The sequence below is a fragment of the Prinia subflava genome, chromosome Z (assembly GCF_021018805.1).
Source record: "Prinia subflava isolate CZ2003 ecotype Zambia chromosome Z, Cam_Psub_1.2, whole genome shotgun sequence".
Taxonomy (NCBI): Eukaryota; Metazoa; Chordata; class Aves; order Passeriformes; family Cisticolidae; genus Prinia; species Prinia subflava.
Window position 1 is genome coordinate 29461968 of NC_086283.1, and position 131487 is coordinate 29593454.

Genomic DNA, 131487 nt, shown 5'->3' on the forward strand with positions numbered 1-131487 from the left:
CCTCACTGCTGATCTTCCCTCTGCTGCCACCCTTCTCCTGGCTGCTGACCTTCTCCTTGCTATTGACATTCTCATAGCCAAACTTCTCCCTGCTCACCTTCTTGCTGGTGAACTTCTTGATCACGGCTTCCCTGCAGCTGGCAGAGCCATGCTTTCTTCTGCTGAGCAACCAGCAGCCCAGAACGAGAAGAACCAGAGCCAGGGCTGCTGCACTGACCCAAAGAACCCAGAGTCTCTTTGGGCACTTGACGCACTGAGAGCCTCAAGGCCCTCTTCCTTCGGCTCTGGACACAGTGCCGTGCCCTGAGGGTCCCAGCTCTCACTCTGGGTTTAAACCCCCAGGGCATCTTTCCCAGCTCCTATCCTGCCCAGCTTTCCCAAATCCCATTATCACCGTGCAGGCCTAGCCAGAAAACAGACTGGGGACACAGATCTGGGTGCAACAGAGCATGCAGGGCAGAAGCCTGCCCCTTAGTTTATTTTGCCGTTATATACCTGTGGCATGGTGACCATGGATTGGAGAAGGGTATCCCCACCTCTCCTACCACATTGGTCAATGAGGCTGTCATTCAACCTCCCCTTCTCTTGGAGAAGGAATTCATAACATTGCCAATATTTACAAAACATGGTCCTGTGTTTACAATTCACGAACGTGAGAAACTGCACATTTGTCCTTTAATATGAACGCTCAGCAAACCAGGAAAATTCATGGCAACACCCCATCCAGTCCAGCATTCCCCCTTGCTGTGTGCACTCACTGCTTGTCAGAATCCTACTATCCGCTGCTGCCCTGGACACAGGTGCCAGTGTGACCTGTCCTCTCTGATGTTACGGCCAGCAGAACTATATCACTCAGATGCCAAGCTGGCTGTGCCTCTGCTCAAAGCTCCCATTGTGACCCATGCGTGTCACAGCCCCTGAAGCGACACCTCACAGCACACAGGCCCCAGCCTTTGTCCCCACTGCCTAAGCAGCTCCTGGGCACCCTCACCCTGAGTGCAAACCCAGCCCCAGGAGCCCCCCAGGGCGGTCTGGATCCAGGCTGCAGACACCCTGAAGCCATCACTGAAAGAAACGTGGTGCAGCCCCAGAGAAAATCCCTAGCTAGCTCAAAGCCCTGGCTTACGCCACGAGCTTCCAGTCCCTAACTGTTAAAAACAGGGCAAGGAGACCTTCATCTCCTTTTAAAACACTTTTACTGAAGACAGCTTTGGGGTGGGGGCTCGAGAAGCTGCACACACCACTGCTGCTCCCATGGGGACACCGCAGAGGAGGAGGTGATGTCAGTCTTGCTGCTTACGCTGCAGAGTCGGGGATTCCTTCCTCACGGGAGTACCCAGGAATGCCTCCTTCTGGCTGGTGGAGTCCAGGGTTGTCGTTCGGTCTCAGTGCTTCTCAGATCGCAGTGAGGAAGCAGGAGACTCCAGCAGACAGCCTGACAGCTAGCCGACCCAGTGGTGTCCTCTGTGGGCTCAGATTTGGTGTTGGTTCATTGTTTTGAGGTGTTATTGGGCCCAATTGGACTTCTGGGAGAGCAGTACACCATGGGAGTTCCAAGGTCTTTGCATTGGGCTGGGTCAGCAGCTTGGTGGGCAGGCGGGGAGCAGCGGAGGTGGTACCCAGCAGGAGAGGAGGGGAACTAGGGATACAGGAAATTGGGGATTACAGAACCTGGAACTGGGAACACAACTCGGGGCAAAGGAAGTACAATGGACTGGGAAACCGAGAACTTGGAATACAGTCATAACCAGGTAAGCACAATCTCAGCACATTCAAACATGTTTTTGCAACATCCAACCTTGAATTTATTTATCTCAGTCCCTCCTCTATTTCTTTGATCAGGCTTTTTGCCCACATCAATTTGCTATTTCTGTCTCATGGGAATAAATTTTTCTCAGTTTCTGGTATTGGTTATATACTTTTTGGGCTGCACTCAACTCTTCTTTTTGGGTTTCTACTTTCATTATTCTAGCTTGTCTCTGGTCAGGTGATCCTGGGATTTGGAGGCTTGCTTGGACAGTGGAGGTTACAGTGCGAATTAGACATGGGACTAAGCAGGGGAGGAGTAAGAGCCTAGCTACTGCACATAGTACTATGAACCCTATTTTTTTCCACTATGCTCCTTTAAAAGACTAGAATTTATTTCACCAGCCTGTGTTAATTATGGGCTTCCATTCTTGGGTACTAACATAAGCAATTTTTCATATTTCTTTAGAAATATTTTTAATTACATCACTTTTGTCATCAGTTTCTAGACAGCACTCAGAAGAATTAAATTTTCTGCAAATTCCGCCTTCATCTGCTAATAAGTAGTCTACCGCTAGCTTGATTTGGTAGACTACCGCTCTTGTTTGTGTTAATTGGTTGCTTATATGGTCTAACACTAGAGCTGTTTTGTTTGATATTATTTCAAGTACTGCTTGTAGCCGAATTATTCTATTTAACGTATATATTGGTGTTCGGTACCCCTATGTCCTATCTTGTGCCCAGGTGGCACAAGTTTTTACGATTTCTTCTGGAGTCCAGATCTTTCCTTTCCATGTTTGGGTACTACCCATGTCTATTATAGTCCTTCTCTTTCTACTAACTCTTTTTAAATTATCATATAAAGGTACTCCTAAATGATTCTCAGATTCCCATGGGAGTAAAAAGAAAGCTGGCTTTATAGCTCTTATTGTATAACTACTTGTCCAGTCTCCTGGAAGGTAAGCGTAATCTTTTTCTCCACAAATCCAAAACAAATGCTCTGGTGCTTTCAAAAATGTGTTTTGGGTATCAAAGGGGTGTTCCCAGTATTTGGATATCTCTCTAATTCCCCAAAATGGGTTAATTCCATGATTGGCGCATTCGTGAAGGTTGTACCCTTCATTATAAATGCATCCAGGTTCTTTTTTCCCAATGGAATAATATTTTTTGGGTTCTCTGGGAATCCACTCTTGTTCTAAACTTTTTATTACTAAATACCTTTTGCAAGCCATTTTCCCCACAAGTGTTTTGTACCTCTCTCTTGTCCTTTTTATACACTCTTCTCCCAGTACCTTTGATTTCAAGTCCCATTGTTCTTTCCTCCTCTCTTTACCGCTTGGGGGGTTCTTGTTTCATTAACTTCTATCTTAGAATGTCAAGAGGGGCTAAGCTTGTATCTTCTTAGGGCCACACATCAGCCATTTGAGTGCTCCTACAAATCCAACAATTTGTTATGTTTACTTTATGACTTACCTTCTCAATTAAATCAATGAATAAGTTTTTACTGAGGGCCTCATCTATACCTTCTCTTTTTGCTACTAACAGTTTTTCTTTTATTAAGTCAGCAGCTCCTTTAGGATTGTCTAACGTCTCAAAACACAACTAATCTCTAATAGGACACTCCCCTAGTAAGCGCTGCCTATAATGAGCAGCATTTCTTGCAACCCAGTATTGTTTCCCATCTTCCTGACAGGTTATGTCAAAACAGGTGGGGTTTACATGTGTGTGAACCCTGATAAGTGACTGTAAGTTCTCTCTATCATAAATGGGTTGATAACACTGTGCAGGCTCTTTCTACCAGTCTGGTTGCTAGTAGGACTATCATCAGTATTCCCAAGAGTCCAGTGTGATCTACGCTTTTTCTAGGCGGCTTCATGGCCTCCTTCTTTTGCCTCACCTGGCCTTGCCTCTTGGGTCTAGCTGTTTTTTGTCAGGGTTCTGTTTTGGCTGATTTCCACTCTCTCTGTTAAACTTAGTTAGCTTCCTTGGGGTGTGTTCTATGAGAGATTAATCAACAAATATACTCAATTAGTTAATAAACATTCAACTGTCTTTACAGAAATTATTTAGTTAGCAGTTCAGTAGCATCTTTTACAAGCTTTATGCTGTCTTCAACTGGACTTTGGCTGCTTCTTAAGAGTTACTTTGAGTGGGTCAGAACCTCAGACAGCAAGCCATTTGGGAGATTCTTTTGGTGATGAGGTAGGAATCGACTGATCACTGGGAGGTAGTACTGGTCCTTTCACTCTGGTTATGTGCGTCCAGCCCTTTTTCTGTGTCCTGACTGCGGTGTGAGTAGTAAGTAATACTTGGAATGGACCTTCAAATTTTGGGGTTTAATGGTGTGTTATTCTAGGATTTAATCAGAACTCAGTCCCCGGGTTTTATCTGATGTATGTCTAAGGGAGAGGTTTGAGGAAGATACCCTTTCTTTCTTAAATCTGCCAATGTTTTTCTAATTGTCTCTATATACTTCTGAGTAGCTGCTTCCCCTTTGAGGTAATCTCCGGTACTCTAAGGGGTTAACAAGAAGGGGAGCCTGAACATCGTTTCATAAGGTGAAGCCTCTATGTTGGACAGAGGTTGGGTCCGAATTCACAGAAGGGCTAGGGGCAAGCATTTGAGCCAATTCATTCTTGTTTCTGCGATTAATTTAGTTAAAACATTTTTGAGGGTTTTATTCATCTTCTCAACTCTCTCAGAACTTTGGGGATGCCAAGGGGTATGTAAGCGCCACTTAATTCCTAAAGCCTTAATAACATCACGCAAAACTTGTGCTGTAAAGTGGGGGCCCCTATCTGAATCAATGTTGTTTACCAAGCCGTACTATGGAATGATGTGTTCTAGTAGTATTTTTATCACTACTTGTGCTGTCTCTCGGGTAGTAGGGAACGCTTCTACTCAATGTGTTAGATGATGTACTATTACGAATAAATGCCGATACCCTTGCACTGGGGGCATTTCAGTAAAATCAATTTGTATGTTTTGGAAGGGTGTCAATACTATCTCCCTTCCCCCAGGTATAGTTTTTCTCATCACTTTTTCATTCACTTTTTGGCATATCATGCACTCTTCTGTAACTGCTTTTGCCAGACCATATACTCCTGTGCACAGATATTCTTTTAGGAAGTGGTCACATAACCCTTGGGTGCCCCAGTGAGTAAGATCATGAATTTCTGCTAATACCTTCTGAGCCACAGCTTTATTTCAAAACTTTCCGCCATCGGGTGTTACCCATTCTCTATGTTTTCTTTGATGTAATTTCAATTTTTTAATCATTTTCTGTTCTGTCTCAGTATATATTGGCTTCCCTACTTCTTCATCTTGTGGGCTGTCTAATTTAAAAATTTTTTTTGGTTTTTCTGGCTTCAGGGCAACTGTTTTAGCAGCTTGATCAGCGACTTGGTTGCCTTTCCCTTCAAAGGTGTCTCCTTTTTGATGTCCCTTAACATGCACCACAGCTACTTCTTTTGGTTTCGTAAGTGACTCTAAGACAGATCTGATTAATTCTTTATGGGCCAGCTCCTTTCCTTTTGAATTTAGGTATCTTCTTTCTTCCCAGATTTTACCAAAAGTGTGTACAATTCCAAAGGCATACCGGGAGTCAGTGCAGATAGTTCCTTGGTCCTGTTCTAACAGGTCTAATCTCCTCTTGAGGGCACAGACTTCACAACACTGAGCAGACTAATTTGAAGGTAACTTCCCTTCTTCTACCACTTTAAAATTTTATTTTTCTGTGCCTTCGACTATAGCACACCCAGATGCCCTTTTTCCTTCTATCACTCTAGATGACTCATCTGTGAACAGGACTCTCCTGTATGGTAAGGGGATGTCTTCTAGATCTTTTCTCACCTTGGCCTGTAGGTCAATAGCTTCTAAACAGCTATGTTCTAACTCTGATACAGGCTCACCAGAAAGAAATTGGGCAGCGTTTAAACTCCTGGAAGTGGTCAATTCTAGGTCATTTGTGTTCATAAAAATGATCTCATATTTTAAGATCTGTGGGTCAGTTAGCCATTGCTGAGCTTTCTGGGACAGTATGGTTTTTAGGTCATGTGGGGTATGTGCAACAATCTTCCCTTGTAGTGTCAGCTTTTGTGCTTCTATAAGCACTGCTGTGGCTGCTATGGCTTGCAGGCAGGTTGGCCACCCTCTTGCAACAGGATCTAAGAATTTTGACAGGTAAGCAATAGGTTTTCTGTGGCCTCCCCATTCTTGAGTTAACACTCCTTAGGCAATTCCTCTTTCTGCATTCACAAATAAATCAAATTTCTTTTAGAGATCTGGTAAACTGAGTACTGGAGCAGAGGATAGTTTAATTTTTAGGTTTTCCAATTGGGTTTCATCTTCTACTGCCCATTCCCCAGGCTCTGGTTGGACTAACTTCTTATATAGGAATTTAACCACCTGGGAATATTGATCTATCCATAATTTATAGTATCCAAATAAGCCTAGTAATTTTCTTACATCTTGCTTGGTTTTGGGTGCCAGAATGGATACTATCCTTGAGATTCGCTCTGGACTTTTTGTATCCTTCTATAAGATGCCCGAGGTAGGTGACTTGTGACTCTACAAATAGCAGTTTAGTCTTAGATTTTTACAAGCCTTGTTTCCCCAAGAAATTCAAAAGCTCAATACTTGTCTTTCTTACACTTTCTTGTTCTCTTCTAGATACCAGGATATCATCTACGTACTGCAAAATTTGTACTCCAGCCTCAAGGACAAACTGTTTTAACAATTCTTCTAAAGCCTGCCCAAATATGTTGGGAGACTCTGTAAAGCCTTGGGGAAGGCGGGTGTACTTCAACTGCTACTTTCTTTTAGTCTCAGGACACTCCCATTCAAAAGCAAACCAACCACAGCTCTCTTCAGCAAGGGGACAAGCCCAAAAGGCATCTTTTAAATCAATGACTGTGAACCACGCATGCTCTCGGGGGATCTTACTCAGAAGGGTATATGGGTTTGACACTACTGGATGTCTAGTAATGGTTCTCTTATTCACTTCCCTTAAATCTTGCACTAATCTGAACTTTCCCTCAGCCTTTTTAACCGCCAGGATGGGAATGTTATGAGGGGACATACAAGGTTCTTGTTACAAATAGGGCCAGGAGACCTTCTGCTCGAATAGAACGCCTTTATTAGATCAGCTCTTTTAAGGGGGAGGCTCAAGGGGCTGCGCACACCGCCTCCACTCCCACGGAGACCCCACTGCAGAGGAGGAATCTTCGGTCCTGCCGCTGGTGCTGCAGAGCCGAGGCTTCTGTCCTCGCGAGACTGCGTAGAAAGCCTTCCTTTGGCTCATTCGGTCTAGGGGTGTCTTGGTCTTGAAGCTCTCTCGTGGTGAGGACGAGGAAGCAGGCAACTCTGGCTGGTGGCTGAGGGGTTGGCCGACCCAGTGGTGTTACTTGTGGGCTCCAGTCCGGTGCTGGTCAGTCGTTCTGGGGAGTTCTCCTCCCCAGCTGGACTTCCTGGTGGAGCAGTGCACCTTGGGAGCCTCTGTGTCTTTGCATTGTGGGCTGGGTCATAAACAGTTTGATGGGCAGCCAAGGAGCAGCAGGACTAAGGTAACAGTAGCCATGTTCTTAGGCGGAGCCAGCAACTGCTTTACAGGCTGAAGAGGCGGAGCAGCAGCAGCAAGGGTGGTGTCTCTGGTTCAATGGGCATGTGGGGAGCAGCGGAGGTGGCACACAACAGGTAAGGAACAACAGGGAAACAGGAACTGGGGATCACAGAACTCAGCTTAAAACAAACTAGTCACAAACAGGCAAGTCATAATTCTAACATCCTTAACTCTTTAACCATTACAACTTTTCATTTATGGGGGGTATTCACTTCAGTCCCTCCTCTTTCTTTTTGATCGAGCTTTTATGCTCGCATCAATCAACTATTATTCTTGAGAACAAGTCTCTTTTAGTCTTTGATACTGGTCAAAAATTTCTGTTGCTTCTTTTAGGCTTTCCTCTTTTATTTCTACTTTCATCAGCTTGGTTGTTTTTAGGTCAGACAGCTCTGGAATTTGAAAACTTGTTTTAAGGGTGGATGTTACTATTCGGACTAAAAGTGGAATCATACAAGGGAGGAATATGATACTCGTTACTGCACACAAAGCTATGAACCCTGCTCTTTTCCACCAACTTCCTTTTAAAGTCCAGAAGTTTTCCCACCAATCAGTATTTACCAGGGGTTGCCATTCTTGAGGACCGACATATGCTATCTTCCTCATCTCCCTTGAAATATTCCTGATGACATCACTCTTATCATCGATTTCTAAGCAGCATTCCGATGTATTAAATTTTCCGCATATCCCTCCTTCGTCCGCTAATAGATAATCAACTGCTAATCTGATTTGATAGACAGTCGACCTTGTCTGTGATAATTGGTAACTAATGTGGTCTAATGCCAATGCTGTTTTGTTGGAAATGACTTCTAGTACTGCTTGTAATCTAATTATCCTGTTTAACATGTATATGGACGTTCTATACCCCCATGACCCATCTTGCGCCCATGTAGCGGGTCCATATGTTTTTATTATTTCTTCGGGGGGGTCCAAATTTTACTTCCCCAAGTTTGGGAACTCCCCATGTCTATCACTGTTCTTCTCTTTCTACTAGCAGGTTTCAAGTTGTCATATAGAGGGACTCCAAGTTTATTTTCAAAATTTCACAGTAACAAAAAGAATGCTGGCTTGATTACCCCAATCATACAACTGCCAGTCCAATCCCCTGGTAGGTGGGTGTAGGCCTTATTTCCACAAATCCAAAACAAATATTCTGGAGCTTTCCAGAAGGAACCCTGGGTATCTAAGGGGTTTTCCCAATATCTAGAAATTTCGTTTCCTTCCCAAAAGGGATTTTCTCCCTTACTGACACATTGATAAAGATTATACCCTTTGTGGTATATGCACCCGTGTTCCTTTTTATTAATTACCCAGTAGGTGGATGGCTCACTAGGTATCCATTCTTGTTGTTGTTCTTTTACTATTAAATATCTCTTACAAACCATATTTCCAACAAACGTCTTGTATCTTTCACCAACTCTCTTTATACATTCTTCTCCCACAACTTTTGATTTTAAATCCCATATCTCGTTCTCCCGTTTATTTTCATTCAATGGCATTTGTCTGGTTTGTTTCCACCTTAGGATATCTATAGCGCTTAGACTGGTTCCTTCCCAAGGCCACACATCAGTCATTTGAGTACTCCCACAAATCCAGCAGTTGGTGATGTTTAATTCATGACTGATTCTTTCCATTAAATCAATAAATGAATTTTTACCATGAATTTCATCTTCTATTTCTCTTTTTAATCCTAATGGTTTTTCTTTTATCAAGTCTACTGCTCCTTCAGGACTCTCTAATGCCTCTAAACAAAGCCAGTCTTCCACTGGGCATTCTCCTACCATTCGTTGTCTATAATTTCCTGCATTTTTCACTACCCAATATTGTGTTTCCTCTTCTTGGCACCTAGTCAGATGTTAGTCAAAGTCAGGTTATGTCAAAGCATTTACGCTTTACATGTGTATGCACTCTCATAAGTGATTGTAGGCTTTCTCCATTATACACGGGCTGATAACATTTTGGGCATGCTCCATTTACTATTTCTATTGTTATCAGAGCTAAAACCCATTTTCCCACCCATTTCTCAGGGTGCCCTATGGTCTTTTTCTCTGTACTCAACATGTGGCTTCTTGGGTCCAGAGATGACGAGTTCGCTTGAGTCGATATCCTATAGGGGATTAATTTTTAAACGTATGATTCAGTTAGTTTGTTTCTGATCTAGGTTGCTTCTTAAGTGTTATTCTTAAGGGATCTGCATTAGGAATTACCGTCCAGTTAGGAGAACTTTCTGTAGTAGTGCTATTTGGGGGCGGAACAGGCCCTTTTATTCTTCATACATGTGTCCATCCTCTCTCTTCCGTACGCACTGCTGTATGAGTGGTCAGTAATACTTGAAATGGTCCTTCATATTTGGGTGTCAGTGGTGTACTATTCCAAGACTTTACTAGGACCCAATCTCCAGGTTGCACTCGGTGCGCATTCACATCTAGGGGAGAGGTTTGAGGGAGAAACCCTTTTTCCCTTAATTCTGCCAAGGTTTTGCTAATTGTTTCTAAATAGTTTTTCACATCTGCTTCCCCTTCAAAATAATCCCCGGAACTCCAGGGAGATATTAGGAAGGGTAGCCCAAATAACATTTTGTATGGTGATGCCCCTATATCTGACGGGGGTCTAGTTCTAATCCATAAGAGTGCTAGGGGCAAACATTTGAGCCAATTCATCCCAGTCGCTATGATTAATTTAGTAAGAATATTTTTCAAGGTTTTATTCGCCCCCTCAACTCTCCCCGAACTTTGGGGATGCCAGGGAGTGTGCTGTCTCCATTTTATACCTAGTGCCCTGACCACTTCTTGTAATATCTGTGAAGTGAAATGTGGCCCTCTGTCTGATCTATGTTACTCACTAATCCGTATTAAGGTATAATGTGTTCTAATAATATCTTCCCAAAGGTTTGAGCAGTTTCTTTCTTTGTTGGGAATGCTTAACCCAATGTGTGAGGTGATCAACAATTACTAGAATATGTTTATATCCTTGCACAGAAGGCTTTCAGTAAAGTCTATCTGAATATTCTGGAATGGTCTCAAAGCTAGTTCTCGACCTCCGTGTACATATTTCCTCATTACTTTTTGGTTTACTCTCTGACACAGTGCACACCCGTTTGTTACTGATTTTGCCACTCCATACACACCTATACACAAATACTCTCTTAAGAAATGGTCACAAAATCCCTGCATACCCCAATGCGTTAGATCATGCAACTCTGCTAACATTTTTCGGGCCATGGCTTTGTTTAAAAAATCCGGCCATCTGGCATTCGCCATTCCCCATGTTTTCCTTGTTTCAGCTGTAGTTCCTCAATAACTTTTGGTTCTTCTTTCGTGTATACTGGTTTTTTTGCTTCTTCAGGCAGACTTTCTATATTTAGAATTTTTATGGTCTCCTCTGAGTCAGTAGCAACTTCCTTTGCTATTTGGTCTGCCATCTGGTTTCCATTTATTTCCCAAGAATCTCCTTTTTGGTGTCCTTTTATGTGCACTACTGCAATCTCTTCTGGTTTCATTAGTGATTTCAAAACTGACTTAACTACTTCCAGATGAACCAAGTTCTTTCCCTTTGAGTTTATATACCCTCTCTCTTCCCAAATTTTCCCAAAGGTGTGTACGATTCCGAATGTGTAACGAGAGTCAGTGTATACTGTTCCCTTTTCTCGTTCTAATAAGTCTAACCCTCTTTTCAATGCTTGTACCTCACAACATTGTGCTGAGCAGTTCGTAGGCAGCTTCCCTTTTTCTATAACCTCATATTTGTCTTCTCCTAAATATTCTATCACTGAATAACCAGACGCTCTCTTTCCCCCTACTACCTTAGATGACCCATCTACAAACAACATGCTCCCGTAGGGAAGAGGGGTGTCTTCAAGGTCTTCTCGTATTTTTGTCTGCAGATTAATAACCTCTAGGCAGTTGTGCTCCAAGTCTGACACTGGCCCCCCAGAAAGGAATTGGGCAGGGTTCAAGGCCTTTGAGGTGACCAGTTCTAAGTCTTTATTCATAAATATGATTTTATATTTTAGAATTCTAGAATCCATTAACCACTGGGGGGCTCTGTGCGACAGTATTGCTTTTAAATCATGCAGGGTATGTACGATAATTTTCCCTTGTAATATTAGTTTTTGTGCTTCTTCTATTAGCGTGGCAGCTCCTGTGAGGATTTGTATACAGTTTGGCCATCCTTGAGCTACTGGGTCTAGGAATTTTGATAAGTAAGCTACAGGTTTTTTTCTTCCACTCCATGCTTGCGCTAATACCCCATAAGCAATCCCATTCTCCGTATTTACAAATAGATCAAATTCTTTTTGAAGGTCTGGTAAACTGAGTACTGGTGCACTCGACAGTTTTTTCTTTACGTTTTCTAGTTGAATCTCATCTTTCTCCGTCCATTCTATTGATTCTGCAGAGACTAATTTATCATGCAAAAATTTCTCTGACTGGGAATATTCTTCTAACCACATTTTACAATATCCTACCAATCCTAACAATCTCCGTATATCCCGCTTGGTTTTTGGAGCCTGGATGGACATAATCCCCACTATTCTTTCAGGACTCAACTTCTTGTAACCCTCCCCAATTAAATGTCCTGGGTACTTTACTTGTGTCTCAACGAACTGAACCTTTGATTCTGAGGCTTTTAAACCCTTCTCCCCCAAAAAGTTCAACAGGTCTATACTAGCTTTCCTTACACTTCCTTCTTCGTCTCCTGATAATAACAGATCATCCACATATTGCAGTACTTGCCCTCCCTCGTTACAATCGAACTGCTTCAATAATTCTTCTAAAGCTTGTCCAAACAAAGTCGGAGAGTGCATGAACCCCTGAGGAAGACGTGTCCACCTCAACTGCTGTTTTCTCTTAGTCCTTGGACATTCCCACTCAAATGCAAACCAGTCTCTGCTTTCTTCCGCTAATGGGCATGCCCAGAAGGCATCTTTCAAGTCTATCACTGTAAACCAAGCATGATTACGAGGGATTCTACTTAACAGTGTGTAAGGGTTGGTTACTACAGGGTATCGCGCTACTGTCCTCTTATTTACTTCTCTCAGATCTTGGACTAGCTGATATTTTTCTTCCACTTTTCGGACTGCCAAGATGGGTGTATTATGTGGCGACATACAGGGTTCTAAGATTTTTCCCGCTAAAAGTTGTTCTATTACTTTCGCTAGTCCCTCTCTGGCTTCGGTAGACAAGGGGTATTGCTTAATTTGAATAGGAGGAGTCACTGTTTGCATTTCAATTTTTATGGGTTCTATCTCCAGATATCCATAGCTCCCTTCTACTGCCCATACATTTGGGTTGATTTTCATTAAATCTCCCGCAGTCAATTTCATTAACCTTACTACCATTCTTCCATCCTCTGGTATAATTCCTATCTTTAACTTAACTTGTAAATCTCTTCCTAATAGGTTCCCATTTAATTTTGGTAGGTATACAAATTCATTCCGTATCTCTCTTGTATTTCCCCTTACTTCAATGTCTTTTAACACTCGGGCTAGGAATGGTTCTCCCTCAGCCCCTAAGACACTGCATAGCTCTCTCCCAACCTTTACCCCCTTTGGAAGCACACATAAACTAGACTTATTCGCCCCAGTATCTACTAAAAATTCTAACTCATCTCTGTAAGGACCCACTTCTAACTTTACAATGGGCTCTCTACGGTGGTCCTCGGGGTCCATTAACGGAAAGAGCCCATGACACCCCTAATCTCCACTGTCACCCTCTCCTTTTAGTATCTTTTCTAAGAGGTCTTGTTCCCTAGCTATCGCAGCATCAAACGATTCCTTCTGACAGTCCCTTTTTAAGTGTCCAACCTCCCCACAATAAAAACACCTCCTCCTCTCTCCAGGTTTTCGAGGAGTCTCCCATGGAGCTAAGTTTGTCTTTTTTCCTTTTCTCTGGAAATTCCCCTCACTCGGTTTCTTTGGCATTCCTTGATCTCCTTTAGTGCTTTCCCTAGCAACTGCTACCATAACCTTTGCTTTGCTCCTGGCTTTCTCTTCATCCCTTCTCAAATAGACTCGTAAAGCTTCCTTTAATAATTCGTTTATTTCCTTCTCCTGCCAGGCCTCCATCTTTTCTAACTTCCTTCTGATATCTGGCCAGGACTTCGTTACAAATTGTACCTTTAGCAATGCCTGCCCTTCCAAACTATCTGGATCCAAATTCGAGTATTGCTGAAAGTTCTGTCTCAACCTACTCAACCATGCTGAAGGTGTTTCCCCCTTTTCTTGTGCTCCATCAAAGGCTAACCTGGTGTTACTACTACGGGGTACCGCCTCTTTAATCCCTTTTATTATCAGGGCCCTATAATCATCCATATTCCTTCTATCTCTTTCTTGGTTAGGGTCCCATCCCGGATTGGTTAACGGTAATTTATGATCTCCTGGGGGACCTGTATGATTTTCTCTCTCCCAGGCCCTTATTCCAGCTGTTCTTATTAACCTTACTTCCTCTGGATTGAATAAAACTCCTAAAATTGAATTCATCTCTTCCCAAGTATATGTGTTTGGCCCTAGAAACTGGTCTACTTGTTTTGATACCTCTACAGGGTCTTCTATCAAATTCTTAAGTTCCTTCTTAAAACCTCTTACTTCAGACGCCATTAGAGGCGCATTCACAAACCCCACTCCCCCTATCATCCCTCCCATTGGGACTTCTCTCAAGGGGAAAAGTTTTACCTTCGAATGTGTATTCCCAGATGGTCCCTCTAACAAATTCCCTGCCTGTGGGGTGGGGGCCTGGGCCAAGCTCTGCTGGCTCTGCTGACTCTGGGAAGGAGTGTTTGTGTTATTCCTCAAATCTGCCTCCCAATGTAAGGGAGGTGTTGGTACTTCGGAAGGGACAGGAGTTCCCTGTGGCATCTGGTGTAGTGCCACAGGATAGAAGGGGTTAGTTATGGGGAGCGTAGGAGACAAGGGCAGAGGAAATGCAGGTGAGGCTGGGGACGATACAGATGGAGGGGACATAGGTTGTATCGCGGGAGGGGAAGATAGAGAAGACATAGGTTGGGTCAGAGTGGGTAAGGATGGAAGGGGCATGGGTTGAGTCGGGGGAGATAAAGACAGAGGGGACATGGGCTGCGTCGGGGGAGATAAGGATAAAGAAGCAGGTTGGGTTGAGGGTGACAAAGGTGTAAGAGACTCATGTGGGGTCTGGATGGGTAGGGATGGAGGAGACAAAGGTTGGATTGAAGAAGTAGGGGTTTGATGAATAATAGGATAGCTTGGGGGAGGTAAGTGATCAAGGGGATCCCACTTGGAAGCTTTTGATTTTTTCCTTTCTTTATCCTCCTCCTCTTCAAGCTTCTCTAACTTACAGATCTTAACTTCTTTTTCTCTTACTACTACTTTCTCCCAACACACAGCATACTGTAATTGTTCAGTATCCACATGCTTCTGCGACTTTAAGTATTGTCTTAACTGCATACACATCCATTTAGCTTTGGTGCCACACCATGGCCACCCTCCTACCAAGTCTAAAGTGGGCCACACCTCTATACAATAATTTACCATTTTTATCTTATCTAATCCCTTTGTTAGCCTCACAGTCCTCCCATTGGTCTAACAGCTGCCCTAATGGGCTTCCAGGTGGAATGCTCTTCAGTTCACGTTCTTGGTGCTTCTCCTGGTTCCTCTTTTTGCTCATGCACGCCCCCATTCTTTCACGAGTCTAAAATCAAGAAAAGGATAAGGTGCCCTTACTCGAACTAAACTTTTCAGGGCAACTTAAAAAAAAAACGCGACTCCTTTTCTTCAACTAAAACTTCTTAAGGTGCCTCTACCCAAAAGGAAAGTTAATGACAGGCAACTCAAATTTCCAAATCTCACTCTTTCTTTAGTACTAAAGGTAGACTGTCAGCATATGGTCTCACTATTTCTAATAAACTAGAAAATAGTCTGTTGACTTAGGCTTCACGTCCCTTAGTACCTACTCTCTTCCCTCAATGCTCCTGACAGCAAGACTCCCAGTCCTTACTTCAGCTAGCATTGATTAGCCACCTGACAAGAGTCTCTCATCCCTGGCGGGACTCACTTCTCGCAAGCGCTTTCTCTCCCTCTCTTATACTACAATCACCCTGTCCTCCAACGTCCGCGGCTTCCCCAGGCACTTGGGGCTAGCCTAGTTGTTCAGCAAGTGACTTGTAGTATAATGGGCAAAACACGCTCCAGAATCCTAACCCTAGGAACTACTTGCCCTTGAAGTCCCACCAATCACTCACACAACGACTAGGGGCCACCGGCCCTCGTGCAACCCCTAAATCAATGCCTCTCTCGCCCTGACACTCCGGGCTCTACCTCTTCTACTCCGTGGTTTCTCACAAACCGCCGACATCCACAAGGCACTCCATGCCCCTCAGAGTTACCTCTTGGTCGCTCCACTCACCCACAACCGTCTGGCTGCCAGTCCTTCCCCTTGAGGACTGCTCCCACTCGTACTACAGTGTACCACCCACTCACTCCACAGTTCCCGTTCAACCGTTGATCTTCCCGGCCGCCTGACTGCACTTGCTCAACCACCCTTCCATTCACAGCCAACCCACTTGCTTCGCGGTACACTGCCTCTTTCACTCTCGGTGGCCCTGGGAAAAATATTTATTGGTTCAGCCACCCTCTCTCACTCGTTCTCCCACTCACTGCACGCACACTGTAGACCCAGACTGGTGTCCTCTTTCACTCTCCGCCACTGCAGCAGTCCCTCCCCTAGGCGACCCCTCTGGCCCCTTAGAGTTCACTACCAGTGCGGTGCGCGCCTTACTCGACTCTTGGGTACCCCGCGCGCTTAGGGTAACCCAGGCGGCCTGGCCCTGACTGATATTACAATTGGGCAACTTACCCACATTCACTCCCTGACGTGTCACCCTCCCTTACTAATTCCTCCACATGTCTGGAGGGGGGAACCTACTATTCCCCTGGAGATGCCTCTTTCACCCAATCTGCTTTCGCTTCCCCACGGTCCCGGCTGGCCCACTCGCGTGAGTTCCGGAAACGCGCTACTGGTGGGCCCGCACTCGCTTGGGGAGTCCGGCTGCCGGCCCCCCTCTCACTCACTCACACACTCGCTCGCCTCCACTCCCACCACTGAGGGGTCTTACCCTTCCTTGGCACTGTGTCACGGTGTCTCCTTTCCCTCAATCTTCGGTGGGCTGATCTTCATTGCGCTGGTCTCCAGCGCTCTGGTCTCCGGCGCATTGGTCTTCGCCGCGCTGGTGTCTGGTGCGTTGGTCTCTGCCACGCTGGTCTCTGGCACCTTCCAGGTCACGCGTCACCCGCGTTGCCGAGCTGTCCCTCGAAGATCCGAGGCAGGCGGCCGTCCCTCCATCGGTCTTCCTCGTGGTATTACTCCTACACCCAGCTGAACTTGCAGATCCCTCCCTAGCAGGTTCCCATCTAACTTTGGTAAGTATTCAAAATCAGTGAATAATTCAAACTGCTTCGAATTTCCCCTGATCTCAATGTTCTCTGCAACAGAAGCCATAAAGGGTTCTCCTTCAGCTCCTAGAACATTACACATTGCCCTTCTGATCACAGTTCCTCTCGGGAGCTTGCTAATACTTGATTTATCTGTGCCTGTGTTTACTATAAATTCATACTGCTCATCATGGGGACCTACTTCAAATTTTACTATTGGCCTATCCTGATGTTCTATTGGGTCCCCTAAATGATAGAGTATCACTGGCTTCTCCTTCTGATTCCGGCTAGCTCCAGGGAGAAGGAGGGTAGTGATAAGGTCCTTAGGAACTCCAGGCAGTGACTGCACGGCTGAGGACTGATAAAGGATTGCGCAGGACCAATGTGCTGGCGATTCCAGACCAACTTTATTATCCAGAGGGAACCAGGCTACACAGGCAGGGGCAAAGGCTTGCACAGCCTTTTTTGAACAGGGGTGGTACAGACAAGTGGATACATTCTTGGGCCAATCACATAAGGGGAGGAGGAAGGGAATAACAGGCATAGGGATGGACTAATCAGGGCATTACAGGGGAGTGGCAATGACAAGCCAGCCTATGGAACATCAAACTGGGGAGAACATTCTAGAAAGCTGGGCTGGGTTCTGGGTGATGGACAAACAGTGGGAGTGGGGTAAAGTAACTTTTGAACTGATTGACATTGGGACAACACCATTAACAGGGAGGAGAGGGAGGAACCATTTCAATGGATTACTATAATAGAGCCCATGACACTCCTAGTCATCATGACCTTCTCCCCTCAGCAATTCTTTTAGGGCCTCCTGTTCCCTAGCAATTGCTTCATTGAAGGAGACTTTTTGACAATGCCGTTTCAGGTGACCTACCTCCCCGCAATAAAAACACCTCCTATTTTCTCCTGGCCTCTGGGGGGTACCCCAAGGCGGTAAATCTTTTTTCCTGTCTTTCCCAGAAGGGGCTCTAGGACCCTCTCTTCCTTGTGAATCTTGGCTTTTTTTCTCACTTTCCTTAGCCACTGCTACTATAATTCTTGCCTTAGTCTTGGCTTTTTTTTCTTCTCTCCTCATATCGACTTTGAGGGCTTCTCTTTGCAACTCATTTGTTCCTTTCTCTTGCTAATCTTCAATTTTTTTTATCTTCTTCCTTATATCTGGCCAGGATTTGGTTACAAACTGTATTTTTAAAAGAGCCTGGCCCTCGGGGCTATCTGGGTCTAAATTAGAATATTGTTGAAAGTTTTTCTTCAGTCTATTCAGCCAAGCGGCTGGAGTTTCATCTTTCTCTTGCACCCCGTCGAAGGCCAATTTTGTATTGTTACTTCGAGGGACTGCTTCTTTGATCCCTTTTATTATTAAACTTCTGTAATCCTCCATATTTCTCCTATCTTCCTCTCTATTCGGGTCCCAGCCCGGGTTGGTTACGGGCAGTTTATGGTCTCCTGGGGGACCGATTCAATTCTCCCTTTCCCAAATTCGTATTCCTGCAGTCCAAATCAGCTGGACCTCTTCAGGGTTAAACAGTATACCCAAGATAGAATTCAACTCCCCCCATGTATAAATATTTGGGCCTAAAAATTGATATATCTGATTAGCAACTCCCACAGGATTTTCTATCAAATTACTTAACTCTTTTTTGAACCCCCTAACCTCAGAGGCCGTGAGTGGTGCATTTACAAATTTTACACCTCCCATCACCCCACCCATGGGGACTTTCCTTAGGGGGAAATGTTTTGTTTTGGAATGGGTGTTGCAATAGGGTCCCTCTGGGGTTTCTACTGTCTGAGATGAGGGAGTTGATGCAGGAATTTGCTGATTCGGCAGAGACAAGCTTGTACTACTTGGTAAATGAAACTCCCAGTGTGGGAGGGGGGTGTAGGGACTGTGGATGGTGAAGGGGTTAGTTTGGGTTCCAGGGATACCGAGGGTGGAGCTGGTGAGGAGAAGGGATTGGTTTTTGATGATGCTGGGTGAGACGGAGGAGATAGGTGAGGTGCAGCTGTCGGGGAAATGACTGTTGGGGTACTAGCTAGGGAAGGGATGGGAGCTTCAATTTGCGGGATTCGAGTATGGTCTTCAGGTAGAGCTGGGAGATTAGAGGCTTGAGGAATATTAGGATAGATTGGGGGGTGTAGACAGTTAAGGGCATCCCACACAGAACTTTTTGGTTCCCTTTCCTCTTTTTCTTCCCCTTTCTCTGGTCTTTGCAACTTACAAATCTTTACAGTCTCTTTCTCTGTCATTACTTTTTGCCAACAGGCAGCATAAAGGATCTGCTCAGTATTTGTATCTCTTTGTGCTCTCAAATGCTGATTTAATTGTGAACACATTTAAGGATCTCTTGTTCCGCACCATGGCCACTCTCCTACTAAATTTAAAGTGGGCCATATTTCTATGCAGTAGTAAATCATTTTAACATTGTCCAGATCTTGAGTCGCCTCCTGAATATCCCACTGTTCTAACATTTGTCCTAAGGGACTGTCTGGTGGTATACTTCTCACTTCCTCTTCCTTTTTCTTCCCTTGTCTCCTCTGCTTGCTCACACATCCTTCCATTTTTCCTGGGTCTAAAATCAAAAACATGGCGCCCTTACTCGAACGAAAATTTTAAGCTAGGGCAACTTAATCTATAAACATGCAACTCTTTTTCTAAACTAAAACCTTTTTTAATGTGCCCCTACTCGAACAGAAAATTAAAGACAGGCAACTTATATCTTAGATTTCCAATCACACCTCAGTACCCCGAAAGCAGCCTGGTGACCCACCCCTAGGGTCTCGGTCACTGCTCCAGCCAGTGCTCTCTCTCTCTCCTCAACACCCTGAAGGCAGTTCAGCAACTCACCCTTAGGGTTCTGACCACTACCCTAGCCAGTGCTGATTCAGCACCCCGAAAGCAGCCCGGCGACCCGTCCTTAGGGTCTTGGCCACTGCTCCAGCCAGTGCTCTCTTTTGCCCCTATACCCTACCGGCACCTTGCACTCAGCCCAGCCAAACCCGCCCTTAGGGTTCCCGTCAACTGTGCAGCCAGTGCTCGGGGGTACAGTGTACAGCCTTCTGTCTCCTTTCCCTACTTTTGGGCCTCCTGCACTCTTAAGGTCCCCTAACCTTTCATGCACTGCACTCCAGTAACCACCAGGCCCCTGTGGCCACTGGAATTACAGCTCTGTTCACCCCAGTACCTCGCGAAGCTACCCGATTCACTCCGCAGTTCCCCGTTGAACTGCCGGCCCTTCTCCTGGGCCGCCCGACCCATCCACAGTCTTTTGACTGCTGGTCCCTCTTGGACCGTCCGACTCACTCCACAGTATGAAACTGCCAGTCCTTTTCTCTGGACTGCCCAACTCACTCTGCCCTGACTCACTCCACAGTATAAAACTGCCGGTCCCTTCCTGGACCGCCCAACGTACTCTGTAGCTCCGGCTAGTACCCTCTTTCACTCCTGTACCCCGACGGTTACCCCTAAGCAGCTCCTCTTGGGCCCCCAGACCTCAACTACGGCCGGTACAGTGCGTGCCTCATCTCACTCTTAGGCCCTCCGCAAGCTCAGAGTAGCTTAGGCAACTTAGCCCTTTCAGGCGTTATGGTTGGACCTATCTCTACATCCACAACCCGATGTGTCACTCACACAGTAAGCTTCCTTCCACACATCCGGAGGGGGGGTCTACTACACCCCTGGAAATGCCTCTTTCGCCCAATCACCTCTTGCTTCCTTCTGATCCCGGCCGGCCCCCTCACGGGAGTCCGGAACCACAGTACTGAGGAGCCCACACTCGCTTGGGGAGTCCAGCTGCTGGCTCCCCTCTCACTCACACCTCACTCGCTCGTCTCCCAACTCCCGCCAGCGGTCTCTCACCGATCTCGGCACTCCTCTACGCTGTCCATCTTACGCTGTCCTCTGGGGTCTGGTGTCACCAGCTGTCTCTCGGAGGCCCAAGGCAGGCGGCCATCCCATCTTCGGGTCGTTTTCTGGGCGTGGCTTGTCCCGGATGAGCTCCCAAGTTGTTAAAAACAGGGCAAGGAGACCTTCATCTCCTTTTAAAACACCTTTACTGAAGACAGCTTTGGGGTGGGGGCTCGAGAAGCTGCACACACCACTGCTGCTCCCGTGGGGACACCGCAGAGGAGGAGATGATGTCAATCTTGCTTACGCTGCAGAGTCGGGGATTCCTTCCTCACGGGAGTACCCAGGAATGCCTCCTTCTGGCTGGTGGAGTCCAGGGTTGTCGTTCGGTCTCAGTGCTTCTCAGATCGCAGTGAGGAAGCAGGAGACTCCAGCAGACAGCCTGACAGCTAGCCGACCCAGTGGTGTCCTCTGTGGGCTCAGATTTGGTGTTGGTTCATTGTTTTGAGGTGTTATTGGGCCCAATTGGACTTCTGGGAGAGCAGTACACCATGGGAGTTCCAAGGTCTTTGCATTGGGCTGGGTCAGCAGCTTGGTGGGCAGGCGGGGAGCAGCGGAGGTGGTACCCAGCAAGAGAGGAGGGGAACTAGGGATACAGGAAACTGGGGATTACAGAACCTGGAACTGGGAACACAACTCGGGGCAAAGGAAGTACAATGGACTGGGAAACCGAGAACTCGGAATACAGTCATAACCAGGTAAGCACAATCTCTACACATTCAAACATGTTTTTGCAACATCCAACCTTGAATTTATTTATCTCAGTGACCACTGAGGGACCCTGGAGGTGCATCAGAGAGGGCTGTGCCGGTTCCTCACAGTGTAGTTGTGTCAAGTGCCAAGGACCAGGGTAAAGAGGAAAGAAAATGTGTATCTCAAAAAAGGTTATTTCTCAAGGGAAACAGGGAGGGAAGACCAACCACAGTGCCTGTGCCCAGACTTTTAAACAAGCGTGGGACAAGGGGAGGGTAAAATACAGCAACCAATCAGGGATAAACCAAGGAGGAGCTTGAGGACGGGATTAAAAACTGGGACCAATGTGAGAATACAGGAGGAGGGTACAGTCTGCACAGACTAATGGGGCACCGAAAAATATGGGATTTGCTAGAACAGGGGGAAGGAGTAAGCGCTGACTGACAATCAGACAGGTGGGGTAACAAGTAAGGGGCTGGTTCAGGGCAAGACTGACATAGGATGTTTTGGAAAGAAGGGCAGGGTTAAGGGGGTGACTGACAACTGGGAAAGGCAGGTGACAACTCTGGGAGAAACCATTAAGGGGAAAATAGGAGCCAACCACTGAAGAAGACAATGAAAGCAGAAAATACACACCACCACAACCATGGGGAATGTAGCAGGATCTCCCAGACCACCCCTGTCTGCCCTCTAAGCCTCACCTGCTGCAACTTGAGCACATCTACTCTTCTTGCCCATCTGAGAACGTGGTGCTCCTACATTATACACAAGCCCTTTGCAGGGAGTGGCCAGCTCCCATCTGATCTGCTACCCTGGCCTTTCTTTCTGATTCCCAGGAATGAATGTAATGGATACACTCATGAGAATCCTGCCAGAACATTTGCTTCTCAAGAGCTCTTAGGCAAAGAAACTCCACCTATCACTGTTTTGTGCACATAGAAGGAGGTGCTGACAAACATAAGGCACAGTCAGAACACTCACCTGAGAGCTCCTGAGCCATAGGATTCCATGCATTGCTGTTCCCAGCTGCTTTGCTTCTATTTTATAACCAGTTCTGGACAGGGACTGCTGCTCACAGGGTAGGAAAACTTGAAGAAATAAACGTGTTGGAGACAAGGAACAGCAAGAGGGAAGACACTTAGGAATACAGAGCACAACAGAAGAGCTCTGAGATGGTTCAATAGGAAATACCACGAGCAGTGACCAGAGCCCAGAGCTGCTCTCTGCTACCACAGGGGCTCAGTCACCACCACAAGGCTGGTTTGTGTCTCATCCCTGCTGGGCCCCCTCTGCCCCTTCAGCCAACCCAGCCCTGGAAAGGGCTCCATGCTCTGGTGTTCCCAGCTTGCTGCAGGCTAAATTCTTAGCAGCACTGACAGAGCACATAATGCGGAGAGCCATTTTCTGTCCTGCCTGGAAACTCTTCTCCTTCAGTGCCACTGTCAACGATCATCCCTCTGTCAGCTTGGCACTGTGTCTGCTGCATCCTCATCCCTGTCCCTTCAATCAGCAGGAACTCCTGCACATCAGCACTGGTGACACCACAACCAGAGAGAGCTGTGTCAGAAGAGCAAAGATGGCATTTTGTTGGCATTCGTAACAGACACAAGGAACATGAGTTACAACATCTGCTTCTTGGACATGGTAGAAGATATTACATTCATGTGAAATTCAAGTGACAAGACGCTGCTGAGATCTAAACTTTTAATCAAATGCATTGACAAATACGAGTTTTAACTGGAGCTGAATTTGGGGTCCAGAAATGTCTTTAGTTTCAAATAAAGGAGAACAAGGAGGTTCACTGCTGTTGCCAAGTTATGTTTGCAATTAGCCTAATATTAGTTATTGAGATAATAGTAATTGCTAGTTCCAAATGTTGCGGGAATTGTTTCTGAGAGAGGCTAGAGAGTGGAAATTTCATTTCCAGAATGTGAGAAGGAATGTGTGCGTTGTAAAAACAATTGTAGCTCTGCACACATAACTTCTCAGTGAAGTTTTCCTAGCCAGCAGATGTGTCAGCAGTCCATGCAAGAGCTCTGCCCGGCAGCAGTCTGAAATACTGCACTGGACTGTTGGGCAGTGTTTGGCATTGGGCATCCCCTCATTAAGGGAAGTTTCTTGTAGAGCTATAAAGGCAACACAAGGGGATTGCAAAAGGTTGAGAGGGGGAAAGCAAGGTGGGAAAAAGACAAACCAAAAACCATCAGAACTTGCTACATTTATTAGTGTCTCGGTTTGAAAGACAGATGTCTGCTAGGGAGGCGGAAGTACTTCCCTTGGAATGGAGAATTCAAATCCCCTCCCTCCAAATTATTCTAATTTAGAAAATTAAAGGGGCTTTCAGGCAGAGGTGTGAGGATAGAAATAACAGTTCTTTACTGGTATGTATAACAAGGCAAGCAAACAGTAAGAACTACAGCACTAATAATAAACAGAACCAAGAACTTCGAGGGGCTTTGGTTTCACAAAGCCCGGGGCAGTCTGATCACTTGGGACTCTGAGAGCACCAAGCTGGAGCGGTAGAAAATCCTGGGCTGGTGGATGAGATGTATCAGAAGCTCTGTTGGTGGTAGCTGGAAGGACAGGGATGTCCTGGCAGGGCAGGGCAGTGCAGGGCCACGGAGTGGCAGAAAACCTCAAAGCAGTGCCGAAGAAGCCGCGACGGCCGGACAGGGCCGGCCCAGCAGGGCAGGAGGAGGCGAGCTCAGGGTTCTGAGGTATCTGACAGTAGTCGATTTTCCAAGACTGGACAGGGTGGTAACAGTGAACTCCTGCAGTGAGCAGCAGCCTGGCTGTTCTCTCTCCAATGCCCAGAGCAAGAGAGTGTAACCTCAGCTGCCCCCAGCCCTGTCCCTTACCTGTCCAAAACATCGCGTTATCTCCCTGCCCTCTCTCACCTAGAGAAACTCCCAAAGACCCAAAGAAGTGTAGCCAGGTACTGTAACTCCTCCCCTCCGGTTCCTTTGTTCTGCTTAATTATCTACAAGTACCCAGTAGTTAGTTTCCTAACAACTTATGGGAAAAATTCTGTAAGTAGGAAAGAAACAAATCTAAGCCCCAACAATTAGGTTGCTCTCAGCTGAAAAGAAAGAAATGTGGTAGAAGTCCATGACAATGATAATAGTAAAGGAAGTGTATAAACTATGCCTTACCTTGTCAACAAAAGCAAAGGAACAGCAAAATAGTAACAGGTCTCATGAAAAAAAAACCAAAAATCCAGTCCACACCGATGCAGGGTCATGCTGAGAAGCTGGCTGGATGGCAGAGTATTTAAATCACTGGTGCAAACACAGAAAAAAAACATTATCTGTGAGGCTGCTCAGGTGAATTCATTGCTCCAGGTGGAGAAGAAGAAGCCTCCTCAAAATCCTAAAAGAAACCCAACTCAAGTGGCTAAAGCCCTCCCTTATTCACAGGCTGCAGCACTTAGCCACAGTTTTACAAGCAGCTTCACTGCTTCTGCCCAAAATGAAATTAATTGGAGGAGACCCCCCTGAAAAGCTGGGGGAAGCAACAAGGGTAGTTCAGCATCTGGAAGGTTTTAATCTCCCCCTGCAATGCCAGGCTTTCTCTTTTGAAGTGTCCCACAGTGTTCCACAGCAGAAGCACTTGCTGGGACCTGTCTGCCAAGTGGTTGTTATAAACCTTCAGCCAATTCCAAATTAATCAATATTTTTATTAATTAAAGAAGGAACAAAACAAAATTTAGGACAAGCCAGCAATTGGAAGTTCAGTGTCGAGTCCCGGGATCGGCACTGGGTGAACCTCAGCTACAACCTCTAGCACACCGTAGCTCCCCCTGTTCACAAATTCAGTCATTCTAGGGGTCTCCTTCTATACAGTTTATTTAGCCAGGGACAGAGTATTTCTCCACAGTTCTTTGTCTTCTGTCTTTTTCTTCATATTCATTTGAGTCTCTTTTTGTCATCTGGTCTTGTTGAATGGTGCTTCCGAGGGGAAAATGAATAGTAATTCAGTTCTGGAAGCCTGAAAGGGGAGGTGGAATCGTGAATGGAGAGGCATTTTCCTGATACTGATGCGAGATCCCTATCTTTCTTGATAGCTGGGTCTTTCACAGTTCCATGCCCAAGAGGGCTGATCTGTCTCTCAACCCACCTTCTATTCTGTTGTTAATGTTGTATTTCCCTAGTTCCTGGCAGGGTATTGTTCGTCCTGGATTCCTGGCAGTGGCTGTTATTCATCCTAAAATTTTGTTTGTTTCAAGCCTGACCAGCCTTTTTCATTTTATTTTACAGAACATATCTTAAATCACATTTTGTATCTACAATAACACAAATTATTTCATGTCATTTATTACATGGTCATCTCTCATCCTTGTCCCTGGGATCTCCTAACATGAGGCTGTAGGCTTTTCTGTGCTATTCCTCTTCCTCTCCCAAGCCCGTTTCAAGGTTGCCGCTTTTTTACTTCGTCTACAGAGGCCACCACTAACTTAGTCTTACTCTTCCCTTTCTCATCGTGTCTCCTAACATAAACCTTCTGAGCTTCCCTCAGTGATTCACTGAATTCTTTACCATTCTAGTCTGCTGGAGTCCATGTTCCCATGGATCCTCCGCAGAGAATGAAAGGTGGAGGAATTGAATTAAAACCTTTGGAAAAATTAAAATATATAAAGCCACACACACATGAAGTAGAAATGTAAGCCTCAGTTTTAAGTTTTCTTAAGTGCCTAATTGTTAGTGTAGAGGTACAGAGCTTCAGGCCTAGTGATAGAGTCGACATAACAAAAATAGAGTGCTGCTTGTAATTTTGTATGAATTTTGCGTAAATAAGATAGAGTTTTTCACGTATGTTAAGATAGAACTTTTATGCTAGTAAGATAGAGTTTTTGCGCTAATAGGTATGCTATATGCGTAGATTTTTTGATACTGCTTTTTGTAGTTTTTCATAGTTTGACGAACTTTAAAATTGCACCTAGATTGACTAGTGTGTAGATAAAGATATGAATATGCATTTGTAATTTTTGGATAAAAAGCCTCTGGGTTGAAGGTGGAGGTATCGATTGATCAATTTGATCCATCAATCCAACCTCCGTCTTCTGCAACCTGAGGAACAATCCTTGCCGGGGAGCCAAAACAGGATTTTTAAGGTACTATCTGTTGCAGTCCTTGTTGCCTGGGATGTGGGCCCCAGCGTCCCCCCCTTCTCCCCCTTGCGGCGCTTGCCGCCGGAGCATTGGTCAGGACCGCTGGGGACTCTGTGTGGGGTGGGACCCCGGGACCCCCATTGCCATCATGACCCTGTGGCCGGGAACTCTGCCAAGTTTGGGACACCCCCACTGCCATCATGGTCCTGCGTCCAGGAACTGTCTCGTTTGGGATCCCTCACTGCCATGGCGACCCTGCGGCCGGGGACTCTGTGTGGGTACTGAATCTCGGGGCCTTTTCTGTCACTGTGATCCCCGCAATCGGGACCCCTGTCTGGGATTTGTGATTTTGTGATTGATCCCTTTTTGTTATTGTGACCCCACAGCTGTAATTGCTGCTTGGGGCCACGAGATTGGAGGTTGATTTACCCGGAGGCTGTTAAATTCTGATGTTAAATTCTATGCTTTGATTATTGTTTTACTGGAATTTTGTTTGCTAAGACTTCTATGCTTTGATTATTGCTTTACTGGAATTTTGCTTGCTAAGACTTATGTTTATAACCGATGGTTAGATTGTAAGACTGCTCGTTTAGAACTCTTGTACCTTCAGACTTATGCTTTCATATAATAAACAACTCTGTTTAGACTTTAAAATGTTCTTAGACGTTTAAGACCTTTAACCTGTAAAAACGGCCTCGATTATTTTCTAATTTCTTCTTGATGTCTGGCTCTGCTTTGGTGACAAAACTTACTTCTAACTGTTCTTGACCTGCATCACTTTCAAGAACTCAGGTTCCTGAGTACTGCTGCATATTCTTGCTGAGCCTCTGTAACCAGGCAGGGCACGGCTTATCCCCTTGCTGTTTATTCTCAAAGGCCTTTTCCAACTTCTGCCCCTGTGGTGCAGAATTTCCTTGATCATCAGCCTTCTAGAGTCTGACACGGTATTCCTCCCCTCAATTGTATTTGGATCCCAGGTAGGCCTCAGTATTGGGAATTCCTGTTTCCTGGGGGTATCCCACCTTGAACATTGGGTAGGTTTTCATGTTCCTAAATCAATATTCCTGCAGTTTGTATCATTTGTCTTTCCTCTGAACTAAATAAAGTTCCCCAGACAGATTGCATTTCTTCCCAAGTGTAGATATTTGGGCCTAAAAATGGATCCAATTGCTCTGCCAGCCCCTTGCAGTGCTCTAGTGTTACACTCATCTCCCTTTTAAATTCTCTTGTGTTATACATACATAGCCAAATAGAATATGAAAAAAGAATTTTATTAATAAGTTACAAAATAGAATTCAGAAACAGAATTTAGACAACGAAAAGCCACTAACAAAATCAGTGTCAAGCCCAGGATCGGCACTGGGTGAACCTAGCTTCGGCCTCTGTCACACCGAAGCTCCCTGTTCACAATTTCAGTCTCTGCAGGGTCAGTTTATATAAAGTTTTCTCTCTTCTCCTAGTCACTATCCTTTCTGTTGCAAATTGTGGTCCTTGCCTGAGTTTTGGGCATTTACAATTCCTGATCATTTTTCTGTAATTTCAAGCCTGAGTGACTGTTACCAGTTATTCCTTCTAAAACGCAACTGATTTTACACTATCAATCACAAACATTGCATTACATGAACATGAATGATTTCACATTTATATTGCATGAACACCAATTATCTTGCATTGTATATTACGTCTTTCTTCTGTACTAGTAAGAGGTACATTCCCAAAATCCAGTCCCCTTGGAGCTCCCTGCACAGGCACCTCTCGTAAGGGAAAAGTGGAACTATTTTCATTAACACTTGAGGTTAATGAAATTTTTGAAGGTGTTTTGGCATTATTACTTTGGTATTTGAAAGGCTAATAGGAAACGTTGAACATCGTTCTTTAACTGTGTTACGACTGTAATTCTCATTCTCTGTGACAGCTGGTTGGTCCTATTGTGAGATTTGTGAGATTTTCTACCTCTTTAAAACCAGCCCCACCACCAGAGCCTGCCACTTTGTGAAGACCAGCCCCATCATTACCATTCCTTTCCTGCTCAACTGCTGCTTCTACATTCAGACCATTTGCTCTCTTATCAGGCAATGAAAAGATTAAATAAAACACATCTAAAACATAGATAAAAACAAGTAGGAAACAGAATTAACAATTTTCCTCCTCTTACTCCAAAAGCTTTTTGGGCTGAAACAAAATGTTATTTCATCTCTCACAGGAACCTGCCTACAAATGAGATGGAGCTGTGGGAAAACTGGGGAAAGTTTTACTTGCCATCAAAATTTCTTGTATTGACAATTTGCTAAAGTTTGTGACTTCTTATACTAATGTTTATGTCTCCATTCTCATCACAAATTGCTTTGTGGGAGACTAAATATTAGTCAAAGAGTTGAAATTTATTTTTTTTAAAGAATAAATAACTGTTTATATAGTTAGCTCAGCCTTAGTCAGGGGCTGTGAGCAAGGGTGACTGCAACACTTTTCCCCAGAGTTCCCGAGTGTCCTTGGCATCCACCAGCTGATTAGGGTGCTCCTAGGCCAGCAAGGCCAGCTGCTGCCTACTCAAGGCTCAGGTAGGCACCTGAGCTGCCTTGCTGCACAGCCAAAACCATCTCAATGTGGCAGTGAAGGCCAGAGGAGCTGTGCAGCTGGAAGCAGCAGGAATTGTGGGAGGGCAGCGCCGTGAGCTGGCAGTGGCACGAGTGGGGCAGATGCAGCCAGGCCGATGCCACCAACATCTGGACCCAGCGGGTGACTTTCTCTGTGTCCAAGCACCAGCCTGTGCAGAGGGTGTCCAGCAGGTAAAAAACCTGATCTGTGGGCAGCTGGCCACCAGAGGCATGGAGGAAGCACGTCTGCCCTAGCACCTGCTCCCTGGAGCACAGGCACTCCAGCACCACACGGATGCGCCTGGCTGGTGGCTGCTCCGTGCTCTCCAGGCTGAAGGAGTGGCCAGGGGGTGGCTGCAGGATGACCAGCGGGCGGTAGGTGCTGCACTTCTCCTGGAGGCTGCAGGCTTCAGGGCTGCTGTCTGTCCCGGCGGCTAGGTACAACTCTGGCATGAAACTCCTCTGGGAGAGCACTCGGCAGACACCGAGGAGCTCGTCCACCAGCTCCTTCAGCACCTTCGTGCTGGGCAGGCCCTGTGGTAGAATCACAGAAACACAGAACAGCTGGGCTTGGGAGGGACCTTTAAAGGCTGTCTAGTCTGCCTCTGCAACAATGAGCAGGGACATTCTCAACTAGATCAGGTTGCTGACAGCCCACTCCAGCCTTATCCTGGATGTGCCCATTGGTGATGGGGCAGGCACTGCCGAAGTGCTGCCATCACTGTCTGCACCTTTGACCTTCTCCTTGAGCTCACTGACCTGCTCCTCACTGCTGCCCTTCCCCTCACTGCTGATCTTCCCTCTGCTGCCACCCTTCTCCTGGCTGCTGACCTTCTCCTTGCTATTGACATTCTCATAGCCAAACTTCTCCCTGCTCACCTTCTTGCTGGTGAACTTCTTGATCACGGCTTCCCTGCAGCTGGCAGAGCCATGCTTTCTTCTGCTGAGCAACCAGCAGCCCAGAACGAGAAGAACCAGAGCCAGGGCTGCTGCACTGACCCAAAGAACCCACTGCTGTTGCAGTGCAGAAGAGAGCATGCTTTCCATAATGCCACTGCTCCCCTCAATCTCCTGCAGGAGTCGAGCCATTTCCTGATGCAGATATTCTTCACGCTCCTGCATCTGCTGAATGTCATCTTTTTCGACTTGTAGATTTACTTTGAGGCCAGCATGGGTGGCTAACAGGGCCAGGATGAAAGCCAGTGTTGGAGACATGGCCTGCTGGGAGAGAGAAGGCTCAGCACATCTGGCTGGGAGAGAACAGGGGGCTGGGGGCACCTAGAATGTCCTGAGAGCCTTTCTGGGCATCTGCCACACTGAGAGGTGCAAGCCCTGGGGGACAGTGCCCTGTCCTTGGGGTCCCAGCTCTCATTCTGGGTTTAAACCTCCAGCACATCTTTCCCAGTCCCCATCCAGCCCAGTATTCCCTCTGCATGTGCACTCACTGGTTGTCAGAATCCTACTATCCGCTGCTGGCCCTGGACACAGGTGCCAGTGTGACCTGTCCTCTGTGATGTCACAGCCAGCAGAACCATGTCATTCAGCTGCCAAGCTGGCTGTGCCCCCTGTTGTCACATCTCCCACTGTGACCATGCCCTGGCATGTCACAGCCCCTGAAGCCACACCTCTCAGCCCACAGGTTAACTAGAGACCAGATTCCCGCGGTTCTCAAGCTGGTGCCTTCAGGCTACCTGACTCCCAGAGTGGTGTCCCTGGGAATCAGTGCTGGGCCCAGTCCTGTTTAGTATCTTTACTGATGATCTGGATGAGGAGATTGAGTTCTCCATGAGTAAATCTGCAGGTGGCACCAAGCTGGGGGTGAGTGTGCATCTCTTGGAGGGCAGGAGGGCTCTGCAGGGGGACCTGGATAGGCTGGATAGATGGGCCGAATCCAGTAAGATGTTTAAGAAGTCCAAGTGCCTGGTCCTGCACTTTGGCCACAACAACCCCTGAAGCGCTCCAGGCTGGGGACAGAGTGGCTGGACAGCAGCCAGGCAGAAAGAGACCTTGGGGTACTGATGAACAGCAGGCTGGACATGAGCTGGCCAAAAAGGCCAACAGCACTGGCCTGGATCAGGAATGGTGTGGCCAGCAGGAGCAGGGCCACTGGTGATGCCCCACCTTGAGTGCTGTGTCGAGGTCTGGGCCCCTCAATTTAGGATAAGGATAATTTAGTTGATAAAGTGGTATGAGGGCACTGCTTGGTCTTGATGATCTCCAAGTTCTCTCCCAACATGATTCATTCTGTGATTCTGTGAAATGTCCAAGCCCATTTTCTTAAGTGGAAACATGACTCTTTATGGAGAGTATTAATTTATAACCAATGATTATTTACCCTATGTAGTTAATCAGGATCACTCTTTGTTACTTTCTTAACAATAAGATGGCTGTATGAATGTAGGATAAGTGAATTATTTAGGACTAAACTCCCCATTTCAACAGCATAGAACGAATACTTAGTTTCTCAGATTTGCACAGAAAAGCTTGCAAAGAAGAATGATACCCCTACAATACTGGATTGTAGCTTTTTAAATCTGAAACATTAGAGCTCTATGATGGATTTTTCTATTTTAGAGTTACAATTAGTAGTAAGCAATATGTTTTATTTTCCTCCAGTTATTAAACTGTTCTTATTTCAACCTGATGCGTGCCTTGTCCACCGGTGCCCTGGTTAGCTTAACAGCACACCGCTGCTGCGCCAGAGCCAGGGGAACTGCCGTGGCATGGGGAATGCTGCAGGCAGAACCTCGGGCCACCAGCCCTAGGACACAGTGCCAGACGCTGTAAAGGATTAGACAAAGGAGGAAGAGGAGGCTCTTGGACTGAGGTTCCAACAAGGTTTATTTTTGAAGGGGTCAGGAGCCGAAAGATCCTCAAAGAGGAGTGCACTCGACTTTTGAACAGGGTAGAACAGTGGGTGCACACAGTAACTTGACCAGCCAAGGTTGTGTAGGGAGGGACTCACATCACTTTGTCCAATGGAGTTGTAGAGGGGGAGGATACAACTACAGGGTACCAAAGGCATCATGCAGCATAGAGGCTTCCAGAACTATGGGCAGGAACTAGGGCAGGTCTAGGGGAGATGGACAACAAGGGTAAAACCAATAGCAGTGGGGGGAGGAACAGTCCTTTAAGGACAAACAAGCACTGCAACACAACCCACGGAGTTTCCTTTTCTCCTCCCTGGAGGAATGAGTAACTACCTGCATGGTATTCAGTTGCTAGCTGGGATTAAACCATGAGAACAAAAATGACATTTCATACATTTCCTGTGCTATTTCAAGATCCCTCATAGGCAAAGGAAAAAAAAAAAAGAAAAAAAAAAAGAGAAAAAAAAAAAAAAAAGAAAAAAAAAAGAAAAAAAATCAAACCACTTCCCATCTTTCATTATTCATTAGAAACTTTTTTGTATTAACCTACAGGTATGTGAAGTGAAGTGAAATACATCATAGAGAGAGGAAGAATGATGAACATCAGTCATCTTTGGAACATATATGTATGTTTTCACAACAAAACACTTTTTTTGTTCCAAGTAAGAAAAAAAAAGCCAGGCATACTTGATAGGTTTTCTTTAAAAATATAACACAGTTCAGCCGTATCAAACTGAAGTCTAGTGGGCCAAAAAACTGGAAAGTTACGTTCAGTGCTCTAGCACTAGTATGAGTGTATCAAATGACAGTGTCTTCTCTACAGTAATTGATAAGCATACACTCATTTTTTTTCAGTAATTTCAGATACTGTATATACAACTTTTAATATAAAGCATTTTTTGTCAAAACTAGCTGTGTGTTCTTCAGTCTGGACTTTAGAGCTTCAGTTTAAGAATTACTATTTGGACACATACTGGATAAAAAAAATGTTAGTGTACTAGAAAATCCCATATATTTTGAGTAACATATTCCTTGCTTTTGATTTTATCCTAACTCCACTTCAATATGAACTTGCAGATTGTCTCAGCAGAAAGTGTAAGTACAATGAAATCTTCCTTCCCATCATCTGCATGTGCATCTCCAGTTAAAGTCAATGGAAGATCTCTGGGTAGATCAAGATAAGGACAGATTTTATGTGTTACAGTGTGTTGTGATTAAAATCTTGGATATAATAGAAAGCTGTGGGGTTCATTATGCTTCTAAGTGGTTGAAACTAATACGTATTTAAAGCCTGAAATTTATACTCACTACTTTAAAGTCAGCTATTAACTTGGTGCAGCCTTTTATTAAAATGGTGGCATGTTGCTAGGGGAGAGCTACCTCCATTTTCAATGCAATATTTTGTCACTCTTGTAATGTGACTATATAGAGGCAAAGCATCCTTTTACATTCCTTGTGGTGAAGCCAGTTCTCTGAGTGTTTGCCAAAATTACTCCATCAACTGAGCCATTCAGTCTCTTCCACCCTACAGAATGTATCTTCAGAAGTCTTTAAATTGTGTGAAGACCACAGTGGGATCTACCAAAAGAGCTGTCTGGCAGTCACAAAGATTGAGCTGGGGATCTCTAATGCTGAGAAGCAGAGTGCACTCCAGGAAATCAGTGTTTTGAGCACCAAGAATCATTCTCTGAAGTAAATTCACAAGCCATTTGCTTGCCCTGTATGTACTGCAGATCCAGCTCAGATTTATGCAGACATTGCTGCTGCTGACTACACAGCAAGAGTTTTACTCACATGCAGGAAGGCAGACCTCACGAATGTTTATCTTTAGAATACACACACTAGCAAAATGACAGTAAACTCATCTATTTTCATGATTATTTGACTGAATATATCACTTGAGGATATGTGACATACTGGAAATTTAAAAAACCTCCCAACATTTTTTCAGCTTTTCACTTTTCCATGTTAAAAGAATTTTTTAGCTGATGAAGATAATTTACCTAGTGGTCTTCAAAAAGAGCAAGAAGTTTTCGTGAGCACCCAATTGTAAAATGCAGCATTTTCTATTCATGGCTTTAGAGAAGAAAGGTTTTATTTCAAAGTCTGTTTCACACAATACAAAAAAGTATATATATCAGTAGCTCTACATTTTATCTATATGCATACAAACCAAATCAATACTTGATCTTAGACAGGGATTAAATGGCAACCAGTCTTAGAAATCTTCTAGCTAATACCTGTACTTTCCAAATTTAAAGAAAATGGAATTCCTTATTCCAGGTATGTAACAGAGATATCCAGGGAACTGCAAAACATACAGTGTCCTTTTTCCCTTCCATCAGCAACACACCAACCCTCAGGACAAGGTGCTACAGAGGCACTGCCAGGTCATCTTAAATGGTGATGCCTCACCCTTAGCTTCCTAAAAGTATCTTTCACTGAAAGAAGATGTCTAATCTGTAACAACAGTGTTATTTTTAGGTTGACATGTTTCAGGAAAATTCTGTCCAATGGATTCACCTTGGTGAATTTAATTTCCACCAAATTTTGCAATTCATAATAGGATTTTGGAAGAACTGAAAGCCTCTTTTGGGAAAAAGGAGACTGTTTTGGGAAGACAGTCTCCAATTACATGGTCAACAGAATAAGCTAAACTTTAAGGAGGAACTGGTTTTACTTTTCTTCTGTGTTCTTGTTGTCATCCTCAACAAACAACACCTTGATTTTCTTCACCTGAACTAATGAATTAATCGGAACTGTTACATATTTTTAATCACATCTGATAATTCATCACTGTGAATTTTTACTTTGATTCTCTTGCTCTGCCCAGAGGTCCCTTGAACCAAACAAAATAAAGGCCAGTTGGCAAAAATGCAAAAGAAATGGACACACACACTATAGTATTTTTCCAATTACAAGCTAGTTCACTAAAAACACAAATACACAGCGTAAAAATGGAGACAGAAGTTAATGAAGGTGGTGGGGGGGAGGGGATACATGTGTCACATTATTAGCAATGCAAAAGACCAGCTTAAGCATGTGTTTCCCTACGTCAACTATAAAAAAGAAAAGGTGCCTTTTTAGCAAATATGCACAGAGTTTGCTTAGTTACTTCGAAGAAAAAGAAGTCAGAAGACCTTACTATCTTTATCCTATATTACAGTCATTATTACTACAATTTTATAAAATGTAAACCCTTCCTTGCAGTTAAGATTTACAGAAGTCATCACCTTTGTCCACTCCTTACATAATCAGTCCATGGTGACAAAAATAAACTGATTCAATTTACATGTTTTTTGAAGTAATAACTGATATGTTGTGGATTATTAGTTTCTGTGTGGCAGAAATAGTGGTCAGAACCGCAACGTATGAAGCTGAACTGTAGCAAAATACTTGTTGAAGACTGGTGCTGGGTCTGCAGTACTAAGAGGTCTTGAAGCATCATGTAAATATTGATGTATGCAATTATTTTATCTCCAGAACCATTCAGGCCAAGTACATCCACCACCTGCAATGGACAGCAAAGCCTGATGATGGACTTCCCAAACAACTGCAACATTGTGCTTCCTTATCCCCATCAGATCATGTTTCTTGACTAATATGTCAAGTATGTCTTGACTAAAGATAAGAATGGAAGCTGAAATTTGGCCAAGGCAGTTTTCCTTCTACTAGTGAGTAACTGGTGAATCAGATCACCTGTACAAAGTGGTATTTGGTAAATTGCACTGTCCTGGGAGTATTACTGCTCTGGAACATGACAGACATGAAGCCTATATTTGAAGTTGCTAAGATGTGATGTTGTCAAGAATAATCTGCAAACTACTATTTTCTAAGCCAGTATATTACAGTATAAATGTGCTGCATACCTTTTTCTATAAAATTTACTGCCATGAAAAAGAAAAAAAAAAAGAATAATCAGGATCCCCAGAGTGTGGCATTTGTCCATCTGTCACTTGTGTATGCATTACAGACCTCGTGCTGAAATTCTGCTTTTAGGGTACAGCAGTTACCTGCCAGACAGATCAGGAGCCAAGAGAGATGGTAAACTAGAGAGGAAGGAGTACAACCATGCCACTCTGCCCCTTGAGAGTCCCAGGGTTGTAGGCATCAGCTTCTTGTGGGGTCATTTGCTGCTGACCCCTTTTGTGGAAGGTGTGGGGCTCCCTCGGACAGGAAGCAGGTCATAGTGGCATGGAATGTGGCTGTTTTTTGGGAGGTCGTAGGGATCCTGGCCGAAGCGTCCGCTGCTGCTGCCAAACGCGCCCTGGACAACGCTCACCGTGGGCTCTGTGAGGATAGAGAGCATACACTCAACTTTAAGGAAAACATTGATACTTCGTTTCAGTTTCTGCTTTGCTAGGAAGATTCCTCATCATACAGAGTCCTGAAATGTAGCTGTAGAAACACAGCTTGGTGTTTTTGCTTCACACTTGCAGCAGGGCCCTGACATGAGCGTCTTTGCTGATGCTCAGAAACAAGACAGTATCTCTTCTTTATGTCTTTCATTTTAGCAAAACAAAAAGAAAGCCCCCAAAAAACAACAACCTGAATTTGAGGGTTTTGATCAAGACTTGATAACAGTCCTTAACAGCAGAATAGGTATGTTGATGGATTTCAGTGATCTCTAATTGCAAGGAGAAAAGGAGAATATATCCTGTGACACAGGACACAACTTCTTACAGCTCAGAGATTATCAGGACAGCTACTACTCCACAGGACCCCCAAGTTTTCTGTAACTAAAGAAATATGGTAACAAGGTAGGGCCCATATTAGTGGAATACTACATCTGTTTGATATGGAGGATATTTATGGATATAAAAATACAGGATTTTAGAAGCAGCTTTTGATGTTCTTGGAGAAGAAACAGCTTGTACTGAGAACACATAGAGGATTAACTATTAAGCTTGGTTGTTAAGTAGTTACTAAGTAGAAGTCATATAGGTAAGATGTATAATGTTGAAACTCAGCAAAGAGGGCCCCAGGTATTTGTCAAAAATTGATGAAGCAGAACTTTGTGGCTTGAATCCAGCAAAACCAAGCTCCTAATCTTTGGCAAGAGCAAAGTGACTGAAAAATAGCCAAACTTCCACTGTGCCTGCCCAGAAGCAAAGATCAATCTGAAGAAGATGTCGGCCTTCCTTCCAAGACCCCAACTCAGGATCATCAGGAGGCGTGACAGCTAATTTGAATATGAGGCAAGAGAAGGCAGGGAATGGGCGGGTGGGGAGGTGTGGGTTTATGGGATCCATGTGTATTCAAGCCTGGACCTTGTCTTGACCAGGTGTGCACAGTTTGGAGAAGACATCCCCCTGTGTCCCAGCTGGAAATAAAACACACCTGCTTTACAAATATTTCTAATTGTAAAGTCCTTATTCAGTGCTTCATGTGGGTGAAGATGCCATTTTATTCCGACCAAGAGAAGGAAAGAGAACTTCAGCTCTCCCATACATGCAGCAACTCCAGCTGCATTCAGTTTAACCTAGAGCTGAACTACATTGCAATCAAATGCTAAGCTTATCTTATGCTGTTGTTTAAAGGAAGGCTTTCACACCAGGGAAATTCAGAGGTACCTGTACGTTACAGAACAGAGTTGAAGATACTTCAAACCCTGTTTGTGTGAATTACACTAAAGGAGGAATAACACTGTTTTTACAGCTTTTGAGCAGCATCTAAACATGCAATTTTGTTTTTCCAGTGATTTTCACATATTTTGATTAAACTGAATCAAAGAATAAAAAGCCTTGTGCTCTTTGTTCCTAACCCTCAGTATCCAGAGGTAGATTTTGTACCTACCAACTTCATACACGTTCTTCTTGGCTGTGGCAGAGCTGGCGATCTCAGCGTAAGGGGAGTCGCGACGTGCTGGGGACTTCATTTCCACATAGCCACATTCTGAACTCTTTGGCACCAGAGCCGGTGGGTCTTTGATAGTAGCATAGGGGTTCTCAGAGCTGCTCAGTGAGCAATTGCTTAAATTGTATTCTGAGTTCTTCACCAGATCTACAAAAAGGAAAACACTTACTGTCTCAAGCATGCTGTGTGCCATGGATATTGCTACCAAAAAAAAGGGTTTTCTTTAATGCTGAGTTCTAAAAAGTCACTCAGAAGTGAATATGTAAATGGAAACCAGTCATAACACTTCAAAATTATTTACAACAATCAATGAAAGCATCTCAACTGCTATGCTCTGTAATGGACTTGATCTTGCCACCAGCAAATTACTTGTGCAAAATCTGTGCACCTTCAATTCTGGTAAAAAATAATACTCAGCATTATATTTAGATAAGCAGTAAAATCAGTTTTTAACAAGCTCCAGAACACTTTCTGCCCCTCCAGGTGTTGAACTCAGGACACTTAAAATAACTGATCTGAGACTGTTCCCAAGAGCAATGTCTGGGCAAATGGCAGTATGATTTATTTCTAGGGGTGGTTTGGATGGTGCAAAGTTTGAGTGTTTGAGTACACTAAAAAAATAACCAGTTTCTTCTAAGTTTTGGCAAGGCACATGCAGGAGAACTGGAAAGGAAATATCAGGAGGCCTGTAATGTCAGGATTTAACTGAAGGATGAATAATTGGTTCCAGAGATGTATTTGCTCCTGCTGCGAATTGATTTTGCGGCATTTTTGTTACTTCGTTCTCTGGTGGCTTTGTGATATATTGCATTATTTATCATGAGACTTCCTTAGCTAATTCCTGACTCCATATCCAACATGAGACTAACTTTGGACCTGTCAGTGGATGGGTGCTCATGATTTTGTGACTCATTTGAACTGGGCTTTCTGTAATCATAGAATTGTAGAATTGTTTTGGTTATAAAACACTTTTCAGATCATTGAGTCCAATCATTTATGTAACACTGCTAAATCAATGACTTAGCTACGTTCCTAAGTGCCAAATCTTCACATTTTTTAAACATCCCTGGGGATGGTGACTCCACCACTTCCCTGGCAGCCTGTGCCAATGCTTGAATTTCAGGAAGGAAATTTTTCTGATATGCAATGTCTCAGTGTCTGTCTTGTTGTGAGGGGCCCAGAGCAGCCCCCAGGATCCAAGGTGGTCCCTCAGCAGTGCCAGCACAGGGACGGTCACTGCCCTGCTCCTGCTGCCACACCACGGCAGGGACAGCCCAGGGGCCATGGGCCTTCTTGGCCACCTGGGCACCCCTGGGCTCATGTCTAGCTGCTGTCACCAGCACCCCCTGGGCCTTTTACAGCCCCTCTGCCCCAGCCTGGAGCTGCAGCGGGTTGTTGTCACCCAAGGGCAAGAAAAACCAAGTGTAATAAATCACTTGATCAGTTTAACTGTGCGTTGTTATACACAAGGGGACAAATCACCTGCTTTCTGTCTGTGTTTAACTCACCATTCATATGGACTTTGCTACACCTTTTCCATTGCCTGGGTATCTGGGCACCCTTGGCATGCCCTAATCAGGTACCACAAACAGTGACACACATCAGGGTTGAAAAATGTAAAGTCTTGGGAGAAAATTGGATCATTCAGAAGATCAAAATATCAGATCAGTAGCCTGAATTCTGGAAGCTTTTCATTCCTGTCTGTGTCTCTGTATTTTGATATCCTTTCCAAGGGCCTGCAGTGGATGGGGTGAAAATTTGTGGTTACGCAGATTATGCCAGCTGCAGTTGGAATTGTCTCTCTTTTAAAGCCTTTCAGCAGAGGCAGCATGTGTTCTGCAGTCTAGAATTGAGCTGTGTTGTGACTCAAGCATGACAGAAAGCCTTTGATCTATGTGACACTATCAATATATCAATAGGGGACTTAAAATGGCTTGATTTGTGGTTTCATTTTTTGATTAAAAAAAAATCCAATGACCTCCCTTCAAAAAAGATAAAAGATGCACACCAGCAAGCAAACCAATCACATACTGATTCAGTGTCTAGGAAAAATTTAGTCCAGAATTATTTTTATATTCTCTTCACCTAGAAACCAAAGGTAATTTAGAAGAGTAAAAGGCATGTCTATGTAGTTTCATCTAAATACATCAGAAAACAACCTCACCTTTCAGGGACTTCCCCACATATCCCCTATCAAGTCCAAAAGCACCTGAGGAGAAAATGATACAAAAACCCAGAGTAGTTTTAAAACTAAAGAAAACAAAAGTGATTAGACAAAAGCTTCCAAATATTTAAGAATTGCTTTGGGACTCATTTCTGTCCTAGCTGAATAATTCTCTCATAAGGACTGTGGAACTGCCGAGGATGGGGGTACAGAAGCCCTTGTACTATTTGCTTGTACATTTTCCAACAGGAACAGGGAAGGTGGGTCATAAGGGACCATTAAATTATCGAGTTTGACCTCACAGAACGCAAGTTACTAACTCTTGAATAATCCTAATAAGTGCTGTTGGCTAAAGCATTTTTTTGTTTGTTTGGATAAACCCTATCTACCAGAAAGGCATTGCACCTTGACCTGAAAATCTCAGGGTGTGCAGAATTCACTCCAGTTCTCAATGCTCTGCTTCTAAATTTAATCACTCCCCAATCAGGGTCACCCTCTTCAGCCCCAGTGGCCTGAACACCTTGCACCTGAATCTACAATCTGCAATTAACTGTTACTCACAGATTTCTCTTAATAAATGTAAACAGCAGTGAATGACAGCTGTCTTCAGAGACTTGGTACTTTCCTGGTTACTGATTTATTCAAATAGCTTTGATTGATACTGTGGAGAGCTAATTTTTTAATTTGGCTGTATTGTGGTACCATGCTAGAAGCTTTATAAAAGCCTAAAATGATTTTATCTATGCACTAGCTAAACAAAATTAGTAGTTTTTAAGAGGGAAGTGATACTATTGAAGGAGACCTAAACATAATTTATTTTATTCCTACCCTATCTTTATTTGTTAGATCTCATGTCAGCTGTCCTGTTGTTTTCAAAAGTTTGATGCTTAGGTCACCAGCCTTGAGTTACCCAAGTAATCCTATTTGATTTTCTAGCAAACAGACACAATATCAGCATTTATCCAGTCCTCTGGAACCTTACTATTGCTCAAGATTGCCTGCCTTAGGCTAACCACAGCAAGTATCTCTGAGGAGCACTTAGTGCAAGTTCAAATGCTCTAAGACAATAAAAAGCTGAATATTGAGCATTAGGACTGAAATCCTTTCTTAAAAAAAACAACCAACCAACCAACCGCCAAACCAAACACAACAGATCTGATCCTGAATTGTGGTTTGACCGAGGTTGGGGAAGAGCAGGGAGAAAACCAGTGCTGCATACTGTTGTTCTGAATCTCAGAGTCTGATACATGTAAGTACCAGAAATGAAGGTAACTAAATTTTCTGAATTATACTGTCACTGAATGTCCTTTTTAAGGCTTTCACCGGTCAGTGCAGTTCAGCCTTTTTGGAATGCATGAGAGTGGAAAAGGATGAAAAGACAGCATATAGCAGGATACAGCAACCCTCACTTCCTTGGGATTTCCTCTTAAAGACAATGCTCTGTCTTTTAGCTAACAGGAGGCTTAGCTGGGAAGATCTACTGTTTACACCTGAAGTGGCTCTGGTAATGAAAAATTACTTTTTAAATCACTGGTTGCATTTTGTGGTGATTTAAAAAAGAAAAAGAATATATGCAACCCTTCATTTATTTAATAAGAGTTTGTATTTTGTCCAAGCAGACCCATATTGTAAAAACCCCACTGTTTTATGAAACTAATCAATAAGTCAATCTTTTAATACAAATGAGATATTTTACACATCATGCACTGGGCACTGGGCTGAAAAAACTGTTCCACCATTCCTCACAAGGGGTCACTTTTTGTCTCTTCCTGCCTTAAGAGATGCATTGCACATACAATGAATAACATTTATATTCTCCTCTGTTTGTTTTTGTTGGTTTTTTTTTGTGTTTGTTTTTTTTTTTTTTACCAAGCTCATTGAGGTAGCCACCATGTTTCCAGTCTGCTGGCAGTGTTCCTGTGTAGTCCATGACAGCACTTCGTTTTCCAGGCTCTGTATTTTTTAGGTTCACAAACAGCTGACTGGTTTTTGCCTATTTCAAGGAAAGAGAGGTAATATAACTGAAATTGCAGGGAAGATGCTGAATTTCCAGGTGGTAATCAGGAAGAGCAAAACTCAGCCAAATAGGAGAGATTAGGGAACAATGTAAAATAAACTAAGGACTGTCACAGAAGTTTCCATGTTTTTCTGCTTTACCTTTGCCAAGGTCAGTCTCTCCATGTTGGCGACATGAGGTGGGCTGGAGCACTGAGTCAGAGTGTGGTAACTGGGGTTAGAGAAATAGTGGCTGTTGACATTCCCACCACTGGGATGAGGAATGGTTTCTGAAAAGGAAGAAAGGAAAATGAACAACTGAAAATAACACAGAATTTCTTTTTTAAGATACATTTTTGAGAGTGCTGCACTGATTTCCAAATCTAACCTAGAGTTTCTTAAAAAAACCCTGAACAAACACAGAACTTTTTATTCATTCAAACACAAACCAAACAAACACAAAACCTGTTATTCGTTCACAGAAATTAGAGCTACAGACTAGGAAGTAACGAGTCATGTTCTCACTTCTAGCAAGGAGCATTCACAAGTGTAACCTGCTAACTTAACTCCTCTCTCTGCTGTGGTCCCTGCTCTGTTATTCCTGTCTAATCATCATTACAGTCACTTGTACTATTAAGTCTGCACCAACATTTTCTGCTGCTTCAAGAACACCAGGACCTTTGCTGATTTGCTTATTCTTAACTCTGACAAGTTCTCCTGCTGCCTTCTTCAGCTGCTGCTTTCCTTACCAGTGGTGTTCAGAAGGCACAATTGCCTAAAGTTTCATGTACTCACTGAATCCCAACTCACAGGCACTTTAATAGGTCAAAACTCCTTTTTGTTTCATTGCTCTTTCTTTTAATTAGTTTCAAACCTTTTGCTATCTGTTTCTCTCCACAACCTTGCCACAGATAGTGCAAATTACTGATTTTCTACATTCTTCCTCTATTCAAGCTGTTGGCATTTAATTTAAAGTCCCATGTAGAAACCAGATTTTGCCACACTCACACTGTATATAAAAGCAGGCACAGAAGATAGGAAGGTACATGTTTAATGCAAAAGAAAAAGTTTGAGGATGCAAAATGTTGCACAGTAAAGTGAGCTATATGGTCAGTTTTCTTTAAAATTAACACATTTTGCCAGTGTGTGCCACCTTCATGGTATCAAAAAGAAGAATTATGTGAATTCAAGCCCTTTTAGGGGCAGATCTGAGTGCAAAGCCAAGAGTTGGAAGGAAAAAAAAAAAAAGTGTTCTAAACATCACATACCTGAAATGGTGTAATCTGCATTGATGACCCTCATAGCAGGCGTGTAGGTCACGGTAGGCATGTGTGTCTCCTTGCCTTTCTGCTTCTGCCTGTAAATGATGAACAGCACCAGCAGGAAAAGCACAACCAGGACAAGAATGATGATGCCAGCTATGGCTCCTATCTGGTAGGAGTCAGCAGGGAGGGCAGTGCTGGTACGGCTCAGGCTGTTCAGGTTTCCCACTATAACTACACCAGCTGGAATAGAGGAAGAAATGAAAATCAGTGGCATAAATCCAGAGGGGTCATGTGTCAGGAGCAGGAGACAAAATTTCACTTCTAAATCTAACTGTATTAAATAATGCCAGAATAGAACTCTGTCAGAAACCAATCCTAAATTTATGGAAAAACACTCAGAATCTTCACAGAAAAGAAAAACACTTGGAATCTTCACAGAAAAGAGATGGTTTCATGGATTTGAGAAATTAAGAAGATTCTTTTTGGCAAAAGATTGGGCCAGGTAAAGCCCATGCTCCATCAGCACCTTTGAGCAGCACAGCCCTGTAATTTCATGCTCCAGTTAATTATCACTAAGGTATTTAATTTAAAGCCTCCAAAACTTACATGAATTAGCAGAATGGGATACTTAAATATGCCTATCAGATTTTTGTAATGAATGGCACAGAGATGGTGTTTAATAGGTGAATCCAGTTTCTGTGAAAGGATTACATTAAATTTGATTCCATCTGGGCTTTACCTTGATCACACCTGGCCCCCTTCCAGCCTGGGCTGCAGTAGCAGGTCCCCGTGATGTGGTCACAGGTGGAGTTGTTCAAGCAATCACAGATCTGGCGGCATCCGTACCCGTATGTGCCCTGGGGACACTCTGCACAGAACATAAGCAAGCAAAAACTCATTAAAGGCTTTGGAGTTACGGGTCTGCAACTCCACAGAGTCCAACCCCACACGTTCCTATCCGTGGGCAGCAGGTGGCAATGTGTCATCAGCATCAGATTGCTCCTAGAAATGCTCCTAAGTAAGGACCCCTCCGTGTGCAGGAGAGAGAGGAATTGTGATTAGATGTCTATTCATCCTTCAACTGCAATGCCACTAAGGCAGTGCAGTGAGAAATCCAGGGGAAAGGTGAGAATAAAGAGCCAGAAGACTCAGATCCCAGTGCCTGAAAAATCTCGTTATCATACAGGTGGAGCCAGACACACCAGGATGGTGTTCCGGTGTGCTGATGTAAAACAGCAAAAGGAAAGGGCCCTAGCAGTGAGTCTAAATGCAGCACACATTTACAGAGAAATAAAACTGCTGCCCACTGCATGCTGAGAAACTACTGACAGGAGAAAATGCTGTATTATGGATAAATAAGGTAATGGGGAAAGTTGTACTTAATTGTCTGAATTACCTGAATACAATACTTAATTATTGATTAAAGTATCTTCTATCTCACGTAAGTATCCTGGTAGAGAATTACCCTACACTGATAAAAATAATTTCTTTTATACTGCCACGTCTTGGTATTGTGGGGCCTGTCACATTTAGTAGTTCTAATGGTTTTAACAAGTGTAGTATTTCTTCACTTTTTCTGAAATTTTTCCAGAGTTCTGCAACTATATTTACTTATTTTTGTCTTTTTATCAGAATCTAACTCATTTTTCATGCATTCCTAATTTGGAATAATTTAAAAAATAAAGTAAAACAATGGGTGCTAGAGAATGGTCTTGCAGTCTTGACAAATCTCAACTCAAGTGAAAAACTTCATGTTTATGTACCTCTTCCTTCTCTTGATTACATTCAATAAAACAGGATTAGAAATACTGAGGTAAATGGGTGGGCAAAACCCATTATGTCATAGTATATTTTGCCATTTCAAAATTTGAATTAGAATGAATATCAAAATATACAGCTTAATGTTGTTAAATCATTATTATCATCTTGTAGGATAAAATACAAAATCCGTAACAGAGTTAGATTTGCCACATTATTTAAAGTGATGTTTTCACATCAAGAGACTATCTTAAAAAGTTATCTTTTCCTGACCAAAAGTGATATTTTGAGGAGAAGTACGGATGTCATCAGAATGCACAAATGTGGCAGCACAGCCCCATGAAGTCAGCAAAGGTTGGGCAAACACTCCTGTGCTCAGGAGCCTGACTATTCTTTTAATGTTGTACAACATTACACCACCAGTGATGTTAGTGGTGTTATCCCTGATCTCCCTGAGGAGAGAACCACACACATGAAAACAGAACACCACCTACAATGCTTTTACAACCCAACTGTGCTGTAAAACCACACTGTGAAGATTAATTTCATCCACTAGCATTGACGCGTTAGTTCTTAGCTCTAGTTTTCCAATTATTAGCTGTCACTGTGGTTTATACTAATGGATACATTTTGTTGCTTTCACAAGGATATTAACAACAATTCCTTGGATTCATTTAGTTGCTTTTACATGATGGAGTAATTGGGTATTCCTTTAGCATTATGCCCAAAGCGACTAAAACACAGTGCAAAGAGACAGGCACTACCATTGTGACAACTTAATTCTGTCGGGTTTTAAACTGTTTGGAAAAGCCTGTGGCCAGCTCTGTGCCCATCAGAACTGCCCTGGAGGCCAGAGTCTGTATCCCAAGGTCGAGAGAGGGGTGTGCTCACTGTGCTCGCAGTGCCGCCCCATGAAGCCTGTCCGGCACGTGCACTGCCCGCTGATGTGGTCGCAGTCAGCTCCGTTCTGGCACTGGCAGATCAAAGCACAGTCCTTCCCAAAAAACCCCAGGGGACACCCTGCAACATGAGCAGAGGGAGGGGGGAGAGGGGTGAAACAGCTGCTCTGGGAGTGGAAGACAAACATTCTGGTTGTGTGTTTTACTGACGGTTTGCTCCTGCAGCTCCAGAAACTCAAGAGTTTTGTCAGCACAAGGGAGCAAGACCTGCCTTGTCTGGAGTTATTTAAAACACACATGAGACAAAAATGAGGCTGGGAAATGATGCTGGCAGCAGAGGTTCTGAAAAGACAGCAGAGATAGCTCCTGGAAGAAATGGCCTTCAAAAGAGATCTGAGGGAGGATGAAGAGGGCACTTTGGGAGTCTGCCCATCAGTCAGTGAACCTCTGGACATATTTCCTTCATAGTTTATGTTGAAGCATCAAAAAAGCCAAAACAACAACATATTGTACCTGAGCTACTCACAAAGAAACCATTTCAGTATGAAGAAGACACACCACAGTAAAGGGATCATTATTCACCAGCAGGAAGCAAAAAACCCCTGATAGCTGACAGCTGACCCAGCATAGTGAATGTGTCCCAGAACTGCATCCATATGGTCCTGTAGTGTATCTGTTATTTCTTGCCACTATGACATTACTCATTTGAAACAGCAAAGTTCTGATTTTATGAAAAACATGTATTTGCACACTGAATGCAAAACACCTCCTGTTTTTCTTGAGGTCAAATACAGGGGTTGTAGCCAGGATCACAGTCAGTGAAGTGACCTGAACTGAAGGTAAACCAAACTCAAAGTGTAATATGAAAAAGATAAGAAGTCAACTTTGCCCATACCTATTTCAAACAAATGTTTATTTCTCAAACTTCCTATGAACTCTTAGCCAGCATGTAATGAATGCCACATACCTACACCCAGTCACTGCATAGCTATTCTACTTTAACAAAAAGCTCTTGGGGAAAAAGGATCAGAATTAATGTATTATTAAATGAAAAAAATTCCAAAAGAAATTCTTTTATTACAGTCCAGTGAAAGCATCTTTCAAGGTTCTAAATAAAACAGCATCTGTATCATTACTTGAATTCCAGGTTCAAGCTGTTCTGGAGGATAATTCTGTCACTGATGTTCAGACTAAGAATGAACACAAAATTCACTTACTCTGTGTGCAGTAAAGGCCAGTCCAGCCCGGGGTGCACTTGCACTCCCCATCGTAGGCACTGCAGAAAGCTCCATTGTGGCAGTTGCATGTGTGGATGCAGTTTGGTCCCCAGTGGGAAGGTGGGCAGGCTGCAACAACCAATAGCAATTAATTAACCTCAAATGACAAAGGTTCCTTGATGCACATGAATAGAGCTGCTTCCATTCACACATGAGTACTGCTTTGTTCGGTGTTTGCTGTTTTTCTCTCAAGTGCATGTTTTAGGCTGCTCTGTTCTGAGTAAACAGCCACAGATTTATTCATTAATTTCAGCTAAGGCATCATTTTACTCCAGGTAAAAAGTGCTGAAAAATATTAAATGTGTGAAAAATGCATCCTTAATACTCAGTAAATAGGACATTAGTAGCAGCTTTCTCAGAGAGAAAAGGTTTCCTTTCTTCACTTATGTTTTACTCTGCAAACAGTCAAGGTGATGCAGCTTTTATATCTTGAAAAGTGAAGGAAAACAGAGAAAGTTCGAACTCCTATATAGCCTAGAGCTTGAGAGCCAATACTGAGCCTGCTTCTTGTGCTTCCACTGTTAAATTTCATGTATTTGCCTAAATGTGGTGAAGATAATCAGTCTGCGCCTTAATCTGGTTATCTCAGTTGCTTCCATGGGTCCAATGATCAATATAGTATTTCTAAACATCAAGTAATTATCCACAGAATGGATATTATTTTGCTCACCATCATGTCGACTCATTATGAGACAGAATTTACTGGCTGCTTTGGAAATGTCATGATGGATGAATCTGATGCTATGTGCTGCTACCAGAACTGTGAAGTTCCAAAATACTAATTACTATTCAGAGAGAGCAAAAGATAATTTTCTTCATGGTAGAATATCACTAAGTGAAGAGAGTACTCTAAGAATAGACTCTTTCTGTTGAGTACGATTCTCATCTTGAGAGGTTTTTTTCCTTTAGTGAAGAAAGCAGTACTTTAAGTAGTACTTAGTATTTTAAAAATAAATAGTAAAATAAATAATGCTTTAGTACTTTAAAAATAATTTTATGGAAGTACAATGACAGTATTTCATAGGAGAGAAGAAAGGGGTCAGACACTGCAGCCTTGGTTTTACTCTTATGTAAATCTAAAAGGGTGGTAACTCCTTGTTGTTTTGTACTGATCTAGTTGCCTGAGACCAATAAAACTCTTCAATCCTTTAAATATTTGCATAATGATTCATGTATAAGTGGGCTGTACTTTTCCGAAGTATCATCTTTTTTCCCAGATTTCAGTTAGTTAAAAACAATATTATGATGAATTGAAAAAAAGTACTAAGTTTGGGGGGGTTTTTTGTTACTTTCACTTCAGTTGTGTCTTGTAATTATTTTTTATTATTGGTTTGTGTTTGAAATTAGTGGTCAGCTAAGAAGGAATGTAAATGGCATACAGGCAAAAGATCAGAAGTTTAAAAAAGATCGCTGGTTCTGAAAGAAATTAATGGAATCATTATTTTCCATGTGAACGAAAGGCCTTTATACAAAGCAAATAAACTTCCTCTGTTATGGTCTGTGAGCACAGCCTCAATAAACACTTCCATTCATATTGCTGGCACCATTTTCTTGATATTGATTCAGCAAGTAAGTCCCTCCTCCTCCTAAATACCCCTATTCTGCTACTCTCCCAACTACCTACTTATTTTACCGTAAAAACAGGGACCTTTATAGCCACTGGCTTCTACAGGAATGGGCCCAAGATTTATTTTGGTATTGGGCTGTGCATGCTAATCACTTCACAGAATTTAGCCAGTAAAGGGTTTTTTTGGGTTGTTTTCCCAAATGGACCAGATGTTACCGTGCACTTGTGCAGTGCCTGTTAACCTGGGCCAGTCAAACTGTAAATGATGTAAACCAATGAGCCATGTTATTAAAAAATTCACTTCCATGGAAACCCCAGCACATGTCTGACATTTCAGGGTATGGTGCAGCTTCTTTTATTCACACAAGCGGGTTGACTGAAATTTTGGCACGTGTGGATTTTAGCACCTTATGGAATTGGATGTGCCTCTTTTCAGACTTTTCCTTAAAACAATTCTTTCCTCTAATTAACAAATTGCATAGAGCTATCCAGGCCCTATATGGGGAGTGACTATTTAATAAAGTAACTTTACAAAAAATACTAAAATTAAGACCTTCCCTTTTCCTTTTTAAGTCAGTAATGAGAGTCCACTGAGTTCAGCACACCAAGAGAACACTTGAATGAGGCAGAATGACACTAAAAGTATCTATCTGTGAAAACACTTGCAAGATGATGAAAGAGGAAAATCCATCATAGAGTTATAAGCACTTAAAAAAAAGGCATAGTGAAAAATTTCTTAACAAAATGTTCAAATGCTTAGTGAGAACAAGGATGGTTGTGCAGCCAGAGCCCTAATCTGTGTCTGAGAAAATTTCACCTTTGTTCTTGACCTGGCCAGAGAAGTTTAGGATCTCTCCATTATTTACCATGAAGTCCTAATTTCTGATTTAAGATAGTGTTTCTTTAAAAAAAAAAAAAAGCAAGCTTTTAAACTAGCTGGGCCCTGATTATTTGTTCTAGAATTAAAGGGGGAAAAAAAGCCAGTACTTACGCTGAGAGCAGTCACTACCAATCCATCCAGGGTAGCATTGACAGGATCTATCAATAGGATTACAAGTCCCATTATTGGTGCAGGTGCATATTCCAGCGCAGTTCTTCCCAAATCTGCCACTGGGACATACTGAGAAGGCATTGTCAGAATTAGAACTCCTTAGTGATCAGAACAAGATTTTTTTCTTTCATTTCAGGAGCAAACAACCAATATTTGGATCGAGAGAGGTATTGGTTAGTATAAGGGTAAAGTGAGGTAGTACAAATTATAGTGAACACAATATCCATATTCACTACACAAATAATGCAACTGAGAGTACAGTGGGTTTCATACTGAAGGATGAAACAGCCTAAGATTCCCGATTTATAAATGAAACATTCCACAACTGAATGTATCTTTAGTTTCACAGCTTCCAAATGATGGAATGGAAATCATTCCAGCACTTGGCGAGTGAATCCCTTGGAGTCTGTGGGGCCAGCTGTACCTTCATTGCAGAGAGCTCCTGTGAATCCGGGCAGGCAGTCACACAGGCCAGTGATGTGGTGGCAGGGGCCACTGCTGTGCACGCACTGGGGGCAGGTCTGGCTGCAGCGGTGTCCGTAGAACCCCGGCGAGCAGACTGGAAACAGAGAGGACAAACTGTCACTGCTGCTGTCCTGCCATCAGCCAGCCGTCAGGACACCTGCTGCCAGCTTGGAACTGGCTCTGCTTTCCAACCCCGGTGGAGGTGGTTGTTATTTGTGCAGCTCAGTGATTTACACTCCCAAAACAAGATCTGCTCCCTCTCCTCACGGATTTGGTGTATTCTGGTTCATCACTTTGTTGACATTCCATTATATGTCAAGCCACCCTGAACTGGGATAATGTTTGGAGTGCATACATACTTTATTTGGCTAAACAAGGACATCTTTTGAAGCACATCTGAAGTAATAGAGGGAATAGTTTTATCTCTAGATGAGTGGGGTCATCTTAGACCTTGATTCCCGATATGTTTCCTACATTTGGAATTCAAATAGCAGTAACTTCACTGGATAAAAAGCACAGATGTTTTCCAATCAACCATTCTTTTACATGGTACAGAGTCACTCTAACTTTCAGAGAACCTGAGACCAGAAATACAGAGATGCCCAGCTAATTATGTTAAAAAGCATGAGTTTCTCAAAAAGAAAAAGAAAAAACGCGAGGAAAAAAAGGCTTATTTCTCCTTCTTTGTGGATCTAATTCCTTTTGGCATTTATTTCCTGATAAATTAGGATATTAGGTAAGAGATCAAGAGAAATACCTGAACAGCTGCAATTAGCACTGACAAAACTACCTTGGAATCTTTTCAATATTTCATTTTCATTCAAGATTCAGTCTTTTAATTACACACTTGATACAAGTTGTATGGCCAGGATCTCTCTAGAGAGATTAACTTCTCAAAGTGAAACGGTGCCAAAAGGTCTTCCTGTTTACTGAAAAGGCAGTTTCTGACCAGGATCCAAATTGTTCGTATGACCTTTCTCTTCCCAGCATGCAGACCATGCTGCAGAGGGGCACTGGATTGGGAGCCTCTTGTCCAGGTTATAGGCACAGTTCCAAAACACAAGGGAACATTTTTACGTGGCAGTGTTACACTTTGGATGCACTGATTGACTGCAGGGCCCTTAGAGATTAGATAGTGAGAATAATTACTGTTCACAGTCAGAAATGCTCGAGGAATACTAATGCCACACTGATGTGGGATTTAACAGTGCCATGTCACAGCCTTCAGCTCGAAATTTTGCCATTCCTGGACTGACAGAACTTCACCTTCCCCTGGTTCTCCTTCTCCCTGACAGTGACTGTTTCAGGTCATCTCCTACCTTTTAAGCCTCTTTTGGAAGAGCCAGCAGCACCTTTTCTTGTCCTTAACCCATGTGCTCCTGGATTCTGTTCCTAGGAGACCTACTCGAGAAACTGGGCTCCCCTCCAGTTCCAGACAACTCACATTCTCTTCCCTGAACACCTTTCGCTCACAGCTTCAGTGATTCAAACTGAAGACAGCTGGACTGCTGGCAAACTGTGACAAATCTTGGGAGGGCTTATTATTTACCTCCCTGATTCTGGCATGATTTTCTTAGTTCATCTGTATCTCTCTCCGTGGAATTTGTATTTTACCCAGACAAGCTTTTCAAAAGGAACTATGGGTATATTTGAAATCCTCTGTTTACCAGTCTGCCCTCAGTCAGTGGGGCCTGATGCCACTGACTATTCTTACAAAGCAAGTGTTAAACCCACAATTATTAACTAAGCTAATGATTCCTAGCAGACTCGACAGGAAGGCTTTTAGTTTCTGAAACTCAAGTATGTTTTATTTACCCGTATTACAAACTTAACACTCATCAATCACATTTGGAAATGCTTTAGACATTTCTTGGAAAGTCATGTTCATAAAGAGTGCCACAGGACAGACAGTGAATAAAAGGAAAGCTGTACCATAACAAGAAGAGAACTACTAGATGGAAAGATTTCTTCATTTCAGATAACCCATTTTTTTCTGAATGTTCATGTATTTTGACAAAAATGTCCCATCAAGGGCTGTTTCCTAGTCTTTCATACTACAATTAGCAAAGCATTATGATGTTGTATGGTATGTTTTCCAAGCAACTGAAGAAGAAACACAGATTTTTAAAACATTCATGTTGTCCTTACTTCTCTGGCAAGTGGTGCCTCTGTATCCAGGTGCACACTCACAGATCCCATCATCTGGAGAGCAGGATGCTCCATTTTTGCAGTAACAAGGCAAGGAACAATTTGGACCCCACTGTCCCTCAGCACACACACTGTCACAGTGAATACCTGCAAACACAAACAAAACATCTGTGAAGAGCTCTTGTGCATAGTTAGGTTAAGCCTTTGCTTCTCAGAGGGCTGAAGTTTAAAACACAGCTCACACAACCTGTTTATCAAGACATCACTAACATCAGCAAAGTGTAACAAAATAAATTTGCATCTCTCTTCCTGCCTTCCGTAGAACAGTGAATTTCCCTCATATTCCAGTTTTGATGAGAGGTACGTAAATGGCTTTTGCTTCCTCCATAATGGCTGTTTCAAAATAGCGTAAGATTTTAGATTTCAGATTTTATATTTGGGAAATGCATGACAGAAGATATTGCAGGAACTTTTCCTTCTGAGTATTCTTCATGCCTGACATAATTTGTGTACAATAATGGGGTGCAGGACATGGAATGATTTCTAATTAGTAATGAGCTGATTACTGCTCAGCCTTGTACCGAATGGAAAAATGTACACAAAGGGTTTCCAAACACACCATGTGAGCATTCCAAAATGCTTAGCTGCGACAGTGTTAAGGATGCTGGTCAGTCAGTGCTTAGTTTAACCTGCTTTGGTATAAAATTGGTGCATTGATTGTACAATGGCCACAACATGAACCTCTACACACAGACTGTAATACAAGCCACCCATTACCATCATCCGATCACTTTTTTTTTTTTTGCTGGGTTCTTTTGTTTGTTTGCTTGTCAATTTTGTTCACAATGCAGCAACATTAAATATAATTTTCCTGCTTTTTAAGAAGCACTGTGCATGTTAAATGCTAGTAGGCACTGCTGTGGAACTCAGACCGTATTGTGTCTGCAGCACTTTGCAATAACAATCAAGTTTCATTGTAATGCCTCTACTGAATGAACCCTCCACTACGGGAAAAGTGGACTGGATCCAACCACAAGCATGTCTTGCTTTGTACGTATTTCCAGCAAAACATGCCACAGGTTCAAAGGCTGCCAGAGTCCTAAAAAAAGCAAAACAGTTTTACATGTGACAAGGAAAAAAAAAATACTTGGAACACCAAAACCTACTGTGTGTAAAAATCCTGAAAAATAATTACATGGTTTTCTGGTAGATCAGACTAAGAGGTGACTTCTTTACACCCCCAGCATGTGCCTTGCAAAGCTGCTCATATCTAAAGACCAACTCTCTAATTAGAGGAAAGGTGGAACTCCAGACTCATGAACTATTTTTCTCTTCAGGACAATCAACAGACTGAAGAATCAAATATATGTTTCAACAGATTGTACCAACCTGTGCCAGCAAGACAGAAGAACACTTGATTTTAAAAATCTAGATACTGACAGATGGTACACAGGCCACCTCAAAGCCCTGACTGCACAATGATCATTAGTACTGACCTAAAACAAACCTTTTGTCAGAAAATGAAAGGATGCTTACATCACTTCTTTTTAACTCTCTGCCTGCCTAGAAAATATCATTCTCTTGTCTTCGTCTACATTTGAGAGGCAGTGCCAACTTGTTTCTCAGCAGTCTAATTCAGCCTTTTCATTAACTCATTTATGGAGAAAATTAAAGAGCGATGTTTGACTTTAAGAGATGCTGGTGCACAAGAGAAGTATGACATCACTGCATTTTAATTCCTTTTTTTTCCCAGAAACAAGATCACTTCTTTCCAGCTGCTGCTTTGCCTGGTGTTCCCAAAGTTGAGAATTTGGGTCTCTAAGTCTGTGAAACCACAGGCAGAGCACCTCTGAGGGTTATCTGCCACATCACACATAGCTGCACTCAGTGCACCCTTCTGCAGAAAAGACATTTTTCAAAGCCTCAATGGGTGTCAGCAGTGCTCAGTGTATAATGGTCACTATTAACAAGCCACTGGTTGCCAAGAGTTACCAAAGTGCATTATCTGAGATTATGTAGACCAGTGACATACAATAACACCAGGCTCAATTATACTGCCTTGATCTGTGCACAGAGGATGCTTTATGACAGCAGAGTGTCCAAGGGTGATGTGGGCACACTGGGATGAGGAAGACAATGGGTCCCATGCTGCACAGAGCCTAGGGCTTAAAACTGCCAGCAACTACCACTAAAAATGAAAAAAAGGGAAAAAAGGCTCCTTCAGTACATATCAGGGAAAAACATCCCTTAGGGAAACTGAAAAAACCTGCCTTTTATTTCCCACTTTCACCCCTCACAAGGAGGTGAACAATGGCATCACTCTACTTAGCAAATAAACAGTGTACATCAAATGTCATTGAGTAACAAGGATGACAACAAACTGCAAGACTGTTGAATATGATTCTGTTTCACTGTAAATTTATTATATTCACTCTTGATCATAAGGAAGATCAATTTCACTCCTCTGAGTGTAAAGAAGGAATGTAGCAAGGCAGAAATCATTTAGTTATTTACTCCCTCTCTACTTATTAAAACAGTTTTCAGTCTCACTCACTATTTATTTCCTTTGGTAAATTCACAAGGCACTCAAAAATAACAAGTTGAGTTTTGTATCTCATAGCTGTAAAAAACCAAATGTGTATTTTTGAGAAAGAACAGGTTAGAAATATTAAAGGGATCAAAAAAAGTAAAAAAGTAATTTCCAGTGTGATGCTTTTTATGAAATTGCAGCAAAGAAAGCTATGCTTTGATAGAAAAGCCAGAAATTATCCAGGAAAAAAGAAGTATTTTTACTAGAACTTGCAAAGTAAGATTAGACTCAGCTTTTACAACAGTGTTACCAACTGGTTTATGATTGCCACACTTTCATGCAAGTATTAATCTCTTACACAATAAAATTGTTTTTATTAAGTTTTCATGTTGGTTCTGATACTGATAAGGATATCTGCAAGAAATGTTTTTGCCAGAGCTATGGACAAAGAGCTCTTTGATGGCCTTCACAAGTTGCTAGGCAATAGCTGAATGGTCATGATAAACTTCAGCTAAGCTGCTCTGAAGAAATGCTCATGCATTTAATGCCCAGTGCTTTATGCTGGGGGCCTCACATCCAAATCAGCATTCCCCCAGCATTCATAATTGCATGAATGAAGTGAGGAATTCTTTAGGGATAGCACTCTTTCTGCCCATGCTAGCAGAGTATAGAGTATTTGCACACTCCCTATACTATATTTTTAAGCTGAGACTCCCCAGTCAGATCAACAAACAGCTAATTTGTTTTAGCACTTCAAGAGAGGAAAAAAACCCCCAATTATTTCTTACTATCTTCCCAGGCAAATTTACTATTGGAATAAGTGCTGTTTTCCAGCTTATTATATTTCCATTAGTCTGATAAAAGGATATCCAAACTTTAAGAATAATTGTTCTCTGATTGGTTTTTGTTTGTTTGTTTTTGGTTTTGTTTTGGTTTTTTTTGGTAAAGAACATGTATATGCTGTGCAATTTATGTTAAAACACATGGAACTTTCATTAAAGCTCAGCACTAAAACCTATTTATCTACTAGTTCACTTCCCACATGCCAGTGCAAAATCGGATACGTAGCAGCCCAAACTGAAGAAGAAACAAGACCTTCAAAGGCTGGAGGAATCTTGGTGTCATGGTGATGCTTTCCCAGTATGGTCCAAGAGCTCACCCTTCATATTTGAGAAAAACTAACATTTCTATTCAAGGCAGCTGCAACTTCTGATGGTGAGAATTACTTTTCTAACTTCTCTGTCAAATAATGGGTGAGCAGCCCAAAGAAAGGGAGGTGGTAAAAAATGTCACAGGCACTATTTTTAAGTACCTTCACTATCTTTGAGGGAGGGAAGTACCTTGCTCCACTGCTGAAAGTAGCCAAAGGAATTAATAAAGTGTCCCAAATTGAGGAGCTAATGAGAAGATCAGAGATTTTTCTGTAGAAGTTCAGATTTCAGCTGCTTCACTGCAGCAGCAAGAGAGTCTGGGGCTGCAAGTTTTAATAGGAAGTTAGCTAGAAAAGACTGTCATCAAGGACATCTGAGTTTGAAGGAAAACATCCTTATCTAAATTTAGTGGCAGAACCCCTTTTGAGATATTTCTAGTATCCTTCTGAAGCCGTATTCTTGCTACATACTGCTATCCAGTCCAGAGGTTCTCTTCTTTTCATCTATCAGTCTCTAGGTAGCCACCAGGAAATAACACTTCTCCCTTTTTTAACTTCTTCATAGGGAGAAAACAGATACACTTAATCACTGATTTAAAGCTTTTTTTTTTTTTCTCCCCTAAAAGGCTGGTATTTCTTCCACATAAAGATCTACCACAGCGTACAGAGAACAGACGTAACAGACACAGCCAAATCCAGATGCAAAGTGGAGCCAAACCTCCTACTGGAGAATTCGTCTCCCCAAGTTTGAAAATCAGATTTATTATTTATCATTTTATTTATCATGAGACAGTGCTCAGATATAATTTCATTTTGGAGTTCATTGAGTATTCCTCCTAATGGGGTCATGTCCTTCAGGAGCCATAGGGAAATTGGTGGCAGTGGAGGGAAAACCATGTTTTTACATGAAAATATTGGCTTGGGTACACTGTGGAACAGCAGCAGCTCATTTTTGCTCTAAAGGTGAGCAAGACCCATGACAGAACTCTTCCAGTTCTGTTTTTTGCTGTGTAGGGGTGGAAAAATGCATACTCATGGAAAGCTGAGGGTCAAGGCAGAGCTGCAGCTTCCCAGCAGATCTGGGTGTTTGCACCAGCAGGGTGGGTGTCAGATGGCAGACCTCCCCTTTATAATCCAGCAACAAATGTGCCTCTCAGAAATACTGTCAGAGGCACATGGAAGGACACAGAAACAACACATCTGGTGATGGGTGAGCTGAGTAATGCCAGCAGGTGTCCAGCACAGAAAAAATCACTGACACTGCTCCTTCTATAGCCTGTGGGTGAACACTATGCTGTCTGGTGAAATGTGGGCTGGTATTACTGCATCTGTCTTTTCCACAAACCACTGCTGTTGTTTTGGTACAGACAGCAGACTAGTGGTATTTAATAATCCCTGATATCACATAGCCTTTAAACTGATTTTGAGAGTAACAACTGTCGCGCCATCCTAATGTGACATCTCCTCGCGAATGCAAAGGCGGAGCTGCACCAGTGGAAAAGCAGAGCAGTGATGTGTGATCAGGAACACCGACACCACTGCAATTACACTAATAAACTGTCTGGAGGAAAACATCTTTTGCCATTTTAATTAATCATATTGTTGTAATTAATTTAATTGATTAATACTTTAATGCAAAACCTCAGTTTGCAAGAATATGAATTTCCTAATCTTTCCGGAAATTTGGGAGAAATTTATTTTGACAGCTGCTTGCAGAACAGATAAGATTAAGGGATGAAACTATCATGGTGCTTGCTGGTTTACTTGTTGAGAGAAGTGTTAGATGTTACTTTTTAATGGAACTTAACCCAAAGTTTTGGTATCATTTAAAGGAGAATTACGATTGCCTATCAGGAGAGTATATTTTCTGTGTGTTTCTTCTGTTTTCTATTTTAACAGTTCTCACTCTTTTCCTCTCTGGTTACTGAGAAATGAAAAAGAATTTTCCCCCAAATGGAAAAGAAGTTATTTATAAGATACAGTGAAAATGTCAAGGGATGAGAGAGTTTGGGGCAGACATCATCCTCTGTGTGGGCGGGCATTTCTCATTTGTGCCATCCTGTCATGTGGCTCCTGGAACGTGATAGAATGGTGAGACTGCCAGGAAAAAAAATCACCCTTAACTCTTCCTTCCCTAAACAAGTTAAGTTGCTGCAGAGGGAAAACATGATGCAAACTACAAAACAGCATAGAATTTCTAACAGGGGTCCTGTAAACCTAAGTCACTTTTCTTTAGGATGAAACAGAACCCAAATGAAAACCAGCAACCCCAAATAAAAACAGAGATCTAATGAAAGCAAATTTTAACTGTTTCTTGAGTCTTTTTAACAAAATAGTCAAAAGCTGAACTTTTACTCCTAAGCAGAACCTAAGAAGGAAATGAGAACACCGTGGGCACGCTCAAACCCCCCTAAAAACTACTTAACAAAACTAAACCTTAGAGCATCTCATTGTTGAACCAGTGGGGAGCTGCAGCTCTGTCTGGAGCCAAGCCCTCGTGCCCACGTCAGCAGCTCAGAGCTCCCTCACACTCCGAGGTCATCCTTCCCATGCAGCGTTTCCACCTCCCCAGCCTTGTGGAACAACAGTGTCACTCCTTCATTTGCTTCTGAAAAGTTACATAAACTATTTCCTCTGATGAAATTCCCTGGGGGAAGTGTACATAATTGTTCTGTTGACAGGGCTGAGGAAGATGCTGTGTTTAAAGTACCTTCTTGGCAAGTCTGTGTTATTTTGATGGCATCAAAACATTTTAGGAACTTGACCGTGGCACCATGGATTTACTAGTGCTTAAAACCAAAAAATACTCACGAGTTCAAATTTTTAAGCTTCCTCAAAATGTATTTATTTTTATGACTACCTTCCTGATGGTTTTAAACAATTAAATCCTTCACTGGGTTAAATAAGAATTAAACTGATCCAAAATCTTGTTTTCCCTCTCTGTTTTTTGACTAGGTAGGTAACACTACCCATGCAAAACTAGTATGTCTGATGGTTACTTTCACAAATCCAACACAAAAAAAAAACAACAACAAAAAAAGAGAGAGCTAAGACACTCTAACATAATTTCTTTCATTTTGGAAACTCCTGTATTTTTCAGACATCCTCCACCTGCTTCTCCACACAACTCTATGCACAACTTCCCTCCTTAATCCTACAATCTACTACTATTCCTGCAATGCTCTGTTACAGCACAGCTATTTGAGAGCCCTTTCCTGGAAGTATTCCCTCCTTTTTTTTAATCATTCCAAATATAAGCATCTGCACAAAGCCTGGATTCCTCTTTGGGTATTGCTCTGACATGTGAAGTGTGGGAGGAGGATTCTTCCAGACACTGAGTATAAAGTGAGCTATGCTGTGGATGTTGTAAAGTCTGTCTAGACATCACCAACATGTCAAAACTAGTCACACACATGCTGTTCTGATGACATCATCCAGGGATGGGGCGCTCCATTTCATCAATAATTAGGCCTGAAGTCTCTTTCTTGTGAAGTCTTTCTCCTTTCTAAGTAAGGCAAAGTAAGATTTTACTAAACAAAATTACTATATTATGTCTTTATCTTATTATATATTATATAATGTCTAGTATTGATATATTATCCTTTCCCATATCTGAATCCAAGCACAGTCAAGATTTGTGCTCCACTTGAAGCCTCTACCTATATCACACTGGCCAGGTAATTTTTATAACCTGTTATAAAAAAATGCTGCTACATTTTTAATCTGACCTTTTAAAACTACTAATTAGTAGTTTTACTACTTATTAACATACCTTTTGACCCTGAATATCTGTCTCAATTTTAGAAGACTAACAGCATGTATTTCAAGCTGTGTCTTTCGGATTGTGAACAGCTCTATCTACCTGTACCGTTAAGATCAGCAACTGTTCACATGCTTTTCTGTTGGGTATTCTGTGATTAATACATTTAGCAATTTATGAGATCACATTTTGAGCAGATGCAAATTTACGTTTGTGGAAATGTGTCCAAACACACACACAAGTAGCTGAAAACTACCTGAAAGTTAAGGACATTAACATCGTAACAAAAACACAAAGTAGTGTCAGGAAAAATTGCAATAGCTGGCATAAGGTTAACAGTATTTTTTTGTAATTCACTCAGGTAGCTTCCACTATTTTTTGAACTCCTGAGGCATCTGAGGGGCTGATGGCAAGTGATGCTACAGCTTGTGGGAAGAGAATTGAACCAAAAAAGTCCTTTTTCAGTTAGGTGAGTATTGGCTCTTAAAGCTCCTCTCCCTCACACTGAGAAGGAATGGTGAGACAGGCATTCTCAAAGAGCTAATAAACAGAAAAAAATTAGTAAATAATAGATAGGTTTGCTCCCAGAGCAAAGCAGCAGCTCTTCTTGCCTGTGTATCCCCTAGAGATTTCCACATCCTATCCCCAGCAATCATAAAAGTCATGTTCATCTGAACAGAAAGTAGAAAAAACAGCAGGTAAGCTCTAATCAGCTACAGTTAATCAACCTGAATTGTAGACACCAAGTATTATGTACTTCAAATAAGATGCTTGCAATCCATCCACAGAGCTAGGAACAAACAGCATACAAAAATAAAGGTTTGGGGAAAAAATATAGTAAGATACTATCTACCTGATGAAATTATGAGCTCACCTCCATCTACTTTGTCTAACAACACCACAGAAAAAAGAAAACAATTCTATCATGAACCTACAATTCAGTTAAGCTAAACACTAGTTTATAGAAGAGTGAAATATGTCTGAATTCACAAATAAAACACAAATCCCTGATTTTCAGAGCACAAACATGCTTTGCTCATTTAAGGTTTGTTTTTCATGCTGACTCCTCATTATTATATGGAAGGAGCCTACACAGACAGGTGATGCCAGATCTGACCCTTGCAACACTGCAGCATCACAGGGAGGCAGTAAATCTGGATCACTCCAAGAAAGGCAGACTTACAGTGTTAATTAAACCTTACTGAAGATCAAAGAGTTCTTCCAAATTTAAAGCTTAGAAATCCTTGAGAGACCTTAAACTCCCTCCTAGAGATAAAGGGAACACTTCATGCCTTTCTACATGGTTCCACCATGTTTTGAAAAAAATGCTCTCCACAGCAAGAGGGTGCAACAACAGTGCCAAACACAAATTTTGGTCAATATTCGATTGATATAGTTCTTAGAATCACAATATTAAAAAATAGAAAAGAAAAAAAAAGTGAGAAAATTTTCATACAGGACGAAATATGTGTAGAGAAACTTAAAAAACGTTGAGACAGTGAAATGACAGCACACTTTCTGCATTGTTGTCTTTGAGACAAGTTAGGAAGTTGACAAGTTAGAACAATGGTTCATCCTCTTCTTGGCTGCCTGAACAAAGCTTCCTGAATTTCTGGACAAGATGCTTTACCCCAAAGCTGCCACAATAACCTTGGGTATTTACAGTTGATCACCACTTTTTTAAGGAACTGTGTAGTGGAGGTGCATAAGCTTTAATGTTTCCCTTTCAATTCCCAGTTTTCTGCTGATCCCACACTGGACAAAGCTTCCCCCCCCATGAGTCACAGGAGGGACACAGTGGCCACAGAATGGAGCCCTTCCCCTTTCCAGCCTCACAGACTCTTCCTTTGCCCACAAAACCAAGTCCCACTCTGGGGAAACTCTGGTTGTGCTTTCCAAAGGTGTCTCCTGTACCTGACCATCCCGGGAGGCACCGGCAGTAGCCCGTGGTGGGGTGGCACCCGTCCGCGTGGCTGCAGTCACAGCGCTCAGCGCAGTCCAGGCCATAGGTACCATCCTGTGGCAACAAAAAACAGAACAATCCAGAGATGATGTGGCAGCTGGGAGTTAGAGGAGAGACAAGTTATGGTCTACCCAGTCTCCAAAAGCAACCACAGATCTCTCCCGAATCTCTAGGTTCATATTAATGTAAAATACTTGCGGCATTTGGAACATGTCAGCCTCCGACACTTTCATTCTTTCTTTAAAGAGGGGAAGATAACGAATGAATTATGCTTGAAAAATCCCAGACTCAAGTAATTAAATCTCCTTTCTGCATCAAACCCTGAGATCTCTGCTTATGGGTCAATATGGGTACCAAACAGAGGCATAATTTTTAATAAAACAAGTGAAAACCACAAAGTTACAAGACCACAAAGCTTCAGTGTGAGGTTCACTGTATAAATAATGCAAACTATTTTGCAAACTCTATCACTTCCAATTAGAAACATTTCTCTTTTGATGAAAAACGTTTGTCTCTGCATTACAACACATACTCCATCAAAAAGAGATAATCTTTGGCTATGGGACAGTGCACAAAACAAAACTTTTATGTTTACCTATGCAACATTTTTAAACAAACAAGAGATTAAAATTACAAGTGGAATCACTCTGTTGCTGTATTTGTTTTTTCATCAAAAACATCTAAACATTTGAATTTGCTTTTCATGTTTCATCCATAGAAGCTAGTATACAGATTTGTGGATAATTTCACAGAAAATCAACCCAAGAAACCGAGAAGAGCAGATTCTTTACAATCTCCAAACAAGGCAAAGTATAACAGTCAACTGATCTCGAATAAAAAGTGTCAGAGACATTTTTTTTTTTAAATAGCACGGAGAAAAGGCCAGTATAATTTACAGTAATACTTCAGGGTTACCCACAGAAAGGCAAAAAAGGAAAAAAAAGTGTCAGTTTAAACCCCAATTATTTATATTCAAGGCTAAAAATTTGTGTCAGTTGCATTAACAATCTGAATAAAACCTACATGAACATTAATCTGTAGTTCTTTGATGTTCAGGCATACATTCCAACCAAGTGCCACAGGATTTAGCTGTTCAACTGCCAGTCTTTAAAGCAGAACAAAATCTTACATTACTTCAGTGTAAGGACCCTTTCGCCTATCTCAACAATACATTTTTATATACAGAAAAAGAAAAGATTAAGCATTTCCTTTGCATATAATCAGATTTGCAATGGATGGAAATCCTCAGATATGCTGTTGAAAAGCAGTATTTTTAGCCTGCTATGTACTTGGACTGAAGTCCAAACTGTAGTTCAAATCTTGAACAACAATCTGAGCAGTGATAATAATATTCTGAAGTTACTGAAACAAATCGAAATACAATGATTTAAATAAAGTCTCTGCTCAGACATCAAAAACATTTCAGACAACTGGAAGTATTTGATTTTTTTTTTAATAAATTATTGTATTTATTATTATTTGAATAAACAATTTCTGTTTATTCCCCTGCTCTGGAATTTCGAAGCAGAATTTGCATTTTAAATAGGTAGATGCTTATGGACATTGATGCAGATGGAGAGAGAGAGAGAAGACGACAATGAGCTTGGGCATGCTCAATTATCTGATACAGAAATGCTTTTATGCTTTATTTTACTAAGTTTGGGGTAGGAAACGATACATGTCTTTTTTAAATGTCAGTTTTGAAAGAGCTAATGCATCTTGGGAGGTCTCATCACCATTTAGAATCAGGCACTAAATGATAAACAAAGCTGCTTGAGGAAACAGAAAAATCAGTCTTCTGATGGAGATGCATTGTTGGAAACACTGCTCATGTGGTACTGCCATCAGCTTTCCAGAACACAGTCAATTTTCTTTGCCACTTTACTCACTACAGGAGTGCTTCATCTTAAAACCAAAAGCAAAGCCACAAAAAATCACTTCTGAATGTTCCTAGTGCAGTTCAGCAGAACAAATTTTCATTCAAAATGAGGTAATTTCTAGTTTTCTGCTATAGATCAGCTACTCCCATCATATTGTTGCTCAGTAGAGCTTGTCCAAACTCAAAGAAGCTTAACTGTGATATGGGAAAAGAATTTACAGGATATGTGTTCACCTCAGGTGATGCCTTTGCAGTTATATCAAACCAATGACCTGCTCTGCAGATATATTGCAAAAGTTAACAATTGACAGGGGAAGGGAAAAGAAGAGCAGAGAGCAGTTTATTTTAATAATTAGATTTTTCAAAAATTTCCCAGAAAATTAAATCACTGAAAACACTGGACCCTGGAAAAACCAATTTTTAATAAAATATTTGTCTTTTTTCAGTGTATGGAATATAATTGAAACCAAACAGTTATACAATTTAAAAAATCCACTTGGAATTTTACAATTTAAAAATTTCTGAAATTATGTATTTGAATTCACTTATTTCCCCAAAGCTGCAGACTACAAGGTGAAACAGAACTGATAACAAGCATGCCATTGTCCTCACAATGATTGCTGATTTTCTGAAGTCTGGGAGAGAGTAGATGTTAAAACCCCAGTAGAAAAGTAAAGACCTGTCATGAAACTGGGTGGTAAGAGTAGCTTCTCACTGTTGACTGAGAAGGAATGAAAATTCTTTATTCATACTGTAACACAGTTGTAAGAAAAAAGTAATTAAAATGACATTATTTGATTTGGGGTGTATTTATGGTATTTTTCTCTCATTATTTACACTTAAAAGTAGCTGAACAGTAGCAGTTTGATAGCATTTGATGAAGAAATGCTGAAAGATTTGTTAGTGCCTGCCCCTGACCCTGCACCCCATCCTGTGTGCTCCAAAGGGACTCATCCCCATGGAGACAAAGAATGACAGATGCCCCTCCTTGCCCAATATTCTCCTACAAAAGCTCAAAATTCAGTGGAATTATTAAACTACCTGGCAAGGGAGTTCACATTTCTCTCCCCTCCATCCCGGGGCACAGGTACAGGTTCCATCTAGAGCATTACAAGCCCCTCCATTAAGACATTGGCAGGTCAGGTTACAGCCCAGTCCCCACGTGCCACTGGGGCAATTTATGGAGCAATCCACACCATGCCAACCTGCCAAAAAAAAAAAACGGGATTAAGGTCAGAAATTAATCAGGTTTTCCCCCATTCCTCTCAGAGGATGCTTGCCTTTGCCTACCATGGGGCATGTCTCTAAGACGGGCAATACCGGGGTAAAATTCACTGCAGGATTTATCAGCAGCTTCAGCTGAGGGCTTGTCCAGGTTGAAACAAAAGTGTTCAAGGGCACCTTGTAACATCTGTGTACAGCACACATCTGCAGATGGGTGCCAGTAACTAAAGAGACTGATGGAATATCTGAAATGGAAATAGAGACACCTTGACATTTCACTGAGAAGCTCTAAACTACACCGAGAGTGTTAAGGTGTAGCCTGAAAATAATTAGGAATATTTCCCCTAGGCTCAAGTTGCTGCTTTCATAATTGTTCCACCAGCATTCAACTCAGATAGTCCTGTAATTTAACAGGTATTTAACAAAAAAAAAAACAAAAACAAAAAAACCACAAACCCCCCCCCCAAAAAAAAACAAACCCCAAAAAAACCCCAAAAAACCGCCAAAAAGACAAAACCAAAAACACCAAAAAACAAAACAAAACAAAAAAACAAAAAACCCAAAAACCCCCCAAAAAAACCAAACCAAACCAAACAAACAAACAAAAAAAAAAAAAAAATAAAAGAGAGAAAGAGAGAGAGAAAAAACATAAAAGTATTGCATAAATTGGATTTTCATCAGAAACACAGAAGACCTTTCAGATGATTTCTGTACTTCTCTCCAAATACAAAGAAGAAATGTAATGGAGAATAGCTCTAAAATCCAGCATTCACCATTGATCAAGCCTGATAGCAATGGTTTGCAGACTGGATAGACTGGGATGTGAATAGATTTTTTAGAACGTGATTGTCCATCGGATTCAAGAGGAACAGTGTGAGGCAGTCACATATTACCACCACCAGTGACACAGGCCAAGTTTCTAATTTTGTACCTTGTTTACAGTAAGTGGAGGGAAAAATAATTCTGCAGTGAGACTGATCAATAGGCTATGCAAAACACATGCACAGAAATCAGGCTGCCTTGTGCTCCATTAATAACTTCAAATTTAGGGGTCATTTTAGAAAAAAATGTATTTTTTGTAATTTAGCTAGGAAATTGAGATACTTTCCCTCAACTGTCTCTCCAGGATTTATAATCTTCTTTTGTTTACATGACAAGTACCTAGGTTCAGTTTAATTTTACTGTTTGCTGTCCTTTTTCACTGTAATATGATTACAACTGCATGGGGTACAGGAAGATAGGATTCTACACTGCTCAAGGAATATTCTTCTCCTCACAACCTAACTACTTTGCAATATTTACCTGAACAGGGTTAAATTAGCCTCACTGTCTCTGGAAAGAGTAGAAGTTCCACATTTGCTGCACAACTGATTTAGCAGTGTCAGTCCCTGAAAAATTTAGTGGCTATTTGTCCAGAAAACTCTATTTAGATGGAATATTGGGAAGGAATTGTGGAGGGTGGGGAGGCCCTGGCACAGGGTGCCCAGACAAGCTGTGGCTGCCCCTGGATGCCTGGCAGTGTCCAAGGCCAGGTTGGACAGGGCTTGGAGCAGCCTGGGATAGTGGGAAGTGTCCCTGCCATGGCAGGGGTGGAACAAAATGATCTTTTAGATCCCCTCCAACCCAAACTGTTACCAAATCCTCCAAAATCCTTGGTATAAATAAACCTTTCTAACACTGTCTTTTCTGTGTCAGCAAGTCAGGCATTAGTTTATTCCTGGTCAGGGTCTGTGTGTGTGGCTGACAAAATTCTGGCCTCCACACAGATGCAAACAGAAAACTTTCACCTATTTATATATTTTTTTGCAAACACAGACATTATTATTCATTCACTCTAAATTACATAATTCTCTGTCATTATGTAGCATTTTATCCTCTATTGATAATTGATTCCTCACTTCTCAGGCTAATTAGTTTGTATTTTTTACTTCTTTTATTGGCTTTTCCCCAGGTAGGGAGTTTCCAACACACATATATGGACTCTTTGTTATCTTGTTGTCTTCCTCATATTCTGGTTTCTGCAAAATGTCTTTGTAGTCCATAAATCCTACACTTCTTGTATTCATTTTGAACAACACATCTCTGTCTCCCTCCCCCAGGCTTTGTTCATTGAAGCATATAAAGTTAGCTAAGGAAAACTTGAAGTTTCAGTAACTTTTCCCAAGCTGTATTCCCACAATAGCTGCTTATGACAAACTTTGCTAAATTGTGGCTAAAAGTGATTCAAAACTAACACACTGCTTATAGTCAACATACTGGTTATTTATTATTCATTACAAACAAATTATTTAAAGTTAATGAAAAACATTATTTTTTAAAAAAAGAGAAAAGTTACATAATTTCCAACAAAACCATTCTGGGATTCTGTATGATTTTGATTAGGAATGCTGACATCAGATAAAGGGTGCACCCCACAGACCTTCTGACAGAGCAGAGAATGTTTTTTTCCCTGTGAACATGTTTTCCTTGGTTTTACCTCCCAGAGCAGCAGAAGCATCAAGTGTCTGCTTCTCATTAAGTTTCCTCCTCTCTACTTCAAAAACCCAATTTCATTTTACAGCTACAGAGAAATAAAATCCATCTGAGGAGACACTTACCTGCTTTGCAGGCACAAGAGCCATCCACAGGTGAACATGTGGCCCCATTTTTGCAGCTGCACACAGAGGAGCAGTTCACTCCATATGTTCCAGGGAGACAAGGGGTACCACAAGAAGCACCCTGAATTATAAAAAAAACAACAGAGTGTAAAAACCATTGAGAAGGCTCAGACAATACAACTGACTCAAGTGATACAAAAGCCAGGAAAAATACAGCTCATGCATGTCCTAGGCTTTCACTGCATTATCTTTAATTTAGGGGAGAGAGACACCTTCATGCTTCTGAAGTATTCTGAACTCTTTTTAAGTAAATATTAGTTTTCTGTGATTTGCTGTGACAGCTCATGTCACATAGCACCTGGTTAGATCAAAGGACAGTAATAAAGAACCTCTTTATGAAACCAAAACACAGTTGTAAAGCAGCTAAATAAAGCAGTTTGATGGTAAATTATCTGTGTATGTAAAATATTTTTAAGTGCTAATTTGGCTGACGTTTTCAGTTATTACTTTTACAAGAACAGTCATATTGTAAAATGTTAGATTAGCATCCAAAGCACATGTAACAGCAAATGTGTGTAAAAGTTGCAGAATAATCTGTCCTGAAGTATAAAAAGAAATGATTTTGGCTGCAGTTTCTGTGGATGGAGCATGAAGAGTTGATGAGTGAAACCCATCACTCCTCCCTTCACCTACACCTCAACAGCACTCCCTCATTCTTACCAACACCTTATAAAGCAAGTAACTTCTCCTAAAAATGCCTTCATTTCAGCACTGAGAACCTATCAGAAATATTGAGTTTTTAGAGTCCAACAGCACAAGCAGTGCTACGCAAACACCCTCACTTCTCTTTTGCCATGGTGGAGAAAGGATGAGATGGCACCCTGAAAAATTTGTTGCACAACTGGGGCTGAAAACTGTGAAACTGAGACCTCTTTTACCTTAAATCCAGGGGCACAGGTGCACTTCCCAGTGACGCTGTCGCAGTCAGCCCCGTTCTGGCAGCTGCAGATCTGCTGACATGACTCCCCGTAGAAGCCCGGGGAACACGTCTCATTGCAGTACAGCCCAGACCAGCCTGGCTTGCAGGAGCATTCCCCAGACATGGGATGACAGCTGCCACGGGTAGAGGATGAAAGGTTAACTCAGTAATTCTGGACTAAACACGGCAGAAATATTATTTTCTTTCCAAAGCAAAAAAAAAAAGAAAAAAAAGCAAAAAAAGCTGTTGCAGATGGGTTGCATGAAGGGCCTTGCATGAGATGATTCTACTTCCCAGAACACAATTTGGTGTATTTATATAAAAATACATGCCAATTACGATAGGAAATGTAACAATATACGATATACAGACATTTTGGGAGGATATGGAAAAAAATGAAGGAGTATCATTTTTCTGTCTCTGTTTAAACAGAAACCTTGCTAAAACACAATTTTTACCATAAGACAGACATCCATGGATACAAATATTAAGCATTTGAAACCACTGAATTCCCACACCTTTGTTGTTACATTCTCACTCTAACAGGATCATTTCTGTAACACTGCAGAAGCTCAGCAACATATTGTCTGAGAAACATGATGAAGAAAAATAGCATAGCATCCAACATGAAATAACAACACAGCACCCCATCAGCAAAGCAAGAACATTCTTTTCATTAAGTTAGTTTGGAAGAGGACAACTGAAATCTTTCAGGGAATGGTATAAAATCATCAGCGCTGGGCAGAAGCCAGCAGTAGCATGAGATCAGTGACCTTTTGCAGAGTATCTCCTCTCTCTGCTGGCCATACCTGGTGGCAGACCAGCTGCCTCTATACCTGGAACAGCAGTTTCATTGAAGGGCCATGCAGGCAGCTGCTGCCTCGTAACAAATGGACATCATCAGCTGTGCAAAGATATATAGGCTGGGAGAGGGGACACAATGGGGTGCTCTGTAGTACTCTGGCAGACAAAGCATTTGCTTAATTCTTACCAAAGAAAAGCCTTAGTATCCAAATCCAATATATTTACAATGGGAAGACTGTTTGGAGATATTTGCCTCCCACTGATTGAAGTGAAGCTCCTTTAAGAGTGCTAGAAGGACCAAAAAAAAAAAAAAAAAAAGCCTTCCTCCAGACAAATTAAATGACCCATGACAAGCGCCTGGCTTTGCAAGACTTGCTGACTTTGTGTGTGGGGGTGTACTGGAAACTTGAGTATTTTTCTGACCATTTGAAAGTCTGAAAAAATACCTGCTGCACTTTTAGGTGCTGAAACAATCTAACAGCAATCTTTGAAAGAGCTGCAGTGTAATACGAGAACACAACTTGAGTTGCAACTGCTCTTGGACTTGAGGGCTGCTCTTGTCTAAGTAAGAATTTAAAATTGCTGAAAACAACCATTGCTAATCAGGGAAGGCACAGATTGTGAAAGCTGGAACGTCACTAGGTATTCTTCCTGCATATTTAACACACATGCTATGGCACTGTAAACATTTGTGGGTCTTCAGGATATTAAAATACCTCTGACAATGTTAATGTAAAGTGAGAGGAAAAGCCTTTTCATGCAGAATGGTTCAAAACTCATGGTGTTCACACTGAACAGCCCTGGTTATCCACTAGTTACGTGCATACCTGCCATGAAATGAGATGAAATGAAACTATTCTCATATAAAACACAGGCAAAATTATGAAGACACATGATGCAGCAAAATAATCAGGTTTGTCTCCTGTCCTAAATTCCTGTAGGACCCCAAGTTCTCATCAGTGGAAGAATACAGAACAGGGAAAATGAAAAAAAAAAATTCAGTCCACAACTAGATAGTTGTTAGGATAAGAATCTGAATATATGCGTAACATAAATTCAGCAGCACTGACACTCTAAGACATAAAGCCCAGTGTTCACAGAATCCTATAAATTCCTGATTGGAAGTGTGGTTGTGGGTTTTTTTTCCCCTTCCAGGAGAGGGGGAGCCCACACGCATGAAGAAGCACTGGCTATGAGGCAGAGGCATTGATATTCTGTGCCCCCCAGTGAGTGTCACTGAGGCGTCCTTGCACATGTATTGATTGACGCCAAAATTAGCATTCCATGATTTGTACATGTAGGAAGCCAAAGCACTTCTGGAGGTTTTTGATGGGTTTTCATGCAGTTATCTCAATTGGTAATAATGTTTAAATGTTAAGGTAGGGAAATAAAGAGATGCTGAGGGATATTGGTAGTATATCCTCTTTTATTCCTGCTTGTCTGTTCACACTTGATGGAAATGCAACCCTACTCTGTACAGAGACAAAAAAACCTACTTGTGGGTAGTTCATATTATATATTTGAAGGACTTTGATGAAAGAAATGATTTTTATATGCTTTATTTATGTGTTTTACTTTTAAAATATCCAGCCAAATTGTGTAGCATCCTAAAAAAATAAATATAAACATAAATATGAATAAAAATGTAATTTCCATGCAAAGCTCTTGCAGCTGTACATTCAGGCCCATTAGAAAAATGTAAAATGAAAAGGCCTTAATCTTTACTTTAGAAACAGAGCCAAACTACATGAACCAATCATGTTTCCATTGAATTCCACCAATAAAACTGCAATTAATCCTACAGAGGTATTTCAGAAGGAGCATGAGACAGGGGGAAAAAACCCCCACTAGTGCTCATGTAATGAATAAATCTTAATTGCAGGCTGAACGGCACCAAGAGTACTGGTACAAGAAGGTTTTTACCTGTTACTGTCCTCTGGTCCACTCAAACAGATTAAAATCTCTCAAGTATAGCTATTTTTATGCTCTACAAAATATCTAATAAAGGCCGCTGGTACAACCAAGAGCAAAGAAGGGCTTGCCTTTCATCTCCAGGAGCTGCCATCAACCAACAGCAGCAGCAAAATCCCTACAGCTTAGCCTACCCAAAATGCAAATAATGAATTATTGTCAGAGCTGTTTTGATACCATTTTTTGTCAATCATAAAATAGTAATGAAAAACAAAGAATGTGCATTTTTCCACCATGTATGAGGAGAAGTATGTGAATAAAACTACTGAAAACATAGTTGTATTCTGGAACTTATGTACACTTTTTTTAGATCAGTATTTTTGGAGCTAAGCATTTTTTTTAATTAACCTTCAGTTCATTTCTCTGTTGATTAATACCAATACTAGAGCCCTACCAAAGCTCCTCTTTGAGAATATCTAAACCAGTGACCACATACAGATGAAAAAAGTTTTTATGATATCAAGGGTCCCCAATCCCAGACCTACAGACACACAAAGTTTATTTGCAAGAAGGAATTCCATCCCTTTTTTTTTTGTTTTGTTTTGTTGTTTGTTTGTTTGTTTGTTTTTGTTTTTTGTGCCCTGGGATAACTTTGCTGCTAAATGGATTAGTGCTGTGAAGATCCTCAGGCTACAGCCAGGCCAAGCAGTATTTGTGGCAGGCAAGAGAGGGTTGAGGGTATTCCCTGACAGGATGAAAGAGTTACCTCGTGGATGAATAACATCAAGAGGTGAGGACAACCAGACACAACTGGCTTCTCAAAAGACTCTCAAAAGCCTCAAGTGCCCAAAAGGAGTTTTGTTTTCTGCATCATTACCCTGATTCCTACTATTGGTCACTTCCTGACCCAAGGGGAAAGAACTTACATATACATAAAATACACTTGTGAAGCAACGAAAATATTTGTTTTTCTCACACATCATGATGCTCTGGCAAATATGCTCCAGCACCTTCAGGGCTGCTAAGTGCCTTAGGATTTGTCATTCAGGGGGGAAGTGCCCAAAAAAATACCAGCCAAGTGCTGTTGTTTACTTGTGAACATTTGTGATCTGATTTGACCACAAGCTGTCTCTTCCAGTGGTATAAATGAAGGAACAGCTGTGTGGAACATGAATCAGAAGTAATCCCTGTAATATTAGAAATGGTATACAGTGCAATGCATTCCTGCCAAACCAGGCTGCTGCAACAGTCTGCAGACAGATTTTCAGGGAAGTAGCTAACTGTAATTCCTAACACAGTATTTTTTGGTGTGCTAGCCTAATTTGAGAGCTGGAGGGTCCTGTATTATTGTGCCATTTATTCCTAAACACACTGCCCTTGCTTGATTTTACATCAAAACAACTCTGTATTTTTTTCAAGGCGAATGGGATGAGCAAAAGCACAAGTACACAACTGTAAAAGTATATGACTGGAAGGGGAAAAGAATTCAGTGTGTTGTCACACAGTTTGTCAACAAAAGATGTGTTGGACAACTCCAACAAACCACAAAATAATTTTTCACAGAGAATTAACAGACTACTTATTTCCATGCATGGATTTAAAATCACTCAAAAAAGCACTTAAGTGCAAAAAATTGTACTTTTTAAAACCAGATTTTCAATAGGTAAGGCTTTTGAAATTTTGTACTAAAATAGTCACCCACAGCAATTCTTATCCACAGATAGAGACTGAGGGAGAGAAATGTCCAAGCTTCTCATGCCCATCTCAGACTTTACACATCCACTGATTACACTTCAGTTATTTCTGCCATACAGTAAACCAGAGTATGTGAGAGACAGCCCATGTGCACTGATTTTATGCTGTGAACAATATAATGATTTATTCAGGTGGCAAACATAGATAAAGGTCACACTTTGTCTTAATATTTATTTCATGGGTCAGAGACCAAACACAGCACTGAATATTATGATCAAATATGCTTACAAGTAAAAATTCAAAGTGTCTTTTGGGTTGGTGTTTTTCTTCTCATTGTGGTCAGGGAATACAAAATACTTACAGGTCAGCAGCTGCTTCAGTTTGCATGAAAGTATTAGAAAAATCAAGAAATACCCCTTTTCAGTTTGTATTTTGATTTCTGTGTTCTATTCATAAAATATAAAGGCAGGGTAGAGGATGTAAAGCCTACCTCCAGGTGTTGGGCATGTGGCAGGGACACTTTTTATCACACTTGAGGCCGTAAATCCCCTCGGGGCAGAGCCTGGTTTCACAGTGCTGCCCTGTGTACCCTGGCTCACAGAGGCATGCACCACTGATGTGGTAGCACTTCCCACCATTCACACACTTGCAGGTCTCTGCACAACGCAGCCCGAAGCTCCCCACTGGGCACTCATCCTGGCATCTGTGAGGCAAAAAAAAATCCCAATAAACAAACAACAAATTGTTATATTTCCCATAAATGACTGCTTCTGGAGCATTAAAGGAAATATGGTTTATGAGGAGTGTCTTCTACTGGTCAAAACCACCACTTAAATAAGAGGAAAAATTTGTGTAACTTCGAAAAACCTTCAGGAGATCAAATTCCTTCTTTTCATCTAATTTTTCTGACAGATGAAAATGAAAATCAGTAAAGATTTGAATTTAACCCACACGGGGAAGTAGCAATGATTTTTGTTGCTGCTTAAGGAAAAGATACCTTAAGAAAGAGACTTCACCAAACTTTTTGTCTCTCATTCACACTTTTGAGAAGAGCTCACTTCAGCCAACAGATTTATTTCCTTAATTTTTATAGGGGGAACATATTGTTTAACCTAAAGATCAGTCTGTACCTTTAGCTTGCCTACTAGAAAATAAAACTTCAGTATCCTGCTTCTCAGATTTGCAACTCATTAACTGATGATTTTCTGGATGGCAATTTCATTTGGCTATGTCTTATGAGTTTGATGTTTTCAGCTCTGTCTTTCCTGTGTTCTACAAAGGAATTGTTATCTGGATGCCAGTCATGTTACAGATTGCAAAAAACACACTACTTGGTAATATGACACATTATTAATAGTTTTATTTCTTTTTTTGCCTGTTTTTCTCATAAATTTGGCTTTTTTTTTGTTTTGGTTTGTTTTAAGGTATGACTAGTGGTTCATTATATGTGAAGTTCAAAGACACATGATACAAGGCACTGCAAAATGTAACAGAAATGAGCAGAGCCCTCTGACTGAAGTAAAATGGGACATGTTTGTTTCATGCTTTTGCAGTCTTTTTCTCAATCTGATGCTGACATCCAGAACTTTCAAGGTATTTGTAACTCTGTCCTAACTGAAGTCATCGATAAAATCTTCTTTTCTCCTGAGGTGTAGCATAACAATAGAGCTAATTACCCTATATCAATGTTTCCTGGTGAAGTTATACAAATAAAGCTGTCAAATAATTTTCTTCAAACGGCAACCAGGAATCCCAGCCAAACTAGACAAAATTTAACCTTGAATTTTCTTTTTTTTAAAAATTTAACTTGCTAAAACCATCTCTTAGGACGGTGGTATGTATGGGCTATCTCAGACAGTGCCCACACAGTTCTCTGACATGAAATACGGCTCAAGTTTACAACCTTGTCGCTTACTTCTTCCTGCCCTTGGAACCATCTTGAAAAATGGAAGAATTGAAAATACAGCCTCTTTTGCAGGAAAAGAGGGAGACTCAGATTTGCAAAAGTGATCAAAATGCTGCAAACTGTAAGGTATTTCAGGTAAAAGTCAGATTTAAATTATTACAATATGAAAAATTTCATTACTTTTACAAACACCTGTGTAGAGCAGTGTGTAGACACTTGTGTGGTTACTCCTTTGATTTTCCCTGGAGGCCCTATCTATGTCTGCCTAAATGTATCTACCACCTTCTGCAATGTTTCTTCACAGACACAAATATAACTCTGGCATGCAAATGGCTCTAGACTAATTATTTCTCTTCTTTTTGAGGTCTTTTTCCACATTATGTCTTGCAGACCACTCCCCATGTCCTGTGAACACTCATATGGGGAATGCATATGGTTACAGTACCCACAGCCCCTGGCAGAGATTCCCTGGACTGACCCAAGTGATCAGGCTGCTGCTGACTGCTCCAAATGAGTTGTGTGCTGCTTAAAATACATGCAGGAAAACGTTCGTTCATCGCTTTCCACTTCCTTCAAAAGTGATGTCTCACTCTGTCTTTCCAAACTGCCAAAGCTGACTTACAGCCATCAGAAAATGAAATGTTTCATTTCATTTGAGTGAAGCATTTTTAGGAGACAAATCTCCAGCCTGCAGCCTTTACAGAGTGACTGAATGAGCCTCCCTTGCTACTGTGAGTGCCAGACACCTGTACAAACCCACGAGCCTCCCTCCTCACCCCTCCACCACAGCCCAGGCTGCACCATTCTGCAAGACACTCCAAGTGAGGAAGACTCACAAGAAGTGCCAGAGCACAGCAGGAAAACAGTGAAACCTGTGAGTTCCTTCACAGGAAGTGTTCTTTCACATGGACTTTCAATTTGCAACCCAGCATCAGCCGAGTGACACAACAAACATTTCATCATTGAAATCAGCACCTCTGATCATATCTCAGATACTTCCATTGTTCTGTCTACGAGATTCCTTAGTTCCCCTGTCATAGCAGAGCCCTGCAGGCTCAGCAGCCTGGCAGGAATGGGTTTTTCTTACCGTTCCCCTGTGTAGCCTGGGCTGCAGTGGCAGTGACCCATCACCAAGTCGCAGGTCCCTCCGTTGTGGCACTGGCACTCCTGGGAGCAGTTCTTCCCATAACGACCCTCAGGACAAGGCTGACCACAGACCATGCCCTGTGAGTGCAGAAGAGAAATCTTAGAGTTGGGACTGCAGCTTGAACAAACAAGGAAGAAATGAGGGAAGATCAAGAAGATCCTTCATTAGTCTCCCAGTGCTGATCTTGGAAATGCCAGACCCTTCTCCAGTTTTAGGCATGGGGCATATTCCAGCACTGGAGGAATAATCTTCTAGGATTTCCAAGTTGGAAGTAAAAACACTCATGAAAAACACTCTGTCTAAGCACCTGTGAAAGCACTTACACAAGTAAGACTAACTGATGTCAAGCTCTTCCCAATTTATTTATCAGGAGTACTATATATCAATATACCCAGGAATGCCCTCCAGTGTAATCGAGGTGTAAGAAACAGCAGCTGCTCTAATGTCCCAATTATTCTACTTTATGGTGATTTAGGTTTTTTTTTTTCTGATGAATGAAAAAGCTGTTTGCAATTTCATTTAAAGCAGCACATCCTAAAAGCTTAAGTAGCATGATTGCTCCTTTCAATGGGTTTTGAATTTCTGCACTGCCTTTTACATCCTTGGAATTAATCACACCTGGGGTGGTGAGGGAAACATCAGAACGTAAGACTTTTAATAAGACATTTCAAGAAAAAAGTATTTACAGGCATTTCATCAGACAAAAGACATCCAGGTATTTAATCTAATATAAGACACAGCAGAATTTGCACCTGGCTACTTTAAACCTCCCTTCCAGGAAAAGCAAGGAAAAAAAGGTTACACTGACAAAATAGTGTTTCACAGAACTGAAAGTTCTAAAATTAAAACTTATACTTAAATAATTACTTGGAATGGAAAACTAGTCAATTATCTAAATAGTCATGTATTAGTTAACACACATACTAGTATAAAATTTTCCTCACTGCTTCACGTGCTGTATCTCATTTTTAGTAGCTGTGTTTAGGCAGATAAAGGGAGTCAAGAATTTGTGCCAACATTTGTATTCCATGACCAATAATTTTGCTCTTCTAGCATGAAATGCAACAAAAAGTAAAAGTGGACATATTCCAAACTAGGTAGTTAAGTGTGCTACTCAAACTCACAACCAGAGATTGTATTTTATAGCATGCTCTCTAGCTGGTAAAAAACTGGCCACCGCCATAGGTTATTCTCACTATATTATGATATAATAATATAATGTAATGTAATGTAATATAATCACAAGGTAATTAAACAATCAGCAAATGCAAATTTTAATACAAAATAAACACTTAAATGGGAATATTATCAAATGCTCATGATCAATATTATCAGCAAATGTATTTAAAGAATTTATTTGGGCCTTGATCACATTCCAACTGCATTATTTGCCAACTCAGAGCAGGCAGCCTGATACAAGGGAAGGCAATTTGCTCCAAGATCAGGTCTTCCTTCCTTACCCTCTGATAAAAGGGAAGGAAGCCTGAAGATAATGTCAAAGATCTGATGTCCCACCTCCTCCTCAACAGTGAACACACTATCCAAAGGTTTGGGCTTTTTTCCATGCATACTGGAGACACAAATATGGGCACAAACCCCTATATTAATGAATATAATGGTGTCATCTCATGATATTATCAATTTACACTGAGAAATCAATGACTTCCAGGCAAGATCTAAAGGATATTGCCTTGCCACAGCACAGCTCACGTCTTTTGCTTCCCAGAATCTGATACAGTTAAAAAGGCAGTGCAGAACTGGAGCATTTTCAGTAACAGATGGTTTTGCAAGCATTTTATTTCAGTCCCTTATACTAAAATATGTTTCTCATTACTCCTGGCTACAAGCAGACTGCATTTGTTATCCTCGTTTGCTACCCTTTTTTTTTCCTGTCGAGATGTACAAATATGGAAGTTTGGGGGGGGTTGTGCGGGTTTCAGAGGGCATTTTTTACCATCCATCCTGGCAGGCAGGAGCACTCCCCGGTGACGTGGTGACAGACGCCTCCGTTCTGGCATGGGCACCTCTCCTCGCACTGTGGGCCATGCTTCCCAGGGGGACACAGGTCCTCACAGCTGTGCACGGGGTGGGGACAGCACAGACACTCATAACCACAGGCCCCAGCTTTGTTTTCAATACTATCATCATCAGCTCTTCTGGCCAAAAGCCTGGAGCACAGAGCAGTGTTAAACAGAGAGATGTGCACCGAGTGTTGTGCGGCATCTACACAATGGATCTAAGGAAACAGACCTGGCATTCTAGGAATTACTCCTTCCCAAGACATCTCTATACACAGTTTGGCATTCATTCACTGCTGCTGACACAGCTCTGCAATGACCATGGCCAAACAACCCCATGTTTCAATGCCATTTCCCAAACCTGTGGTCAGATTGTGACAGCAACAAAGAACCCTCTGCTGCTCCTTTTTTTTGTGTTGTAACCCATCTGGGTCAAGGCTTTTTTTCTCTTGGTCACATATCTGAATGTGCCCTGAAACACGGGTTTGCCCAAACCTGCTTGTTCAGAATGGAAGTCCATCTAAACTCTTCAAAACTTGTATCCCGCCACCCCAAAAAATGACACAGCCGCTGCTTACAAGGCGCCGGTGTATCCGGGGGGACACCTGCACTCGCCGGTGACGTGGTCACAGGTGGCACTGTTCTGGCACTGGCATTTCTGGTGGCACTCGTTGCCGTAGGAACCGGGGTCGCAGCGCTCCTCGCAGCGCCAGCCCTTGAAGCCCGCGGAGCAGTGGCAGGCCCCAGTGATGGGGTTGCAAAGGGCCCCGTTCTTGCACTGGCAGCGGCTGCTGCAGTGGGGTCCCCAGTGGTCACTGTCACACGCTGGACCGGCAGAGGGAGAAAAGTGTGGTGGTTTTAGAGCAATTTTTACGGTTACAGCACTGGAGGTGCTGCAAGTTGACCATGCAACAAGAAGAAAGAAGTTATGAAATGGAAATAGTTATTCCTCCTTGGTCCTTAAGGATTGTGGCAGGCAGATCAGACTTCATTTATGCAATTTATGCAATTGGTTCTTCTCAAGAAAAGCCAGCATTATAAAACATGAGGCTGAGAACTAAATGTATGTTCAGTCTCTTAATTCTCAGACTATTCGTTATGACTCTCTACCATCAAACCATTAGTTTCCCTTTACATAGAGAAGTCTTGCTAACTTAAAAAAATGTTGTCTAAACCCACCAACAACTCTCTGAATCCCACAAGGAAGTTGAAAAGCTTGCTCAGTGCAGACATGATTTTTGGACAAATCAAAGAATTCCTACTTGTTCACGTAATTGCAAATATTTCCTTTGCAATCTTACAATATACTGATAGGGCAAAACACAAGAGGCACTTCACCAAGCAACAGGAAACTAACAACTACATGGCTAAACTTCATCTGAATGTTACAAATTTGGTTATCTAATGTGTCTTTACGATCACTCAAATCCATCTTACCTGGTCTGCCACAATGCATCCTGTTAAAGCCCTGTAAGCAAACCATTCAGACGGTATTTCAGCATCAAAATAAGAACCTAATATTAAAAAAGAAATTTTATCCTAGGAAACACAGGAGTTCTGTAAAGAGCCAAAAGATTAGGGTCACCTGGAGTTCAACAGGAATGTGTTAATCATATGGTCAAATGATCTGATTTTATTTTTATGTTCTATTGATAACAGCAGAACAATGGGAAAGCCTCAATTGCAGCAACTGTAAGCCCAGGCTCTCCTCTTGGAGACTGACAATCATTGTTCTCCCAGTCTTCTCCTGGGGCAAAAAAGCCAGGCAGAGAACAGGCACACTTTCCTAGACTAATGCAAAGTAATTCAAGAATGCTCCTCAGGGTAGGAATTATTCAGCTGTAAGAGCTGTTCACCCAGGCTACACAAATAAAAAGGAATTAGGGTCTTTTCAAGAATCTACTCCTTAAGGTTGTTGTTTTGTTTTTTTTTTTTCCCAGGATAGGTCATTAGAACATGCATCCATAAATGGAGATATTGTGAGCACTTACACACAATAAAATAGAGAGCAAGAAAGTAGTGTTATGTATTATAAACACCCAGCAATGCTGCTGGGCTGTAAGGAGAGCTGCTCATCTTATTATTGGCCTCTCTCTTTAAAGATGTGTGGGTTTTGTTGTGGACAAACCAGAGGTCTACGACAGTTTTGTAACGCACTGCTGCCTACAGCACAACTGCATCTCTCAAATTGCCTTTTGCCACGACAACTTTCAACATTTTCAACATGTCTGCATAGAGTAGAATGTGTAATCCTCCAGCTCAACCAGTCAGGAAACTAGCTATTTGGGGATATAAAAAATACAGGTATGGCTGTCAAGATGACTGAGACAGTCACGTGGTCTGTTATGATAGAGCATAAACCCTAATTGATTTTAGTTTTTTTTTTAATTAGCACATTAGTCTGCGTTCAGATGAAAGTATTCTTCCTTTCAGACAAAATTTCAATTTTTGCCATCCCTCATGGAAATATAAATTAATAAATCAAACAATTAACAAAAATAATTTTTAAAAAACCCACAACCCAAAAAGCCCTGTCCAGACATGTCTGATAAACAGGAGAATTCAGACTGATTGCCACACCACAACTGTTCCAGTGTAGAACTCGGGCTAGGATAGAGGTAGCCAGAACATGCCCTTGCTACAAAGATGGAGGTGGCAAGAGAAGATTTAGTCTTGTTTGGTGAGAGGTTGTATTCTTTTACCAGCTGCTGGGAATGGGGTGTTTGGTGCAGCTAGCAACATTCCTGCAGCTTCCTGAAGACTCAAATGCAACGAGTCTGAGAGCCACAGGGACCAGAAACTTCTCTTACCAAACATCCAGCACGCAGCCTCACCTGAGGAGGATGCACTGGCATGACCTTCTCTTTATGTTTGAAGGAAATCATTAAAATAAAAGCACATCCAATGGCTGCCAATAGGATTCCCAGCCTCTGGACCATTCTCCTGGCAATGATCAGGTGAATAACAAATACTGACATTGCAGTCTTTTATTAAATTCCAGTGGTGGCCCCAGCATGGTGCAGTTTTGCCACAATCTTTCCCACAAGGTCTGTCACCAGCCTTCCAATCACCTGTGACTTATGGGCAGAACTGTGGAGAAATGTGCAGGATTCAGGGGAATAAATAATAATACTGAACAAAATGGATAGATCACATATTTTACCTCTACATCCCCTGACTGATCATCAGTAATATTCTCCATAGGAAATCAGACTGATTTGTCAGAAACTGATGCTCAGTTTACTACTAGAAAAGAAGGCAAAGGGTAAAAATGTTTCCTGTAGTGAGTTTGTATGAATTTTAATTAGTTTTGGAGCTTAAATTTATCAATTATTACATCAGACTATTTTTACTATTCAAACACTGAGAAAGCTGGGCTGGAAGTCACATGCATCTGCTAATCTGGTGGAATGGTGAAGTCTTGGAGTTAATGACTGCTGCCACCTTACAGAGTGTCAGCTGGAGTTTAATGAGAAGAGCTGTGGTCACAGGCCCAAATGGCACAGGGCACACATCACAAGCAGGCACCTACAAAATCCTTAAATACTGTTTTTCTGAACAGATCCGCAGCTGTGATACCATCTCTTTCAGCACAAGAGGAAAGGGGAGAAATGCATAAAGACAAGATAATGTTTAGAATGGTTTCAGCACAAGGATGGTGCATCTCAGCCCCAATCACTCCTGAAAAATTGGAAACCACTCTGAAGTGCAAAACCCAGCCAGTAAACCAGCATTAACTTTCTGTGTTGATCCTACAGAATTGGCCTATTGTTGTTCTGTCTCAGACAGGACACCTTCTTTACAAAAGACGCTCTTAGCCTTTCATACGTTATATTCACCCTCAGGTTTTTTTATGTTTTAAACAGAAGAATTACTTAGTCTCCCTGTCAGCTTTTGTATCAGATTCACAGGGTCCTTTCTGCCTTCACCTTATGCTATAGGAGCAAAAACAAAATACACATAAATACCACTTTTAACACTGTGATAATAATGTCACATCTTCTTATAATCTTTTCCTTTTATTATTCATCTGGGAATATTTTTTTTGTCACTACAGTATGCACTGTGCACATCACACAATGCCAGGAAGAAGAACTTTGCTCTGTGCTTTGCTTTGTTAAGCAAAAGCAAGAATTCACCTTTGGAATAAGAGCACTGCATTGTGTAAATTCTTTTTAAAGGGACTACTATGGTAAGAATATCTAAGGCTATGCAGGACTACCACGATAAAAATTCTTGCTGAGACTGAGGGCCGAGTGACTTGAGAAACAGGGAGAAGCTTAAGGATTCAATGGTAAAAAAAAACACCTTTGAGAAGAAACTGAAATCTGTGATGCAAACTGCTACAATCTGGGGCCTTTGCTAGCATCTTTGAAGACGTAACATGCTCCTGCATAGCATAAGATTACCTAGTAAAATAATTGTAATGCACTTTGTTATAGTGCTGAGCTAAATGTGGTTTTATGCAAATGGTTTTTGTGATTTATAAACCCGAGTGGTAGGGGCCCCCCTTTTTTTCTTCTTTTTTTTAGTTTTTTTTTCTAAAAATCTGTTACACATGTAGAATTTGGCAATTACTTTATTGCTCTTTATAAACAAAAAATACTTTTAACTAAACATGGTCTCACACTTGTAAGTTTTTTTTCTGTCTTTTTAAAAATGTTTATTTTACTAAAGGGCAACAAAAAAGTGTAAACAAGTCCCATTTTACTCCTAAAAACCCACCCTGACCACCTAAAATACTGCACTTCTCTGAAGGCTGGCCTATAATAAGAAACAAATAAGGCTATCAGATGAAGCAAAAGAACAGTTCAGAAGAAAACTTCCACAGACAATCTAACTTGCAACTACCTTTTAACTGTGCCACAACTTCCCTTATAATTTGATACGCAAGACAGACAATGTTTACTGCAATGCTATTTTTAAAGATCACTTCTTTTTGTGCCATTGTGAGGGGAGAAGAACTACAGCAAAACTTAGATTTGCAGTTCTTGCTGTCAGTTTCTTGCAGGCGTCTCATATGTAGCACCAAGACAACTAAATGAGATTTTATTCTATCTTACCCATCTTTATGCAAGACACATTGCAGTGTGTTCCTGGAAACACATACCACTGTTTGAAAACAGAAGAGATTTTTATCACTTCATTAGGCTTGTGTATTTTTATGGTCTTTTAGAACAACTGAAAACAAAATTCCCTACCACAGACAGCAGGGAGTGAATACTCCCTCCCTTGGAATGCAATATTGTGAAGTATAAATTTAAAATAACGTAACACTGGCAAATTATTCATATTCCTATCTCTCTGCCCTCAAAACTCCCAAAACAGTTTCTTCAGAAAGTTTCAAGCAACTACAGCCTTTATTAAGTGAAAGGTGATTTCCCATGCTTAAGCATGTAAAACAAATTGAAGCTGCCCATAACTTCAACATCTTTCCTTTCCTTTCCCTTTCCCTTTCCCTTTCCCTTTCCTTTCCTTTCCTTTCCTTTCCTTTCCTTTCCTTTCCTTTCCTTTCCTTTCCTTTCCTTTCCTTTCCTTTCCTTTCCTTTCCTTTCCTTTCCTTTCCTTTCCTTTCCTTTCCTTTCCTTTCCTTTCCTTTCCTTTTCCTTTCCTTTCCTTTCCTTTCCTTTCCTTTCCTTTTCCTTTCCTTTCCTTTCCTTTCCTTTCCTTTCCTTTCCTTTCCTTTTCCTTTCCTTTCCTTTCCTTTCCTTTCCTTTCCTTTCCTTTTCCTTCCCGCACCCTTCCCGCACCCTTCCCGCACCCTTCCCGCACCCTTCCCTTCCCGCACCCTTCCCTCTTCCCTTCCCTTCCCTTCCCTTCCCGCACCCTTCCCTTCCCTTCCCTTCCCTTCCCTTCCCTTCCCTTCCCTTCCCTTCCCTTCCCTTCCTTCCCTTCCCTTCCCTTCCCTTCCCTTCCCTTCCCTTCCCTTCCTTCCCTTCCCTTCCCTTCCCTTCCCTTCCCTTCCCTTCCCTTCCCTTCCCTTCCCCTCCCCTCGAATCTCCTCAAATCTCCTCTCCTCGAATCTCCTCGAATCTCCTTCCCCTTCCCCTTCCCCTTCCCCTCCCCCTCCTCCTCCCCCTCCTCCTCCTCCCCCTCCTCCCCTCCTCCCCCTCCTCCTCCTCCTCCTCCTCCTCCTCCTCCTCCTCCTTCCCTTCCTGGAACTTCCCTTCCCTCCATCACAAATAGCCAGCCATAGACAGTGCATGTAAAAAAAAATATTGAGAAAACACTGATTTATCCAAAGGAGTACTCCACTGACAGTCTTGTTACCACAAACAAGATTGCTAATCCTCGGACAGGCCCCAAGGTGCGACTCCAAACAGTCAAAGGAAGGGAGATTCATTGATTTTCTAAGCAAAAACATGACAAAAATATGGATGTTATCACTAATCTATACTCACATTACCCCTACTGTAAATTTTAGAGAGTGTTCTTGAAACTATTCTCTGCTATTTCCATCTGCAGATCTAAATGGATTGCATTTGTTTCCCTTAGGCCATTCCTGCAGGATAGGAAACAGGAAATAATTCTCCCAACTGGAATTTAAGCTAAGTAAAAGTAAATTCCTGCTGATTTTGAAAGCTATAAATACTCAAAGTGTGTTTAAAATTTGCCAATATGCATTAAGCCCCTAGTGACATCAGCCTGTCTGTCAGCCTGGACAGCAAACGTGAAACATGGCAAACAGAAACTTCAGAGATGAGTCAAAAAAGCCAGGAAACAAAGCCAGCTACTCTGAAAACTACAGTCAAAACATCCTGTAGAGAAAACCTTCAAAGTATTATTTCATAAAACCATAGATTATTCTCCATGTAGTTTTTTTTAAATTTTGCTCTGTTCAAGTCATCTCAAAAGGCTATGATAAAGGCACATGCATATTAAAAAACCCCAACTTTATTTTCCTTAAGAGAATCACTCATAATTATACCAATATACTTTAGTAAAAGACCTACTTTACCTACATCCCTGACACAAAAATGTATGGAATTTTTTTTTTTCAGAATGTCATCTGGAATTTTTTTTTTCAGAATGTCATCTATTGCATCTGGAATTTTCTTTCAGTCTTTTGTTTCTGTCTGATTGCTTTTGTTGTACTGTAGGCCTTTTACCCTGTGGCGTTATTTTTCATTGTTACATTTTGTTTTGTGTATAAGAAAGGATTTTTATTCAAAATGCTAAGCTTAAACTTAATTCAGGGGGTTTTCTTGTTTACTTTATAAAAGCCTTTTGATGCATGAACTGGAGGAACAATAAAAATGTGTTTTTCAGGTCTTATGAATGACTGGAATTATATGCCTTTCACATGCCATAAATTTCCAAGACTCTTTAAAGTGCTTTGGACAGCAGAACACAAGGATGGATAACTGATAAAGAAAACACACACAGATGATTGTTAGTGTTCATTTTATCATGTTACTGAGATAAAACCTCTTAAAAATAATTATAATTATAGAAAAATTTTTAGGAACCTGCTTGTACAACGTCCTGTCCATGACCTTGATTTTGCACAATTGTCCTTGTAGAACCATAAGCCAGCTTTTTCCCTTTTTTTTTTTTTTTTTTTTGCAATTACTTCAAGGTCATCTTAGTTATTTTCTTTAATTAGCAACAAATGGTGTCCTTCACATCCTTCAAAACCTACTAAGTGAACCACTGAAAACATATAAGCCCGCCAATCTATAAGGCTGATTGAAATGAAATCAGCACTAAAAATACTTATGCACTGTTACTAGGGGAAAAACCCAAACCCACAGACCTTAAAAATCAGTTTAGGCAAACAACACAAATTATTGGGTTTCCAAAATGGTGAAAAGCAGAAATGAAAAGTTTCTCTGGTCCAGAAAATATTTACAAAACAATAAAATTATCAGCATTTACTGGAATGCCTTGAAGTAAATCTCAACATAAGTAAATTTAGTAACTCTGTTTTGTAGAAAGCAATTTTTTTGTTTCTGCTTTTACTTAAAAACTCATATTGTAATTAAGCAAAATTCTGAAGCATGGCCATAAAATTTATTAATTTCCCTAGGACTTCCAAAACAAAATGGTTCATAGCACCAAAAATACACTAAACATAAGAATGTTATTATTTCAAATGTATAGTTGTACGTAACCTCTAGACAAACAGAGGTGCTACGCAGCCCTTAAAATTTTGATGCCACCTACAGTGGCACTGTAGTGACTGTTAAAAATGAAGGAGATGAAAAATGAAACTTCCATTAATATCTGTTTTTCCTATTTGCACCTCATTTGACTTGCTGATGGGTTAGTTTCTCAACTCAAAGATACTCAGCCTCTAAGAGGAGAAAATGAACTGTTCGGATGGAAAAACTGAGAAGTCAGGGAAGTTACAGCAGCAATAATTACAGTAGAATTATGGGTAGTGAACATAGGGACAACATATTAAATATGAACATGTTAAATTTAAGATTGTTTATGCTCTGCTGCCTTTTTTGATTAGGAGGTGGGCTGAGGGTAGTTCTGCACTACTTTAATAAGCTATTTCTCTACATTTTCTATAAAAGTATAATAGCTGTCTGCCAGGACACTGCAGTTTTGCCTGTGTGTTTAGCAGCTCCCCAGTTCTGGGAACCAAGCCTTCCTAATGCAAGGATGCGGTTAAAACCAGAACTTATTTCTGCAGCCTGCTGGATGGCCTGGAAAACTCAGTGATGACCTAACTCCCTAAGCATAACTTGCAAGCTGCATTAGTTAAAAAAACAAAAAAGGAAAGTAATGCCCAGGCCAAAACACCCCACCGTTTGGGAGGACTCTGTGCCATCAAAATGTACAAGGTGGTTCCAGACAGGTACCACAGGGACTATCTCACTTGGGGTGCCGTGGAAAAGCCACACATCCACTTCTGCAGGATTAAAGGAAATCAAGGGCTGCACTGGGAAACTGGCACTGCCTGTGGCTCACGTGAGTGTCTCACACACACTAATGCCAAGGGATCCAGTTTCTGCCATGGCCTGCATCTGCCAAGTCCCATGAAGAAAACAGCGAGATTTTCACAGAATTTGTGAACTTTACAAAACACCCACAGCTGGCTGTGAAGGAAATCTGATAGCAGCGGAGCTACTGTAGTTTAAAAGTTATCTCAATAAGCCCATTCAAAGGTAAAGGTTTCTCTGAGGTACCAGCCTTAAACCTGCAGCTTAACATATTAAGGAAAAATCCAATTTTCTTTTCGTGCTTCACAAAACCCTGGAGACAAATTATGTCTTCATGCCACTTTTTCTACTTCCATGACTTCAGACTATAGTCCCAATAAAGCTCTACTAATCACCATCAGAATCAAATTACAAATTAAAACCCAGTGATTCAAACAAATCTCAATATTATTTCAGCACAATAAAAACTGAAGAATCCCACCCCCATTTTCACAAACAATCCTAAATTCACAAATAATCCTAATTATGCTTTGGTCATAAACCAAAGACATGTCATTCCCTTTTTTGCTTTACCACTCATGCCAGCTGGGGGAGATCACAAGGCTATAACCATTTCAGAAAGTCAGTGTAATATTGATTTTTGCCTCTGCTTCAGCTTATCCAGAGAGCATCCTATTGATTTTGAAGGAATTATCTGCAAACTGCTAGGCATGAGAAGAAAAACAAAGTGGATGTCCTGGTTGTGGATCTGAACTGCACACTTACTCAAACTGACAATCAGGTTCATATATTATATATAGAATAGAATAGAATAGAATAGAATAGAATAGAATAGAATAGAATAGAATAGATAAATAAAATTTATAAATAAATATAAAGTAGTGTTGCAGGAGTGTGAGTAGAAAATGTAAAATACAAATGTACAACCGAGTTTGATAATCTCCAAATCTACACAGACAACTATTAGCACATGACGCAACTTTTATGGAAGACTATTCTATTCTCAATCTGTGGTCAAAAATCACTCTTAAAAACAAACCAATCTGACACATACCAGTTATAAATTTGATAAAACAGTAATTTAGTTTGGGAGAGAAAACTTGTGTCAGTTCGTTTGTTCTTCAATAAAATCTATTTATTTAACCCATATTTAGCACTCTGTGCACTTTTGTTAATATTGCACTTGCCCCCAAACCCAGAACTCTCCAACTTATATGACTGGAATTCACAAGTATTTCTTCAAAGGAGAGCTGACAACTTATGGATTGCGCTGATTCACTCATTTCACTCACACACTAAATCTTCTGTCCACTCTCTTGTCCTCACTATTGTGTTCAGTCAATAAATCTTTATTAGAATAAATTGTTTTGCCTGACTGTCATCTTTCCCACTAGAATGAAAGTGTTCTGCAAAGGAATGATCTCTTGATCCAAGTAGTTTTTCCTCTTGATCCAAGTGGTGTTTCCTCTCAGATATATGTACATTATCAGCACGTTCTTGATACACCTCACACTAACTTTCACTGCAAGCAAATACTGCCTAATACACACAGTTTCTTTTAAATAAAAAGAAAATACCTGAGGAAAAAATGCACCTTGTGAAGGAAATGGTCCCCAAGGAAGCATTTTTTAATTAACAAAACTCCTAGGCCACCACTCATGTTTTCCTTGCTGAAGAATAGGTCCAATCCTGTTTTCTGCTCAGCTGGGATGAATTTTTTTAGAAAGGCAGAGGATGTGGTGGGGAACAGAGCTGTGGTCTGGGTTAGAACTGAGCACTTAAAAAAGACAGGCTCAGCACTCTGGTCAAACCTTAGGCCTCCTCTCCTAAAACTAAGAACAGCCACTAACCTAAACAATTCAGGAATTGGCAAAGAGTCATGGCAATAAGGAGGTAATGTTTGCTACAAAAGGAAATGGGAGTTACCCAAAAAATTTATTCCCTCCTGAGAAACAACAGATAAAAATCAGTTTGGGGGGTTGGCAGATGGACAGAGGCTGCAACAGGACTACATCTGTTCTCAGATACTTGTAGATAAAATTCCTTTGTAAGGGGAATAAACAATCCCAATAGAGACAGGACAGCAATTTGGAAGAAAATGTTTAGTTCTGCAGTTTTAAAAAATGTTTGGTCCCTAGGTAGAACAGTTCCTTCCAACATGTGTGGGTCCATGCAAATGAACACATGACTACATCTAGAAGCTGGCCAAATACCTCACCCTTTGAGGGTATCTCCTGTTCAGTCAGGGCATTTTATCTGGTCATCAGCAGCCATAAAATCCCTGAACCTTTGCCTTACAAAATCAGTGGCCTGTCTTTCAAATATGGTTCCTCCATGCAGTTAAGTAATGAAAATATTTATTTGATGCACATAATTACAGTAGGGCAATATGCATATACTCCTACCAAATTAATAACTTCCTATTAAAATATTATGAAAAAAGCAGGTATCTTTAGTTTGTATCATTGTACCTTTCTGTGACTAAAACTAAAACTGAGTTGGGGATCATGCAGAAAACACAACTAAAGGCAGAGTATCAAAATCTTTCATGTAGGGCAAGCAACAAGAAAACTCAGAAAACCCCTCTCACTATTATTTCCAAAAGGTCAAACCCCTCTAACTGTTATTACAGTATTATATTAACATTATCCACTGTTTTTCAATTCAGTTTGACCTGTTCTGTAGCTCTTCAGATAAGGAAATCATAAACTAATAGCAGCAAACGTCAGCTCTCAAGTCAGAAGGAGAATTGAGTGAAATCAGCAACTTTCTTCTGTTGACCACACAGAAGGGGATAAATCCCAGAAAAAATGTTCCTGCAGCACACGCACAGATATATCCCCTTTCCCAGCTAAGTCCCCCTTCTCCTGTGGCTACACCAGTGATCCCAACAAATTTTGGAAGTTCCAGGTATCCCTAACATCATACAAGAGCCCTTAGAGGATAACCAGCCTGTCCAGAGATCACAATTCAAACGTACACAAAAGGCAACCAGCTGAGAAAGAAGCAGAGGAAAAGAGCTGCACATGTACTCAGAGTGAACTATACCAGACAGGTAAGAGAAATGGACACCAGAAATCCTGTGAGAGAAAGGGTTATTTCCAAAGGCAGATTTAGAGGTTCTGGTCTCATCTAAAGCACACTTTCAGACCTGAAAATCTCAATAAATAATGGTATTTTTCAATCTGTGCTACCTAATGATTCACATTTCATCTGCATGTTTCATTAGTTACAGAAGAGCTCAATACATAAGGTTTTCAGAAAAAAAGATAGCGTGTTTTGACAGTATATTTTGACAATTCAGTACATTAGATTCAGACCAGTCTTACAGTAACACTTTGTGAAAGAACAATGGCTTTCACTTTTATGCCTTACGCAAAACTTGGGTGTTTCTTTGGAGCTATATATGAATCCCAAACGTACACAAAAACTACACAACAAATGTAGTAATTAATTTAAAATTGTTAAATTATTCCTCATGCCAACAAAATATGCTGCTAGAACAACAGACCAGTCCGGATGAACTGAGTTATGACAACAACATGTTTGAAAATTAAAGAAAAGAACATTTCCCTTTTTTTCAAAAGAAAAATAACTGAGAGTTGTTAATCTTACAGAAATAATTACTAAGTAAATTAACAGTGTAATATCTTTGCAATTTGTTTGTTAGAAATTTATAAGGTCTGTGGAATTTAACTTGTACATACAGTTGTTTTAATTGTTGGCTAAAATACATTCTTTTCAACTGGACAGTCACAGCAGAGACCCACCTTGAATATGATTGTAACAAAATATGTGGTTTTATATCAGCCTCAAAAATATATTTTAATAACCTTAAAAAGGGGGCCACAAGGCTGGAATAAATAAAGAATTATAACAAATTGAAAAATTACTTTGAGAAACTGTATCAGCCAAAGGGAAGAAAAGATAATGGTTTGTCTTCTGCACAATTCTGCTACCATCATCTCCTGCACATGTTCTTACAGCAAAGGAAAAGGAGAAGGAAGTGGGAGAAATTTGAGCAGAGTACAATGGAAAGACATTGAGAGTTCAGGCAATGAAGAGGGAAGGGGAAAATGGTTGAGTCAGAGTGAAAAAGGAGGACAGAGTTGTTAGAAAGGTTTTCCTCATAGCTTTTAAATGTGACCTGGCACCATCAAACTTTGCATATTAGTAAAATAAAAACTGTGAGATTTTCTTATAGGTAAAATAAAATTATGTCTGTTCCCCAGATACTGTGCTATCGGCATGTTTCTGAGCACAAAAAAAAAAAAAAAAAAGCTCATTAGTGCTGCTACGCAGGAACACTGTTTGCAAGTAAATGAAGAAAAATCAGGTTACCCAGAGTAACCTGATAACTCAGAAAAAAGCCCTGATCAGAGCAGGATCAAGCACAGAACTGATTATTATCTGTCCAAAAAGTGAGGACAACACCATGGAAGGAGTACAAGACAGGCAGAAGCAGGTGAGAACTCACCACTAGAGCAGTTGGGTCCTCCCCAGCCAGGCTCACACTGACAGGTGTTGGGAGCAATACAACGGCCATGGACACACTTATCAGCACAGTGAGCTGTCAGAGAAGAGGATTTAAAAAAACAACAGTTAGAGAACTCTTACCTAGGAAAAATATTCTTTAAAATATTCGACAGTAGTCCTAACCCAGTTCTTTTTGTCTCAAATATCTCTTAAAAGGAAAATAAATACCAGTGTATTAATGTTTGGTAGCATCTCTTAAAAAAATATTTTACTTCGGTCTCTTCCATTTCTTCTAAATTTGAAGACCCAGCTAAAAATGTGTCAGTATTACCCAAACAGGTCTGAGGAGATTGTCCAAATTTAATGAAAAAAGAGTCAAAGTATGATCCAGGTTGGAAACCCATCTGACCATGGTCCTGGGCAAGAGGCTCTGGTTGGCCCTGCCTGAAATTCAGATGGGACGACTTCCACAGGTCCCTTCCAACCTCAACCATCCTGTGACTCTCTGAAGCAAACCCTCATGCCAAGAAAAAGAGGGGAACTTTAGCAAGCATCCAAAGAAATGCTCTTTTGCAGCAGTGTGGATAAAATATGATTTGCAACACACCAATATTTTAATATCAACTTCTCCAAATAATTGCACAGTTCAACTGAAGGATAAACAAACAGTGACAGCATAAAGTAAAGCATGATATATAAACCTTATAGATCACTACAACCTTTAGTCTAAGTGCTAAACAAGGCTGCCTGATATTTTTTCTCTTTTTTTTTTTTTTTCTCTGCAAGCAGGTCTCTAAGTTGTCTTACTTTGAAACAGACCTTTTGTTTGAAACATTTAAGAAAAACCTGAAATGGCTTTGATACCCAGCATTATCAATGACAGAATATGATATATCTAAGAGGAAGAATCTCTGACCAGCAACAATTTGCTGGCATCATATTAATCACAGAATACCCCTGATTTTCCAAAATACATACACTCTAATAATTTCTTCCTACTCTGAACAATAATGAAACTTAGAAAATGTGCACAGGATGAGATTTTTCTTTGTACCAACATTTCCAGAAAAACCAAAGTAGAAATCTGACTGCTATACCAATGAATACAAAGTTTTAAAGGGGAAGAAGGCAAAGTAGGTGTTAAAAAGAAGTCCAGTGGGGCTACATGTGAATCATTGTGGCTCTGAATGGATTGAGAATGTTCTAGAGTAATTAGGTATTTAGGTAAAATGCTTCCAAATGTTCTGGGTTTTTCTCTAATTAAAGATGATGAAGCACATTGGTCATTTTTACATTTAGTGTCTCCAAGAAAAAGAAAAACCACACGAGGATTAATCATATATAAAATAAAAAGAAATTATTATACAGAATCGCAGCCATTAACTGCTTATTTTTACAGCCTTAAGTTTTCATTCTCAACTATTTCTCACAAGCCACTTTTCAGATGTGCATTTGAAATGATCTTCATTAGAAATCAACAGGGATAATAATAATTTTGAAACATTTCATGAAGCAAGGCATTAACACAAAGCATTGTTGCATATTTATGTATTATGGAAAGACAGAGTTTAAATAATACATCGCAATTTTCCATTAGCCTTGTATCTTGACGTGAATCACTCGCATCTTTGAAGATTCTTTCCTAATTAGTGCTGCCCTGGGCACTGGGGTTCTCCACAAACTAAATGTGTGAAAAGCCTTGCCAGCAAACCGTGAAGCAACAGGAGGTCACTGCAAACATGCAGTGTGAGCACTTGTATAAATAACCCAGGGAATGCATGCTCAGCCCAAATTTCTGAGCACTGAGCCTTAAATACAATAAGGCAACGCTCCACCACCTCCTCTGTGAGACAGCTGGAATAGAACAGAAAAATAGAGAACTTGCAAGATGGCAGACCTATCTCCTTGCAGTGCCCCTCATGCCGTGCTGAGCACAGAGATCCACATTCTGGATATACACAAAAATCTATTCTCTAATGAAAAGAAATTATTCTCCGGACACCTTCTGGGCTACCTAACTCTTGGTAACTGAATCCTACTTCTCTAAAAGACAGCACACGTAAAAAAAAACATATTGCAGTGGACGCAGGGATGAGAGAACCAAAACTACTCCACAGAGCTACAAAGAGGTGAGGAAACATGAAAAGCACCTAGAAGAAGCTGAAAAGAACGACATGAATGACACCAAACCCAAATAAACTACTTTCTCTTGGTTGTATATGGAATTGGGCATGGTATTAAAAAAACATACTTACATGCAGAGGCAGGTGAAACACTTAACATGAAGGGTTTTTTTTTTAACTGACCAGTGTGAAGAAGCACCAAAACCTCCCAAACAGCAGTTCACATCTTTTTTTTTTCAAGGGAATGCTCAATTATTGTATGAAAAGCAATCTGTGTTTACTCTTGTATCTTTGTTTTTACATCTTATTTGCCCTTTTCTTTTGTGCCTTATTGTTTTTTCAAGATCTTTTCTAATCTCTTGCCTTCATTATCTGATGTTAAAAGAACCCGTGAAAAAAATGTATTTTTATCTTTGATGTAAGTTTATGCATGTGTTTTAGAATCTGTTACTTTTTCACTTCGAAAAGCCAGCCAGTTAACCAGTTAACATAAAACTGAAACACTCTGACTGTAATTATGCACATAAAGTCAATGACTGCAAGGTTTAACTCCAGCTTCCTCCAAATTAGTTGGAACAAGCATTTGTCATGGGAAAAAATCAATTATCTATTAAACTACATTATAAACATATGTTTTCAAATAAATTCTTCCCTTCTATACTGTATGCTAGAACATACCCCTTGTTTGATCTTTTTTCCCGGTGCTTGATGGCTACTTGCTAGTAAAGTGAGTGATATCCAGTTATACCTTAAGACAGATGGTTCATTTTCTATTCCATGTTTTGAGGAAATTCAACAGCCATAATTCTCCATTAAGGTTCTCAGAAATGTACTACAATGTTAGAAACTAAATGAGGTTAATGTTCAAGCTGTCAGGAACCATCAACCTTTGCTTGTGTGTCCATCTACAAGAAAGCCACTAAAAATGTCTTAAAACCTTTGAAATCCTTCTTTCCAGAAACATGCTAAAAAACCAAATTGCACTTAGTGAAAAAGTTTCTAGTCTGTAGCCAAGCCTAGCATCCATATGCCGTATCTCCTAGGGATTGCCACAGATAGTAGCAGACAAGTGGCAGGAAATTCTTTGGAATAAATAAGAAATTTAGTCAATCACTCAGCCTGGGGTGGAGTTGCTAAGGCCAGGAGTAAGCTCCTTTATAGAACTTCACAGAATTATTGTTCTGCCTCTGTATCTGTATATAAACTGCATTTAGATCATCTCAGAAAATGCATCAGATCTAAACATTGCTACATGCACCGAAATTTTTAAGTGCGAAAACAACAACCTGAAGTCCAGTTAACCTACTGTTCTACAGAGGTACTGGCAATAGTGAAGACAGAGGTGAGAAATTTGTACATTATTTACATCCTCTACAAACAGGAGTTTCACGCAGACAGCACAAAGCACTCTTTTTTAGTGAAAGTACTTACTAACAAGGTATCTACACTTTTATAAAACAGTCCAAATACTTACCCCATATAATGTTGGATTTAAAATTAAAATACAATTTCTTGTCAACCCACCTGAAGACAAAATGAAGTGGCACAACTAATAAAACACATATTCCTATTATTTTTGAGAAGAAGCAATGAAATTTCAATTCATGTAATGTCGACTCATACAAAATCATCTATCTGTACACTTTTTTATTTTATCTTTATAAACTGTAGTCAAAGAACGGAACAAAAACCCAGCAAAATATCAACAGCACCACAAAAAATTTAGCCTTTAGAGGCATCTTAAATCCTTCCACTAGGTAAACAAAATAATCCACACTGCACATACAATGAAACTGCAGTAATGGAAATGCTCCAGCTGGTGATCATGAAGACTGAAGGTCTCTCTCTTTCTTCCAAGGTCAAATAAACGCAAACTCAGCTACACCGAAGGATCTGTATTTTCACATCATTTAAAGCCTGAAGCATTCCCCAATCACTTCAGAAGTCAGAGCAGATATGTCCTGAGCATCATTATCAAGCATATTTTTATGTAATAACAGGAAAAGTTAATATGTCCAATAGTATTTGAATTTTTCAGGTTCTGAATATCGTGTTAACACAATGACTTTATTCCAATGCTATAGCTATGTAAAAGTTGTAGTCACATAAGAGAATCACTATCACACTTATCATCATATGATGAGTCAAACTGTAACATACTTCAAAAAGTATTCTACCTAATAAAAAAATTACATAATAATAACCAAATGTAGTCAGAAATTGGTTCTTGTAAGTCTAATATACATATATTACAAACAAAAAGGTTAAAATCATTGCCAATCTGGTATCAGATTACTTTTTTAAAAAAATACTTTGACCTTGCTATTGCACATGCAGAAAATGTTTTGAATCAAAGCCCTTTTTTTTTCAAATTTCAGGACGTAAAACACGTTCTTAACAAATATCATTTTAAAACCTCTTTAAGTCTGTACAAGGTCACACCAGAGAGAAAAAGAACAGAGCCAAGGTTGCTGCCAGACTCCCCAGACACAAATTTTCCCCATTTTGGGTTAGATGAGAAGACAGGGCTGTGTGCCCAAAAAAGATGCTGAGACCCCCAAACACTTGTTACAGACCCCTGTATCTCCAAGAGATGTTCAGCGTGAGTTTACAGGGGTCTGCTCCAAGGAGAAACTACTTCAGTTTCCCTTGTGGTTTCAAGCCTTGTGTTTATTTACTGGGTTGGAAAACACACTGTGCATTTTCTACACGATCATTAGTTAGAACCACATCAAGGCTGGCTGGCCACTTGAACATCTGAAATCCAGTCATCCTGTCATTTGCATCTGCACAACCCCAGCTGGCTTCAATGAGAGCTGCACATGCATCACTGATGAGTAACTGAGCTCCTGCAACTCAGCCCCCACAAGTCAGAGGGGAGTCACACCAGCACAGCGATGGATGTCTGGAATCTCAAAGACAAAAAAAAAAGAAAAGAAAAGAAAAGAAAAGAAAAGAAAAGAAAAGAAAAGAAAAGAAAAGAAAAGAAAAGAAAAGAAAAGAAAAGAAAAGAAAAGAAAAGAAAAGAAAAGAAAAGAAAAGAAAAGAAAAGAAAAGAAAAGAAAAGAAAAGAAAAGAAAAGAAAAGAAAAGAAAAGAAAAGAAAAGAAAAGAAAAGAAAAGAAAAGAAAAGAAAAGAAAAGAAAAGAAAAGAAAAGAAAAGAAAAGAAAAGAAAAGAAAAGAAAAGAAAAGAAAAGAAAAGAAAAGAAAAGAAAAGAAAAGAAAAGAAAAGAAAAGAAAAGAAAAGAAAAGAAAAGATGAACTTACGGACACACATTTCCCTGCTTTCATAGAATCCAGGGCAGCACTGGGATTTGCGCCTGTACATCGTTTTCTCACCATGTCTGTAAGCAGTACGGTAACTGATCCTAAAGAAAGGAATAAGTGTTTGTCACATACCCTATTTCAGAAACAAGACAGGATATATTCTTACATATTTTAAAAATATCCAGGTATCATAAAAAAGAGGAAAAAATGCTCCAAGTGGTCTTGATTTATCTGTTGCCAAATTCAAGAGTCCAAGGGATTCCCTGACATGCCTTAGGTTCATGAGGTGGTCAGAAAGTAGGAAAAGAATTGGGAATTTTTCACTTGTGATGGTTTATACTTATGGGCATATTCCTCTGAGGAAAATGCTCTTTACAGATGTCACCAGTTTTTAATCATTCAACCCTTGCTTTCTGCTTGCACAGGAAGTTTCCTTTAATGAATCTTTTTACATTTCTTTCAAGAAGCATGCACTTACTTCCCTCAGAACACAACACTGCAAGAAGCAAGGGGATTCCATGATATTTCTGAACAAATACACCTTACAGGGTCTGGAGAATTAAGTTTTTCCCAAGCTGTTCGTTTTCTGTTAGCACTCCATGGGATGGTACATCCCAACTTGCTAATAAAATGCATGTGACTTTGCTTGGACAGGCATTTTCCAGTTGACACTGATCACAGCAGTTAGACAGGCTGGACAACACAGCTAAAAATTCCTACATATCATGCTTGATTTTGAATCAAGAATCTTAACAGTATCAGCAAATTGACAATATTAGGGTGTATACATCACCTGTGTCGTGTGCACTTGAACCAGTTTAGGATGTCAGTACAACTGGTGTAGTAAATCTGATCAAACGGATGTGGATATGACTCTTGCACTGTAACTGAGTAACTGGAGAGAGACAGAGAGGAAAAAGGAAGATCATCAAGCAAGACCTTTTAGTAAAGTCTCATTTAATTTGGTCTTTTACAGAATCCTGTTACAGAATGGAATAAATATAACAAAATATTCACGTCTCAAAAAATGAGACAGCTTGCAAAGAAACACAAGCATGCAGAGTCATCATGTTTTACTGTGCAACACGTTTGATGAAATTCCACTACTTGACATTTAAAGAAAAGTGATATTAGCCTAATTTTTTAAAAATCAGAACACCTGTATCTCAAATAGGCAGCAAATGGAAGTAGTGTGTATTAGGTATTCTCCTTTGGAAACCTTTATTAATGCAACTGGATAACTGGGTAACTAGCTAAGTAGCCAGAAAATGAGGTTTCTTCTGTTATCACTCAAAACAGAAAAGTAGGACTTTCTGAGAAATTTCTTGTAAAAACTGTATCTGGGCCTACAGGAAGACATCCAGTACACTTACACACTCATGAATGTTAACAGAGAAATACACCTGAGTAGTAATTACTGAAAAATTACATTACAGGCACATACCATCAAACAGTCTATTCAGCAATCAGAAATTAATGAATACTGAAGACCATATTTTCTTTTGCTTACTGGATAATTTTTAACAGAGAAGCACCCACACAACACCCCAGCCCCAGAAATACTATATGAAATCCTATTATTATTTTTTGCCACATTACACAATTATAGAGGGTCCTAAAAACAAATCCATGCTGAGAGCCTCCAAAGCTGTCAATAGGGCAAGAGGAGCAGCTCTGTCACAAAAAGGGAAAATATTGAATCATCCTAGAAAACTCTTAGAGAGGCTGTTTGTGCTGGCAGCCAGTCCTGGATTGCGCAAGGGTGCTTGAAAATACAAGAATGTGTGGCAAGCTCCTGCAGCAGGACTGGTTCCCAGGATCAGCCAAAACACTAAATAGCCTGCCCAGCTCTCCCTCTTGCACTCACACTCTCTCTGACACAAGCACCCACTGCAGAGTGATAGGCACAGTCTCCTCATCCTGCTGTCACCATCTACCCCAAGGCGAAGCACATCCAGAGTCATTCACCCCTAAATGCACACACCCTACTCCCTGTTTTCCTGAATGAAGGCAAGCAGCCCTAATCTACCCAGCTGTCCCAGCCCAAGAAAATATCAGTAGGCTGCTGGCGCTTGCCTGAGGCTCTGCACTCTTACCTTGAGGCAGGGCACACTCTACCTTTTCTCATAGCTCATTTGTAAAAACCATTTTAGTACTCACTGAGGTTTATTTTTTATTTAAACATACAACAGTGTCAGTGCCAGCGGCAGTCAAGAGGTTCTGTCTGAGGCTTTGCCCTTTTCTACTCCTGTCCCTTTGCCACCTGCTTTGGGCAGCAGTGTGAATGTTCCACTAAGTTTATTTGGAGCTCTGCCCCATTCTGGAGACACAGCCAAAGAAGAAAAAAAAGTTCATGCAACAAAGTGGGTATGCTTGCTAGATGAATTTTTTGGTATATCTTTATTTCTGCAGACTTTTATTGGCTTGTTTTAAATTATATTATGCAGTGTAAACAGTTGTATTCTGGGTTTCTTTTGCATTTTGCTTTCACTGTTGTAGCTTCCCCCAAAAACACTTTTATCTACAAAAACTGCAAACAAAGCACACAAAATATAGGACAGTATCCAGTAACATTGTAGACAAATGCCTGACTACCATGAATAGGTATTTAATATGGTGTCTGCTTCATATACACTTTATTGTATATGAACTGTACACTGCAGCTGAGAGAGAGGTGCCAAATGCTTCACATGAAGTTCAGGTAAATTCCCAGTGAAAGTCCTTAAGTGTTGGGTTTGGGTTTTTTTAATAAATAGACTTCACAAAAAAGTAAATACAAGTTTCAATTTTCTTTGTAAAGATTCAGCTGTAACAATCAGAAATGTACAGTGGCTTAGCAGCACTCCCCATGATTAATCATCAAACGCAGATTATATTAAGTGCAGGAAAAACTGATGCCCGCAAGTGAACTGTGAAAATTAAGACTTTCTTATGGACCAGCAGATCAATTACAGGCACAACAGTTATGAGACCAGAAGCCTTGTTTTCACTATCATAACCTTTACACAAGAAAAGAAGTTTAGCAGATGCTTGAAGCACAACCTCTCCAACCCATTGTGGCATTTTGCAATTCACATGAAATTGGATGAACAAACAGACCAACTACATTGATGATGAATTTCATTTTGCATGTTATAAATTTTGAACCTCATCAAAATAATTAAACAACAAATCTTAATTCAGATCCCGTGAGTGCTGAATAGGAGAAAATCAGCATAATCAAATTTGGCCAAATTCCAGTATGGTTAATTATATTTTGCATATGTAAAACTTCTTTTCACCTAAATTGGAAAGAGCTATTTTTACTCAATTTTTGTACTTAGATGGTTGTGTAACACTGCTAGTACCACTGCAGTTTTTGGCATCCAAACCCCTAATGCAAAGATGCATTTCAGCCCACTCTTAAATAACTCTTTTACTTATCCATGCAATCACTTGTCCATGCAGTAAAGTGATTTTCCCCCCATTTTTAAACTCAGCTAAAAGTCTTCAATAATTTGAAGCATGCCAAGTAAAGCAAAGCAAAATTATTACATCAGAATTTATGTCACTTATTTTTCCAAAAGGAAAATATTACCTTTCCCAGTGGCTGCACACATTGGGATCTTCCAGATTCAAAGACACAGTTGAACCCATCCAGTGGTACAGGAGTATGACAGGGAAGACAAAAAGAGAGTTGAAATGAAGAACCATCTTCCCAAAGAGATGACTGTGAGGAAAAAAAAATACATTAATAATACCATACAGAATATAAAGTAGCTAATAATGTTGACCCATCTATAATCACTCTAAAGCACGGGGTACTTCAAGGAACACACACTGCTTGTCCAGCAGCAGCAATAATATGCCCATTTTGGATGAACCCACATGGAGCAGTTTCACATGATGTCAGCTTGTGGACAAACTTCATCTCAGAGGTCCTGCTGTCCCCTCCAGCTGCAGCCACCCAGGCTGGGTGTGCTCAGCCAAGCTCTGCCTACTCTGAGAGGAAGAGCTGAGGTTTTGTATAAAGACTGGCACCTGCTCAAGACCACAAGAGTGGAGAGACTCAGCTGTGACACAGCACCAGGAACCCTGCACATTCCTCATTTACAGGAAGGGTTTGTGCTTCCTCATGTGCTCCCCATGGCCAACACAGCCTCACATGTCACCCTGACTGTCACTGCTCTTTAAACTTTAATCCCCAAAATTTAAATCCCCATCCTCAGCCACCTGTACAGCTTCCAAACGGAATAAACATTCATTTAAAAAAGCTGTTGTAGTAACATGAAGGTCTAAAAACATGATTCTAACACTTTTAATAAGCAAATTACTTTAACTTGCATGCTGCATGAAATGACCTAATCCAACTGGTCATTAATCCACAAATGCCAGAATGAATGTTATTAACATGTAATTTATTTGTAATGACTTAAGATACATTTCTGTTGCAGTGAACATTTGACCTTATTTTCTCACTTACACACAAATTCTAACATTATGTGGCTACAGAGATAACAAAAAAATGAGATCCTTGAGTCTAACCTGTAGTATAATGAAGAAATAATTTCTAATAAATATGTTTGATTTAATACAAATATTCTTAACAAAGTAAATTAATCCAGAAATACCAGTTTTTTACTTTAAATATTATGGAACAGACTAAAGCAAATGACATCCATCACTTCATTTTCCTACAGGGCCATGGGAAAAAATGAATTGTTTTATTCAACCCTGACTTCAGATATCAATGTAAAAAAGCTCACAGCAAGAAAATACTGTATTTAAGGTATCTGAGGATACAGAGATGATCCCATTTTGATAAATTGTTCTTCAAAAATCAGGCTGCTGAAAGATATTTCATGGTCTGTAACTATTTCTCTGCATGCAGCAAAGTAGTTGATGTGCAGTTATTTAAAGAGCAGCTGTATTTTCAGCTAATTATGTGAAGTGGTGATTCCATTGAAAATATTCATTCTGATTAAGCAGACTCTAAATGGTATTTCCTTTTTTTTTCTTTTATTCTCAGCTTCAGCAACTTTCCTTTTGCAGGATACATTTAACAAAATCTAAATTAAAAAAAAAATTGCATGAACCCCCTAGAGTAAAACTTGATTGCATTCAGATCTTTTGCTTAATTATTAAGGAAAATCAAAACAGAAAATCAGTACAGCTGATTAGCACTGCTAAAGTGTTGATATTAGAAATAAAAGATGTAGATGACTCATTTAACTCTTGCTGCCTACGGTTTGCACCATGAAAAACTGTTCAGAGAGTTTTCATACCATATATTGCTCATACCATAAATTATCTCACCCAATAACATAATAGTATTTTCATTACCTACACATACATGGAAGCTGTAGTTTAAGTACTGAAAATGCTCATTTTGAGGAATGCCTTCACTGTGCAAATTAGTACATACATGAGACAGAAAAAACCCCAACAAATTTAAGCTGATTCACCTCCAGGACTTCCTTCCACAACAGAACACTAAAATCTTACTGCCTGTCAGCTTTTTCTACAGCATTTGAGGCAAAATCTCTTGTTCACAAAGCTGTATCTTTATTCCTATTCAGGCAGGAACTTTAAGGCAGGTCCAGTGTCTGTTCAGGTCACACTTCTCTGTTTCCCTCAACTTTAATCCAGGCCTATGATTTAAAAATTTTAACAGGAAAGCAGTGAAGCTACAGGAAACAACTGTAGAGTAGTCCTCTAAATTTCTGTAAACCAATTAAGGGAATTTAACTTGATATATATTTATTATACAAAAATCAGATAATCACTAAGAGACATGTTAAAAAATTAACCTGATCACCCCAAGGTTTATTATAATTACTAACAAGCTCATTTTACAATAGTAATGGGTAACCATTATCATTACCATTAACCAATTTTTAATGCTAATGGTAAGAGGTGTAAAAAACATACTCCCATAAATTACGGGTACTCCCCTAAAATAAATTTAAACTTGAGTATTTGAATTGCAAACATGAATTGCATTTGTCTTTACAAACACAAGATGTCTTTACATTACAGGAAAATGCCTTTACAAATACATTTGTCTTTGCCTTACAGGAAAAATCCAGTATGTGAATTACATAAACACAGACAGTTAACCATTAATACCCAATATCTGAGCTTTTTAGGCATTTTCTTCTGCCACTACCAACTGTGTGGTATTTTACCACAACTTTTTATTTGGTTTGGAGTTGTTTTTTTCTTTTTTTTTCCAAGTAGAGTTCAAGATCAAAACCAGAGAAAAAACAGATAACTAAAAAAAAGGCAAAAAAATGCTTCTTCTTCATGAGGCAAAAATTACAACATGCTTACAGACTAACTTCTCCACCCACGCAGAGCAGAGCCACAGGCAAAACTGAAGGCACAGAGCTCTCCCTCAGATTTGTTGTAATAAAAAGCAAAATACAGGTGGAACTAGGGGGGGGCACAGGAAGGTATGATGGACTGTAAAAGAAGTGAAGGTTGCTCAAGGCTGCAAACAAATATCTTTTGGTCAGCAAAATCAAGTGCTGCCAAAGAATTAACAAGGCTTAGAACTGCATGAGCAACAGAGAATAGTATGACACAGTTGCTAATATGACATAATAGACCGGAGACCAAGGGAAAAGGCTGATGCAGCTTTCCCATTACTGTTGCAAAAGCATTTTTACCATTGAAACATGAAAAATGCAGCAGGAACAGGCCATTTAGTTAGAAGACAAACTCCAGAACAGTGAGAGCCTTTCGTACTCTGTCATGGTATCTCAAAGGTTTTACAGCACTCAGTCTTGCCTTTCTGCAATGATAGGGCACAGGAACATCAAAATGTTTTCTGAGCTGCAAATCCATGGGCTATTCTTAATTGCACTGACATGGCATCAACCTGCATGTACAGCAAGTGCTACTTCAAAACAAAATCTTTTCTATGTCCATCATAGTTTTCTTCAAATTTCAGACAGAATTGTTAACCACACAGTCATCTGTGCAGGTGTCCTTGCCTTCACACTCTCCAGAGCACCCCACACAGACTTGGTGACTGCAACTGAAAATTAACAGTTCCCCGTGAGATACAAGAGTTTCTCTAAACATTTTTTGGTGAAGAACTGTTTGGTCTTTGACTTCCTACAGAGCCTTTTCCATAACACTCTTCACTCCTAAGGCTCAGCTCCTCTATTGGGGACACAATTTGCTTATAAAAACATCTCTCTCATGACTGATGTAAGGCAGAACAAAATTTGAATTTGACCTAATCTTGTCAATAATGATTAATCCTGTGTTAGCTTCCATGAAAAAAAAAACCAACCCACAACTGATTGCTTTTATCGATTACATTAGAGAATGAATGGATAAATAGCAGAAGGCATTTTCCCTTTGGAAATCAGTAAATCAGTTTGACACTTTGTCACATAAATCTTCCTCATAAAGCAAATATGAAATAACCTGAATTAGGAGGATTATCACACAGACCCTAGGTTGGCTGAAGATGTAGTCACAGCAAATGGAAACTGACTGATCTTTTCCCAAATCCTCAAAACACGTCATTCAAAAGGCAGCACTGATTGTCATTGTCAAGGGGAGGCTCAGGACAGACAGGCATGGGCTATGACTCTGCCTGACAGAAAATGTGGGGGATCTGCATGGCCAGCATGAGAGTTTGGTAAAGATAACCCCATAGTGCCCTAAACTTAAGTGCCCTAAACTTTCACACCCTCCATGATGAGAGATTGAAGAACCCTTCTTCATGCAGCTTAATCAGATCTGACCCTCTCTTCACTTGTGTTGCTTTATTTTCAAACCTCACTGTGAAACAGACTGACACATTTAGAGAGTCCAAAGGTGTTGAAGATGGGCTAAGCACGTGATGTGGGAAAAACTACGCATTTAGACTCACGTCTGAAAATAACCAGATCAGAGGCTGAGCGTGCTGGAGCAAGTCTCCTTGGTGGAGACAGATATGCTGCTACTTTTTTCAAGTTACATTGCTAAGAAAAATGAATCGGTAATCAATTACTCTTTTTCTTTTGTTATTAGATCATTTTTATTTTTCAGTCTCTAATTATCAGAGACTTCTAAGAAACTGAGGTTAATGTAACCATGGTGTTTGGCTCTGTGTTCTGGCCTCTGCCCAATAACTTGTAAATTTATCGGTCCCTTAAACTAAAAGCAAGAGAGGGGAAGAAATCTTGAATTGTGGAGTTCCAGAGAATCCAGTGGTTATGCACAAGTCTGCAGGAGACCCGGTTTTACTTGCTCCTAAGTGATGGAATTGCCAGTTTTGAAAGCTACAGCATCACAGTCCTTTAAGTAATGCTATAATTTCTATTAAATATAAATGCAGTAATATATGACTTGATCTTAAATAACAGAGACCCTTCAAACGATATTAAAACTGTAAAGTGGAGTAAATTCTGGAGTTACACTGTACTTTTTTTTTTTTTTTCTCTACTTAATTACAAACATTTCTGGTGGAAACCTGGAGAGGTTGGGAGCTGTCACACTGCACGTTGTTTTGTAAGCATTAAACAACCTCTCGGACTGGAATTACAAGCACAGAATGAAACAAGGTAACTGAAAACATGGGAGGAAACAGAAAACTTTACCATCCAGCAAATAGGTGGATATGTGCTAGTAATGTCACAGTAATGTTCCAGATGCAACAGGTGCCTGGAGAGTATGGATCATGCTGCAGCACAGACCCAAAAGCACAAAAATATTGCAACAAGGTTCTCAAGGACTCTGTCCTTCCCTGCAGTACACTCAGAAATATCTTTTACAAGACCTTGTTCTTACTGCAAAAGGTCACATGAGAGTTTCCACTACGAACTGTCCTCGTAAAAAGCAAGATTCTCTTTGGCCTGCTGACTTCACTTACTGCCACAATGATAGTTTCTGAAACTGGTAAGCTGGCAGGGACCATACATCCACTTATCAGTCCTCTTCTCCCTCAGATTAGCATTAAAAGGGCAGGAGAAGAGTCTGCAGAAGGCAAGGAAGCATGGTAAAGGCAAATGCCAGCATGCCAAATACTTTGCAGATGGAGTCATTATTATTCCCCAGAGAAAGTCTGCCAAACATCACAAACATAGAGTCACTTCACTGTAGCTGTCACTGTCTGCTAAATTAGGGCCCTTTCACTTGAAAGTATCTCCTCTTTTTTCCCAGAAGATAGCAAGTGTAGGTGTCGAACCATTAAGGTTACCTATAGCCAACGGTATCATATGTCTAAAGATTATTTTCATGGGGAGCCAGCAGGATAAGCTGTTAATAAAAATCTTTTGGATAAATATGCTGCCCTTTTTTTCCTTCCCCACACAGATTTACATTTACCAACTATTAAATTTATACATTTATAAATTTATATTAAAAAATAAAACTATTAAATTAAAATGACCAACAGTTAAAGCTGTGTAGAATCCAAACCAAAGTTTCCAAAACGCACACTTTGAGAAGATGAAATAGCACCTTGAACATAAATCCTGATATGCCTCTTTTACACAAGACATTTCAGGTGAAACATAAAAAAACTATGTCAGGGCCATACACAGATGGGACCTCTCAGCCCTAGGCATCTTTCCCAGAGTGGATGTTGGGAGTCAACAGTTAGTTCTCAGCAGAAAAGGCTAGTAACATACTATTTAATAGAGTCTATACAGTATAGCCCTTGAGACAAAAATTACAATTTTTTTTAATCCCCCTCTGCTTTTTCTCCTTCCTCTCCCTTTATCTTCTTTTTTAACTAATATAATTAAAAACATTTTTTAAAATAATGTATTCCTTACTGAAACATCACTTTTTATTAATCCCAGGTGTATTTTAATACAGGTGAAGACTATAAGATTAAGTTAAAATGGCTGAATGCATGTACTTAAGAAGAATTATTTCTGAAATTAGGTATTACTAGCATGTATGGAAGCTTTATTACAGAGTTACATGATAAAGATATCTGTATCAATTTTTTGTCATAGTCCCTCAGCCATATACCATATTAATCAGATATGAGTTTCTGATACTTAATTTTTTTTTCCTAATGACAATCATAAAAAAAACGACATGGCACTCGTGGATGTAACTGTGAAAACTTTGTGGCTGCTGACAAGTTGTCTGGAACAATCCTGTGGTTGCCTAAATACACCAGTGTCCTGGTTCCACTGCTGTGGAAATTATCATTCATGGTTTTAGCCTCTCTTGAACAAAGATTCTGTGACCACTCTTTTCCTATTACCAGCCTTTCAGACACTGTGTCACTTCCAGTTTATTGCCAGGATATATAAGACTACCATCAAAAGACTCAGAGAAGTACTTTATCTTCCTATGCAATTTAGGATCAATTTAAAATGCGCCCACCTTCCTTTAAAAGTTTTATGCTTTTCAGCCCTCTTCAAAGACAGCCTCTGTTTCCTTCCCTCTCCCATCACGTGCATGTTCTCTTTTTCCACATACATTTTCATCATACATTAGATTCTTCCATTTCCTAGCCACAGCCTCTGTTATCACTGGCAAAATTCTTGAGTCTGCAGCTCCCTGCACATTTCACAGCCTTTCACTGGACCCTTTCATTATGAAAATCCAAGATACAAACTCCTGCATTTGTTTATAACCTCTAGCAGCTAACAAGATGCTGTAATTTGTGAAAAAATTTGCTGGCAACTCTGCTTCAGTACCTTTGTCCTTGTAAATCATCTTGTGAAATGCCATTTTGTATGTAACACCCAGCAGAAAATAAAGTAGTCTTTCCAACTAGCTCCGGTTTTCATAACTTACACCAAGCATTACACTCCTGTAAATCTTTATCACAGCTTACAAACTTCACTTTTCAAATGATCTGTTTAAAAAACCAAAATTAATTAATTCTGATGCCATTTCACCTTAACAGCTTCTGAAACATTTCAATGCATTACAGATCAATTTCTCCACCTCCAGCAATCAAAGCATCTGTAATTCACTGCACAAAGCCTCATACACCACCACTACCACCCTACAAGGAAAGTTCAAAACATTTTGTAGAAGAATAGAGAATGCAAAAGTGTTTCCTTTAACAGTTCATTCACTCACTTCTATCTTTTATTTTGGTTATTTGCAGACACTGGAATGGATGTAGTACTCATGCACTCATCAAAGGGGAAAATGGAAGAACATAATTCAAAATCAAAAGTGACTGGTTAATTCTAGTTTTTTAATAAACTCACAATTAAATTTAAGTCTTGAAGAACTTTTACAGACATTACAATACAATCTCAAGAGGCCTTTAGACTGAGCAACATGGAAAAATGTGGTTTTCACAGTAAACTGGCTTAAACACATTACATCCTCCATAAACATTATAACAACAAATTTTAAACCATGTTTGCAGTTGTGGAATTCTTGTACTTAGTCTCTCTATCTGCCAGCAGAGAAAAAATAAAAATCCCTGAGAAGAAATTCAATGTTGTCAGGTGCCAGTCATGTCTGCAAGTTTTCTGCAACTGAAGATATATAGACATGCGTGTGAATGTATACAGACACAAACTGGTTCAGTACACTCCTAGAGCATCAGTTGAAGCTGTAGGACAAGATGCTGTGCTTCAGTGAATAAAGAAAATCTCCACGAATTAAAACTAGCAGACAGTCAAAAAGCAGATTCCTTCTAAGAATGACCAAGTAAACAACCTTGTATTTTATACCTTTTATACTAACACAGTAGTTTCATATCAAAATTTCCTGTTCTGATTTAGATCAGTATCAGTTTTCTCTTATCATAATTTTTAGGGCACCTCAGATCACTAAATTCTTAAATTCATTTAATCTAATGATGAATCAGAGGTCTTTTCAGAGAGTGCCCACTACATCAGTATAACAAACTAATGATGGCAAATGCCTTAGAAGTTCCAACAATCAGAAGACAACTTTTTTAGGTTGCAATTAATACTGCTTATCAAGAAAATTTCTCTTACTTTAAAATGTTAGTTTACCTGGGTTACAGATTATCTGAAACCTTTTTAAATGCCTGCTGCTGATTGCAGTTGAGGGCAGTGTAATTTGAACCCAGAAGAACCAAGACCACATTTTTATCAACTTGAACACAAGGCCCTAAATCCCACAAAATAATACCCCTCAGGCCACTTGTTGACTTCTTTAAGCCCATACCTCTTTGCAGTGTGCAAAAGGATAGTAATAGCACAAGCATGTATTTGTCATACAAAAATGGTCTGTTTATATCATTGTTTGACAAAGCACCTTTAGTAACAAGGCACTCTATTCGAGATATAATTTTTGCAGACATTTGTATGCCAAATTAAAAAAAAAATCTCTATGATGGTAGGTTTAATGAGGTACTCTGTTATTCTCTGTAATAAAAACTAAATGAGACAGAATTCTTCAGCTTAATTGCCACATCTGTTATTAGGCACTTTACTTTGATTGACTGGAGTGTATGTGTCAAAGACTCTGCCAGAAAACAGGCAAACTTTGTAAAGTAGACTTATAACTTATAGCCTGACTGGCACAAGCAGCATCTCTGTTACAGCTTCTGCTGCCTCTCAGTTAAAACTACAACAATGTTGGCCTTGGTTCAGTCATTCATTAAAAATTAAAGCAAGTATTGCAAATTGTACCCTTTTTTTGTTTTTTAAAGGTAAATTAAAAGCAGTCTCTATTTTCAGAAGGAAGAGCAGTAGTATCTTAGTGTGTGAATGTGTCATCTCTCATTAATGGATGAGAGAAACATAAGCAACCCAGAATTTGGAAATTAGACTACATGAAATTTTACATTCAGTGGTGCATCTGCTGCCTTAATTTGCCAGCAGATGAGCAAAGGGTAGAAGCGACAGTGACAAATAGCACAGCATTTGCAGAGGGACTCAATAATTACAGTGAGGGAGCTCCTGGGAAGAGCAAAAATGGAAGGGACACTCTCCTCTGATCTGTATGAAAACTTGGTATGAAACCTGAACTCAGGAACTTTTTCTTAAATCCACAGATCATGACACCTGGTGAAAAACTCAGGTATCCTGAGCTGGCCAACAAGTGGTATTATGACCAGCTGATTTTCTTTTGGCTCTAGAGCCTACTCTTAGCATCTACTGTCCTGACATAGCAAAAGGACACTTCCTCCCTCAACTAACTTCTTTTTTCCAATTTCACACAGGCTTTCTAGCAGGAGCACAGAAATGTATGTTGCTATTGTAAGCATGAAGACAGACAGGCCAGCTGCAGTATTGCAGACTTCATCCAGTAAGGAGCAAGGAATTATCTGACCTTCCTTACAAGTTTTCTCTGCTGCTCCAGAGAGTGCAAAGAAAGGTAAAAGTATGTGTGGAAGAGCAATAAAAACTGCACCAATACCCATTGCATCCGCTCTTGAAAAGCAGGATGCTTCTGTGCTGGAGGCTGAAGTAAAGCTGTCCACCGTGGGCTGGTCAAGCGATGGGCACTTGGCCCATCAGCTGCTCACTGAACTAATCCATGTAAAAATCTTTCCTCTCTCTGGAAGGTAGTTTGGGACAGTAATTCTCCCCCTCCAGGAGAGCAAGAGACTGTTTTTTGGAAGGAGTCTGCCCCAATGGGTGAGATGAGCCAGGGCAGATGCTCTTTGTCACTGTTCAAAGGTTTTCGTTCTCATCTCAGGAGTTCAAGGCTGCTCCATGCTACAAGGAAATCCAGAAAGTTTTCACACAGATCTCTACTTTGAGATCTCTTTACTCTTGCAAGTATCTGCTTTCCCTTAATCTAGCGAATACAGCAAAAGATAGCACTCACTTAAGCACATTTATTTTAGATTCACATTATGTAATAATCTCACATAAAGTATTTTAAGTCACATAACTCCCTACAAGATCTATAACACTTCTTCTAACACTGCAAGGCCTTTTATTCTTAAAGCTATTCTTAAAAACCATACTGTACATGGAAAGTGTTTGGCTCCAGTCTAAGTGTTTCATCTTGTTTTACAAAACAAGTCAACAGCAGAGCTGCAAACAGAACTTAGGTCTGCTAGTCTCCATTTTCAACCCACCCTCAGGACCCATGCCTCCAGTTTGATATTCTGTCACGATGACAATGACATGAGCTTATGGTACTAACTGGGTGTAGCAAATCACGAAACACACACTTCTGGGTCCTTATCATTTACAAAGGAACCACTACACCCAATGTCACGACTGAGACAATTTTTTTTACAGATTTGGGTCACCTCTGAAGAGGCCAATAATGCCCTCTTGTCAGTCTGCTTTTTCACTTGGTTTTTTTTTTCCCACTGGTGGTCTTGTTGGAAACAGCAGTGGAGAAAAATACACACATATGCCGAAGAGAAAACATCAGTGTACTAAAGCTTTGCAATTTTCCTTGAGATAGGCTATGCTGGGTAATTTTCAAAAGTCTACTCAGAGAGTCCCACAAGGGAAGAAGATAAAGTTTGAAGTGTGTATCTAGAAGGCAGGCTCCAGAAATGTTATTCAGTGGCACTAGAAATTTTTGGAGTGGACTTCTACTTAATTCCAAACCCCCTTGTGCAGACCAAGAGACAGCAGCAACCTCAGGCTTTCTCTACAACTTGTCTCATTGCTAGATAGGAAAGGGCATTTCCTCCCTGCATCCTGGCACTACTTCAGCAAACAAGCCAAACAAAATCCTCATTTCTGAAGTTGATTCTCTGTCAAAATACACACAAGAAAGGTTGGCAATCTACAAAAGCACAAAAAATCTTCTCCTGCATATTAGTGGTGCAGACCAGAACCCCAAACCACTACATCTTCTGAGGTTCACTTATTATGAATGCATATCCTGGCTGTCATTATTCATACATAATGCAAATTGGCATGAACTGATGTTCACCAAGAAAGAATGGAGCATATCTAAAAAGTGCATTAAAGTTGCAGAGGAACAATATTGTTCCAGAGATGAGATTAAGTCTCACAGCTCTCTGAAATAGGTTATGGAGATGGAAAAATCTACTGACAAGCAGTGGAGATACTTAAAGTAAGGAAGCTTCTCTCTTGCAATGTTTTTATTTTACTCTCTCAACAACTAGTCACTCAATCTTCTTATTCAATAATTAAAAATGCAGTCTTTTGTGCGTTCTGAGTTTACACAAGTTCCGTGGAAGTAGTGATTTTTTTTTTTTTCTGGACCATCTTGTCTTTTGAAGTGATGGAGGCCTGTGGCACACCTGCACAGCAGAATCTGCAATGTGTGGTGCTTTTAATCCAAATCAATCCTAAAGCACAAAGAGCACCATATGCACTCTCAGCAGAGTCCATCACAGTGCTGGCAATTCCGCTTTTGTCTAAAAGAAAATTTAATTATCTATTAAAAGAGGACAGTTATTCTGGCTTTGGTGGAGGCAGCTTTGGTATATTTGGATCACACAGGTATGTGTGTCTTCACAGATCCTAAAATGTACGAACAATGAGTCTGGCATCATGAGCTTCACCGCAGTTACTCTGGAAGTTCCGTGATCTCACTTGAGCCACTCCTGGTTTACTCAATGCAAGTAAGAAAACTGGACCCTCAGCCTGTGTACAGTTACATGTTTTATTTTAAAAGAACTGAAACTAGCTAAAATGAATTTATTCAAAAAAACCCAAACAGAAATTACATTATTTGCAGACTGATAAAATCTTCCTGAACTTTACCCCTCAATTTAAAATACACATTTCAATCTCACTGGCAGGTACAATTCAGAAACAGTTGTTATCTACAATATCAGTGGGGGGGGGGGGGTGGGGGGGTGGGGGGGAGAAGATGAAGAAAAAAACAAAGATTAAAAGATCAAGTTACTCTCCACTTCCAAACAAGCCTGGCCACAGCTGTACATCAGCTTCCGAGCAACTGTTCTACAAACACACAACAGGACTTCTGTCTTGCCACAGGGTTTGCTCGGGTCACCCGCATGTGGCGTGGATTAAAAAGGCAGAAAAGCTCCATTACGGAGTGAGCAGAGCCACGAGTTAAACGCGGGAGCCGGTGGTGCTGCTGGTAAATATCCTGTTCAGTGCTCAATCCCGAGGGAACTCCCCCAGATCCAGAGGAGCCTACAAGCAGCTCTGGAAAAAGGGGCCCAAATCATCATTCTGCTTTCATACTTTCACCATCTAAGCAGGAGAAAGTCAGGAGGAAATGAGACCAGAGAATTATGTGGGGTTTTCTTAGGCAAAAAGAGGTTATGAAAGAGGGTAGCCTCTGATTTTCAGAGGTGACAGAGTGATGGATTCAGGCCGCCTGTGCAGATTGTGAAATTATTCTTATCGTAGGAAAACAGTAAAAAGGAAAAGTGACATACAGCAGTAGTTAAAGAAAAAGGCCAAACCTCTTTGCAGGGTGTGATCACCAGTAACTCTGGTCATCATCAGGTGCCACCTCCCATGTGTTGGAGAAGCCAATGCAGCCCTCAAGGCTGTAAAGGTAAACCAGTCATTCACTAACTGAAGAGCTCTCCACTCCAGCTGCTGTACCCTATTTACTCAGTAGACTTCCAGCCCTGCCGCCTTTGGGACCAAGACTACCACAGCTCACAACTCGTCAGGGACATTTCTTCATGTATCAAGTTCTCTTGAACCCTTTCAAGAGGGTTTATAAATCACCAAACCACAAACACACACAGCCAAAATTTGTGCTTAAGTTCCATGAGCATGATGTGTGTATTGCCAGACCACTGTGTCCAAAATTTTTAAACACTTCAGAGGAAACTAAAACTCAGCTACACATGCTCAAAAACACACAGAAGGGAGACATGAAGCAAAGAAGCAATGAAGCAAAGAAGCAAGAAGTGGAAGATCCACTTGGCCTGTTGGCATACTCCGTCTTATTCCCACTGTGTCTGCTCTCAGTGCTATGTTACATGTTTTTTGCTGATTCCTGACAGCAGCTTCCAAAAAAACATAAACAAATCAATTATGTCATTTTGTACTTAAAACTTAACCAGACCTTGGCGTGAACACACACAAACACACGTCTTTTTTTCTTTTTTTTTTTTTCTTTTTTTTTTTTTTTAACATGCAAGTGCTTCCAGTGTGTTCACATTCTCAGGGTGATCAAGCTTGGTCTGACTATTGGCTTTTGGAGGATCTGATGCCAGTCAGGCGTGCATAATGGCCTCTTTGTCTCACTGTCACATGAGCAGCATTGTGTTACAATCATTGCCACTCGGGGCTTAAACTGCAAGGCATGCTTTCACACAAAACGCTCACTTTGGGGGCTCCTTTTGGCAGAGCCCTGCGATCGAAACTCTTGCTGCTCTTTAGTTAATCAGCCCGGCAGTGCTGAAACTTTAAAAGTCAGGATTCAAAAGCTCTCATTCGAGTCAACCGATTATGAAACTTCTCTGTGGGCCACATGAAGAGCAGGGAAGGTAACGTAACATAACTGTCATTTATTTAAATCACTTTAAATCACTTTTCCTAAGCCCTATGACAGCAGAGAATTGTGCTCCAAATAACAGTGGGGGATGGGAAAAAAGAAATCTCAAGTCCAACTTATCTCCACCTTGAAGATTTTTCTCCTGTACTTCAGAAAAACGTCTGCAAAATAAAACCAAAACATTTCCAAAGGACAAGGACAAGTAACTTGCCAGGTGACAGTGTTATTTTATTATTTGCTCTGTAAATCCTTTAAAGTCACCAAGAACACCCAACCCTTCCCCTGCCAAACAAAACTCTGAAAAACAGATAGACAAGACTTCCATATAGGAGAAACTTTAAAAGTTGCTTTAAACATGCTGAACTCATTAAAACCCTGTACAGATGTCTCTGCTTTCTTTAGTGAAAAGTATTCTAACAGGGCTGAGACAAAATCACGTTAAGAACAACATCCTCCTGCCCATACTGTCTCTTGAATAATTTTGTACTGGAAATGTATGTCTTGTACAGCTACACTTGAAATACAGTACTACTCACTCTGAAGAGGACTTACAGGACCTACCTCTGAAGGAAACAGGCACTGTGTGGGAAGAATTCATGACACGATGCCTGTGATGCGCAGAAAACTTTGGGAAGCAGTGGCTTCTTCCAGAAAGAAATGGGGTTGTGCAGGGAACAACAAACTACCAGCTCACATATCTTCTGTCCAGTTCATTTTTCTTTCCTTTGCAGTCCATCAAAGTAATTTGATTATGTTATAAAAGTAATGTAACTTCTTCTGAGCCCTGGTTTAGTGTTCCACCATACTGGTCATACACGTACCAGATACCCTAAAAACACATTACCCTCCTCTGGATCATTTTTCTTTACTAAGCAGCCTAAGCCAGCCTTCCTCCTTCTCTACAGCCTCCAACTGCTGCTTTGAGCAGACCCTTCCAGACAAGCACTGGCCCAGAGAAACACCACCACAATGGGTCAGGGCCACCCTGACTCTTGCCTGGACAATTCTACCCAGACCACAAACTCTGCTGGTCTCCTCTTGTCCAGCCTGACAAATTCACCTTGTGCATCATGCTGAGGTCACAACTTCTCTGAGATGCCCCTTGCCTTTCATGGTCTCTTCCCATGCCCAGAATTTCCAGTACTTTACAAGATGCTGACCCTTTGTTCAAGGCCTTGGTTACAGCTATTGTTGGCAATATACTGGTATTACTCAGAAATAGTTCTTCACTGTCTCCTATTTGAAGGCTCTCATCCAAAAATGAGCTATCATTAATCTCTTTAAATGTATGAATTTCTGTTGACTTTTGATGGAAAATAACATGACTTTAGCTTGACATGTGTCTTCATTATTTCACTGTCTCTCGTTATTTCCTCTTGCCTTTCATCTTGCAGTTTAGATTACAAAAGGTAAAATAATTTTGTCCTATTGTTCTTGTGCTGTTACACATCTCCTGTGGCTGCAGTGGTGGACACTAGAGCCATACAACCTGCAGCTCTTCATGCCAGTGATCGTAACTCTAAAATGACACCCTAATATGAAGTCTTTAAATTTCTTTGCAAAAATAATTTTGCACATGCACCTGTGTGTGTTCAACAAAAATTATCTGGTAGGCTGAGAAGGGTGTTCTTTTACAGCAACAGAAAAACGATTAAATTTCTTTCCTAAGGTCACACAGCAAGTCAATGTCAAAGTTAAAATTATGTTTTCTGCTGTATGTTTTCATTGTCTTGCACATCAAAAAGAGCTCAGAATTAGTATCTCACTGCTGACTATGGGCTGATTTCTCTGACAATCAGATACAAAACACTGATAAAACTGGAAGAGATGGCTGTCCATATTTTAATATAAATCTAATGTGTACATCCAAAGGCATGAACCACAAATCCTTACATATGCAAAACATCAATTAAAGACCAGACAGTTTGAATGGGTTAATTAACATGAAAGCTGACATAATCAATAAAGCTATTCCAGTAAAGCAAATCTCACCCCAGAATATTTCTCCTAGTTTTCTGACAGATGGCTTTAGATGATATAGACACTTTTCACAAGTAAAAAAAAAAAAAAAAAAAAAAAAGAAAAAACCAAAAGCATTTGGAGTATCAAGACACAGATTCTTTTCACAGATGAAAAAATACTGCAGCTACATCTACATTTATGCTATGCTGACTGGAGTATGTGAAATCAGTACTAATTACTGACAAAAAAATCTGTTAATATTAAAAATCAGGATCAAATTCCTGGCAGTGAGTCAGTAACATAACTACTGATTCCACAGGCATCATCGAGGAACACACCACTTAGCAGGAGTAAGGATGTAAGAACTTTGTCATTTCACTACACTATTCCTGTCCATACCTAAAGAAATACTATTCATCTACACTGTGTTCCATTAAAACAATTTCTTTTAAAAAATGGGATCACATCCATCTTATAATACTAGCTACACAACTTTGTATTTTTTAAAAACAATGTATCTTTAGTTACACTAAAACTGTGCCACATAAACAAAGAATCTGGTTTTTACCTTCCGCAAAAGCTACTTGCCTTCCCTGATAAGAAGTGATAATGCCTAGATTAGAAAAAGTGATGCAAAACTCCTGCCAAGTAATCGGAATATAAATTCAAGGGATCCTTACCAGCTGCAGTCAAAAGCCCACTCCAAACTCTGCTAGATGTTAATCAGACTTAAGTATGTTAATGCACAGTTCCTGTATTCTTTGCATAGATGAGTTAATTGCTTTTGTTAACTGCACTTGCTTCCTTAGGGGGGTGTGTGTACCCATACAGCTGAACAGCTGATTGTGGAAACCATAGTTATGCAAGTCAGTGAATGATTGTTCACTTGGTTAAACCCTTCTGCTCACCTCAGAACAACTCATTTAACACTGTAACCTATGGACAGGTTCTCCAGGTGCCCACTCCCACTCCATCAGTCCCACTTAAAATGATGGCATTAGTTACCCGAGTTTTAAGTTGACCTCTAAATGGTGAAATTTATATACAAAGGGCTAAGGTATCTCCTCCCTGATGCAAGGATAGTACAGTTTCAGTCTGTGGGGACTCAAACCTGTGCACAGCCCTGCCCCTGAAGAACTGTGCCACCTCTGGACCATTTTACAATCTGATACACCAGAAAAGGGGAACTCTGCTTCCAGGAAAATTAAGTAGACACGGCCAGTTGGCTTCACACAGGTCACTGAGCTGTCTGCAGTTTAGAACTTTTTTGCCAGATATGGACTATGATCGGTGAGCAAACCCACAAATTTCATAGTCAATCTTATGAACTTTTCCATCTGAGACTTGTAACACTCCAGACTTAAAACCACACACGAAGGAGCCAAGCACAAAGCCTCCATAGCATATTAACAGTCAATACTAATATGATGCCACTGATTCATCCCCTGTGGGAGCAACACCCATTTAAATTTGATTGTATGACAAGGCCACATGGATGGTGTGTAAGAAAAATTAAAGTTTATTACATAAAGTGCCATATATTGATTCTGTGCAGGTGCATGAGTTACACAGGCAAACAAGAAGAAACTTGGTGCTAAATTACAGTTTGTCCAGCTTATTAAAAATCTGGAGCACACCTGCCCAGTTGGTCTTTCTGATTTGAGACAGGAAATCCAACTGTACGTGCTAATACTATTTCACTTGCAGGGCCACTAACGAGCAAGCAATACAGTTATTTGGCCACCTAGCCTAGTATTTTCCTAAATTCTATCTCCAGCTCAGACAATTGCACACCCCCTCCCTCCACTTCAAGAACAACACACATACCTACCTAATTATATATGCTTTCCTCCAAGTATTGTGCTATTGGGCACAAATACCATTTAGGGATATTGACAAAGCAACTGAAGTCAACTTTCAGTTTCAGTCTCACATCAGATGCGCTGCTCAATCAAAGAATCTAAGAGTTTTCAGCAAAGGTCTGCAGCTTATCTGCTGGGAAACAAATGCTACTCTCCAGATTTGTGGTTTTGGTTTTTTCCCTTTGTTCTTGAAGATGCTGGATAAAAACATTTTTCCTATATAGAGCCATTATGTTAATCAGTTTTCTAAAACACTGCTGCAAAAGCTCAGTAACCAACTTGATAAAATAAGCTATAAAGCATTTCAATACCGATGACACATTTCAAGTGAGGTTTTACACTCACTCTTTGCTGAGAAGTTGGTACTTTGGAAAAACTTCAGAGCTGTACATGATTCTAGGAAATGCATGTTCATTTTGACTACATTTTAGTACTCAATGACTGGCTGCAACATTTAAGTAATTAATAAGATTATCAAAAGCTCTCCATTCCCAGCTCATTCGAGGAAAAGCAGCTGTGTATTTTTCCTAATTAATTTGTGCCTACATTTCCAGACTGAAGCTACTCCTTGGCTGAAAAACAAAATAGGAAATGTTTATGCTACTATTACTATCGCCAAAAGAAAATCTGTGCAGGATACCACACAACCGAGAATTTTCCTAGGCAGCTGCTGTTGAGGGACATATGCTGGAACGAAATCAAGGTATTAAACAGATGTGCATTTTCACGTGCAGGTCACACTAATTTACATCTATATACAAGCATCCCTCTATTCCAGTGCGTACACTCGTTCCAGTCCCCACTCAGGACTGCCAGAAACCTTCCATGAAAACGAAGGACAATCTTTAAAAACAGGCACTTAGATGAGAAGAAGAAAAAAAAAAAAAAAGTGCTCTGAGGACAATCTGAACCGACTCGTCCGGGCGCGGGACCGCAGGAGCGCCCAGGCATTCCGCCCCACCATCCCGGTCACCCCGCAGGAACGCGGGGACAAACACGCCTGGATGCTCTGCAAGGGCGTAGGCACCGCGGGCGGCCCCACATCCCACTCGCTCCCCGGATGATGCTTCTGCCGAGGACAAACCCCGCTCCGGGAGCGATGCCATCTCACCCCCGCTTCCCCCCCGAGGCTGCCGCACTTGGCACCTGCGGGACGGGACGGGACGGGACGGGTCCGATCAGTACCTACCTGTCCCGCGGCCGCCCTCCCCGTCTGACCGGCCACCGGGACCTGCCGCCGGGAGCCGCCGCCGCCGGGAGTTGAGCGAGGGGCGGTACGAGCCGCGGGGCCGGCGGGGATCAGCCCCTCCTCCGCCTACCCCGGACCGCCCCCAGCCAGACCCACAGACATCTTTAACTACTTACCCTCTTTCCCAGCGCCACTGCCGCTAGGTGCGCGGTGGGTAGAGGAAGGTGTTTTCCTCCAGTCCCGGAATCGGCGCTGTCCAGTCACTTGCAGGCAAAGTGCGAGCTGCTAGGGACCTCAGAGGTCATTTTATTCGGTTTAGTGAAAGATGGGTACCTACTCAGTAGGTGATCGAGAAGTGAAATCGTCTTTTCAATCGACTAAATGCTTAGGTCCCGCAATGAGGGGCTGATCCTAAATTCACAGAAAAAGAAACGTCAGGTGCTTCTCTCCAGAACGGCTACAGAAAGGAAGGACATCGTGGCTTTTGCATTTAAATGTATTTTAGTATATTTAAGATACTTAATCTGCAAGAAGTTTTGCTGCTTTTTTTTGGTTTATTTTTTTCCTATGTGAGCATGCTGTCGCAGACACGATTATCATGCAGTCGCTACTTGGCCCGGTCTTTGCCAGTGCAGGCCCGTCGTGGAGCCGACACCATTGGCTCTGCGGGACAAGGAGGAACGTTCCAGCACCTTCTCACAGAAGCCATATCTGTAGCCCCCCACGCAACTAAAACTCGGCCGTGCGACCCCATACAGCTTTTCTCCCATGTCCATGAGGTGTGGGGGTGCTGAGGGTGCTGTTGCCAGCCACTGAGGGCTTCCTGGGTGGCGGGCGTTCCCCAGCCCGGGCTGTGGGGATGGCGAGTGCCCCCACCCGTGGGTGCTACCGCATGGTCAGTGAGTGTCCGGTGTGCGGGTGGGTGCTGGTGCCGCTCGCCATCTGCATCCCGACTGGGCTGGGTAGGCGCTGCCCAGAGCGGCGCGGGGAGAGAGGAGAAGAAGCGGTGCTGCCGCCTGAGGAGGCGCAGGTGGGAATCGGAGATGGCCCTTAAGATGGCCCTTAAGCTCCAGGCGGGACTGCACAAGGGCGACCGCGGCAGTGGGAGCTCAGTCCCCATGGCGAGAGCTCACAGGGTGCAGGTGGGGCCGGGGCTATCCATGGCTGTGGTGGGGGTGAGGTGCTGGATGGCTGCTCCTTCCTGCTGCCGGGGTGTGCATCAATCGGCTGACCCTGCAGCAGGTCTCAGGAGCTTGTCCGAGCCAGAGTGAGCGGATGTGGTGCCGAGGGAGATCATGGCAGCTACACCATAGAGATGTGGGGACACCAAGTGGCCAGAGGGACTGCATGGGTTTGGGATGACTATGGGGTGTTGGCACCGAAGTGTTCTGCATTGGCGGGGATTGCAGGGACACGGATGTTGAGGAAGATGTCCTGAAGCAGGTTGTGATTCCCCTGCTGATGTAAAGGGGCTGGGCGTCCCTGAGGTTTCTCGCGGGGTTTGGGGAGCTTTTCTCAGGCCAGACGTCACTGGGGGGGGGGGACGACACATGAGTCCCAGTGCAGCCTCGTGAGCCCAATGGCCCTGAGATGGAGAACTGGCACAAGCTGGTGCCAGAGCTTGTCTGTTATCTGCAGATGCAAAGGAATGTGTCCTTGCTGAGGCCCTGGATGAGCAGGATTGTAGATTAGATGCAGATGTAGCAGAAACAGAGGTGTACCTGGAGATGCAGATTGGATATACATACCAGGGACTCGAGCCAAAGATTTGGTGCAACCACTGTGATTGTACATCTAAAAGGGAATGGAATATTATTTCTTTACGCACACCTTCAAGTATTAGCAGTGACACTGGAAGTGGTATCAGTTGCTATGGACTGGCATGAGAGGTCTGTGTAGGGCTATTTCTTTGCTGTTTTTCAACTAGTGACTGTGATTTTGATTCACCTGATGACAGGATTGTTTCAAGGAAACAAATTGCTTTTAAGGAAACAAATGACATTTATTCTAAGGATAAAATAAAGCACACAAGCAAACACAAGTTCTTATCTCCTGCTTGTGTTGATTGGTTAATTCCAAATTTTTTTCTCAAGCTCAGGGACTTTTTGTCTCAAATATTCAACATTGTCCATTTCTGATGGATTTCTATGCAGAGGTAATAACCGTAATGACATACAAGAGTACAAATGTCTCAGACCCCAAGCGAGAATGAGTTATTGTCTCAGTGCCTTCTGAGAGCTCCTCTGCTCTACCGACTGGCTAGCCTGGGCACCAGACAGGCACAAAGGGTACGGCCTCAACCTGCGGGCAGGTCTGGCCAATCCTTTTGGGTTCTTCTCTGGAAGACCTGATGGTTAAAGGAGACGCAGGTGGAGGAAAGGGAAGGACTCAGTTGAGGAGACAGGGAGGAAGTTTCCCAGTGGATGTGTTAGGTAGTCCTTGGGGCAGGACAGGGAAGGGCTGGCAGCCCTGGTGCTGGACACTTTGTGTTGTCATCTAGCCGCATGCTGTCACAAGAGCCACCCAGGGGAGGAGCCACAAAGGTTTTCCAGCAGCAACTTGGGCCATCTGGAGTAGAGCCCGCACAGCCAGTTGGGCTTTGGTTCCAAATTTTTGTGCCACCACCACACAAAATGGTGCCTGTGACACTCCTCCACTTGTCCCTAATGCCGCCTCTCCGTCGGGCTCCTCCCCTGCAGCTTGCTCCACCTGCGGTGCTATGCCCAGGCACTGTGGGCTTCCTGGATGGTGAGCTAGGAGGGTTCATGTGTCTCCTGTGTGGGGCCAGTAGGGCCAAGTTGGGCTGTGGGCACCTGCTGGGGCATCTGTGGCTGCCTTGCTTTGCCCTTGAGGCAGTGCTGCAGGGCCCAAGCAGGGCCTTGGGGTGGTCCTGCATGGACATTTGCCTGGCTCTGGAGAGGGGGTCATGCCTGGGGCACTTGGTTCTGTCACTTTATGTGTGTCCCCAGTGTGTGTGATGTGTTAGGGAGGAGAGGTGGTGCCGGATATTTGCAAGTGCACAGCCATGGGGAATGAGCTCTGTGTCCACATCTCCTGTCTCATGAATTCTCCTGCAGCTCCCTGGGCTTTGTAGTGGTGCTCCTTGAAGTTTTGTGTCGAGGGTGAGCCATTGCTCATTGACTTAAGGAACTGCAAGCTTTGTGCTGCAGTTACTGGCATGTGTGATTGTGGTGGACAAGGTCTTGAACAGCTTTTAGGCATGGGACAGAAATCACACAATGCAGGAGGCAGCCAGGGAGGGTAGGCATGACGTGGCAAGAGCGGGAGCTTTGCAGTAGGAGAGGCTGGCGAGAGCAGCTCCTGAAGCCCAGGAGTGAAAGACCAGCCCTGGCGGCAGCTCTAGGCCAAAGGACTGCTGCCAGCAGCTGCTGTTTACAGAGGCTGTCTTGGGGCTGTGCTGTGGTAGTGTAACATCCCTCCACCAGTCCAGAGCTGTGGTGTGGCCACACAGCCCCAACTGTGCTGCTGATGGGCTGCCATGGTGTCTCCAGTGCTGCTTCATTTGTAACAAGATGGGGCCTGCCATCACCTGCAGGATGAGCAAGTGGGGCAGCAGCTTCCCGCTGAAAAAGTTTGTGGGAAATCTCCACCATTTAGTACTCAGGGTGGGGGGTCAAAGGGAATCTCACCAAGTGGGAATTTAACCCAAGTTAAATGTTCTTTTAGCATGGCCAGAAGTGTGTTCTAATTTTGCATTTAGTATTTTGCGGCTGGTCTGCTCAAGTTTGTATGAATTTTATTTCTCTGTTTGGCCTGCAACTGCTTATGGGTGATATAACAAATTAATTTATGAATGATACAAAAATTTATGGATGAGATCTATGGATGGATAATAAGTTTCAGCAGTGTTTTCAGCACAAGAAGACTTAATACCACATGTAGACTATTTATGAAATTTCTGTTGCTGTCTGCTGTTACTGCTTGCTTTGATAACATCCATTTCAAGTTATAATTGTATCTCTATTGAAGTATTTAAGGTTTAAAATTAATATGTTTTGTTGTGCTTTGTAATGGCAAAAGTGTTAAATGCTCCTAGGTTTCTATTTTATATATTTCAGCCTCTTTTATTTGACTTAGATGTTCTGATAATCCTAAATTTCATTAAATTGACTTCTAGTTTTGTTTTTATATTGTTTTAATTTTATATTAGTAAACCTAAACAAAGTTAATACCACTTTAGTTATCAATTGTAAACTGAATTTTAGCTATCAGAATGAACTTTGATTGTTGTTTGCTATAGTTGCCTGTTTTGATCCAAAGTCCAAAGGTGTATTTTTAATTTTCATGCCTGCTACCATTGCAACGACATCCGCAACGAGACCAGCACTTACGAGGAGACCCTGAGAGGAAGAGATGGAAACGCCAGAAACTCTTTGGAAGATTGTGGATTTCAGGATTGGCCTTTGGCTTTGGCTGTAGCGAGTTCTTAAATTTTGTCCATTGTTATTATTGAATTGCCTTTTATGTTGCGTGAGAGAGTTGTAGTGATCCATCCCCTTTCCGTTCTTTGTTGGTGCTGGTTGTATCACTCACTTCTGTGGGTCTTCCCTCACCTCTTTCCTGTTTGCCAAAGCTTCGTTCCCTCCCTGGTGTCCTCCCCCCAATATAAGCCCAGGATTTCTTTTGTCTGTGTTCTTTGAGTCTTAACCCCTTTTGGGTAATAAGCTCTCCTTGGAAACTCAAGCCTTTGGACCTCCTTTTGTTCTTCACCTCCACCTAGATGCAGAACTCCACTTACTGTGAGGTTTCGACTCCATAGAGGCGCTGCCTGAGTGCTGTGCTCTGATGTGCGTGGTGCCAGCAGTGTGAGCTAGCTATGGCTGTGGGTGTCATACCCAAAGGCACTGTGTCAGAGGGGGAAGTCTGAGATGGCAGAGCAGCAATTTTGGGCCGTGCACTGTCACGGTGCCACGTGAGACCGTTGTGTCTCTGCCTGCCGAGCTAGCCCAGGCACCGGAGACAGTGATGAAAGATCAGCCTGCAAGTCACGCAAGCAGGGCTGATTCTTGTTGGGGGTTCTTGGATCCTGAGGGATCTCAGTAGCTGATGTAGGAAGTGACAAGGACGAAGGCGAAGAAAGGAGGAGCCAGTTAGAGCAATCCAACAGGGTTTGTTGAAGCACCTGCAGAGTGCTCAGACTGAGCCGAGGACACTCCTATGACAGCAGGTTTTATATTGCAATGGTAAGGGGAGGGGTGAGGTAACAACAACCAATGGAACAAGTTTCCAGGATCATTACAACAGAGGGGTGACTCTAAATGAACCAACCAGAAGTAACTGGGAGGGGTTTACAAAGGCAGGAGCGATGATTGACAGATAACTGTTTGTTACATAACTGAGGGGGACAAAAGAATATTAATGAGGTAAAACAACAAGTACATGCATAGATTAACTACATAAAACAAATCCTTTACATTAAACTTACTGATCATAATAAACTCATTTTAAACACCACCACAGTGCACAGGCTACATGTTTGCCTGTGGGCTTGGGGAAGAAGGTCTCAACAGAAGGGCTCTTCTGAGCCATGTCTTGCTTGCGGAACTTTGTGCTCACAACCAGTCCCTCGTTTACTTGTCCTGGGAAGTTGCAATCCTGCTGGTCCTGCGGTCCACAGGGACCCCAGTGAGGCTGCTCTTGCCTGTTGGGTGTTCCAGATGTGCCTCTGGACTTGTGGGTGTTCGTGGTTTAGGGAGTGGCTGACAGGTGTGTTTGTGGAAGTACCAGAGACGATAAGGAAGCTTCCAGCAGCACCATCTGAAAGAAACCAATTCTGCTGCTACCCCCACAAGCAAAATCTGCCCATGTATACCCCTCATACAACTTTTGCCCCATGCCCATTGATAAAAATGGGCAAGGAGACCTGCTTGTTTTAAATGCCTTTATTGGAATCAGCTTTGGGTGGGGAACCCGACGGGTCACGCACGCCACCCCTTTGTTGCCCAGGAGCAACTTGGAGGAAGTTATGCAGCTTTGTCTGCTGACAAGCTGGCACAGCCGGGTCTTACGTCCTTGCGGGAGCACCAGAAGGCACTGCTGGCTCGAGGATGCAGCGGTCTTATTGCATATTTGTCCATGTCCTTTTAGTGGCACAGTTTGGTAAAGTTATTCTGCTTCAAGTAGGTCTCTTCTCAGTTTCTCCTCCCAGTAGCCACAGGGCTCTCTTCATTTACATATCCACCATGTTCCTCCTCCTCAAACTCCCATTTGATAATAACCCTCCTTATTCCCCTCAAGGGTCTCAGCTAGCTCAGCCCTTCTCAGGCCTAGGAGGATTATATCAAGAGAGACAGGATAAGGATTCAAAAGAGGCTCTCTCACCCTTTTAGCTGCAGATCTTTATTCCACGTTGATGTCCCAGGAGAGAGAGGACGATCCCGGGGGACCGGGGTCTTTTCTCAGGGTTTCTGAGGGAGGGGCAAGCTGGCACACAGCCAATGGGGTCAGAAGGGGAAGGAAGGGTCAGACTACATGACAGGAGTTCCAGGGGTCCCTGAGGGAGAAGAAACCATTTCCCCAGGGGGATGTAACACCCATTCACCATTTTGGGAAAGCAGCGAGGCTCAGCCTCCACCCAGGGAAAAGATAACAGATAAAAAGTAACAGATCAAAAGAGTGAACAATAACAGGGGAATACAACTTTTTTAAAAAGGCTAATTAACAGGGGAGTTGAACCTTTAACAAAGGACTCTAGAATACTATTAACACTAAAACTCTTAACTTGGACCTGCTTGTTCATTTCAGTCCCCCCTCTAACTCTTTGATCAGGCTTGAAGCCCGCATCAGTTTGCTGTTTCAGGATCTTGAGCACAGAACTTCCTCAGTTTTTGGAACTTTGCATAGATTTCTTTAGCACTCTCATGTCTCAGGCGTTCCAGATCTTTCAGCGCCATTACCTTTTCTTTCCCTTTTGCGGATGCTAACTCCTTGGGGATTGTAAGACTTGCTTTGGTAGTTGAAGTAACTAATTGGATCAAACAATGGAGGAGACAAGGCAAGAAAATCAACCCGGTAACTGCACACACCATGATGAAGGCTGCCTTCTTCCACCACTTCCCCTTCCAGGACCAAAATTCATCCCACCAGCTAGTGTTGACTAAAGGTGTCCATTGCTGAGTACCCACATATTTTCCTAATTTCTATGGATATGTTTTTGATTACTTTGTTCTTGTCATCAATTTCTAAACAACATTTGGAGGTGTTAAACTTCCTTCAAATTGCTTCTTCATCTGCTAACAAAGAGTGGACAGCTAGCCTTATTTGATGAATCACCTTCTGAGTCTGGGTCAGCAGGTCACTAATGTGGTCTAGTGCCACGGTGTGCGTTTCCCAGGATGCACACGGCAGCACTGGGTTGCGACACATTTCCCCCGGGGAGACTCTTCCTCCCCGCTCAGGAGTTCCGATGGTCTCAACGAGTACTTTTGGTGCGCAGAGATGAAGCAGAGGTGAGATGGGTCTTGGGGTAAACTGAGGAGATTTATTAAAGGTACAACTGAAGAATAAAACCTAAAACTGAACCCCAAGAACCAGGAACACACTTCCTGCTGTGGGTTTTATAGACAAGGCAATACAAAGCAAACAACCAATGAGAATGCACTCAGGGAGGAGTTTAAGGCAGGAATACAGAACTAAATCCTATGGGAATAGCAAAGGCAGTGTAATGATACAAAATAGCAAATGATATATTGAGCTAAGGAAGATTGCCAAAGAAGAATTTAGCAACAGAGGCAGGGATAGAGAGAACTGACACATAACGGTATGCATAATTTAAATCATAACACACAAATTAAATAGAAAGCTGGCCTGAAAACTCAAAGCAGAAAACCCACACCACAACAGTCTAGGGTAAGGGCGGTTTTGTTGGATATTATTTCTAACACGGCTTGCAGCCGGATTATCCTGTTTCGCGTATCAATTGGGGTTCCATAGCCCCAAGACGTGTCCTGGGCCCAGGTGGCTGGCCCATATGTCTTGACAATTTCTTCTGGTGTCCAGACTTTACCTTTCCAATTTTGAGCCTCTCCCACTTGGATGGTTTGTCTTCTATGTCTGTTTTGATCTTTTCTTAAATTATCATATATAGGGATCCCTAGAGTCAGCCCAGACTCTTTTGGTAGCAGGAAGAAGGCACACCTTCAAGTATTAGCAGTGACGCTGGAAGTGGTATCAGTTGCTATGGACTGGCATGAGAGGTCTGTGTAGGGCTATTTCTTTGCTGTTTTTCAACTAGTGACTGTGATTTTGATTCACCTGATGACAGGATTGTTTCAAGGAAACAAATTGCTTTTAGGGAAACAAATGACATTTATTCTAAGGATAAAATAAAGCACACACAAGTGTGCAAAATAAAGCAAACACAAGTTCTTATCTCCTGCTTGTGTTGATTGGTTAATTCCAAATTTTTTTCTCAAGTTCAGGGACTTTTTGTCTCAAATATTCAACATTGTCCATTTCTGATGGATTTCTATGCAGAGGTAATAACATTAATGACATACAAGAGTATAAATGTCTCAGACCCCAAGCGAGAATGAGTTATTGTCTCAGTGCCTTCTGAGAGCTCCTCTGCTCTACCGACTGGCTAGCCTGGGCACCAGACAGGCACAAAGGGTACGGCCTCAACCTGCGGGCAGGTCTGGCCAATCCTTTTGGGTTCTTCTCTGGAAGACCTGATGGTTAAAGGAGATGCAGGTGGAGGAAAGGGAAGGACTCAGCTGAAGAGACACAGAGGTTCATCAACCCTCAGTTTTGAACTAAAATATGTTGTTTATCATCTACAGCTTTTATCAAAGGCACCATTTTTAGCTGGATTTTAAGAATCCTCAAGAAACCCTATGAGCAGGTGAAACAGCTCTCGAATTCTACTTTGCAGAAGGCATTTTGTAACCCAAAATCTAAATTCTCAGTGTTCAGTTCACGCAGTCAACATTGACCATTGCAGAAAAGCAGCTTTTCACTAGCTTCAGTTCAGCCCCGCCCTTCTTGTTGTGCTGGATTGGGCACAGCCATAAATGGGCGTAACTGGGTGGTGCAACTGGGGTATTTGGTAACATTGGTCACAAGGGGGGAAGGACTCTCTCTGCCCGTGACAGCCCGATTTCTTCCGAGTGCTTCCCTATCTACCACACCTCAGCTCGCTTTGGGGGCTCCAGAACAGCAACTTTCTTGGCACACACTTGCAGCATCATCTCAAAAGTCAGTGGTGGCTCCAGCAGCAAGGCCAAAATTCACCCGCTTACACACTTCATGGGCATTGGCCTGTGCAGTTGCTGTCAACACCTCTCACTGCACCAGCTGGCCCTCCACCTGCTGCTCAGTCACCACTTGAAGCCGCTTCATGAAATCTAGGAATGGTTCTTGAGAAGACTGATAGATGTAACTTGAAGGTTCACATGTCAGCGTGGTTATCAGTGTCTTTTCAGCAGCTCTTTTAATGTGATCTAAAACCAGTTGGGGAATTTTTTCCGCCTGTTTGCTGGACATCATCCATTCACCTTCACCACAGAGGTGTTCATATGTGATTGGATTCTCATCAATGTCAAAGGCGCAGTCAGAAACTCTTAAAAGCTCAGGAAGGAGCTCCTTGAGTGATCTCTTCCATGCTGCTTCCCACAGAAGATATTCTGTGGGGGTGAGGAAGCATGAAAGTAAATCCTGGTGAACACCAGGGACCAGCACATTTGAAGTGAAGGTGGCTTTAAGGAGCTCTCTAAAGTATTTAGTCCTTCTCCCAAGCTCTTTCTGAGCCTTGCAGAGCACCTTTTTCTTTTGGTACAAAAACGGTTCCCATGAGGGATTCTGTCTTGTCCTCCTCAAATGCACTGCTGCAGTAAAAGGAATGAAATTCTGTTCCAGGTTCCGATTCCTGGGCTTGTCACATCTGGCTTCCAGAGCATGGGAACAGGAAGGAGGGGTGTGGGAACTGGAAGTCAGAAGAGGGGCAGAGCTGCTTGCAATTTGAGAGGTGCTAGGAGTGGAGTGACAAACCAAGGGGGCAGAGCTTCCCAATGATCTCATGGGAATGGGGGGTGGAGCTGGCATGGGAAAAGGGGAGGAGCCAAGGTAGGAGGAAGAGGAGGAGTCAAAGGGGCCGGAAGGATTTGGGGACAGGGAGGGGTTGGGTAAGGGCAAAAAGGGATTATGGGAAGAAGAAGCACTCAGGAGAGGCCTTGCCATGTGGCCTCGGCCATTTTGTGCCCTTTGGGGGCCATTTTGGGGATCAGAGGTGGGGGGACTGGGGGAACATGAAACTCATCCTGAACAGCAAACTGGGGACTTACAACTGGGGAAAGGGGTCTCAGGGAAGGGTCCTCACTAGCAGGGCTAGGGTACTGTGGAGGCTGCAGGGAGCCAGAGAGATGGTGACTGCCCTGCACTTCACTGCGATCTGCTCCTTGCAGATGTCCCAGTTTAGGGGAAAGGGGCTTAGGATTGAGGGATAGGGAAACTGGGGAAGATTAAGGTCATGGGTGTCCCCACACTTTCTCTTCAGCAGCCAATTCAGCAACTCAAGGAATTTTGAAGCCGAATGGACCCCTTCTTTCACTAATTCTGTGAATCTCACACTCACTTCATCAGAAAAAGAGACACTCCGTCTCCCTGGAGGACACCCTCGGAAACTGCAGCAACAACCATCTTACAAACCTTTTTAACAAACCCCTCAAATACTTCAACTTTTCCCCCCCATCCTCAAGGGTAGCCACAACTTAGTAGAAAATCTCCCTTTGCTGGGCAGACATTTTCACACCCATTTTCACTCCTAGCTAAATAACAATGCTCAGAACCTTTAATGTTAGCCTATCTATTCAGCACAATTCTCCCTTCCCAGCAGCAAAAGCAAAAAAACAGAACAAAAAAGGTCCAGAGAAATCAAACCCAGGGTGGTAGATGTGGTTCCACAGCTGACTTTGCAGCCTGTAGGCTGCAACTTGCCTGAGGGAAAGTATCACTCACCCACCTCCTTTTACTCTAAGCACCCCTTCCTTCCAGAGCACTCACCACTCTTGTTAGAAATGGGCAAGGAGACCTTCTGCTCCAGTTAAAGCGCCTTTATTGATCAGCTCTTTTTGTGGGGAGGGGGCTCGGGGGCTGCACACACCACCGCTGCTCCCACAGAGTCAACACCGCGAAGGAGGAGTCTCTCAGATCTGCTGCCTGGGCCGCAGAGCCGGGGCTTCGGTCCTCGCGAGAGTGCGCAGAAGTCTGCTGTAGCTTGCCCGGTCTAGGGGTGTCTGCTTGGTCGAGTACTTTCGTGGTGAGGGCGAGGAAGAAGAAGACTCTGCCTGGCAGCTGGATGGTCAGTCGACCTCGTGGTGCTATCCTCGGGCTCCGGTTCGGTGCTGATCCGCCGTTCTGGGGAATTATTTTCCCCAACTGGACTTCCTGGTGGGGCAATGCACCTTGGGAGCCTCTGAGTTTTTGCATTGGAGGTTGGGTCGGCAGCAGCTTGATGGACAGGCGAGGAGCAGCAGCAGAGAGGAGTAACAGTAGCGATGTCTTGACAGGCAGGTGAGGAGCAGCAGAGGTGGTGCACAGCAGGGAAGGAGGAGTAGAGAAACTAGGAATCTAAGAACTGGCGTCACAGAACTGTAAAACAACTTATAACAAATGTTACAACAGGTGAACTGTATTCTTAACACTTCAAACTCTTTAGTGAACACATTCTTTAATTTGGGACAGTCATCTCAACGACTGTCTTTAATTAACACAACAAGAAAATTGTGACTTTTGGGTCTTCCACTCTTAGAGAAGTGTTTACTTCAACTCTGGTTCTCTGGAATGAAAAACCACTGGCAAGGTCCAACTGAAGTCGATCTTCACGGGTGCAGTGAGGCAGTGAGGGTTGTTGTCTTCACCTCCCTGAGCACCAGTGGGCAAAAAACAATCTGCTCACATGAGGCAGCTGACGGCCAAGTCCTTTTGGGCGATAAATCCCAAAGACCATCTGCAGGGTCTTCAAGCTTGAAGCCCTACATTGAGCACCAGCTGACACCACACCAGGGTCCACTGGCTAGCTCTGCCCCATAGCACTGGTATCAGGGGAGCCACTACTCCCAAGCAGATGATGGGAAAAGCAACTTATGGATGAGCTATGGTGATCTTCTGAGTTGCAGTGCAGGTTGGGGGCAAGAATGAGTGGGAGGCTCTCTGGCTTGTATGATCCAAGATGTATTCCCTTGAAGGGACAAGGCAGGAGTGGCCGGGAACCAGCTAGGGAATTTGAGCTAGGGAAGATCAGGTTATGTGTGGGGGAGGATCAAGGAGTGGAAACTTTGATACAACCAATCAGGGAGAGGGGGTAGAAGTTCAGGCTGGGTCTCAGGTAGGACTGGGTCTTGGGTCTCAGGCAGGACTGACAGCAAAGAATCTGGAAAAAGGGCCAGGGTAGGGCTTGAGGGACACCTTGAGGTAGTGTACTACTTTAGGGACAAACCA

At 41.6% G+C, this 131487-nt stretch overlaps 1 protein-coding gene across 4 annotated transcripts; it reads right to left on the minus strand.

Annotated features, from left to right (window-relative positions):
- Positions 1-34017: 34017 nt before the first annotated feature.
- On the minus strand, positions 34018-119141 carry MEGF10 (multiple EGF like domains 10). 4 transcript variants are annotated; one of them, XM_063421717.1, is made up of 25 exons: positions 119032-119141; positions 100286-100417; positions 97502-97603; positions 96709-96809; positions 91320-91412; positions 78527-78773; positions 77885-78005; positions 75871-76007; positions 73368-73580; positions 68427-68601; positions 67489-67609; positions 64709-64872; positions 61740-61842; positions 52386-52532; positions 50197-50331; positions 49713-49841; positions 47095-47223; positions 45870-45998; positions 43960-44088; positions 43224-43460; positions 42118-42245; positions 41830-41953; positions 39961-40005; positions 37737-37943; positions 34018-36230 (listed from the first exon to the last, which is right to left on the minus strand). In XM_063421717.1, exons 2-25 carry the CDS (start codon positions 100399-100401, stop codon positions 36067-36069), a joined length of 3396 nt encoding a protein of 1131 aa, XP_063277787.1. In that variant the 5' UTR covers positions 100402-100417; positions 119032-119141; the 3' UTR covers positions 34018-36066. The 4 variants fall into 4 exon arrangements, with proteins under 4 accessions (XP_063277787.1, XP_063277784.1, XP_063277788.1 ...); XM_063421714.1 differs by having other exon boundaries at positions 77885-78098; XM_063421718.1 differs by lacking the exon at positions 39961-40005.
- Positions 119142-131487: the final 12346 nt, after the last annotated feature.

Excerpts from the sequence above, each read along its gene's own strand:
- MEGF10 (XM_063421714.1), bottom strand. The coding sequence starts at position 100,401 with ATGGTTCTTCATTTCAACTCTCTTTTTGTCTTCCCTGTCATACTCCTG. Across the intron at positions 96,810-97,501 it reads TTCAAGTGCACACGACACAG|GATCAGTTACCGTACTGCTT; the intron begins GTGATGTATACA and ends TCCTTTCTTTAG. Across the intron at positions 40,006-41,829 it reads TGGCTACCTCAATGAGCTTG|GTGCTTTTGGACTTGATAGG; the intron begins GTAAAAAAAAAA and ends TTTTCTCCTCAG.